Genomic DNA, 144,179 nt, shown 5'->3' with positions numbered 1-144,179 from the left:
TAGTAATCAAGTTAAAAGGAGGTCATTAGGATGGGCCCTAATCCAATGACTGGTGTCCTCATAAAAAGGGAATTTGGGACACTGACATGTACACAGGGAGAACAGCATGTGAACATGAAGGCAGAAATCAGAGTGATGCTCCTACCAGCCAAGGTACAGTAAAGATTGTCAGCGCACCACTGCAGGCTAGGGGAGAGACATGGAACCAATTCTTCCTCACAGCCGTCAGAAGGAACCAAGCCTGCCCAAACCTTGATCTTGGACTTTTAGCCTCCAGAACTGACAATAAATTTCTATTGTTTAAGCCACCCAGTTTGTGAATCTGTTACTGCAGCTGTAGGAAACTAATGCATCCAGTTAAGCCCTCAGAGCACCAGGTACTGGAACATTAATATCAAGGAATGAAAGGGACAGCAGTTCTCACTATCATGATGAGGTTATGCCCCATAAATTGTGTTCTCGGTCCAGGCCGTGTTTTGGTGAATGACTAGAATGTCTTCTCCCCTGAAGTATAAGTGTAAATCCTGTAAAATACTAATATACACAAATATTCATTCAATGAACACTTACAGGCACTATTATATGCTCAGCAACCATTATCAGTTTAAAAACATGACTAATAAAATTGGGTCAAACACTCAGTTGTCTCCTTTTTAAAATATTCTGATGAATGGATCCACTGAAGCCTGTCTCCAGCATTGCTGCTCTGGCCAGGCCTCCAGAGGTCAGATAGGGATGGAGAGGGGCACTGACTCAGCACATCTGGATGAACAGCAAGGTTTCACTTATTTCAACAACACTTTATGGTTCCTGTATGGAATACTTAACTGAGAGCACTGAGTGCTACAGGATTTCCCTTTCTAGAGTGGAAATCCTGTATAGAACAATAATCAACATAATCAAGGCCTTTTTTCTTGGCTTTTCCTTAGAGGTGAGATTGGTCCATTTCATGTAATTTTGTTGGATTCCACTAGAGCCTTTGAAATTCTTGTTTCTGAAGAACATTTTCTTTGGTATGTGGTTTAGAAATACAAAGGGGGATGGTGGTTGGACATAAGCCCTAAACAAATCTTTTTATTGTGGATAACTTCAAACATACACTAAAGGAGACAGACTAGAAGGATGATCCTGAGTATACCAATTATGTTGCTACAACAATTACAAACTCGTGCCTACTCTTGTTTCAGTGATGCCGTCCACTTCTCCTTCCCCACGCTGTTTTATACTGAAGTAGATGCCAGCTATGATATGATTCCATCCCCAAATATTTCTCTAAAAGAGAAAGACCTTCCAAAAATTACAATGACCCCATTACCACACCTAAAATAGTAAGTCTAAGTGGCATCTATTGCCCAGTCAGTGTTAAGTTTCCCTGACGGTCTCATCATTTTTTTTTTAAGTGTTTTTGTTTTTATTTAATTAATTAATTAATTAATTTTGGCTGCGTTGGGTCTTCGTTGCTGCACGTGGGCTTTCTCTAGTTGTGGTGAGCGGGGGCTGCTCTTTGTTGCGGTGCGCAGGCTTCTCATTGCGGTGGCTTCTCTTGTTGTGGAGCACGGCCTCTAGGCACGCGGGCTTCAGTAGTTGTGGTGCGCGGGCTTCAGTAGTTGTGGTGCTCGGGCTCAGTAGTTGTGGCACAGGGGCTTAGTTGCTCTGAGGCATGTAGGATCTTCCCGGACCTGGGATCAAACCTGCGTCCCCTGCATTGGCAGGCGGATTCTTAATCACTGTGCCACCAGGGAAGTCCCTCTCATCACTTTTTGAAAAGTTGATTTGTTTGAATGAGAATCCAAAAAATGTCCACTTGTTGCATTTAGTTTATGTGCCTTGAGTTTCTATTAAGCTGTAGGTTCTCCTCTCCCTTCTTTTTCTTCGAAATATATTTGTTTAAGAAAACAGGTTATCTCTGTCGAGCCTCCCACAGTCTGGTTTTGCTGACTGCATTCCTGTGGTGTTAATATGTTTCACAGGCCTCTGTATTTCCTGAAACCTTGTTATGAGATTTAGATCCTTGATCTGATTCAGATTCGATATTTCGTCAAAGCTGGTGTTGGATCTCCTACCAGGAGGCACATCATGTTCAGTTCTCTCTCTTCTTGTGATGTTAGTGCTATTGATAGTCAGAGCCTAGATCTTATTTCATTTGAGGTTTGCCAGATGATGATACTTTAAGTCTACTATTCCTTGAGTGTAAGGATACAGCTCATACAGGAAAGGCAGGTTCAAGCTTTATTCTTTTCCAAATATTTAGTTGGTTCACTAACATTCTCCAAAGGTGACCAATGAGATTATTTTTAAAATGTCATTATGACTTTTATAATAAATTTATTTAATGTTTGCCTTAATGCTCAAATTGTTCCATCTTTGGCCAGTTGGTGCTGTTTCAAGCTGGTGTTTGAGTCTTGCACATAAGATTTTTAACTACTTTTGGGAAAAGGGCATAGACACTCTTTCCAGACCTTTCACTCATAGAGCAGTGGTGTCCAAACTTTTTTATTGTTAACTCCCATTATAAAATATTTTCAAGTGTGAATCACCACTGTATGTTTATTTATAAATTATACACATGTACTATTATTTTATATATTATGTGCATAATAACACCCCAAAAAGAAAATGTAAAGGATGAGATAAAGCTGAAATAAATAATGTTTTAAAAATGATGGCCACCTACGAGATCACTGGATATGGCTCTCTCAGCCAGTATCTTGGCAATGGCAGAGCGCTCCACCTTTGTCTGGTGAAAGCCAGCCATCATAAGAGACCAGGCTGCTGGCCTCCAATACTGGGGCCTGGAAAGCTCAGCCCAGTTTCCTGCCAAGAGTCTGGCCTTGAGCACAGCTGAGATTCCTAAAGTGTCCTGGCACCCCACCAGGCTCTTTCAATGTCCAACAATCTGGTGAGCAGGCCTGAGTTGGGTAAATGTTCAGAAGAGGAGACACACAGGCTGCCTTCACAGATATGGAAACAGAATCATATTCAACTCTCCGAGAAGGAAAAATTTTAAGTTAGAAAGTATGACTTCCTTTGAGAAAAGGAATCAGCTGATTAAAAAGAATTGATAAAGCAAATTACTGAAAAGTACTTTTTCACTGCCTTCCTATGCTGATAAACAAAGCCAAAGGATAAACAAATATTTATGACTCAGGCTGCTCAACAGAGGACTTTTTTAAGTAATCTGGTTGAGACAAACTCTCAAAGACTCAAAGATTTTGCTCCATCACGAGTAACAGATTTCCTCAGTTGTGCTTTTATGATATTCAGTTTATGAGGACTCTCTTACTGCCAAATTGTTTTGATATTCCACTACATTGCAAACCTTCATGCTTGTCAATAACTCTGAAACATGTTTAGAAATTGTTAAACATTAATAAGTAAGGCTGGTGTTGGAAGTAATGGTGGTTTATGCAAGGAGCCTATTGTTATCTCTTCAAGGTGTCTGAATATAAAATCAACTCTGATATTTACAAAAACAATCTTTTGTTCTCCAAAACAATTAAAAAAAGTCAGAACAGCATCTGGCTTTTGAAATGGTACCCACATTCCCTGCCTCTCTTTTGTAAAAGTTTAAAAGCAAACTTGGATAAAAGAAAAATTTCTCCTTTGACAGTTTCTAAATTTGAACATGGAATTTTACTCATAATTTGCAATTGTGGCAAAGAAAGTTAAGAGCTGAAAGGACCTGAGAGAGTAAGATCATCTTTAAGAAGAAGCAGAAACTTCCAAATGGTTCATCACCTGAATTTTACTCTAAGTTATTCATTTCTATGAGTTAAGGGTTGCTAACCCTAGAAGAATGCAAATATGTCTAGGAAGCAGAATATAGTACTGCTAACATTTTGGGTGAATCAGTCAGTTTTCCTACTGATTGAAGGGACCAGGCAGAGAGAGGTTGCAAATTTTTTGTGACAATCTCTTCAAGAGATGGGAAATTTTTTCACCTACTGACTTTTTTCTGTACAAACACTTAAGCCCTGTTTTTGTAATGCCAACCACTCTTACTGAAAAATAAAATTTGACCAATTTTAGCATCTATACTAGAGAGCTATCCCAAAAGTTCAGTTCTCAAAGTTGGAAACAAAAGGCCTGAGCTTTTTATTTCATCACAATCACCTTCACCTTCAGGAGGGCTGGCTAGCTCTTCAAGTATGTGATGATAACCCACCACCCTTACTGCCTCGTTTATAAAATACCTCTAAAAATGCTCACCATCACTAATTTATCCAAAAAGGAGACAAGTAAACTACATCATCATGGAAAAATCTGTTCTGTGTGATTTCCCAGCTGGATTAAGTACTTAGAGGCCCTGGGCGGGCAGACAGACGTTGAAAAGACAACTGTGCTCTATTATGTAAACAAGTAAAAACAATTTCAAACTATAAAATACTTGTACGGAATCCAGCAAAGCATTTGTATTTCCCATGATGACCACTTCAATTTATTTTTCAAATATAAAATATCAAATTTTTTTTAAAAAAAGGTTTTTTGTTGCTTCTCTTTTTGCTGATCAGCATGTGCCTCTTCTTCTTCCCCTCAGCTGACCCAGTCCCATGTGTTTTCGTCACAGAAGACAACTTGCTATAAAGCTGGATTCGTGTCAGGATTTCAGTTTCTTGGGAATGGGTTTACCAGTTAATAAACAAGTTTGTATTAAGCATTTGCTAATGCCCAGTACTGTGCTGAGTACTGCAGGGAACTCCAAGACTTGTAAGTATGAAGGTGGTATTTCATTCAAAGTGTTTATAACCTGGGAAAGAAAGGTGAGTACGTGAAAATGTCAGTTGTTACACAACATGGATCTGGAATTGAGTACCTGGGAGACACTCTGGAAAAAAGCTGGACTTGTGGGGTTTTTTTTTAATTACTTAAATTTTATTTTCTGTTTTGAGTAAAAATATTCAAAATTCCAAATTCAAAGTTTCAAAGATCTTCCTCTCTCCCCTATCGTTCAACTCCAAGTTTCCTCCTCAAAGGCAATTGACATTACTGCCTTTTTGTATATTTTTTCAGCGATATCTCATGCATATATAAATAAATGTGAGTAGATACTTTCTCTCCCTTTGGAGTTACAAATTGTAGCTAGTCTGTGCCTTGAAACACAGAGGTAGTACGGTGTAGCAAGCTATCAAAAGCTGAGGCTCTGGGTAGGGGGCTGAGAGCAATAGATGAGGGAGATTAAGAGGTACAAACTTCCAGTTACAAAATAAATGTCATGGGGATGAAATGCACAGCCTGGGGAATAGAGTCAATAATCATGTAATATCTTTGCACGGTGACAGATGGTGACTAGATTTATTGTGGTGATCATTTTATAATGTACAGGAATACTGAATCACTATGTTGTGCACCAGGAACTAACATAGTGTTGTAGGTCAATTATTCTTCAAGAAACAAACAACCTCACTCACAGAAAAAGAGATTATATTTGCGGTTACCAGAGGTGGGAGATGGGGGGAGGAGGAATTGGAGGAAGGTTGTCAAAAGGTACAAACTTCCAAGTATAAGATAAATAAGTCCTAGGGATGTAATGTACAACATGATTAACATAATTGACACCACTGCATGTTATATATGAAAGTTGTTCAGAGAGTATATCCTAAGAGTTCTCATCAAAAGGGAAAAACATTTCTTTTTCTTTTCTTTTGTATCCTTATGAGATGATGGATGTTCACTGAATATACTGTGGTGATCATTTCACGATGGACCTAAGTCAAACGATCATGCTGTACGCCTGAAACTTATACAGTGCTGCATGCCAACTGTATCTTAATAAACTGGAAGAAAAAAAAAAGCTGAGATTGTGTAGCCTGTGTTCCAGTCTTGGCTCTGTCGTTTTTTACCAGTGTGACCTTGGGCAAAAGTCACTGAGACAGTTCACTGATCTCTAAAATGGAGGAAAGTATGAGTATCTGCCTCTTAAGGTTGTTAAGGATTAAGTGAGCTAAGGTATATTAAATGCTGAGAACACTGCCTAGCATGTAGAAAGCACTGTAACATGTTAGACGTTACTATTTTCACAAAATATGTCTTGGAGTTTGTTCCTTATCAGCATAAACAGAGGACTCTTATTTACGATTGCTTAATGTTTCATTGAAGGACACACTATATTGTGCTTGGCCTCGAATGATGAATAATATTTAGAAAATTAGGAAAATAGTGGTGTTACAGGGCATAAGGAGATAGAGAAAAAGTAACAGGTTATCACTATGCACCTTCAATTGGCTAAATTTTATTTATTTATTTGCCGCGCCTTGCAGCTTGCGGGATCTTAGTTCCTGGACCAGGGGTCAAACCCGGGCCCCCTGCAGTGGAAGCTCGGAATCCTAACCACTAGACTGCCAGGGAATTCCCTAAAATTTAAAAGACTGACCATACAGTGTTGGCAAGGATGCAGGAACAAGCGGAACTCTCTCACACACTGCTGGTCAGTAGGTAACATGGTGTGATCATTTTGGAAAACAGTATGGCAGTCTGGCAATTTCTTATGAAGTTAAACACACATCTGTCACATGAGTCAACCATTGCACTGCCAAGTATTCACTTGAGAGAAATAAAAATATATATATGTTACTGGCAAAGCCCAGTGGGTCCCTGGAGAAAAATAAGATGGTATCTACGGGATAAGGTCTAACCTCTTCTTTTGTGCTTAGTCTAGTTTCACTTGCTTTTGGGGGCCGTGTGTAGTGGCCTTGCGCCTCACACATCGGATAAGGGTTCCCAGCACAGAACTGCTGCTCCTGACACCCCAACTTGGCAAGCTGTGTACAGAAGTGCTGCACACAGCACCTCAATCCAAGACAGTGACTGTGGACCGTGCGCAGACATGCTGCCCCTGCACTTCAGTGTGAGGTGCCGTGAGCCACAGAACCTCGCCCGACCTGCAAGCACTCCAGCCCTCCCTCTGCTCATGAGAACCCCAGAAAGCAACCCAACCAAAGGCCTTTCAGAGAGAACATGGACTTTAGAGCTTGAGCTCACACCTCTCCATTCTTTGAGCAAAGAATAAAGCCTTCCTTTGCTTCTGAACCAAGCTCAGTCTCATTCTACTGGCATGAAGTACACCAGGCACGAGGATCCTTTTGGAGACCTAACTGAAAAGGGTCGGAAACAATTTCTGGCGATCACGAAGGATGGACTGTGGCCTTTTCAGCCACACCTATCCACCAGGCTCCAGGCTCACCCCGGCTCCAGAGGGAGGATGGCAGAGGTTTTGGGAGGTTTGCATAAGGATGACTGACTCTGATCTTTGAGTTCACCCTGATGGGGTAGAATGGCGGCAGCCTTTGGCCAAATTCAGAGCAACTCTGTCCAGCAACCCAATACCCAGGTGTGGTTAAGCACACAGCGTGGCCCCCAGAGTCATCTGGACTGCACCTCCTTGAGGGGATCATACTGTGGCAGTGTTGGGGATTGGAGACTGAAACTCACACGTGTCTGCCCACTGCCTCTGGCTGGCTTCCCATGTTACCAGACAAGACGAAGCCAGGCAGTCTTGCTCACTGTCTCGCCAGTAGTGCCGGCCTCCTGATCCCTGTACAAGGCAGTAGCAGCTGCAACAGGGCTTCTTGCCCTCCTTGCCAACCTCCAGGGGTCAACAATGCATTCTCCATCATCACAGTTTGGTAAAGGAAAGTGGCCTGCCGCGTGAGTCAAGAGGCTAGATGGGGAAAACGCCCAGGTAATAAAGACTGCCTGACAAAACATAATGAGGGCACAGCATCTGAGTTCAAGAAGAGGCACCAGGGACGCCTGATTATGAAAGGGCCCTGGGTACAAGACCGGTGACTTGACCGTTTCTGGTTAGTGACAGTCTCCCTGAAGTGGGCTGGGAAGCCCCATGAGCTGCTCGCGAGACCAGGAGCCCCATTATCAGGAAGCCCTGTGAGCTGCTGGCAAGAACAGGAAACACCCACCGTCTGACCTCTCTCTGATCTCTTTTCCTTCTAATCTTCCAGACTCCTTCCCCCTACTGCTTGTGAGGCAAGCCTTGGATGAGTCTTTAACAACTGAGGCTCCACGGACACTCCTCCTGGTATCAACCCTCGTGATCTGGTGAGTACCCTGATTGGGGGGGAATCCCTCATGCGTTTACCTCTCACTTGGCAGGAAGTCTAAAACGCCTTTCCAGCTGAAAGAAGGAAAGACACCCGCCTCAGCTAAGCTGCTCTGGCCTGGAGGCAGTCCCGTCTTCAAGCACCGACTGAAAGTCAAGGGGAACCCCCACATAAGAGCTCACTCCTATTTGGGTCTCTTGAGGAATCCATTAACAGTTTGCTGCTGGTTCCAAATTTCCCAAACTGGAAATCTTATTTGGGTCAAATCTTGTGGCATTTGCGTGCCAATCACTCCAAGAGCCCCGATGGTAGTTGGAAAAAAGTCATAGTAAGGGGTTGAGGGAAGATCCAGAGGGGTTCCTGAATTTGATTAGTGGAATCTTTTAGACCCATGACCCACATGGGCTGACATTTAGAGCCTCCTCAATGTACTCCTAATGGGGAAAGAAAAGGCCATGGTCTTTTAAAAAGCCTGAGAGGAAGCAGACAAAGAATAGAAACAATGTAGGTCATGTTATTTTCAGACCAGGAAGTCAAGGGGTCCCAGATAACAAACACAACTGGGACCACTGAGACAATGGATAAGGGGGTAGAAGGCAAAGGCTAACCAATTATAAAAATATGATCCTAAAGGGAATCCAAGCAGCAGGAAAGACACCTGTTAATTAGAATAAGATAAAGGAAATCAATCAAGAGCCATCGGAAAACCCTTTGACATTCCTAGACTGCCTCAGGGAATGCCTTTGAACATATACTACAACTGACCCTGGGTCATTGGAAGGGAATGCAGACCTGAGGTTGTGTTTCATTTCCCAAAATGCCCCGACATTAGGTGCAAACCTCAGAAACTGGAAATAGAACCAGATACCTCTACCCCTTGCCTGGTTGAGGTTGACTACCAGGTGTTTAATAACTGAGATATAGAGGAAGAAAAGTCAGAAGATAAAAAGGTGTGGAGGCAAGCCCATGTCCTGGCTGTTGCCCTTCAATGTCAACTGGTCACACGGGAATCTGGACTAACTGCCCAGACTCCACTGAGTGACCCCAAGTCCCCACCGAGGGATAACAGGCCAAGGAGACTAGGACCTAATCAGTGCCCGTGTGCCACGTGTAAACAAGAGGGACGCTGGAAGAATGCCCTTGCCACTCCCAAAGGGAGACAGAAATGGCACATCCTGGCCACTACCCTTGAAGACAGATGGTCCAAACAAACGAAGAATGATGGGGCCATGGGGCTCCTAAGCTGGTGCTCCAGCTGGCCCCTGAGGAGCCCTGGCTAACACTGGACATAAGGGGAAAGCCTGACAAATTCTTAGTCGACACCAGTGTCACTTACTTGGTTCTGAAGACCAGATCAGGCAAACTTGATTACAAGAATTGTAAATTTCTAAGTGAAATAAGTCAAACAGAGATAGACAAATATCATATGATATCACTTATATATGGAATCTTAAAAAATGATACAAATGAACTTATTTACAAAACAGAAATAGACTCACTGACAAAGCAGACTCACTGACAGAAAACAAACTCACTGACTCACTACCAAAGGGGAAGGGGGAAGTAGGGCTTTGGGATTAATATATACACACTACTATATGTAAAACAGACAAACAACAAGGACCTACTATATGGCCTTGTATATACTATATATACTTGAATATATACTATATTCAATATCTTGTAATAACCTATAATGGAAAAGAATCTGAACGAGAATACATATACATATGCATAACTGAATAACTTTTCCGTACACATGAAACATTGTAAATCAACTATACTTTTTAAAAAATTGCTGGGCTTCCCTGGTGGCGTAGTGGTTGAGAGTCCGCCTGCCGGTGCACGGGACACGGGTTCGTGCCTGGTCCGGGAAGATCCCACATGCCGCGGAGCGGCTGGGCTCGTGAGCCATGGCGGCTGAGCCTGCGCGTCCGGAGCCTGTGCTCCGCAACGGGAGAGGCCACAACAGTGAGAGGCCCGCGTACCGCAAAAAAAAAAAAAAAAAAAAAAAATTGTTCACCTGGATGTAGAACTCTAGGCCAACAGTTATTTTCCCTCAAAATTAATAAAATATAATAAAATTAGTTTTAAAAAGAGTTGTAAAATTATGGGGGTAACAGGGAAGGCCCAAGAACAGGCATTCATAGAGCCATTAGACAACCCAGTGGTTACTATAAAAACCTGCCACACACTAAATCCTGCCACTTTACTACCTACAGAAACAGTCCTTGGAACGTGATTGTGTAGAAACAATAGATACAGTCTATGCCAGTTCCCCCAACCTACGAAGCGAGCCTCCCCAAACCCTAAAGAGGAATGGTTCATGGACAGGAGTAGTTTTATGAGGGAGGGAAAAAGGCTGGCAGGATATGCTGTAACCTCCCAGACTCCAGTAATAAAAAGGGTTACAGAAGATAGACAAGCGTCCCTCAAAAATGAGGGGCAGGACAAAAGACACAGGAGGGCTTCGTCATTGCCAAAGCCCCTTAGCAATTCCCAGAAAATAAAAACAGAAGCTGGGTAATAAAAAAAAGTCTCACCTTTTTTTTTTCCTTTGTGTTTAGTCTAGTTCCACTTGTTCATAGGGAGCCGCGAGCAGAGACCTCACACCCAGCACTTCAGCAGAGTTCCCACTGCAAAACGGCAGCACCCGACACCTCAGCTCCAGCCGTGTGCAGAGACGCTGCGCACGACACCTTAATCCAAGATGGCGGTGGTGGGCTGGGTGCAGAGGAGCTGCACCTGGCACTGATACGAATGAATGCCACGAGCAGCACATCTGCGCCTGCCCAGTGAGGACTCCCCATCCCACCCCGCCCACCCCGCCCACCCCGCCCACCCCGCCCACCCCGCCCACCCCGCCCACCCCGCCCCCTCCACTAGATCCCGATAAAGCAGCCACGCCCAGGGCCTGTCCGCCTGTTGGGGAGAGTGAGTGCTGCGGGCCGAGCTCTCATCTCCGCATTCTCTAATCAAAGAAAAAAGCTTCCGTTTGCTTCTAAACCGAGCTCAGTCGCCTTCTACTGGCACTGGCGACACTGGGCAGGAGGACCCTTGTTGGGGCTTGACTGGGGAGGGTTGGTAACACAAGGACTTGTACGCAAGTGGACATAGCAGCTTTGTTTTCAATTGCCAAAACCTGGAAACAACCCAGTGTCCATCAATGCCTGAGTAGAATAAACAGGTTTTGGTGAATCTATACAGTAGAATACTACTCAGCAATAAAAATGGACAAACTAATGATAAATACAACGTGATTAAGTCTCAAAACAATATTGCAAAAGAGTATATACTGCAGTGAGTTCATTTATATAAAATGCTAGAAAATGCCAACTAATCTGTACTAAACAGAAAACAGATTAGTGTTTGATGAGTGGAGGAGTGGGGGTGAATTATAAAAGGAGACTGGAGGGGATGATGAATATGTTTATTAACTTGTGATGACAGTTTCACAGGTATGTATGTGGGTCAAAACCCATTAAATTATGTACTCTAAATATGTGCAGTTTATTGTGATAAAATGTACCTCAATAAAATTGGGGAAGGAAAAAGAAAATAAAATTGTATGTATTCAAAACAAAAGGGTTAGAGCACCCATAACAAGCTAATAGAAAAACTAAAATTTTTTGAATATCCAAATACAGTTCGTTTGAGTATGCATACAAAAATAGCATAATACCAAATAACCTCCAAATCACTTGCATTTAGTTCTATTTCACACTTTCCCTTCCTTGCTCCCATACCCAAACTGAGTATGTTTGTAGGAGAGGAAAAATCTTTCCTTCTACCCTTCTATGGTCTCAGCTGGATCTCTACAAAGACAGATTAATAGCAGAAAAACAAACAAGTTTGTTAACATCTCACATATGCATGGGAAAAACTTGGGGAAAGAGAAGAGTAACTAGAAGAGGTGGCTTAGAACTCCTGCTTTTATAGCATTTTCAACAAAAAGCAATAAATTTGTAGAGAAATGACAAGACAAAGGAAAGCAGTTTTAGGTTTCCAAGGGTGGCAAACTGTGGGAAGGTAAACATATAGGAGGAAAATAATGGAGTAAGGTTTGTTTGCAGATTCCTTGGGTTGTCTCTGGGCTCATAATTATGAGTCCAGAATCATCTCTAGTAAAGGAGAATTTATATCCTGCCTTTAGGCAGAAAAGGTGGACAGTACAGACAGGTTTTCCTCTGTTTGCTTCTTCTTAATTGCCTTCAGCTCAAAATAAATTTATGCCAAAGAGGGGTATTTAGGGGTGACATATTCTGTTTTCCTCTACCTTCATTACTCAGTTGGGGAATTTTTTTCTTTTAATTGCTTTGTTGAGTCACTTAATATTTACTTATTGAATTAAACTGTTTTTTTTTTTTCCTTCAGTAGGCGATGGGAAAGAGCTTGATTGGGGTGTGTGTGTGTGTGTGTGTGTGTGTGTGTGTGTGTGTGTGTGTGTGTGTGTGTGTGTGTGCGCGTGCTCTTCGAGGTGGGATGTGTGGAGAGGTGGCTAGTAAGTGGCAGGGATATCTCTATTCAAAGCTTACACCAGTGATTCTCAAAGTTTTTTGGCCTCAGGATCAATTTTGCTCTTAAAATGTATTGGGTGCCTTAAAAAACTTTCGTTCAGGGCTTCCCTGGTGGCGCAGTGGTTGAGAGTCCGCCTGCCGATGCAGGGGACACGGATTCGTGCCCCGGTCCGGGAAGATCCCACATGCCGCAGAGCGGCTGGCCCATGAGCCATGGCCGCTGAGCCTGCGCGTCCGGAGCCTGTGCTCCGCAACGGGAGAGGCCACAACAGTGAGAGGCCCGCGTACCGCAAAAAAAAAAAACAAAAAAAAAACACTTTTGTTCAAATGGAATGTATGTCAATATTTACTGTGTTAGAAATTAAAGCAGAATTTCAAAAGCATTTATCAATTCATTTAAAAATAACAATGAACCCATTGCATGTTAATATAAATAAAATATTTTTATAAAAAATATATTTTCAAAAAAAGTTAGTGAGAAGAATGGCACTGTTTTGCATTTTTGCCAATCTCTGTAATGTCTGGCTTAGAAAAAGACAGGTGGATTCTCTTCCTTCTTCATTCAATCTATTGTGACATCACATATCATGTAGCCTCTGGAAAACTCCACATGTCATGTACAGTCATGAGAGCATAGGAGTGAACAAGGCAAATAACATCTTAGCATTGTTAAAGTGAGAATTGTTTTCACTCTAAGGACCTCAGTGAGAGGGTTCGTTTTTTGTTTTTTATTTTAATTTATTTTATTTATTTACTTTTGGCTGTGCTGGGTCTTCGTTGCTGCGTGCTGTCTTTCTATAGTTGCGGTGAGTGGGCTTCTTATTGCGGTGGCTTCTCTTGTTGCAGAGCATGTGCTGTAGGCGCGTGGGCTCAGTAGTTGTGGCTTGCGGGCTCTAGAGTGCAGGCTCAGTAGTTGTGGCACACAGGCTTAGTTGCTCCACTGCATGTGGGATCTTCCTGGACCAGGGCTCAAACCCATGTCCCCTGCACTGACAGGCGGATTCTTAACCACTGTGCTACCAGGGAAGCTCAGTGAGAGGGTTTTTACCAGCCCCAAAGCTCTTCTCTGGGAGAGACCTTGAGCCCATGTCACTAGGACCACCCTTGTCACAGCATCCAGCTGACACTCTATCCTGTTTTACAAGAGTTACCATTGAAAGAGGGTCAACAATGTTCCCAGTTTTACAAAATATTTACCAGATAAAACAGCTGGAGCCTCAGTAATGTAGGGGAAAGTGGCCAAAAATTACAAGGAATGCTTATGTATCTGATTAATGCTTGTCCTCAGAGCCTTAAAGATGCATCTAAAACTGGATTTTAAAAAATCTTTATTATGGCCAAATTCCTCTGAAAACTGGCCCACTAAATGAAACGCCTGGAGTTGCATAAGCCATCAAGGGAAGAGTCCCCTGACCGTATTTTTCTTGAATGGCACAGAATTTCACTGTTTTCGTAGACAACAATAGTTAGTCATTCAGGGCTCTTTTAGGGCAGAACATGGTCTTCCAGTCAGTCGTGCCTGAACCAGTGGGTTAATTTAATGTGATGTGCAGAAACCCGGTATTGTGTGTTAATGATACTGTTCCTCACCACAGGATTTGAGAACTAGTGGTAATTGCGCCTCCAGGAAAGGTCTAACTTCATTTAATGTATAAATTACATAAAGCCTGTTTAAGGAACAAAAAAGTCAGTAGGTTTTTGTTGTGCAGTGGTTCTTGAGGTTAATTGCTTACTTTCTCAGCAAGAAAAAAAAATTAAAAACCATAGTAAAATTCCAATGGCAAAATCCCTCCTTTCCTACACTCAGATTGCTTCTTTTTGCATTCGATCATGTTTACTTTCATCTTTTCAGCGTAGTGCAGAAGATACGTGATAAATAGGTATAGAACGCTATTCTTGAGGGCTTTACTGGAACTCGTGGTACAGTACTTTGTAACTAAAGAATGAGGACAGGAGGGTAAAGGAGCTTGTTTTTAAAATTTAGAACAAATAAATATATGCAAAAGAACTTGCAAAAATATAAATTGTTTTATTGTCAACAAATGTTTATTGAACCCCACTACATGCTCTGTCATCAGTATCATCAAAGGGTGCTGTGCTGGGCAATGTGCAGTGTATGCACAGGTATGAGGTGTCCTCCTACTCTGGCGTAGAGATAACACTTTGGTTGTAGAGATAAGCACTCAAGGTAATATTAGATCAGAACAGAGATGCAACATTGTATTATTATTATTATATTGCATTATTATTATCATATTAGATCAGAGCAGAGGTGTGGCAAAACAGTCAAAAGGCTGAGAGATCCCTTCTGCTATAGATTGCATGTTTGTGTCCTCCCAGAATTCATGTGTTGAACCTAATCTCCAATGTCATGGTGTTTGGAGGTAGGAACTGTGGGAGGTCATTAGGTCGTGAGGGTGGAACTCTCATGAATAAGATTCGTGTCCTATGAGAGACCCCAGAGAGCTCCCTAGCCCCTTTCGCCGTGTACCAACACAGATCAAGATGGCTGTCTATGAACCAGGAAGCAGGTCCTCAACAGGCACTGAATCTGCTGGTACCTTGATCTTGGACTTCCCAGCCTCTAGAACTGTGAGAAATAAATTTGTGTTTATAAGCCCCACAGTCTGTTAAAGCAGCCCAAAGGGACTAAGAAAACTCCTGTCTGGGAGAAGGCTTTGTGGATCTGGTGTGATCTGAGCACTCAAGTTCTAGAAGAATAGAGTCATGTGGTATCACTAACACCAGCAATATTCTTCATGATTTCCTGGCCTGAAACTAAGTTTGCAGTATGTTGAATGTTTGAAATACCTGCTAGTATAAACTTCTTTGTTTCCTACAACCCCACTCCCCAAGATCTAAAGAAGGAGAGAACCAAAGAATTTCCATTGTGAAATTTTTTAATGAGTTAAGTGTAAATGATTCAGAAACATAAGGATTTTATTTCCCTTAAAATAAACAGAGATCCCAGCCCAAGGGGAAACTATGTGGCCAGTGCAGCCTGCTGTTTGCCATGTTCGGGCAGGGTGTGAGGTTGGGAGGACCATTTGACCAGGGCTTCTTTGCGACATGTTGAGCTGACTGCTGTCAAGGACACTTTTTGCTATTGAGCAAACTGATGGTCATTCCCATTTTGCTTGATTAAATAACTATCTTGGGGAAAAAAATTAGACATTGTTAATTAGATATTTCCCTAGAAAAATCTAATGGAGTCAATTCTGTTTTGGTGTTGTGTACTATAGAGTCTATCTTTTACTGCAAAAAGAGGTCTGGCCTTTGTCCTCAGCTGCTGCTTTTTTAAAAAAATTTTTTATTTTATATTGGAGTATAGTTGATTAACAATGTTGTATTAGTTTCAGGTGTACAGCCAAGTGATTCACTTATACATATATATGTAACTATTCTTTTTGAAATTCTTTTCTCATTTAGGTTGTTACATAATATTGAGCAGAGTTCCCTGTGCTATACAGTAGGTCCTTGTTGGTTATCCATTTTAAATATAGCAGTGTATACCTGTCAATCCCAAACTCCCTGACTATCCCCCCCGTCCCCCCGGTAATCGTAAGTTCATTCTCAAAGTCTCTGTGGCTGTTTCTGTTTTGTAAATAAGTTCGTTTGTATCATTTTTTTTTTAGATTCCGCATATAAGCGTGATCATACGATATTTCTCTGTCTGACTTACTTCACTCAGTATGACAATCTCTAGGTCCATCCATGTTGCTGCAAATGGCATTATTTTATTCTTTTGAATGGCTGAGTAATATTCCATTGTGTGTGTGTGTGTGTGTGTGTGTACACACACACACACACACACACACACACACACACACCCCACATCTTCTGTATCCATTCCTCTGTCAATGGAAATTTAGGTTGCTTCCATTTCTTGGCTATAGTAAACAGTGCTCCAATGAACACTGGGGTGCATGTATCCTTTTAGACCACGTTTTTCTCCAGATACTTGCCCAGGAGTGGGATTGATTGTAGGATCATATGGTAGCTCTATTTTGAGCTTCTTAAGGAAACTCCATACTGTTTTCCATAGTGGTTGCACTAATTTACATTCCCACCAACACTGTAGGAGGGTTCGAAAGAAGGCATACAGATGGCCAACAGGCACGTGAAAAGATGTTCAACATCGCTATTAGAGAAATGCAAATCGAAACTATAATGAGATATCACCTCGCACCAGTCAGAATGGCTGTCACAAAAAAATCCACAAACAATAAATGCTGGAGAGGGTGTGGAGAGAAGGGAACCCACCTACGCTGTCCTCAGCTTCTTGACAGGAGAGTCTTTGATAGCCTGGGGGCCAGGCAATTAGTCACAAAGTGAGATAGGATGGGTGTTTTGAGGTGGTATCAGTGGACCTCTTGAGGGGCTGGAACTTGAGGTTACCCACTGGATAAAGACTGGACACCGAGGCTGGGGTAAACTTTCTTGCTTGATGATATTCAATGCGTATTGTCACACATCAATGTCAAGAAAGTGACGGTGTCATGACTCCATGGGAAGAGGAAACAGAAACAGCATTTCGTACTCTCTTAGACTCTGTCCTGTGTACGTCTTCCCTTGCCTGAGTCTAATCTGTAGTGTTTAGCTGTATTAAAGGATAACCATAACAGCTTTCAGTGAGTTCTGTGAATTCTTCCAGCAAATTATCAAACCTAAGAGTGGTCTTGGGAACCCCTGAACTTGCAACTTGTGTTAGTAGTGAGATTGGTCTCTCCTGTGGACTGTTTTCTTCTCACTTCTCAGTTGGCTAAACTCTCACAAGTTTAAAGGCACATCTGTATGGCCTGCAAAAATCCCTACCAGCTCGGCTGTGCTGCCTGAAACCCATCAATCCTGACCTATCCTAATAGAGCGCAGGCCAGGATATTTCTCCCAGTATTTTGGTCGGGAGAAATGATATTAAAACAAAGATAAAGGGCAGTTTGGGAAAAGAGGACATATACACAGATAAAGCTGTCCATCAAAGTATTTATCAGAAGAGTGAATAGAGAACTGGTTATATAAATTATGATATTCCATAGAGTGAATATTATTTTTAAAATCAGATAGATACTTTTGTCCTAACATGAAAAGATCTCCCAAACAGTTTATTAAAGTATAAGAGCAAGATGCAAAGAATTAGCCTTTTTTAATTTTAATTTTTTAATTAATAACTCTGAAGCAAAGGGGTAAATGCTTTACTGAAGAAGTAAAGTTTAAACAGTTTTCTTTGGGGGGGGGTGTCCTAACTTGGGCATAGGATTTGCTCATTGGGGGACATGGAATTGTGAAACAGAAGGAAGAAAAGTCAGTACAGTGTGTGTTAAACAGGAGGTTACTCTTCACGGTTTACTCCCCTCTGGGGAACTCCTGAGAAAATGTGTAAAACGCCTTCACAGTTGTCAGCTCAGGGGACAGAAGAGGGGAGCATGTAACTGCTGCACGGCCCCCAAGTTCCCCTTGGCCAAGGTTTGTCCAAGGGGGGTGTGAACTTCCTGGCACTTCCCAGGCTTGCACCTGCAGTAGAACTCTGGGCAGCTCCCTTCAGCCTCCCTCACGGTGGCGGCAGAGAAGCTCCAGGGCCAAGGAGCAGAGTTCCTGGGTTCGCCAAGGCAGCGCTGTCCCGTGAGGCCTGCACACACTCGGCTGTCCCAGCAACGCCTGCAGCAAGCTGTGGGCTCGGAGGATGTCAGTCGGGACACAAAGATCTCTGATGTGGAGTAGCATTCTCAGATTAATCCAAATGCTGGACTCCCAGAAGATGTAGAATTTCTGGAATCCCAGGTGCAGTCATGACCTGGGAAGACTCAAAGTCAGAACCGAGACAACTGGGCCAAGGGGAGGCCTTCGGGATTTCTCCCCACCACTTCAGCAACATGCCCCCCACACCCGTTGACGGCGGGGGCTCTCTCCTCTACAACTGTAGCTGATCGTCTTCCTCCCTTTCCCCCCTCTTTCTCCTGCCTCTGAAATTCTTTCATTGCCCGACAACCCATTCTGTATTTAAACATACACGGCCATGAATTTAGGTAGTAGTGGGGGGATTTACATCTCGTTTCCTCAAGGGTTAGCTCCTTGAGGACAAGAGTCATGAACTGTGTTTCTCTGCACCTATCAACACCTGGTAAAGGAACTATGGGTAACAGATGATCAATCCATACGCGGTTGATTGTGGATGCTGGCCCCATGCTGCCAAGCTCCCAGAGCAGCTAATTTCAAGGCAAATGAATGAGAACAGCAGCACAGCCAGGGGTCATGTGTAACAAAGGGACTAAATGTGCTTGTCCTCATTGAGGCAATGAATAGATGATGAGCCAGCTTGGGTAAGCACATTCTGCTATTGGCCTAAAGTTCATTTTCACAGGGACATTTCTGGTAAAGCCCTGAGCTTAGGACTGCCTAGATAAGAATGCACATTAGCCAGTAGAGAACATGACAATAAAAGTGAAATGGGGAAAATATGCCTCAGAACAAAGAATATGATGTGCTTGCTTTAGGAAGTAAGACTCAAGTCACGAGTTATAGAATAATCAATACTTTCCCCCTTCTAACCTTAATGTTTAGGTCAGCTTCTAGGGTAGGGGGCTGCAGCAGACCAGTATTCATAGCTCTCCTTCCCTTCCTGGATTGCCCTTTTGAAGCTAGGTGGCCTTGTGACTTGCTTTGGCCAACGAAGTATTCATGGAGGTGATGCATGTCATTCGCAGAAGCATTTAGGAACCGGTGGCCAAGTCTCCAATCTATCTTCGTTTGCTGCAACAGTCATGGGAGTAGGTTTTCAGATAGAGTTGCAACAAAACCGGAGCAGGAAGATGGAGTGCGTACACGTAACCTATACTTACTGAGCCCCAGCTGTGTGCAAATCACTTTTAGATACTGAGGATATGACAGCCTCTACTCTCATGGACTTTCCTGTCTGCAGGGCAGACATCTATTAATATTTTTGACTTATATAAATCAGCATTTAACTCTGGCTGGGACTCATGAAGGGAGGTAGAACGTGTCAAGAGAGCACATCACATGGACATCCTGAGGTCTAATGAGAGAGTTCATTTAACAACAAGTAAGAGTTACCAGTTAAAGAGTATCCGCAGCTGGGGTTCTGAGGCAGAGAAGGGAGTAGTGAATCTGAAGAAGAAAAGGCCAGCATGGCTGGACAAGAGAAAGTGAGGGCACAGTCCACCAGGTTCATGAAACACGTAGAAATCACATTGTATGGCCTGGTGGGCTTTGTTAAAGATTTCAATCTCTTTTTCTAAAACTTATTTGGGTATTCCTGAAACAATTAATGGTCATGTATCACCCTCCTATCATACTTTTCTCCACCCTGGAAGCCCTTGTGGAATGGCATGGAGTTCCTTCTTGCTGAGAGAGATTTAAGCAACTTGAGAGATTGAGCACGTACTCCTGTCCTATGAGGTTCCTGACTGGTGTCTCCCACTCCTCTGTAGCTCCCACCATCCCATCCACCCAGTATCGGGCAGCATTCTTCAGAAGAGACCAGGATCTGCTCTGATTAGATTGGCAAAGAGGGATTTGTTACAGGTACTATATCAGTTATGGAATCATGGGGAAATGGATTCTGAGTTGTGTTTCCAGGAAGACCCTAAAGCCACCCCATATTACTGGGCCACCAAGAAAACTGCTGCCCTGTCACAATGAGGCCACTGCCTGTTGAAACTGGAAGCAGCTGCTACGGCTGCAGACCCAAAACCACACACATCAGGAAATTGGACGTCACGTAACCCGCCCCTCTCCCCATGTACCTCAGCTGCAAATTCAAGGCTTGCACAAATGCAGCGGATCAGCAGAACTAATCACATCCAGAGCCTAGCTCTGGGGGAGGCTGGGAAAAGGCATTTTAAGTTTGTAGTCTCTGCAGTAGGGAAAACCTGCTGGACGGGGTTGAAAGAGATTTTGAGCATGTAATTCATGGTGTTCATCACACCACATATCGAAAGAATCGAAGTGAGATCCCCCTTTTGAAAATCTTCCAATTCTCACATTAGCTCTTTAAAATCCTATACTTATCTAGTGCCACTCTCCTCGTCTTTCTATTATCTTTTCCCCTATCAAGAATAAAGCCACTGTAAAAGTGTTATTACTCCACTTCTTTTGTATTTGGCTAAAGCATGTGCCTTTCTCTCCATCTGTTCCTTGCTTTAGGAACATTAGAAGCTGTAAGAGGGCAGGTTCCTTATCACAGATGAGCTTTGTCAGAACCCAGCACTGCATAAGGTACACATACATGCTTATTATACAAATGTTATTTGTCTCATTAAGTTCCTCTGTAAGGAAGCCGCTCCTGTTTTGAGAACATTTAAAAGGGAGCATAAGTAATGCAGTTGGGATGAGCTGCATTGAGCCTCCAGCTTAAGGACCAGAGGAAGGTAGATCCTTCAGACCTCTCCAGGCCTATATTATTTTCTGTGACTAATTGGACAGTGCTTTTACAACTCTCTAATTTTCTTTGCATTTCCTTTATCTTGGGCTGCTTTCATGATCAGGATATGTCTAGGTAGAACTTTGATTCTCAGAATTCTGTGAGTCTTGATGATCTCCTGGTGCTGGGCACAGGGAAGGTGATATCTAGGTAAGGAGAATGTTGGGAGCATCTAAACCCATCTGGTGACTTTTTGAGCTCAAATGGATACATTCCTTATGCTACAACAGCAGTCCCCAACCTTTTTGGCACCAGGGACTGGTTTCCTGGAAGACAATTTTTCCACAGACGTTGGCAGGGGATGGGGGAGGAGATAGTTGAGGCAGTGATGCGAGGGCTGGGGAGCGGCAGATGAAGCTTCACTCACTGGCACGCCGCTCACCTCCTGCTGTGCGGCCCGGTTCCTAACAGGCCGTGGACCGGTACCGGGGGTACCAGGGACTGGGGGTTGGGGGACCTCTGTGTCACAATTTGCCAATAAGGAGACGGGTTCACTGCAGGAAACAACTAATGACCAACATCCCTAAAACAGGAGAGAAGATCCCATGGGCAGGCTTGTCACTACATCCTTCGTGATAACTCACTGCATAATAAGGGATGCGTGGGTGGATGATGATATAAGGGACTAAGTATTAGGGGCTGTGGAGAGGCCCGGAAGGTATTGGCTGCACCTAAGATCCTACACTCAAGACTGGTCTCTGTCCTCTGTTATCCTGGGACCCCAGAGGGGCCTTGGGTACAAGTGGAGGGCCTCACAGCAAAGACAAACCATCATTCCTACTTCCTGGTGGTTATTTCTAGATCTTCCCATGAGCATCCGATTAGCCCTAATGGTTGGAATAAATGCCAGCTACCTCATAGTCCTGGTGGTGGTAATGATTATGATCATGATGACATCAGAATCTATTTATTGAGTTCTTGCGATGTCACAGGCACTACAATAAGCATCTGACATGGATCATCTCATCTAATCATCACAAAATACTCTATTATATGTTACTATGATTTCTATTTTACAGAAGACAGCATTGAGTCTTAGAGGGTACAGATGTCCAGGATCACACAAAAAAAGAAGTAGTTGAGAAAAACTAAATGTAATAAGAGTTTATTCAGGCAATATATTCCAACTCTTTTATTCTTTTGTCTACTATTTACATCTGTATTTCTAAATAATACACTTACACTGTCATTTCAACTTTGGTACTATCTATTGTCTTCCTGGTAGGGCAGATGAGAATTTATTTCTGTAAACTTCTACAAATTTCCCCTTTCCACAGTCCTTCAATATGGTTATTCCAGTTTTGTAATATAACATTTACTGTTATATTATTACAGCTATGTAAAAACTGTTCACATCTTAACCATAAAGTATGTCAGAAATGTATATACATTTTTTCCTGTAGTTAATAATAGCTTCATTTTTTAGTAGCAGCTTTATCGAAATAAAATTCACAAAATATAATTCACTCATTTAATGTGTACAATTTACTGGTTTTTAGTAGATCCACAGAGTTGTACAACCTTCACTACAAACAATTTTAGGACATTTTAATCTCATCGAAAAGAAACCACTTACCCTTTAACTATCACCTTCCCCTACCCCACTTTCCCTTACCCCTCTCAGCTTTAAGCAATCATTAGTCTACTTTCTGTCTCTATATATTTGCTTATTCTGGATATTTAATATAAATGGAATCTTATATGTGGTCTTTTGTGTCTGACTTCTTTTACCTAACATAATGTTTTCAAGGTTCATCAATGTTCTAGCATATATCAGTACTTCGTTACTTTTTTTAGGACCAAATAATATTCCATTGCATGAAATCACATTTTATTTATCCATTCATCAGTTGATGGACACTTGGATTGCGTTTACTTTTTGGCAGTCTGGCAGTTCCTCAAAACTGTTGACAAACAAATGTTGGTTTGTCTTTGCCTATCTTCTATTCACAGCTCTCGCTTTCTCTCTGGTCCTTTTGTATCTCAGAGCAGTTTTTAAATGCCTATCATTCTTTGATACTCCTTCCTTCAAAGAGTGGATCTCTTTCTTCACCTTGAGTATGGGCTGGACTTAGGGACTCACTTCTAACGAATGGAATACGGTGCGAGGGATGGTGTCATCATCACAGGCATCACAGCTTCCTCCTTGCTTTTACCCACGAATCATGTGCTCTGGCATGTCAGCTGCCAGCTTGTGAGAATATATCAGGCAGCCCTATGAAGAGGCCCACATGGTGTACCTTAGGAGAGGAGGGTACACCGGAACTGCTTTCCTAGCTCGATGGCTTTGCTGTTCTTATGCTAAAGAGTCAAACAATATTGCCTTATGCTTTTTTTTTTTAAAGGAATTTTGCCTTTTTTATTTTAAAATTTTATTTATTTATTTATTTATGGCCGTGTTGGTTCTTCGTTTCTGTGCGAGGGCTTTCTCTAGTTGCGGCAAGCGGGGGCCACTCTTCATCGCGGTGCGCCGACCTCTTACTATCGCGGCCTCTCTTGTTGCGGAGCACAGGCTCCAGACGCGCAGGCTCAGTAATTGTGGCTCACGGGGCTAGTTGCTCGGCGGCATGTGGGATCCTCCCAGACCAGGGCTCGAACCTGTGTCCCCTGCATTGGCAGGCAGATTCTCAACCACTGCGCCACCACGGAAGCCCGCCTTATGCTTTTTTGAAATTACCTTTTCTTCCCCTTCTCCCACTTCATCTGGATCTTCTCTTGCCTTTGCTCATAGTATCTCTGTGCTGCTCAATTTAGATTCTACTGCCAGCAGATCCTTCTCCATGAGGGACTTTGTCCTGGAAAGGAGAGTCAATTGGTTAGTTCTGAGATTTAATAGGGCCCAGACTGTCACGCACCATCTAATCTTTCCTTTGCCTTCACCCTTAGAACCTAGCTCTGGCACTGTTCCCCAAAAACCCAATTAGCTTTCTATGCTGAGTGGGCACATTTAGATTTTAGGGTAAGTACCTTTGGCAGTTTGATTACAAGTCTGATGCCGTTCAGTGCCACCAGAAGACCCTTTGCCTGCTTTCGACGTCCTCCTGCCCACTTGCTGATACCCTGTGGGTCTTTCTGCTGTCAGTTAATCCGCCCTTCCCTTGTATTCGAAGTTCACAGGATACCTTACTATTTTTATAGTAGATAATTGTTGTGCGTTTGTTGTGGTGGTGGTTACTGTTAGAGGAATAGGTAGATTCAAAACTACACGATTGCCACTTTAATCTTGCACAGAAATGATCACATTTTTAATCTCTAGAAGTTCCTTTATTCCCTAGATTTCCCCCTTTTTACATCTTCTGATTCTTGGTTTATGGGCCCAAGAACTAAGTATAATAGTGATTTAAAAACTTTTTTTTCTTCTCCTTACTTTGTCCTTATTTTCTCTAAGTTCCCTCTTTCTTACGGTTTCTACATCTCATTTTCATATCAGAGTCTTTCCTCAACCATCTTGAGGTCTTTGGTCCTCCAAGCACTTGTAGAATGAGGGGCTCTGTGTATATAGGTAGGACTTGTCAATCAGTGGGCTTCTCTGTAATTGCTTGGGCAGCAACAGATTCATTTAGTTGAGGGACTCTACACAGTCAATAGCTGCAGGTTTTTTCTCTTGGGCTGGTCAGTTTCCCAGGTAGGTGTCCCCGCACCTGCCTCTATTGGGCGGGGGAAGAGGGTGATTAAGCTTGCCTGCCAGTGTGTTCCTAGAGGAACTAAAGGGGGCTTAGGGAGAGATCTCATGCTTCCGTGCACAGACTTTACTTCACCCCCTATCCAATACGGTACTTGAACCATGACCAGTGTCTCTGAATCCAGAACCTCTGTGTTTCAACAGTTTCTGAAAATAAACTTTCTATCTTTTCCAGGGTGGGGACGAGGACGGTCTCCTGTCTGCCCCGGAGTGACAAATGGAATTTAATAGTTTAACTTCTTATACTTTTATACTAATCATCCTGTTTTCAGCCCTGCCCATTCCTACCTCTTCCTTCAGAGTTACCTGGTATAATTACTGGTTCACTTACTGAACCTCTGGGGATTCTGAAATTTGAAAAATCTGTTACCCCAAACTTTGCAGGTAATTAACTGTAAAGTCAGGTAAACATACCCTCCTCATGCTCTCTAGATTCCAAAATTTTGTTGGAATCTGTCCAGTTCTCTTTATCCTTACAGATTCATGAAGTGATTGTGTTTTTTTAATTCCTTAATTGTTTAAATGGGGTTCAAAAGGAGCGGAGGTAAACACATGTTTACCTTTGTCATCTTTTTAATAGAAGTTTTGTCATCCTTTTAATACATCCCTTTTCTGCTTAAATTAATTGAGAATAGTAATACTAACTAACGCTAGAAAGATATCTACAATAATATGTTTTCAAGGCAAGAGGTCTGAATAGGGCTGAAGTAAGCCCATCAGACATGTAACTCAAGACACTGCATGCCGCCAGAATGCTTTAGAGCTGAGTGACTGAAGTAAGTTTTTAAAAATTACCTAGGATTTTTACTTTATACTTATTAAAACATTTAGACATTCAGGTATGGATTTTTAAAAATCATGTCGTACTTGTACATACATAAGAAGAAAAATAAAAGCAGAAATTGATTAAGGTACTCTTAAAACTTCTTTACATTTAGAGTCCTAGCCACCTGAATCATGTTTTTTAAATATATTTTTAAAAAATAATTGTAGCAAAAAAGCCCCACATAATATAAAAGTTACCATCTTAACCATTTTTAAGTGTGCAGTTCAGTGGTGTTAAATATATTCATATCGCTGTGCAACAGATCACCAGAACTTTTTCATCTTACAAAAGTGAAACTCTGTACAGATTAGACAACTCCCCATTTCCTCCTCCCCCAAGCCCCTGGCAACCACCGTTCTACTATCTGTTTCTATGAATTTGACTGCTTTATATGCCTCATGTAAGAGGAATCATACAGTATTTGCCTCTTTTATGACTGGCTTTCTTCTCTTATGTCCTCAAGTGTCATTCATGTTGTAGCATGTGTTATGCTTTTTAATAAAGTAAGTTTTGTGGAGAAAGAAAATGCATTTCCCCTTAAGAAGCAACACTGAAAATATGATTCACTCTGAAAACACTGGATCAAAAATTTTAAGGCCTTTGAAAGCATTCCTCAAAAATGCTTTCAAATATACATTAAGCCTGAAGTGAGAGAGTGGCATGGACATATATACACTACCAAACGTAAAATAGCTAGCTAGTGGGAAGCAGCCGCATAGCACAGGGAGATCAGCTCGGTGCTTTGTGACCACCTACAGGGGTGGGATAGGGAGGGTGGGAAGGAGGGAGACGCAAGAGGGAAGAGATATGGGGACATATGTATATATGTATATATGTATAGCTGATTCACTTTGTTATAAAGCAGAAACTAACACACCATTGTAAAGCAATTATACTCCAATAAAGATGTTAAAAAAATTAAAATAAAATAAAATATACGTTAAGCCTAAACCTAAGGATGGAAAAGAAAAAAACGTATACCTCACTTTTACAAAAACAAAAATCGCTTCAGTGCAAGAGAAATTACATGCCAAATATGTATTATCCTTGGGGTTTCATGGCAAGTAACCTTACCTACTGATAATACAGTAAATATGATACGGTAACTACTCTGTTAAATGCCAGCCATTAGTTTTCCCAGAGGGCTCTTAAGTGAATGCCTCTGATCCTGGGAGGAGAGGCAAAACCCTTGTTTTTAGCTGCTGTAGTCTGGTTATGTTGTGATCTGAAAATTTCCCCAAATTCGGTTTCCAGGATTTACCTTCACAGAGTAAAACCCAGTGCAGAGACGAGGGGGAAGCCATTCTTAAAGCTCGAGTTGGTGTGGGAAGCCTGAGGACTTGCACAAGTTTGTATATAAAGAGAAATACATTTTGAAAAAAATTCTTTTCTAAGCACGCGCATGGTAACCTACTGCTTAACCCACTGTATATTAAGAAACATGCAGGTGCTCTCCCCCTTGTTCTCACAAATCTGCCTTTCTCGCACTTGTTCCTTTTCTGGTTCCCTGTTAGCTCTCAGTTGCTTCCTTCTCTTGCCTTCCTCTCCTTTCTGCCTTCCTTGTTCCCTGTGGTATTTTGTTTCCTCTCCCGATCACTCAAGTCCTGTGTACTTTCTGACCTTCCCTGGCTCCCTGGTCTTTCCCATCCTGCTCTGTGGTGTACTCATCTGCACATAGAACCCAGCGGGGCCTCACCAGCCGGGTGGAGTTTCACTTGGGGAAATTACCACATCCTGGAGCGCCATCCAGCAGTGTTTTCTTAAGACGTGGGAGATGGAGTCACAGCAACTGGGGGGGGGGGGGGGGGGGGGGAGTAAAAGCATTTACTGTGATGGCTCTCCAAAGAATAGCAGTGTATAAACCTCCCAAAGGTGAAAATGAGTGAAACTGACCATAGAGGTAAGTCTTGGGTGGGAGCCAGGGGACCAGTGAAAGGAAAAGCGCCCCCCGGCGTGACGGTGGGATCAGGATGGGGCAGTCAGGGCAGCAGGTTGTGGCTGGATTCACAAGCTGAAGGTCTCTCTTTCCCACCCACCCTACTGAGGCTCCGTCAGCTACGGGGCTGTGGCTGGGACACCTGTCTGGTTCCATTGCTGTCTGTTCCTGCGTGAACCTGGTGGGCCGGATCCTGCTTCTAGGTTGGAGAAAAAAAAAAAAGGATGCCCAGTTGTGACTTCTAAAATAGTACTCCGGGTATATGGAACATTCCATCCCCCAAGCAGGGAGGTGGGCTCTGCAAAGTCATTTTGAGGATCCCCTTGTGCAAAATGTTTCTTGAACCATTCTGGAACATTGTAAGACCTATTTTATAGGGAGGAAGCCATGAACATTGTAACTTTAAGAATACCTATTAGGCCCTAGCCTAAGGACAGAATCTAAATTTTATTAACAGAATCTAAAATTCCATTTATAGTTTCATCCCTTTAAGTCTTGAACCCTCCCTTAAAATGTAAGCAAATCCCCGGAGGGATTCGTAGATTGACCCTTCTGAATCTTGAGCCTCAAATCATCCCAGAACTACCCCTAACCTCCATCCTCCATTCTTGCTCCAGGCAAACCAGAATTCACTCCTAGAGGCAACCCCAGGCTCCTTTAGATCTTCATACCTGGAAGTTTCTGAGCCTGATTTTTCTTCCTGGGACACTTCCCTCTCTCTCCTCTTTTTAGCTACCTCAGTTCTTCAAAACCCAGGCGATGCCACTCATTGTTCAAAGGCTGTGCTCCAAGACAGGCTTGGTCCAACTGTGGGTTCCCTGACTACGTGGGTCTCTCCTCCCTGACAGCCCTTGCTCCAGTGTAACCATCTTTCCACCAGGTTAAGACTTCAGTGACATGAGCTGTGTCTTGTTTATCATTGAATCTCTTAGCATCGAGAACAGTGAGTTCTGTTTATGGAGTGAATTAATTCTTTACTGCCAATGAGTTTTTATGGGGTGTGGGTGAAGGGCTGCAGCAGAGAAGGTGAGAATGCCACGAGAAAAAGAAACGGTAAGCCAAGAGATGCGACTGGGGTCCCTGGAAGCAGACTCCTCTGGCCCTTTGCAAAACTGTCGCCCAGACAACTCAGAGGCATGCCAAGTGCTCTGACACTCTCTCTCCCGGAAGGTAACTTTAACTGACTGTTGAAATTTTAAAAGTATTGACACATTTAATGCACTTGCCAAAGTGGTGTTTAATGAATTGTATCTCACAATAAAATAGGGCAAAGTTTAAAACTCAAATTTGCTTTGGATTTCTATCTGCTATCATCTGTTAGTTCCAGGATCCTGGGTTGCAGCATTCTTATTTTTATGTTAAACACTACCAGCAAGAAAAACAGAAAGTAAGGGGGAAATAAAGACAGGTGTAGGGAAGTTAGGATTTCACACAGGCTTGACAGACTCTTGTTTTCTTCTGAAATCCTAGAAAACAGAAAACCACAGGAAGATGGCTTATTGAGAAAGACCCCCTTCAACTTGTCCATGAGTCAAACGGGGAACAAGAGTTCCTCAGATGGAGAAACTAAACCCCAGACTTTATTTGTCAACAAATGCATCAGGCGGTCAAAATTCAGGTCCCCCAAAGCTGAAAACAGAAAAGAGAGCAATGACCTTAAAACAACTGCTTTTCGACCCAGCGACGAGACACCGAAACCTAATATGATGAGTCTGTTCTAAACATTTATTTTGTCAAATGCTTTAAATAATTTGCTCATTTTACTTTTTTGTTTTGGCCATGCCATACGGCTTGCGGGACCCCAACCAGGGATTGAACCCGGGCTCCCAGCAGCGGAAGCGTGGAGTCCTAGCCACTGGACCGCCAGGGAATTCCCCTCACTTTCCTTTTAAATTAACAGAAGTAATATGTTGCAGAAAGGTTTAGAGAAAAATACCCTATTTCCTTTCATTCTAACACAAATGGTCATTTCTTCAAGATCCTTTTCAGCCTTTTATTCATATACATGCATTTATGGTCAACCAACAAGTCAAACACTGAGCATCTGTGCCAATCACTTTTATTAGAAGGACAGCCATGAAAAAGAGAACATTTGCGTAAAGAACCAAAAGCAGATATAATTTCAGTGTGATAAGTCATATGAAGACAAAATAGGCTGAGGAGACAGAGAATGATGGGCTGGGGGTGCTATTTTAGATGTGGTTGGAAGGAAGGAGTCTCTGATTCGGTGGCATTTGAGCTGAGATCTGAAAGTCAGCCACGTAGAATGAATGAAGCCAGCTACACAGGTATTTGTGGGAGTAGTTTTCCAGGCAAAGGGATGTGTAAATGCAAAGGCCCAAGATGGGAGTGAGCCTGGAGTGCTTGAGAGCAAGCCAGGAGGCTAGGCATGCTGAAGCAGGATGAGAGATGGAGAGAGGATGAGTAGTAGACCAGTCAGAGAGGTAGCTGGGGCCAAACGGACGTACTTTGTACGGTTATAAGAGCTTATAAAGCCCGCTTGATCTGACACGGAGCTGTGATCCTACTGAGACATATTATTATACTGCTCAGTTCTCGTATTGTTACGTGATGTTCATATGCTAATTTTGACAGTGGCATAATATTCCATTACATGCCTATGCCAGAATTACTTAAGTTCTTTTTCTGCCCTTTAGTGAATATCTTTGGCTTCCCCTCTCCCCTATTTTCTGCTTCAGTCTGTTTCAGCTAATTAGCACAAATTCCCAGAACAGAGGTTACAAATACAAGGGTTATGAAAATATTGCTAAATCTCTCTCTAAAGTTATGTCACATACAATGCCGTCACTATATTATTAGATTAAATGTATTTTTAAAACACTTTAAACTTTTTATGCAAACATATACAAAAGAAGAGAGAACAGTATGAGTCCCCAAGACCACCTCCCTCTAACAATTACCAATCCATGGCCAATCTTGTTTCATTTAAACTTACCCTCATGTCCGTCAGATTATTTGCACCAAATACCAAAAATATCATTTTACCTGTAAGCAGATTGAATGCATTTTTGGAAGTAGAAAATTAAGAAGTCTACCTTTAAAAGAGGGCAGTCAGAAAGTTGTTGATATTTGTTCTAAAGTATGATTTGGAGCTTCAGGAACATGGTTCATGGATACCCACAACCATGATTAAATTAACCGCGCAAGACCAGTCAGCTGGTTACCCCAGCTGGGCAACACCATGCATGGCTTCTCCATTTCCATTTCTCCCCAAGTCCAGTGGCCCCTGGAGTCATGTGAATTCTGTCCTCCGAACAGCTCTGGGACCTCGTTCCTTCTCTCCGCTGCTGTCCTTGCTTTCATCCTCTCTTGCCTGGACCACTGCCACAGCTTTCTCCCTGGTTTCTTTGCTCCTGGTCTTGCTCTGTGGCCAGCCTGTCCTCCACACTGCTACCGGGTGCTCTTTCTAAACCACAGATACTGTGGTGTCTCTCACCGGTTTAAAATCCTTCACTGAGTCTTTCCTGCCTTGAAGAGAAAGTCTATACTCGCAAGCATGGTCTTCAAGGTGTTTGTGATCAGTTGAATATCTCTTCACAACCTCTGCCTTCCCCCCAATCTTATGTTCATCCTCTACTCCTGACGTTTTGACTGACTCTCTCCTGAACTGGCCACATTCCCCTGAAATGGGTACCTGTGCCTAGAAAGACCTTCCCTTGTGGCATCCTCCCTCTGCACCCCTCCCCCATTTATCCCTCTCTCATATCCACCCACCTGGCTGACTTTCACTCACCCTTTAAGGTGCAGTTTATCTACCACGTTCACCTGGAAGCTTCCCAAGACGCACCCACTGGACTTTGGACCCTCTGTGGCTTTCTTGTCTGCTCCATCAGACAGGTAGCTCCTTGGCAACAGGAACTTGTTACCTTGGTTCCCTGTACAGCATCACCCATGTTACAAACATGTAAAAATGTTTTATGAAAGCATCGGGATTCTTGGTCGTAAACAACGGAAACAAGCCCCTACAGGTTTAGCTTGGAAAGGAACCTAATGAGAAGATACTGCTTGGCTCACAGAATCACCTGGAGAAGCAAGAGCTCGGTTCAGCAGTAAAGCCGCCAGAAAAGGCCCCAAGTCACTCCATGGAGCTGCTTACGTGTGGTCACTTTGCACCCTCCATGGAGTGCCAGCCCTCCCTCCTCAGCCAACCTGTAGCAGCTCTGACTCGTCTGTTTTATATAATGAGGTATGACATAAGATATTTTTTGAAGGAAGGGGTTTATAGATTAAAAAAAAGAAATATATGGCCTGTAAGGAGATGTCCAGGGGCCTCACAAACTGGTACTCATATTTATACTTAGGTGGTTTGATAAAGATTTGTCATCTTGATTTATTTTGGTTATTGAGGAACTGCAAAACTAATATTCAGTTATTTGCTCATTCAACAAATGTTTACAAAGTGCCTCTGATGTAAAAGGCATTGCAGAGTCCCATCTTCCTGGGAGGCCTCAGGAACTTTAAGTCACTATGCTCCTGAGAAATGAACCGGGCAGGAATTATAATTTCTATTTTATAGATGAGTAAACCAAGGCTCAGAGAAGTTAAGTGACTTGCTTACCTGATGGACCCAAGAGTTGAACCAAGTTTTCCAGTTGTGCTGCCTTGGACTTGCCAATCATATAAATATTACAGAGCGCCCAAGTAGGCTGTGGTCTGAGAAGCGATTTCTGAATCTGTCAACTGGTTGGTTGGTGGACCGCACCCCACCAGCCTGCAACTCTTGTAGCTGCTCAGCCTTGAGACCAAAGAAAAAGCCTGGAGAAAACAACAGAGACATCAAAGCTCATTGGTTAAGGGGCATCTTACACAAAGGTCCTGGAGCAGCGCTCCTTCCATGGATGGCCGGCAGCAGACAGGACATGGCAACAATCTCCACTACTTGGTGGAGAAGGAGGCTACCATTTATAGGGGGACTGATGTCAGGTGGGCTCATCAGTTACCACGGAAACCAGCAGCAGGGGCAGGGGGCAAGCACGACAGGCAGTTACTGATTAAGCCCTATAATTAAGAGGATTGGAGAGTCATGTGAGTGAAGCAGGGCCTGGTGGAACAGGGGATGGACGGAGAGCAAGAGAACAGCCATCTTGAATGGCCTGACCATACGTAGGTCATTGGTGGTGACCCCTGAGAAACAATTTATTTGGCTAGGCCAGTGTGGCAACCAGAATGTAGAGGGTTAATTGGTAACTGTGGTGAAGAAGTGGGGTCAGCAAATACAAACCATTCTTTCCAAACATTTGACAGTAAAGGAAATGATTGACAGAACAGTGGTTTGAGGAGAAAACAAAGAAAAAGAAGGTTTGCTGAGGCTGGAACTTGAGCATGATTGTGGGTTGAGCCTATGGAGACAAAAAGCTGAAAAACAAAAGAGAGAGCAATAAGATACAATGCAGAGAAAATTTTTTTAAGAACAAAAGTTTTAAAAAGCACCTGCACATAATGGGCTTTGGAGTCGATTGCTCTGGGTTCAAATTCTGCCTCTGCTGCTTACTACTTAACAGTCTCTCTGAGTCTCAGTTTCCAAATCTATGAAATAGTGTAATTGTGACTCTTTGCATTAAGTTTACACAAAATGCCCTGTACTCACATCCTCCATCCACAGCTCTCCTCACCCAAAATTAGGGTTGCCAGAAAAAATACACACAATATTTGGGACATACTTTTACTAAACAATGATTCCTTGTTTACCTGAAGTTTAAGTTTAATCGGACGTGCTATTTTTATTTTTCCTAAATCTGGCAACCCTACCCAAAACAAAATACCTTGTATCCAATGTACCATAATAAAAATTGAAGGTCGAAATGAAGAGGTAAATGGTAGGTGGATGATGCTGCCTCCTACTGGTAGAATGTGACAACACCAACTATCCCCACAAAGATGTACAGCCTGTAGGTGGTTTTCTTAAAAATAGCAAGCCACCAAGAAAACAAAACAAAACAAAGCAACAAAACAAAACAAAACAAAAATAGCAAGCCACCAGACACACTGTGGAGGAGAGGGGGAATTTTTATTATCCTGCTAATATTTTAGTCTAAATTTACTACTACTGTCATGTCATCATCTTTTCATTTCCACTGGTACTAATATATTTCTTTTTTGCTATGTGGTTGTATACGTTTTGTCAGGGGTAGTAGAGTATTACTGCACATTCAGAATTTATGCTTTCCTATTGGATTCCAGTATACTCTTTGCATGTGTTTTTAACTGTGCATTTTCACTTGCAAAACCTCTTTAAAGTCACTGTCAATACATGCCTATTCATTTTTCCTTACAAAAGTATGATGTGTTTCACGTGTGTCTTAAATGTTGACACATTCAGTAGGTAAAGCCCTGGTACATAGTAGGCACTCTATAAAATCATAGCTTTTTATTTTTATTTATTTAACTTTTAAAAATTGTAGTGATGGGCTTCCCTGGTGGCGCAGTGGTTGAGAATCTGCCTGCTAATGCGGGGGACACGGGTTCGAGCCCTGGTCTGGGAAGATCCCACATGCCGTGGAGCAACTAGGCCCGTGAGCCACAACTACTGAGCCTGCGCGTCTGGAGCCTGTGCTCCGCAACAAGAGAGGCCGCGATAGTGAGAGGTGCGTGCACCGCGATGAAGAGTGGCCCCCGCTTGCCACAACTAGAGAAAGCCCTCGCACAGAAATGAAGACCCAACACAGCCCAAAATTAATTAATTAATTAATTAATTATTAAAAAAAAAAGTAAATCCTATTTAAAAAAAAAGTTGTAGTTATATCATGTAGTGTGGTATTACAGTGGAACTTGGTAAGGGTGCCACTTAAAAAGTCCCTAATAACGAGGACACATGAGGCTTTCTGAGTGTATTCTCTGGCAGGAGTTGAGAAAATACAAAAGCTCTCCCAGGGACTACTCTCTCCGGATGCGTCAATTGAGGGGTCTAGGAAATGAGCAGCGAGGGTTTCACTCGCTCTCTTTAGCCATCTGAGGCTCATCAGTGGTGACTGCAGTGCTTCCCCTTCCTCACCTGTCTGGTTAGGAGGCCAGTGCCTGGGCATACCCCCAGCGTTACATTTACCAAAGATGTTTGTGCATCCTTCCAGCAGCGCTGTCTTAAACGCTGTAATAACAAGTTTACCTCTTTTTTTTTTTTTGCGGTACGCGGGCCTCTCCCTGCTACGGCCTCTCCCGTTGCGGAGCACAGGCTCCGGACGCGCAGGCTCAGCGGCCATGGCTTGTGGGCCCAGCCGCTCCGCGGCATGTGGGATCTTCCCAGACCGGGGCAAGAACCTGTGTCCCCTGCATCGGCAGGCGGACTCTCAACCACTGCGCCACCAGGGAAGCCCAAGTTTACCTCTTTGTCCAGGAGCAAAGCTCCATCTACATGCAAGAAACCCAGGTCAAGCCAGGAAAGAAAAGCCACTGAGTTCCTCAGGCTCCTTTGTAGGAAACGGGTCACTGGAGCGGCCAGTGTTGAGCACCGACCGCAGGAACAGAGGTCAGGTTTTGTCCCCTTCTGAGGTGAGGTTTCACAAGGGACCAGTTCAGGGTTGTTGTCCGTCTTCTCACTTGTCTTATGGTGATCATTATGCATCTTTAATACACTCTGTCATTCACAGCAAATTTTTCTTTATTTTTATAATACAGCTAAGACTATCACTTCAGAAATGGAATTAAGACCCAGGATGGAGAAAAAAACTGTTCCCGCCGAAGTTGGGCAAAAACCCTGTCGACAAGTGTCTAGATTTGAACAACTGTAGACTAACAACAGCGGATGTGAGGGAGCCAGGTCTGTATGGAATTGACCTTGCGCAGAGGCACAGAGGGCCTCCGGGCTGGGATGAGCAGGGAAAGTGCTCCGTCCTCACTTGGTAGTGCTAGGTCTGCAGGGTGGCCCAGACAACTCAGGAAGCGCAGATGCAACGCTATTTTTTTTTTAAACAAGTTAATTGATTCTTCCTCAAGCTTCAAAGATTTGAGCCGAGTTTAAGAGGGAGGTTTGTTTGTTTTTCCTGAGCAATTTTACTTCTCTACTGATTACCTCTAGCTCCCTGAAACACACCTGTTCCTGCATAGGATGTATACTCATCCATGAAACTGAGCCCTGCTCGGAATTTAAAGGGGCATCTCGTTGTTATCTGTGGAATGAAAACTATCACTACCAGCAATTATTGCTCACACCGTTTTACACAAAAGTGCAACTACTGTTTGTGACACTGTAGCAGGAGTTTGGTTGTGAAGAACCATCTTCCCAACACCACTGTCACCACCTTTTTTAAAAACTCTCTTTTTTCAGATACCTTAAATCAAATCTTGAATCAAATTAGGTGTGTCTACCAACAGAGGTATCAAAAGAACTGCGTTTTGAGTGAGGGGTCCTTGAGTATTTTAATTAAAATCCATGCCATTATATTTGAGACAGATCTCTTACGAGGGAGCTCTAACCATGTCTGTGATTCTCAAATGCCTATGTACATGTCAGAATCTCTTGCAGAACTTGTGGAAATGCAGGCACTTGAGTCCAACCCAAACCCACCGAATTGAAATCTTTGAGGGTGGGCCCCGGGAATCCTGTTTTTTTCCTTCTTCATGTGTTCAATAGTCTTTCATACTTTATCAAGTTAGGATCGTGGTGAACAAGATGAAGTTGTTAAAGTGCTTTGAATGCTAGTAGAAAGAAAACATATTTTTTTGCCCCCTAAGCATGTTTTTAGAATTTCTTTGGAATGGTGGAAGGTCAGGAATTGCTATGTCTGTAACTCTAGAAGCTCACCATGCAGCATCTGACTGCTGACACTATTTTAACATTCAAGACAGATGTTTAAAAGCAAGCAAGCAAAGACACTTTCACCCCCTGACTTTGGCATTTCCACTCTTAAGTCTTGTTGCTGCAGGAGATAAAGATGACCTTTGAGAATCTTGTTCACAGAGAGTAGCTTCAGTTTTCGTGAGCAATGGAGGAGACTCAGAGAAGATTCTGGTCAGGGTTTGTGTGTCTAAACCTGCACATGTTGGCCCATGTAGGTATAACAGGAACTTTATAAAGTGGTGACACCCAGGTGATCAAGATAAGAAAGAAAAGGTAACGGGCACCCTCAGTCTCAGCGGTCCTGCCAACGGAGTATTCCCCAGACCTTCAGCCTGAGGGTCCAATAGGACAACAGGGTGACAGGCGTCAGGGGGGTTTGCGAAATAAAAGGACCCGTATACACATTACAGTGACGGTGGTAGTAACAGTCCTAGCAGTAGAATTACAATTTCCACTACAATAAAGGAGTTCTTATGAAATCTTATGGAAACACCACCGCATTTTCAGAATGCAGTTATTTGGCAGAAATAGAAAACGTCCCAAGAAATAGGTAAAGTAAATGTCACAATGTCTCCAGTTGTGCGGCTGAGAGATCCCTGCTTTGTGGAAAGTCAGCAAGTCCACCCTCCTTCTATCCGCTTACCAGAGCAACAGGCAGTGGATCCTATTGACTACAAATCACAAATTACACATGCAAATCTGTTTTTTCTTGTGTTCCCTTCTACTTGCTTTGCTGCCTTCTCTTCCAGACTTGGAAGAACTGGATATTTCCTGGAATGATTTCATAGGCAGAACCCTTCACTTACTCATGCAGCAAATGCATCTTGTCAGCAAGTTAAAAATCCTGAGGCTGGGTAGATGCAGACTTACTGCTGATGATGTTCAAGCACAGGGTATGATGAATGCTTCCCTTAAGAGATGGCTCCCCTGGAAGGATCTTTGCAACCCAAACCCTCAGGGGCGAATTATCTGGGTCACCACCCCCTCAAGTGCCCATGGACGAGGATGAGAGTGCTGCCTGTACATGATGTGATGCTGTGTTGAGCTCTTGTATACCTTCTAAGGAGCTGTGTAACCTGCACCTAGCATTGTGCTAAGCCCTGGGACAGAGAAGGGAACAGGCTGACCAAGCCTCTGTTCTCATGGAGTTTAAGTGGAGATAGTAACTGTAGAATTTGCTCACTTTGGGTCTGTTACCTCATCTGTAAATTAGAGGAGCTGGGATAGATAATAATTAAGTTCTTTTCCAATTCCAAAATAGTATTTCTCTCTTCTATTTTCCCATTCCTATTTTTTAAAAAATGATCAAAACAAGATCTTCCAATTAAAAGCAATGATTTAAATAGGACTAGAACCTCAATTAAGTTAGTTTATAGTATATCAAACATTGGATAACATAGAACATAAGATAAAATTTGTCATGCTATTAACCCAGCTGCTTTACTGGGTTATGAATGCTGGGTTATCTAGAATGCTTGCTGGTTTTAGATGCAATTAATACTTTTTCTGTCTTCTTTTTGTCTGAAGTTTCTTATTTCGATCATGTATTTTGATCATTTAAATCTCTGCAAAGATTTCTGTAAAAGCAACAAAATTTATGCCAATGTCTTCTCTCTAATCCTTCCCTAGAAAATAGGGGCCAGCTGATGTTTCCTGGTTCACCCTTCCTATAGCTAAGGAAAAACGTTATACATCTCAGAGCTGGCCAGACCCTTTGAAATCCTAGTCCCACTTCTAATTCTCTTTGTGACCATGGACAAAATACTTAACTTTCTGAGCCTCAGTTTTATTATCTCTGAAAAGGGGTGATATCCACCTCAAAAAAAATTATGGTGAGCATTAAATCATTTCTGTAAAGTACCTACTATGTGCTTGACACATTAGTAGGCGCTCAATAATTCTTTCTTTCCCTATTCCCTCATCCAAAATTACCTTTCTGTGGTTTTTCATGATCCATTTAGTCCCACTGGTTAGCAGCTGGTTATTGTGTACCAGGGTCTCAAATTTAACATACTGTTACTCAGTCATGAAGAGAAGTATAGATTATTTTCTATGACTAATCTAATCTTTTTTCATGATCCACCATCCTTAAGAAACCAGGAAGTGGAATTTCTGCCCTGGGACCCACTCTAAACTCATCTGGTCCAGGAGAGAGTCTGCACCCTTGTCACTAACGTTTTGTGTCCTTTCCCCTCTCCCTGAGATTTTATCCTCTCTGGAAGGACTTCTGCATCCTCTCCACCAGGAGGGGCTATCTTATCATCCATACTCTGCTTAGCCTTAATGGCAGATGGAGTATAAGGAGAATGAATGGTTTACTGATAAGAAAACGTAAATCAGAGTCATTTCAACATTATTGCACCTGTTACAGTTGCTTAGTGCAAGATTGCAAATGCCTAGGCCCTCCAGTACCATATGCGCTGCAGACAATCATGTACTCTTTCTCCCTGATCCTGGGGGATGCCTCAGGGCAATACATATCCACGCCCCTTTGACTGGCCACGGCATACAAAATGACACCTTTTTATCCCTGGCTTATAATATTATAACTCCTGGAGAATTTGCATTTTAACCTGAGGCTCCTGGACTCCAAAAACCTGAAACCATGGAATAAATAACCAGTGGCAGAAGTTCCAGACCAGTAGTGGACAGTGGAAGAGAGGCTTCTGGACACAGTGGACCTTCCAACACTCTTAACTGGTGCTAAAATTGACTCCAGACATTGAGAAAGCACATTTGTCATGTGTGTGGCTCACCATTCTGTTCTGCCCCCAAAGCAGTGGAAATTATTCCTAAGGGCTGATCTCCCCACACTTGCCCTGTTCTCTCCCAGCTTCCACTCTGTAGCCCTCAGATGTTTCCTGTGTGAAATGGTATCAGAAATGTCAAGTTTCACCCCCCTCACTGTATCCTCCTCCACCCCAAGGTTGCATCACTGTTATGAGCTGCTAGTGCCTGATGCTCTTTTATTGGTTCCTCCCTGCAGTGGTTGGATCAGTTGTATGTGATATTCTTGATGTCAAAGTGAGCTTTTCCTCTGTGGTGGCCAGTGCCCTGCTTTGCTTCTACCAATCTTCCTCTGGCCAAAATGTAAACAGTGGTTATGCTGAGAGATAGTATTATGGGTGATTTAAATCTTCTTCATGTTTTATTTTCTAAGTCTTTCACACTTCTACCTCTGGCCGAGCTTCTCAGCAATGCTGATCCCCGGAGAAGGTGGATGAGAGAAAGTAGATGGATTGGTAGAAATATTTACTACCATGAAAACAATTCGGTAAAACCACCCCTACTAACAGGTGGATTTTTTTTTTTTTTTTTTTACACAACGTTTGCTTACGAGCATGGCTTCAGAACTCTGGAGGGACTAGACTTGCTGTGCCTGTACCTGTATGTAGAAGCTCACCGTGCTGGGAGTGGGCAAGAACTGGGTCCTTTTCTCCTCCCTGTTCCCTGGCATCTAACCAGTAGCTGGCCCGGCTTCAATACTCCGTAAACAATGGCTGTATTGATTTTGAAACGAAGTCCCTGCTTTGCGGATTAGCGATCAACCTGATCTTTGGGCCATTTTGTAACAGGAGAAGCACTTAAAGCGCTGCCTGAACTTGAGTTGAATTTGTCCTGGAACAGTAAAGTGGGAGGAAACTTGCCTCTGATCCTCCGGACATTCCGAGAAGGGAGCAAGATAGAAATGCCTGAGCTTGTGGACTACGCCCTCACGTCAGAAGATGGGGCGTTTGTGGGTAAGTGGAATTTGGAAGAGTCCTTCCCAGGAAAACATGTGAAGGCACCCATGATTGGATAGCTTGGAAATCAACGTTGGCTGTGTTTTCTCTCACCCTGAATTGAAGGAGTGGTTCACTATATCCCAGGTCACATGAAGACGTACCTCCCTCCTGCCTGCCCCAACTTTCACACCCTGCATCTTTACTGAGTTGTCTTTTGGATTTCCTTCCTTCCAGGTCAGTTGCTACTTAGGCTGCAAAACCTTGAAGTACTTGATCTTTCTATTAACAGAAACATCGGTGGCAGTCTCAACAGTATTGCTCAGGGATTAAAAAGTACCTTAACTCTGAAAGTCTTGAAGTTACATTCATGTGGGTTATCACAAAAGAGTGTCAAACTACTGGGTGAGTTAGGAATGGCTAAAGTTTGTATATAACTTTATATTATACGGAATTTTTAAGCTGTTAGGAAATACAACAAAACATAAACAGTGGTTATGTTGGGGAATAAGATTATGGGTGATTTAAATCTTCTTCATGTTTTATTGATTTTCTAAGTCTTTTACAGTGAGCATGTACGTTCATGATTACAAAAATAATCTTTTAAAACAGCTGACTCTGAAAAGGCCAGGATATTTTAGGTCTGAGAGAGACACTGTGCAAAATAAGTGTGCTACTAAAGCTGTCCATTTTTCTCTTACTTTTTTGTTTATTTATTTTTTTTTTTTTTGCGGTACGCGGGCCTCTCACTGCTGTGGCCTCTCCCGTTGCGGAGCACAGGCCCCGGACGCGCAGGCTCAGCGGCCATGGCTCCGCGGCATGTGGGATCTTCCCGGACCGGGGCACGAACCCGTGTTCCCTGCATCAGCAGGCGGACTCTCAACCACTGTGCCACCAGGGAAGCCCCATTTTTCTCTTACTTTTGAAAATGGCAGCATTATTTTATGCTTAGTAGTAGGAAGGAATTGGTATTGATAAAAAGAACAGCTTCAGTGACATCTGTAGTTAAAATTGACTCTGCTATAGAGTATCCACATTAAAGAATAGGAAATGAAATGTGTATCTATCCCTTCAACTTCTAGAGCCTGTAAAATCCTTCTCCCTGGCAGTTTGAATAAGTCTAGAATGCTATGACAGCACCAATGCTCAAGGATAGCAGGGGAAGATTCATTAGTTGAAAGATTTTGATCAAAACCATTGATGATCAATGCAGATCCCAGGGAGTGTGTATTTGAAGCCATTGTCAGGTCCGAAGGGGTAGATGGTACAAAGTGGACAGTTATCCCACTGTCTGGGCTTTTGTCAACATAGTGTACATATTGTCTCAGTCACCCTTCTCCACACCTGCCCCCTCTCCTGCCGACCGCCTTGTAATATGTCAGAATGGGGTTCTGACCTTCTTTGTAGATGCTGCTTTTAGATACTTGTGTGAGCTGAGGACGCTAGACCTTTCCTGCAACAAGGAGATGAGTGGAGGGTTTGAAGACTCCCCGGGGCTGGCCGTGCTCGAGCATCTGGAGGGGCTGGATCTTCACCAGTGCTCGCTGATGGCCGACGACACGATGTGGCTGAGTAGGTACTGCAGAGCCGAGGGAGGACGCTTGGAGCCTTGCCATGTGTTTGCAAACCTGGCAAATTTGAGATGTGCTGTTTATGAAGTTACCAGAAGGACCACATCATAAAACTTTTGTGAAGGCCCCAATATAGTATTAAGTGCCCAGTAATTGTTGGTGAATCTAAACTCCTCCTAGACACATCTGTAAAGGATGGATGTGGCACTTGAGGGAGAAAATTTTTGAATGTATGTGGCTGTTTAGAAACGGATCTGTTACTGTTACAAAGTGGATTACACATAGGGATGTAGAAGGAAAGCCAAAACGGAGGGTGTTGAGTCTTTCTCGCTAATCAAGTGAAGCCGAGGCACTTAGAAACAAAGGAAGTTACAGAAAGTCGGCGGGACAGTGCATGACGGGTGTACGTTACAACTTCAGGTCACTACGCTTGCTTTCCTACCACAGACATAGTCCTGTGACCTGTCATGTATAAGTGCAGTTTCCCCTAACAAACAGCAAGCGTACGCTTGCGATTATGGATTTTATTCCACCTACAGCCAAAATAAACCTTCAGAATGCATCAAGACTCTGACCATGGCTTACCATCTAGACCTCTGCTACCCTGGTCCAGCCCGCTGTCACCTCATGCCTAGATTATTACAAGAGTCCAGATGGTTTTCCTGCTCCTCTGTCACTCTGACTGCATTCTCTCTTCCTTCCCCGCATTGGCTACTCCAGCTACAGCATGTGTGCTGACGCTCGTGCACACCAGCCGTGCTCTGCTCTCCCTCCGTACTACGGGCTCCTCCTGCGTAGGGATTTTTTTTTTTTTTTTCAGTATCTCTCTGTTGCTCATGCACAGGGTCTGGCACATAGTTGGCAGCCAGTAAATGCTTGTTGAGAATGTGATTGATTGAATGAATCAATCAATAAAGGACGAGAAAAAGAATTTTTTGTTGTTTTTAGTACAACTGGGGGAGAAAAACAGTAAAATAGGTCTTTAGGTCTCATATTGATTTTTAGCCCTGCTAAGTTATTTCTTAGACTCTTATCCCTCAATTGGGGAAAATGAGAAGAGTTCAAGGCTTTCATGAAGATTTTAAAGTAGTAAACCATCCCTTTTTGGGCTCCAGGTGGAGACTGTGAAGTGTCACCATCCTCTTATGAATGTCCTACCCGTGGAGACACTCCTGAATTACCAATCCACCAGATTCCAAATAATGAATTTCCCATGCTACAACTGAATAACACGAACGTCCTGTCTCATCTTATTGCTCAGAGGAGGATTAAAGTGCTAGAGGATCTGAATTGTTAACGCTAGTACAACGGAGGGATTAGCCTCTCTTATCTAGATCTGCCACCAACACGGGTAAATGGCCCCAGAAAAGTAATGGTTATTTAATAACTGTAGTGAATTGCATTGTTCTCCTGCTTAAGTTTGAAAAGATGGAATTGAAAATACATCCTGTTTATACCTCATGATGTTAAAGAATTGAACATTCTTTTATCTGATCATTCTCGATAGCTCCAAAGGCATGGAATTACAGGTCATTTAGCCAACAACGTTTGATTGATCATCTAATTGTTCGAGGCACTGTTCTGTGGGCTGAGGGAAATTCACAGGCAGAAGCTTCAATCTGGTGGGGGCAGCAATAAACCAAATACGTGGTGAAGTACAAGGTGCTGGGGGCGTTAGAAGAGGGAGTCACCGCAGCAAGTACCTGCCCTTTTTTCCTTCCCTTCCCCTTCCTTTCTCCTGTCCTTTCGTCTTTCCACTAACATTTGTGCCTCTGGTTTCCAGGCTCTGAGGCACACTCCGGGCACGAAGCAGCCCCTACACACAGAGCTCACCTTTGGGGAGGGAGGGCAGAAGACAAACACATACACAAACAAATCACGTAACGGGGGTGCTGGGAGGAAAAGAAAATAGGGAGATGTAGTAGTGACCAAAGGGTTACTGTGGGTTTGGTGGCCCTGGAAGATTCTGAGGAGGTGAGCCAGCCCCACAGAGATCCCAGGATACTGCATTTCCCACATTCGAAAGAACTATGGCAAAGGTCTAGAAGCAGGAAAAGCAGCAGGAAGATAGCGAAGCAGGGGTAACACCTGGCACAGCAAGGGCCTTCAGGGCCCCACTCCAGTGCTGCTAGCCACAGATATCTGTTCTGATTTCTTGATTTCATTGCCTTTCTAGTACTTCTGACTTATATTCTGAGAAAAGAATGATCGTATCAAACATTAATTGAGCAATTAGTGTGTGCCAGGCACTGTACCAGGCACTTTACATATACCAAGTCGTTTTATCTTCCCATTGCCTCTGTGAAGTAGTAGTGTTATTCTTATTGAGAAAACTGAGGTTCAGGGAAGTTAAGCAACTTGTCTGAAACCACACAGTTCTTTAGTAGCAAGTCCAGGATTAGAATCACCAGTTCTGTCTCCAAAGTCTTTGCTCTTAACTTCTAGCCTTGAGAGAGGCTTGGAGAAGAGCCCAAGCTGCATACTGGGAAGAATGGCTGGTGTGTATGTGGTGTGTAATTGTGCGTAAGGCAGGGCAGGGGTCAGAGAGGGAAGAGCTGTGCTTGCTGATCAAGAAGACTGTGGGGGCTTCCCTGGTGGCACAGTGGTTGAGAGTCCACCTGCCGATGCAGGGGACACAGGTTCGTGCCCCGGTCCGGGAAGATCCCACATGCCGCGGAGCAGCTGAGCCCGTGAGCCATGGCCGCTGAGCCTGCACGTCCGGAGCCTGTGCTCTGCAACGGGAGAGGCCACGACAATGAGAGGCCCGCATACAGCAAAAAAAAAAAAAAAAAAAGACTGTGGGACCCAAACACCCAGAAGACCCTTTGTGAGATGCTGCCTAAAACATGTCACTGTTGATGTTTTAGTAGCCCAGGTATCCCTTTTCTCTCGAGTTTTCAAGAATTGGACTTATCTGCCAACAGAAAGACGGGCAGCTCTTCTGAAAAACTACTCAGCAGGCTCTGATTTTTACCAGCACTGAAGCCATTGTTAATCAACAACTGTGCTTTGGAAAGTGAGACTTTTACTGCCCTGGGTCAGCGCATTCCCCAAATACCTGCAGGCACTGGTACCATAACATCTGAGAGGGGAGGCCTCTCTTTGCCTACAAATGAATGCTCAGCTGTAGGCAACGTAAAGTATTAATTTGTCTTTCTTTCAGGAAATATGCTCTCTTGAAACTGACTTTCAAAGCCACATGAATGATTTCTAGCATTGTAAATTTAAAATTTAAAGTGTACACAGTTGGCCCTTTGTAACCATGGGTTCCAAATCCGTGGATTCAACTGACAGCAAATCAAAAATATTTGGAAAAAAATTTCCGGAAAGTTCCAAAAAGCAAAACTTGAATTTGTCTCATTCAGGCAACAATTTACACAGATAGCATTTACATTGTAATAGGTATTATAAGTAATCTAGAGTTGATTTAAAGTATATGGGAGGATGTGCATAGGCTATACACAAATACTGTGCCATTTTATATAAGGGACCTGAGCTTCCATGGATTTTGGTGTCTGCAGGGTGTCCTGGAAACAATGCCCCTGTGGATACGGAGGGACGGCTGTATAACCAACTCTGAAGGCTCACATTCCTGGTAACTTGTACAGTATAATTTGGAATTGCTGGAAAGGGAGGCGTTTACTAGTGTGTGAGCCTAGCTGGCTGCCTAGCACCTAGTCCCAACAGGGTTTGTTGTCCTCTGTCAGGAATCTTGGCGTGCCTGAAGACCATGGATACAGCCTGGCCTACATCAGGGATTTACTAAATCTGACATTTCTGCCTATGCTGGGGCAAGGGCACTGTCAGCGAGTAGAGGGAGACATTTTGAGGCAAAGGGACTTTGCCCAATTTTCCCAAATATACCACCCAGGCATCCAACACTTTAAGCACATGGTGCCAGGGGTCCTCAACCACATCCAGCTTCAGTGACTCACTGGAGGGACTCACAGATCTCACCGCTGAGATTTATGACAACAAAGGGATACAAAGCAAAATCAGCAAAGGGAAACATGCATGGGGCAGAGTCCAGAGGGAACCAGGCCCAAGCTTGCAAGATTCCTTTCCCAGCAGAGTAACAAGGATGCGCTCCGTTCCTGCAGCACGTTGTGACGTCATGGTCTGAAATGTTTCCTGGGAAGACTCGCCTGAACCTTCAAGTCCAGGGTTTTTAGTGGGGCTTGGTCATGCAGGCACCCTCTACGAAGCACATGCCAACATTCCAGACTCACAGAAGGAAAGCTAGTGTTCAGCATAAATCATCTTATTTGTACACAAACACTGTAGGCACGACAAACCACCCTGATAAGTTAGGGAATGGTGACGACACTTCCAAGTTCCCAGATGTCAGCCAAGGGCCAACCTTGCCAGCAGGACTTTGTACGGATAGTGGTCTCAGGCCCACTAGGTTGACTCTGTTTTGTACACATGTGCAAGACTAGTGTGGTTGGATTCTGGTGCTTCCTGGGTAACAGTGAAAACAGAGCCCTTCTCTCTGGCCTTCCCTCAAGGGTTATGTTTGTTGACACTCCCTTAAAAATGAATTGTCCTATGGACCCAAGAGGGCTATTATTAATGAAAAAGAGGCATTCTATTAATAAAAAATAACAAGTAGTTATTTATTAATATCTGTTAATAAAAATAAGTACATATAATTTATCCCAAATTCTAAGAACTCTCTATTTAAGGTATTCTTGCTCTCCTTTTCATCCCAAGTACTCTGTTCGACCCACAGGGTCTTGGTCCTTGCCATGTACTGCTCCCAGCCCTCCCCCAGCACTGCTCATCTCATTGGCCACGTGTCTGGATGGGGAAAAGTAGCAGGATATGTACGTCTCTTAATCTGAGGTCCACGGCTCCTCCTTTAAGAGAGTCAGTCTATAGTTATGCCTGGGCAGGGGGCTGTGAACTCCCTAAAACTGATTCCAATTCTTTTTTTTTTTTTTGATTCCAATTCTTTTGTCGGTGGGGAATGTATGGTACATTTTTCTGGCTCCAAAGCACCTGGGATCAGACATCTGAAAGCAAATCCTGGCTCTAGCTCTCATGACCTGAGGTACTTAACAACTCTGTGCTTCAGTTTCCTTGTCTGTAAATGGAATAATAGGATCATATCTCATAGGGTTATAAGAATTAAACAGGTTATTACATATGAAATTCTTGGAAATGTGCCTGACGCATAGTAAATGCTCAATATATGCCAGTTGTGAATATTATTATGGGGAGAGAGTCTATAAATTTTACTTAAAAAGTAAATTTGGGGACTTCCCTGGCGGTCCAGTGGTTAAGACTCCACACTTCCACTGCAGGGGTGCAGGTTCCATCCCTGGTCAGGGAACTGAGATCCCACATACCACACGGTGTGGAAAAAAAAAAAAAAAGTAAATTTTATTGTAAAAGCCAGCGGTTGCCTGGAGAACCTCTGGTAAAATCCAGATTCCTTCATGTGATCTAACAGGCCCCCTGGCGGCTCTCCCCCTTGCTCCCTGAACCCAGCCTCAGTTGGCTTCTTTCTGTTCCTTCATATCACCGAGCTCTCTCCTGCATTTGACCTTCCTGTCCTCTAGAATTCCCTACCCCCCAGTCTTTCCTGGGGAGCTCTGATTGCAGGTCTCAGTGTAAATGTCCCCTTTTAAGACAGCCTCTCTCTGAATTAGAAGTCCCTGTATCTTCCTTATAGCCTTTATCAGTATTTATAATTATGTATTTACTTGTGTGGTTTTTTAATGTTGATACTTCTCCCAGACTGTTACCCTCTTGAGGGCAGGGATTGTGTTTATTCTTCACTGCATCCTTCAAAGCACGTTTTTGGTATTAGTTAAGTAAGTCAGTAAGTAGATAGGCAGGTTAGTAGATAGATAGACAGACAGACAGACAGACAAATTTCTCAAAGGGGGCTATAATCCACAAAATGGCTAGGTAAACACACACACACACACACACACACACACACACACACACACCCCACATTCCACTGCTCAGACTAATGTTGTTAGGAAAATTCCACAAAAAATAAATTTGGGGACAACATGAGATTTCATAAATATACTTCCTAGATGGAAAATGTTGAATATTTTTAAATAAAATTTTGTTTTTAACTTTGTGTCTTCTGCCATCAGAAGGCACAACTCTTTTCAATTATAGCTACACAATCAATGGATCATAATCAAGTAGATATTACACAAAGTTACATCATCTGACATAAATCTTTAGACAGTCCCTGACTTACAGTGGTTTGACTTCACACTTTTCGACTTTAAGGTGGTGTAAAAGCAATACACCAGTAGAAACCATACTTAGAATTTTGAATTTTGATCTTCTCCCAGCCTAGTAATATATACGTGGTGCAATACTCGTGCCATCACGAGGGTAAACTTAACAATCGCTCTGTACCCAGACAACCACTCTGTTTCTCACTTTCAGTATGGTATTCAATAAATTACATGACATATTCAACATTTTAGTATAAAATAGGCTTTGTGTTAGATGACTTTGCCCAACCATGGGCTAATATAAATGTTCTGAGCATGTTTAAGTAGGCTAGGCAAAGTTATGATGATCGGAAGGTTAGGTGTATTAAATTCATTTTTTACTTAAGATATTTTCAACTTATTAGGACGTAACCCCACTATAAGTCGCGGGAGACCTGTTTAATCCGATTTGAATTAAGAAGTAAATCAACAATAAAAAAAAGAAGTAAATCAAGTAAATACATATTTCTCTGCATCACTTTGAGAAAATCAAGTTCAATTTCTTATTGATACGTCTCTGTACCATAGGAGTGGGAGGGTGCTCTTGTTAGATATTATAAAAAGAATATATATCTACCCTTCAAACAGATATTAGTTTTTAGAAAGAAGGAAGAATAGTTTAAAATGTAATTAGTGGCTATACCTCGTGGATAAGTTGCTCTGGTTAATTTTTTTTTTTTTTTTTGTGGTACACGGGCCTCTCACTGTTGTGGCCTCTCCCATTGCAGAGCACAGGCTACGGACGCGCAGGCTCAACGGCCACAGCTCACGGGCCCAGCTGCTCCACGGCACGCGGGATCTTCCCGGACCAGGGCACGAACCCGTGTCCCCTGCATCGGCAGGCGGACTCTCAACCACTGCGCCACCAGGGAAGCCCTCTGGTTAATTTTAATGTTAGGGGAAACCAAGAACTAAGCAGAAAATCTTTGAATTTCCTTTAAAAATCTTTCCAATATACACTATTTCTCTTCTTTGTCTCTGTTAACTGCAGTTAAGTAAACACAAATACATTTTGGTGTTTCAGAGTTCTAGGGAGGTTTGGCCTTGTCTCTGAATTTCAGCAGCAACCAGGACATGTAAAACCAGGACACACTCTGGAAATCGTGACTAACTGTGAAAACTGTTCGTCTCTTTCTCCCTCTTAAATGTGAAGTGAAGGAAAGAAATCCCAGTCAATAGTGAATTCCATTTAATCAAGTTTTTTAAATTTTTATTTATTTATTGGCTGCGTTGGGTCTTCATTGCTGCATGTGGGCTTTCTCTAGTTGCAGTAAGCTGGGGCTACTCTTAGTTGCAGTACGTGGGCTTCTCATTGCGGTGGTTTCTCTTGTTGCGGAGCATGGGCTCTAGTCGCACAGGCTTCAGTAGTTGTGGCTCGTGGGCTCTGGAGCACAGGCTCAGTAGTTGTGGCGCACGGGCTTAGTTGCTCTGCGGCATGTGGGATCTTCCTTGACCAGGGCTTGAACCCATGTCCCCTGCATTGGCAGACAGATTCTTAACCACTGCGCCACCAGGGAAGTCCCCATTTAATCAAGTTTTACTTTTCTAAAGTTTCCAACATTTCTCCCCAATAAAAGTAGACAACATAAATTGAGGCCATGAATTTCAGGCAGGAGAAACGGTTTCTACAACTGTCTTAACCTCACTGATAGAAACATGTTGCCCTAGCCTAGGTTCCTCAAATTCAAGGCTTATGGCCTCTAAGGAAACCTAAATTATTGCTATTCTTATCACTGTCAATTTCAGCTGAAGCTTGCGTTCACCTCCCTGCTCTGGAAATAGTCAACCTTTCTTGGAATAAGTGTGTTGGCAGCAACCTAAAGCTGCTCCTGGAAACGCTAAAGCTTTCAACGTCCCTTCAGGTGCTGAGGCTGAGCAGCTGTTCCCTGGTGACAGAGGACGTGGCTCTTCTGGGTTTTACCTACTGGTTCCATCCAAAGCAGTCCTGGCACTCAGAGCCCAGCGCGCCTGCTCTGGCAGTCCAGGACAAGGGAGGTGGAGAAGGCAGCGAGGCCTGGAGCTAAGCCCTCTGCGCATCTTCCCTGCTCCCTGACATCTGCTTAGGAGAGAGCTTGTTAAAACAGACAAGGGCAATCCTGAAACCAAAAAGACAGTGGAGCGTGTTTCATAAAAGGAGATGGAGGAATTTCCCTGGCGGTTCAGTGGTTAGGACTCCACGCTTTCACTCCCGGGGGCGAGGGTTCGACCCCTGGTTGGGGAACTAAAATCCCACAAGCCATAAGGTGCGACCAAACATTAAAAAAAGAAGAAGAAGAAAAAAAAAAGAAGATAGACATAGATATGGTGGTGGAAGAAGGAGGATTACCTGATGTAGAATAGAAGGTTGGAACACTGGATGTGGATGGGTGGGGCTCCTTGTCCCTGAGAGGTGTGTGCATGTGTGGATTTTGTTTACGCCTGTACCCACCTTGGCTCAGCTGGGTGCAGTTTTCTGTGTTCACCTACTGTTTCCTGTGGATAAATTATGCATAAGCAAACAAGAAATTTGTGTTATGTTCACACTGTTCTCTGATATTTCAATCTAGTTGGAACAAATATGTGTTTTCAAAGCAAGTGTTATGGCCAAACACTGTAATTAGAAGATGTGGACAAATCATTGTGATTTTATTTTGCATTTCCCTAATGACGGTGAGCATGTTTTTATGTGTTTGTGTTTATCTGTGTTTATCTGTAAACTGCATATATGCCTTGGTGAAGTGTCTGTTCTAATCTTTTGCCTAATTTAAAACACTGGATAGTTTGTTTTCTTCTTAATCAGAGTTCTTTAGCTTTTCTGGATACAAGTCTTTTATCAGATCTATAGCTTGCAAATATTTTCTCTCAGTCTGTAACTTGTCTTCTCAACCCCTTAACAGTATCTTTTGCACAGCACGACTTTCAGTGTTGTTGTTGTTTTTTTAATATTTATTTATTTGGCTGTGCCGGGTTTTAGTTGCAGCATGCGGGACCTTTGTTGCAGCGTGAGGGAGCTTTTAGTGTGGCATGCGGGATCTAGTTCCCTGACCAGGGATCAAACCTGGCCCGCTGCATTGGGAGTGCGGAGTCTTAACCACTGGACCACCAGGGAAGTCCCAAGACTTTCAGTTTTGATAAAGATCTATTTCTCTATTTGCTAATTTGATGGATAGAGCTTTCTGTGTTGCATCTTAGAACTTTTTGCAAAACCCAAGTTCTCAGGGATTTTTCCTAGATCTTCTTCTAAAAGGTTTACATTTATATTTTACATTTTGACATACTATCCATTTTGAGTATTCTTGTACAAGGCATGAGATATGGGCTGAAAATATTTTTGCATATGACAGCTCAATTATTCAAGCACCATTAATTGAAAAGACTCATTGAATTGCCTTTGCGTTTTTGTCAGAAATCAATTGGCCAGTTTGTGAGGGTCTATTTTTGGTCTGTTCTGTTCCATTGGTCTATGCATCTATTCTTTTACTGATACCATACTGTCTTGATTACTAAAGCTTTATAGTAAGCCTTGAAATCAGGTAGCATGGGCATTCTGACTTTGTTCTTCTTTTTCAAAATCATTTTGATTATTCTAGTTTCTTGACATTACTATATAAATTTTAGCATCAGCTAGTCAATATCTACAAAAAATCCCTCTGGAATTTTGATTGGGATTGCATTGAATCTATAGGTAAATTCAGGGAGAAATGACATTTAACTATATTGAGCACTCCTATCCATGAACACAGTATATCTCTCTTTTTATTTAGGTCCTCTTTGATTTATTGCATTGGTGTTTTGTAGTTTCTACCATGCAGATCCTGCCTACACTTTGTTAAATTTATATCTAAGTATTTAATTTTTTGGTGCTATTATAAATGGTACTGGTTTCTAAATTTTGATTCCCAATTGGTCATTGCTAGTATGTAGAAATACAATTGATTTTCATATATTGACATTTTATACTGAGACCTTGTTAAACTCATCTATTAGTTCTATGAGATTTTTGGTAGATGCTGTAGGATTTTCTACGTAGGCAATCATGTCATCTCTAATTAGAGTCAGCTTTATTTCATCCTGTCCAGTCTCTATACCTTTTATTTCTTTTTCTTGGTTATTTAACTGGTTAGGATTTCCAGTACGTGTTGAATGAGGTGAGAGCAGACATCCCTGCCTTATTCTTGATATTGGGGGGAAAGCACTCAGTCTTTCCCATTAAGTATAATGTTAGCTATAGGTTTTTGTTTGTGTTTTGTAGATGTGCCCTTTATCAGGTAAAGGAATCCTAACCTGGCTAGATTTCTTATAATGAATTGAAGATGTTTTGTTGAGGATGTTTGTGGCTATGTTCACGAGAGGTAATTGCCTACTAGTTTTTTGTAATATCTTTGTCTGGCTTTGGTATCAGGGTAATAATGACCTCAGAAAATGAGTTGGCAAGTGTTCCTGCCTCTTCTAGTTCCTGGAAAGATTTTGTAGACTTGGTATTATTTTTTCATTAACTTGAAACTTTATAGAATTGACGACTGAACCTGTCTAAACTTGGAGTTTTCTTTGTGAGGAGTTTTAAATTACAAATTCAGTTTAAAAAATAGATATAGCACCATTCAGGTTATCTTTTTCTTCTTGAGTTTTGGTACTTTGTGTCTTCCAAGGAATTGGCCCATTTTACTTAGGTTGAATTTATGGAAATAAAGTTGTTTTCTTATAATCCTGTTAATGTCTCCTAATCATTTTGACTACTTCTTCTGTGACCTCCTTCCTCTTCAACCACCTGCTGGAGAAAATTCTCTGCTTTTAAAGGGCTCCTGTGAGTAGGTTAACCTCGTTTGGGTCTGCGTTTCCTAAATTCAGGTGTGCCATGTAATATAACCCAATCATGGGAACCCATCATATACACAGTCCTAGGAATTAGGGTGGAAATCTTGGGGTCACCTTAGAATTCTGATTACCACAAGAGGTTTATCAATATTACCAATCTTCTCAAAGAATAAGCCTTTGGTTTGTTTTGTTTTCCTGACCTGGACACCATTAAACATATTTAAATTATTTCATTTAAAGTTATTAAAATTTGCTTCTTCAATTTTTTATTTTTTTGGTCTGCATCATATTTTATTAATCATAGCTCCAGCCATTATATATTGTTTCTTAATTTTTACTACCAGGTTTTCTTCCTCAGGTCAAATTTATACTTTTACATTTTGTCAAGGGTATTTTTTGTTCTTTCAATTTTTAGTCAATGATAGGTATTGCTGTGTGTGGCTTTAAGCATTGTCACTTAACTGTTTTGATTATTTCTAATAGAAACTTTAAGAATTTGTTAATCCCTAGTAGTTTGTGTTTTATTCTTTTGTAAATAACAGCATTGGTTTTTTTTCATATAGTAAGCTACAAAAATAGTATTTTCATGACCTATGATACTATTACCCAGATTTTAAAAAATATAACGCATATAAAATACTAAAATATAATAAATAGAGTACTCACATCATTGGAAAATTCAGATAGTATAGGAAAGGTAAAACAATGTCTGAGATTTGCTTTAAAATACTAAAAAACAAACAAACAAAAATTAGGGGAAGGGGACTGGATGAGCCAAGATCAGTGTAATGAAAATAGCATTGAAGCTGATTGATGGGAACATGGGAGTTCTCACTCCTATTCCATCTACTTTTTATATGTTTGAAAATGTCTGTAATAGAAAATTTTCTAAAGGGAAAAAGCATGCACATTATCTTTAACACTTAGCTAGGTCTTGAGAACATGGTGAGTAATGTTCTGAGACAGAAAGATAGGAAGGGACACGATCAACATGAACACCTAGGGACCAAATGCAGCTGTTGAGTGTCCTGACTGGGATGATGAAAATGATGGGGATGGAGCATCCCACTTGGTGTGGAAGCCATGATGTGTGAGGAATGATTGAAGGACCAGGGCGTGTTTAAGCCTATAAGGGGGACATTTGAGGGGACCTGACTGTTGTCCAACACTGCATGGTTGGCACAAGGAAGGAGCTGAGGTTCCCAGCAGGCTGAGGTGGGCAGTGGGGAAAGTCAGATAGGGCCTAGAGACATGGCTTCCTCCTGCTGAGAGTTGCTTCCCTCTGTTGGGGCAACCTGAAGAGGGACTTCAGGCCCTCTGTTGGGTTGGGCTGGTCCCCAGTGGAGAAGCTGTGAGAGGGATTTCTCTCTGATCATTGATCAGGTTGAATGAGGAGCCCTCCAAGGTCCCTTCCAACTCTGAGATTCTACACATCTCACCTCTGTAATCCATTCCTGTTTTTGGCTGAAAAGGGAAGCATGTCCTGTCTGCTTTGGCTGTCTCTCCTAGCTCCTTTTCTTAGCTTCATCATTAACTGTTATTTATTGAGAGCCATTATGGGTAGTACTGTGATATGTGCTATTCAAAGGAAAACTTGATCCATGTATTAAAGTCTCTAATTGACCCATGAATTAGAAACTATCCAAGCATATTTTGCCCATGGAAAGTGCTCAATTAAATAACTGTTGAATGAAGAATGAATAAGCAATGAATAGTTAAACAGCATTAAACAGCATGAAAACTATTCAGAAATGGTCCTGAGTTAAAGCCAGTGAGCCATCACTCTTCCCCTTTAATTAGAGAAAGTCTGCAGTAAGAGTTGGGACTCCAGTGGAGCAGAGAGCAGGAACTCGACAAAAAAGACACTCTTTGGAATGGGATTTGGAAAGAGAAAGAAAAATCCATTTTCAAGCTGTACATGAAATGCAGAGAGGAAATTTGTTAGAGTAATTTCAGATGCCCTGAATAAAACTGCTAGCTAATAACATTTCATTACTAAGTATCAGTCTTGTCATTACGAATCCTGGAGCTACTGTGTTGTGTTTTTGGAAGTGGGAAATGGTCACACTAGAAAGTATCCTTGGCTTTTAGCATTTAGAGTGATTTTGTTTTTCAGCATCGGTAATCCAGACAAGTCGCCTGGCCAGGCTGCGGAAGCTGGACCTGAGCTATAATGACAGCATCTGTGATGCAGAATGGACCATCTTCTGCCAAAACCTGTGGCTCCTCAAAGAGTTAACCGAGCTGGATATTAGCCTTCAGCCATCAGCTTTTCAGGAGCATGGACAATGGTTTTAGACACTTGTTATGTGCCGTGACCAAACTTCCTGAGATCACCGAGATAGGAATGAAGAGGTGGATCCTCCCAGCCTCACAAGAGGAAGAACTAGAAGGCTTTGACCAAGATCACAAAAGCAGCATTCACTTTGACCATGGTGGGTTTCAGGAAGCTGACTTCTCAAGGCTCAACTAAGCTACACACCATCCTAAGGGAGAGGAAAAGAACAAGAGTGAATCCCGGTGAAATCAAGGAATACCAGCTTCTGGGCTGTTTGGTGGGATTTACAGTACACGAGCTTTGTAAATATATATTGTCTATAATAATCTAATGTGAGCATGTCTTTATTCTCTATTTTATAAAACAAGAATGATACTTTTCAATGGATTTTCATTTGTTTTGATATATAGTTAGTTCACTTGCTGTTTAGAAGCCCTGACAAAAATGCTTAGATTCTGGTACTGCATCTCCCTTTGTCTTGCCCTGGAATTTTCTGCCTCTCTTTTCCTAAATATTTTAAATATAAGGGTGTGTGTTTATGTGTATGTGCGTGTGTGTGTGAAATTCTAATGTGAAAGGCACAAACTGTGGAACATTTTCATATTCTTTACCATTATACGTATCTTAATGTGGTCCACTCACATTTTTATCAGAAAGTATTCCTTTCAGTGGTATATTATTTTTTGTTCTCTTGGCTTTTATCTCAGATATAAACCATGAACACTAATAATGGCCACTGACATGCAAATCTTCATTAAAAGTGGTCGAAAATTCAAAACCCAGTATCAAAAAATACCTTGTGAAAATAAAGTAAAATATTTTATTGCTAAAATAAGCAAATTAACATATTACCTCTGAGCATTTCTTTGGCATGGAATTTGCCACATAAAACCTACTTAACTCATTAAAGTTTCTGTGCTGCTCTAAGTGATTTTTGGAATTTTTTATTTTTCTCTTACTAGAGCATGAAATTCATTGCATGGCAGAGGGGTCTGTTCACACATTTCTATTCTGATATGCTCCAGTCAAGTTATGTTTTGCTTTCTTCTTGCTACACTAATAATTCATACTGCAATCATTGCTTGAAAGACATGTAGAATTTGAAATCAATACCACTCTAAAAGAAAAAGTCATCATGGGAATTCCCTGGCAGTCCAGTGGTTAGGACTCGCTGCTTTCACTGCTGTTGGCCTGGGTCCAATCCCTGGTCAGGAAACTAAGATCCCACAAGCCATACAGTGTGGCCAAAAAAAAAAAGGGGGTGAGGAGGTCTTGAGTGGTATAAATGGGGATGTTTTAGGTAATGATTCTTCACTTCTTTCAGCATTCGCATGAATTCCATGAACACCTGTGCTCATGCAAAACTCTATGAACAAATGTTCATAGCAGCTTTATTCATACTAGCCAAAAACTGGAAACAGAGCAACACCCTTCAAAGGGTGAATGGTGAAACAAACTATGCAATACTACTCAGCAACCAGAAAGGAATGAACTATTGACACTTGCACTACTTGGATGGACTGGAAGTGAATTATACAGTATAAAAAGGCCAGTCCCCAAATGTTACATACTATGTAATTCCATTTACATGATCTTCTTGAAATAACAAAATTACAGGTTAGGGATTGGAAGAGGGGTAGGTGGTAGGTGTGACTAAAAGCAATAGCACAAGGGAGATTGGTGGTGATTGATAGAACAATTCTGTATCTTGACTGTGGTGGTGGCTTCACAAAAGCTACATGTAAGAAAATTGCATTGGACTACACACACTCACACACACAGACACACACATGCACACACACAAAAGTGCATGTATAAGTGATGGAATCTGAATAAGCTCTGTGGCTGGTAGTGAGGTCCATTTTCTGGTTTTGTTACTATACTATAGTTATGTAGGATGTCAACACTGAGGGAGGGTGAAGGATGCATGGACCTCCCTGTACATTTCTTTGGAACCTCCTGTGAATTATTTCATAATTAAAAGTTTTAAAAGTAGACATGATAGTACAGTGAACCTCCATGTACCTATCACATGCTTCTTTTTGGCCAATCTTGTTTCAGTTGGATTCTTCACATTTACCTCTCCCTGATATTATTCTGAAGCAATTCCCAGTCATCATAGCATTTTTATCCATCAACATTTCAGTAAAAGAACCTTTATTTTTATATATAACCATAACTCTGTGAATAATTTTTGTGTGGTAGGCATCTAATTCCTAGAGATTCTTAATCCATCAGGGTTCATTACCTCAATTCATACATTTATAGAATTATTTCTTATTTTTCTTGACAGATTTTCCTTTTACATCCTGCTTTCCTTTCTTATCTTTTGGAGAATTCCTCCCCTTCTTTTGCAATTTTAGCAGGTCTTCAAATTTCCCAAATCCTTTGCGTACCATTATTCCACGCCACCATGCCTGAATCTGAAAACAAGAACAGCATCAGCTCGTACCACAGTGGACTGGGGATGGTTACAGCTCTTTGTTCTGGTATGTAGTTTTCAAGATGTGGAGAATGAATGTCACTAGAACTCTGAACTTTATTTTCTCTCTTTCTCACTTGGCCAGTCATCCAGGCAAAGCATTTTTCAAGTATTTGGTGCTTTATGTGCCAAGCACTGTTCTAGACATTTGGGAAACAGCAGCTAAATACCAATGTCACTGACTCTGTGGAACTCACACACCAGTGAGGGGAATAGACGATAAACAATAAACACATGACTGTATAATTTGCCAGATGGCGGAGGTGACAGTCTACAGCAAGGGGAATGGGTATGCCTGTACCCTGCCTTCCTCTTGTTCCTGGACTACCTGCGCTCCTACCTACAGGCGGCCCTTACCTGTTCTTGAGATCCTATTCCTTCGCACCTGCTCAGGAAATCTCTTCTCTAGTAGACTCTTCGAACCTGCCAGTGGCTCCCTGTTTCTCTCAGAATAAAAACTCAAGTCCTGGCCTCTCACCTTCTGAGATGGCCCACACTCTGTCTGTGGAGTGTGTTTCTACCAAGGTCATTTTCACCTTTTGAGATGGATGGCATTCTGTCTATGGAATGTGTATCTCTCTAAATAAATCCACGTCTTAAACAAAAACAAACAAACAAACAACCACCACCCCCCAAAACTCAGGGCCTTGCAATGGCTTACAAAGCCCTATCCAATCTGCCCCTCCCTCCTGATCTCTTAACTGTCTCCCCCTTGCTCACTTGCTCCAGCAATGCAGACACACGCAGGCACTGCTCCAGCTCAGGGCCTTTGCCTTTACTGCTTCCTCTGCCTGGAACACTCTTCCTAATATTCAGATGGTTCACCCCTCCACTTCTTCAACAATTTGCTCAATTGTCATTGCTATAGACTGAATTGTGTCCCCTGCTCCCGCAATTCGTATGTTGAAAAGCCTTAATGCTCAATGTGGTGGTATTTGGAGATTGGGCCTTAGAAGGTAATGAGGTTAGATAAGGTCATGAGGGTGAGGCTCTCATGATGGAATCAGTGCTCTTATAAGAAGAGACATCAGAAAGCTTGCTCTTTCTCTGTCATGTGAGGACACGGTGAGAAGGCAGCTGTCTGCAAGGCAGGAAGGGAGCTCTCACCAGAAACTGACCATGCTGGCACCATGGACCATCCCGGACTTCTAGCCTCCAGAACTGTGAGAAAATAAGTTTCTGTTGTTCAAGCCACCCAAGCTATGATACATTGTAATGGCTGCCTGAGCTAAGACAGTCATTTTCCCAATGAGGCCTACCCTGACCATCTCATTAAATTGAAACCCTTATAAATCTAAAAAAAAAAAAAAAAAAGATGCAAATGAACTTATTTACAAAACAGAAAGAGACTCACAGACTTAGAAAACAAATTTATGGGGCTTTCCTGGTGGCGCAGTGGTTGAGAATCTGCCTGCCAGTGCAGGGGACACGCGTTCGAGCCCTGGTCTGGGAGGATCCCACATGCCGCAGAGCAACTGGGCTCGTGAGCCACAACTACTGAACCTGTGCTCTAAGCCCGCGAGCCACAACAGCTGAGCCCATGTGCTGCAACTACTGAAGCCTGTGCACCTAGAGCCTGTGCTCCTCAACAAGAGAAGTCACCGCAATGAGAAGCCCACCTACCATGATGAAGAGTAGCCCCTGCTCGCTGCAACTAGAGAAAAGCCTGCACGTAACAACGAAGACCCAATGCAGCCAAAAATAAATAAATGTATTAAAATAATAATAATATTGATGTTGGCTCTAAAGACTGGGTAACCAATCCTTTTATAAGTCAGGTGGTTTCCGGCTCTTTGCCTTCAAGAAAAGTGAAGTTAATTTGTCAGCTTAGAGCCTGCTATCTATTTTGGGGGATATATCTGGAAGAAGTTCAGAGATATGTGAGGCCCTGTCACTTAAAACAAAACAATATAGGCAAAAAAAACACCTTTTTCCATTCTTGTCAACTTAAGAATTTAAACGAGGTTTCTCATCTGTAAAATAAAAAATAGGAATGGAACTGATGCCAAACTTTATCTCATTCTAGCAATAATTAATAGTTATGCAAGAATGTATAAACTATGTGAAAAAGTCTTTCCAAAACTCCTGTAAGTCAAATAATTAAATATCAAAATTTATAATAGATTTTATATTGTTTTGGTCAATTTTATACTACTACTAATTTCACTAAGACTCAATCCAGAACATTACAACACTGTGGTCATAGAAGAAAATTTTAATTTAAAATTTTAATTTATATAAATATTTTTGTAGCCTAGAAGTATGAGGTGATCCGTAAATGACATACACACACACACACACACACACACACTAAGGTTAATTCTGAGGGGAAAGTGGAATGGAAATACACGTTCAAGAAGAAAAAGAAATGACATAAAATTTTTGCATGTAAGATAAGAACTTGTCTACTGACATACCAAATCATAATGGTACTTAGATTCCATTGGATACATTTAAAATACTGATATAACAACTCTATTTTAAGATGTCAGTATGTAAAATTCACTGGAAAGTAAATCCTTTGCAATGATTTAAACTTAGTGACAAAAAAGGTTAAATATCAATTTTAAAATGTGCAAGAGGGTGCATGGCTTTTCAAAATGCTTTTAAGAAGTATCCCCCAAATATTATTTTCATTCCTGAGTATATACATATTAAAATTAATATTTTAACATAAACTTTTTTCCTTTATGTTGCAGCTCGGGCATTATTTTGATTTATTAAAATTATGTTTGTGGTAGCTTATATTATCTATGAGTTTAATTTCAGAAGCGTAAAGGAGGTATCACACAATATTTACCAGGAAAGGGAGGATGTTAGGTCTGATATGATTGAGGGCCATTGATAAAGGGTCTTACAGACCAAAGACTAACTCTTATTTCAGGTAACATGGAGAGTTGTCCACTTCAGCAGAGGCATGGCAAGATCTGACCTAGGTTTTAACAGCGTAGGTCTGACTGCTGAGTGGAAGATGTATCACAGGGGAAGCAGGTGAGGAAGTAGGGACACTAGTTGGAGGGCTAATGCAGTCATCTGGGTTTGAGATGATGGGGGTTTGGACCAGTTGAATGAAGAATACTGAATACTGACTGAAGTGGACACGTTCCTGGGCTGTCTGGGATATCCTTATGTTTCCATGGGCTTGGTGGGCAAGGAGGAGAGTGACAAGGCTCTTAGCCCTTTGATGCTAAGTTAGGAGCAGAGCAGAACTCTGGTCTCTAGACCTCTGATCCATAAATGCTTTCATTTCTAATTTTTCAGTCTCATCTTACTGACTTTGTTAACATCAGCTTTTCACTCCAGTGAATAGTCCAACAGTTTTAGATAGTTTGGGAATTTGAAGTTTTGGTTTCTTTTGCCTATTTGTCGGCTTCTCATCTGACACAGAGAAAAGGAACAGAAAAGACAAAAAATGCTAGGATGATGTTAAAAACTCTCTCGCTTAGCCCTGGGGATATAAAAGTAAATAAGAATCTCTATTCTCAAGGTATAGATGTGTAAAGAGCAGCCTCATATATCTATAGTTTAACACTAATCCCACTCCAAGCAACTGTGAATACGTTATACAAAATTTTTGCTGATTTTACCTTTGTCGCCATTGTCTTCATATTTCTTCTTTCTTTAAGGTACGCCCGTACAGCCTCAGCGCCTTCGGCACACACTGTCATTGGGGGTTCTTCCATGGGATTGCCCATCAGTGTCAGAACTTTTAGATTCACTAGACTATCCAGATTCTCTGGAAGATGGGTGATCAAGTTGTCCTCGAGCCGTAATTCTTTCAAAGCTGAAATGATTTTTTTTAAATAATGAATTTGTCTTAAAAACAAGCAAAATTAAAGCATGCATTCTTTAGTCCAATCACTTTGAAATGTTTCCTCCTATGCCATGTAACAAAAGACGGCACATTTAATGAGGCAAACCAAGTTCTCTTTTTCATAACAACTCAAAGTTGTTGGAGCCAGTGTAAATCAGCGTTAGAGACAGGAAAATAGTAAATACTAAAAAATGTTGAGAACGTTCCATTGCTCCAGGGATCAAAGAGAGGATAAAAATGCATGGTCTGGAGCATGACTAAGGAGTACCTCATACCCACCCCTGCCGCTAATCTTTGAATTATGTCCTATGGGTATGGGTAGGCAACAGCTTCCACTCATATTCCTTCAACCTCCTTTCATTAAAGAATAAGTCATAGCTTGAAAACACATCTATAAACCTGAAGATTCAGCACATTATGGCAAAGAAAAAGTTTTTATTTGGTTCCTGTAGGATCTCAGCAAAAGCCTGTTCAGTGAATGGATGGATTTACAAATAGTGGTTTAGCCTAGTGGAAAATGTTTGCATGTTCAAATATGAATCATGTATGATTTTTCATGTCAATCATGTAGCTCCAAAAGTCCCCCCTTGCTAATTTCATTACTCTGGGTCAATCCTTTTCCTTTTATTCAAGTGACTTATTGACCTAAAGCAAATTTAATACAGGACCCCCAACTCCAAATTCTAGCAGATACTAGGTATTCAGTAAATTCTTGTTCATGGCATAATGACTATACGGATGAGTGCTAACTTTCTTAGCAGTTGCTATTTTCTTTTCAATTCTTAATAAACAATCTAATTGCCTTTGTGAGGCTCTTAGCTGTGCTAACCTGGCACCTGGCCTTCCCCGCACTACTAGGAAGCTCTGCAAGGAGGTGATGGGGTAGGTCTAAGCTCTCGTCACTGAGATTGATCTTTAGTAGGGCAAGGAAGCCTTCAACGCTGGTCTCAAACTCCACTGGGCTGTGGATCTACAAAGATTCCTCACCTTGTGCTTGGCAAATGGCATCTGGAAGTTGCTTAATCAGATTGCAGCGGCAGTCAAGAATTTCCAGGTTGGGCATTGATCCCAAGGATACAGGCAGGTACTCAAGATGATTGTTCTCTACATACAGCTCTTTAAGACTCTGAAATAACATGAGAGTATACCATAATGACCCTTACATTGATAAAAGAATTATGGTAACCAGAATCACCTGTGAGTTCCCATGTTCTTTCTTTTTTTTCTTTTAATATTTATTTACTTAGCCTGTTCTGGGTCTTAGTTGCTGCATGTGGACTCCTAGTTTCAGCATGCATGCAGGATCTAGTTCCCCGACCAGGGATCAAACCTGGGCTCCCTGCATTGGGAGTGCAGAGTCTTACCCACTGGACCACCAGGGAATTCCCTCCATGTTCTTTCAATGGGGATATTATGCATTGGGGTAAAGGGAAAAACACACATTTAAAGAATCATCATCAAAAACTACAATTATTTTTGAGTTAAGCCATCAGTTGCGGTTCTCACGTATGCAGGGAAAAGAGAACATGGGAATCTAGTGTTTATTTGGTTCACGAGAACTTTATGGAAAAACAGTTTGGATCATTTAACTACAAATATCATTTGCTTCCTTTCAACAGCTAATTCTCTGTGGCAGTTGCTACAGAATTGCAATTGCCACAGACATCAATCCAACATTGCCCAAGTGGATGTAACCAAAATGTACAGAGAATAGGTTAACTATTTTCAGATTCACTGGGCAAGATTTTAATGTTTGCATTTCACCCTAAGATTTTGGAGAGTGTGGCGTGACATGTACAAGGAGCAAGTTGATGAAAGCAGTTCTGTGAACACAGGGCAAAGGAATAGAGAATTAGGAATAGGTGAGACGTACCTGTTCTGTACATGCCATTGCTCAGTTCCAGGACTGGGAGTTATGTAGTTACACCTACTTTATCATTATTAAAGTTACACCTAGTTTATCATTATTAAAGTGTAGCACCAGGAACATGAAAAAAAAATATTTAAAGTACACATACATAAAGACACACTGGTATGGCTACTTTGAATGATGTCATCTTGTTGCTTTGCTAGGATTTAGCATAGCGCTGTGGACCCATCTTCAGCTTGAACCTGGTGCAATAGTTAAGTACACCATGATACGCCTTCCACCATGCAGGGAGGGAAATCAGACTGTCCCATCCAAAATGCAGACTCCCAGCCATGTCATCTGTATGATACCTTAACTTCAAAATAGTATCATTTTCAGGGAATAGTTTTTAAAAGTGGAAATTAATTGCAAAGTGGTATGGCTCAGTTTCTGCAAATAAAACATGCCAAAGCACACAGTAGAAACAAGTATGGCTTGACATATCCAAGAGCAACTACAATAAAATGTTCTTGGAGGATGGATCCCGGGGCTGTTTAGAAAGACAGTGGGAGCCTCAAAGTGCAACAGTGACTGCTTGCTGGGAGCTAGGAATCTTGTATGGATGATTCCACATGCAACCTGTGAGAACAACACCATGTCTTCTCAGTATCAGCCAATTTAAGGAATCAGGGCGTATAATTTTTTGCCTGCTCGTTTGGGGAGGCTTACCTGGAGTTTCCTAATGCATTCTGGCATATGGGTAAGCTTGGCTCCCTGATCTTGGCCAATGTATAATTTCTCTAAAGACTCTAAAGAAAGGATTTCTTCTGGAAAGGAAGGAAACTGGTTTCCGGTTAGTCCAAGAATCTTCAGTTTTGAAAGTAAACCAAAGTTTGACGGTAACTGGAAGTATTCCAAAAAGATAAGTTTCAGGTCAAGATTATTTTTAACAGTAAGAAAATAAATTGGGCTTTTAGTTTTGAGGCAGAATGTTTAAAAAATAAGTAGAGCAATTTAGCATCTCCTACTGATGAAAAGTTAGCCCATATGTTTGCATATATAGTATTTATACTCATAGATATATAAAGTCTGGAGTTCTACCTTTCCCCCAGCCTCTCTGCTCTTTACTTTTACGCACTGGATAAAATTAGAGCAATTTTTAACCTACTTTATTGCAAATTTTTAAGCTGTAGTGTATCAAATGCTTGACACTACTGAAAGAAAAAGTACTACGCTTATTAGTGTAATATTGCAACTATAATATTCATAATTAATTCTGTTATTGGAACTGATCCATTTAGTGACATGAGCTCTCACCCTTAAAGGCTTTAGCTCAGCAATTCTGAAACTTTAGTTAAAATCTCAGTTGGAAGGAAACAATGAATTACTGTTATATCTTCTGCCCTCCAGTGAATCCCAAGGTTATCTGTCCTGGTATTAGGCAGGCATTTCACAGACTCCCACTCCCAGACTTTCAGAGTTGGAAGGCCTTAAAAAGGTCTATTCTAACCCTCTAATATGGTGGTGGAACATGTTCCATGCTAGCCATCCAGCCCATATTTAAACACCACCTCCTGGGATGAAAAGCTCATTGGCTGAAGACCACTACTTACCAAATTTCCTTCTCCTGTCAAGCCAAAAATCTGTGTCACTAATACATCCACCTATTGGCCTCTTTCTGGCCCTCTGGAACCACATGGAAAAATCTCACTCTTAAAATATGTGACACAATCACCCTATTGATTATGTTACAGAAATACCTATTTTCTTGTAGGAAAAAAGGCCCAACTCTGTGTCTTAATAGCTCCTTAACTCATTTTGAAATATAGTTCCCTGGCAAATCCTTCCTCACGGGTCCCTGCTTCAGCCTTTGGGCTTTCCTCCCACCCATTCCCTAATCTGTCACTCTACTTTTCATGACAATGGTTAATAGGGTTTGGCTCAACCCAATCTCTCTCTAGATGGGTGGAATAGGTAAATAATTAGTGAATAGATTATCTCTATAGTGGGCTTTCTTTTGACCTACAGGCGAAAGTCTCATATACTTGGAATCTGCCATAAGCCATTTTTCTCTTTATTGTGTAGTGTGAGGGTTCATTTTCTTAAAAAGTTATAAACTGCTTACAGTTTTACTTATTTATTAACATTAAAAAAAAAAAACTCAGAACAAGTCAACCTCCAGGGAAACTGATGTTTAAGCTTTCCTTCTTGGCTATTTCAAAATTCTTCATCAGGCCCTTAGATCCCTTCAATGGGAAGCATCTGCATTCAATGCAGTCCAAAATAATGGGGAAAGAGTTTTCAATCTAACCACTTCATTATAACCTAGTCATTTCACTCTTATTACTGTTTACTTCGTTCATAGGTTTAGCTTTTCTTTTTCAAAAGCCCACTGAATTTTAAAGATTTTTTTCCCCAGGATACTTAAGATCTAATAATTAATCCCATCATAGTCATATCAAAGTATAGTGTAGGTAAACTTGGATGTACAGAAAACCTGCCAAGCGTCAAATGAGAACAATTATTGCTGACACTATAATTGAGCTGTAGCCATTCTGAGGTTGAATTTTCCCCCTTAATAGTGTGAATGAAAAATCTTACCAGCCAAATCAGTAAAACAAAAGATGTTGCAGCCACCTGACAGTGAGCCCTGAGGGAACTCAGGATGGAGACAAATGGGCTGCCCACTCCCAAGCCCTCAGCCACTGCAGTCATCCTCCACGGTGCACCCTGAGGAGACTCAGAATGGCCCTAGATAGCTGAGGTGCATATCAAAGGAATGATTTCAGTGAGCCCAGACTCTTGCATCTTCCCATACACAGAAATGCGCTAAATTCCTTAACTTGAGAATTTGGTTTTCTTTAATTAACAGTAATCTTTTGAAGTTCCGACTACCTGGTCTTTGTTGCAAAAAGTCCTATATATCCCGGCTCCTCCCTTCCCTCTGTGGAGCAGACCCTCTGAGCTATCTGAGAGGCTGCATCCCCCGCTTAAGTCCTCAGTTTTGTCCACCAAATAAAACATAATTCTCAACTTTTAGGTTGTCTGTCTTTTTTCAGTCAACAATAGAAATGTACCATACAAATAAAATCCATCTAGATACACACTGAAAGTTAGCTATTTTTGCCTCCATCTAGGAAAGAAAAAGCAACTGGCCAGGCTTCTAGCGCCAGAAGCCCATGAGGCAAATTTTGGGGTGTGAAAAGGCGTTGGCTTAAAGGCAACGTGTCATTATGGAGAGAAATGCATTGGGAGGTTGCTGGAGGCATAATAGGAAATTGAAAAAGGAAGACAAAAGCCGCAGAAATACCATCATAAGAACTGAAGAATAATAAGCACTGGTACATGGAGATTTTCATGTTCAACATAATAACATTGAACGTGTTCACATTTAGGTGCAGTTTGACTTGCAGTAAAACTTGGTGTTGGGTGAGGCTAATCTTTGTTAAGGAGCCATCTGTGTCTGATTCCCTCCTCCACCCTGATTTCTTAAAATGTCTCACAGGGAAGGGTTAGGTATCACTCGTGACTCAATAGGATTTAAGTGAACTTCCCAAGGGTGCTTTATATTTTGAGCCTTTCACTCCCAACTGTGGAATGACAGACTTTGTTCACTATAAAAGGAATTTCTTACATGAGCTGCAGAAGAATTGGGAGCCGGGCAGAGGGCTTCTCATAGAACCTCTAAAATCCTCCAAGGTGGGCTGCTACTTAAGTAGAGATTGAGTCCTAGATTCTCTTCCTAAATCTTAAAGTCATCATCAAAATATTTACTTCCTGAAAGGCAGTTTTGAAACTCTCTAGCAATGAGGAAAACAAAAAAAACAACAAAAAACCCAAAGTCCTAGAAATTGAAAGTCAAGTAAAAGATTAAAAAAGAACAAAAAACAACTTTAAGGCTAGGTCTTTTATAATGTATGAAGTACATGAGAGTGCTGTTCACGGCTAGGAAAAACAGACCTAATATTTGGTTACTGTTGTTGATTTCCAAACCTCCCTTTCTCTCTCTCTACAGTTGTCTTTTGCTTTTAACAGAACTGTTCTTTTAAATTTTCAAATATGAAAAAAAAAGATATATTCAATATCCGTAATAACCTATAATGGAAAAGAATCTGAAAAAGAAACATATATATACACAACTGAATCACTTTGCTGTACACCTGAAACTAACACAACATTGTAAATCAACTATATTTCAATAAAAACATAAAATAAAAAAAAAAAGCATCTGTACCCGCCATCCAAACCTTTCGTTAATGAACAAAATGAATTACTGCAATTAAAATTGAGTTCTTGGGGCTTCCCTGGTGGCGCAGTGGTTGAGAGTCCGCCTGCCGATGCAGGGGACACAGGTTCATGCCCCGGTCCGGGAAGATCCCACATGCCGTGGAGCGGCTGGGCCCGTGAGCCATGGCTGCTGAGCCTGCGCATCCGGAGCCTGTGCTCCGCAACGGGAGAGGCCACAACAGTGAGAGGCCCGCGTACCGCAAAAACAAACAAACAAACAAATTGAGTTATGATCCCATCCTCATTTCCTTGACTTCCTCCCTCTTCCAAGAGGCAGCCATTATTAGGAATTTTGTGAGGTTTTTTTCCAGTACATATTTTTATACTTTTATTACATATAAAAATATCCATAAAATGTGTTGTGTGTTGTGTGTATGTAGTTTTGTGTGATTAAAGATTTATATGTGATATAATATTCTGCCATTAGGTGTTTTACTTTTTAATAAACATCACACTTTTGAGATCTACCCACATTGGCACGTATAACTCCAGTTCACTTAAGTTATTGTGTAGTATTCCATTTTACAAACATACCGCAATTTACTTGCGAATTCCTCTACCAACTGACATTTAGATTATCTCCCGTACGTCATGATTATCAACAATGTTACCATGAACGTTTTTGAACACACCACCCTGCACACATGTGGGAGAGTTTCTCTAGGGACAAACTGATTTTGCAGTTTCCCGTGAATGGAACATTAAAGCCTAAGGCTGTATGTGTCAGAGAACTCTGCTGTTTCAGGAAACCCCGGTAGGAGGTAGTCTTGTTAAGAACATGAACCCTGCAACCCAGTGCTGTGGGTTGGCATCCTGACTCTCTCATGTACAGGTGTGTGGCCTTGACAAGTTAGTTAAGCTCCCCATGCCTCATGTTCCTCATAGATCATTGAGGATAATATCACCCACGTCGAAAAGTTATTGTGAGGATTAAATGGGATAATATCAATACATGTAAAACATTTAGCCCAGTGACCGGCACGTACATATTGTAAGTAAACATCAGCTACCATTTATGATCACTATTGCTATTCACAGCAGGAAAAGTAACATAAATGGTGACCCTGTTGGATATATCTGTTAACCCCGGATTTTCACTCGTAAACTCAGTTCGAATTTCCTGATGTTTAGACACAGAACTACACCAGCTTAGGGCCGGAAGGGCCCTTGGTGGGAGCATAGCGACAGCCAGGAAGGGGATCGGTACCTTGCATATTTTATTATCATCCAGCGCCAGGATTTCCAGGTTCTGCAGCTCACAGATCTGCAATGGACAGCGTTCCAGATAGTTCTGGCTGAGATCGAGGAAGCGCAGGTTAACCAGGCGTCGGAAGGGGCGGCGCAGCACCCGCAGGCCGGTGTTGTGCAGGTAGAGCAGGTGCAGCGAGGTCCACCTGCAAAGGACGTGCGGCACCTTCTCTAGGTGGTTCCCGCTCAGCCCAATCTCCGTCACCTGCGAGAGCTCGGCCAGGGTGTGCGGGACGGAGTGGAGGCGATTGTGGGATAAATCCAGCACCGACAGCTTGGAGCACTGGCACAGCGACTCCGGGAGAGCAGGCAGGCTGTTGTAGGCCACGTAGAGCTTCTTCAGCTTCGTCAGGTTCCCAATCTCTTCTGGGATGGCACTTAGCTTGTTCTCATCCAGGTCGATGATCTCCAGGTTGAAGAGACCACACAGCTCCAGAGGGAAAACTTCAAATTGGTTTTGCTTCAGGTGGATCTCCCTCAGTTTGGTCTGGTTCACTATTTCCTTGGGCAGAGATTTCAGGTGGTTTCCCGCCAGTCCGAGCAGCTCGAGGTGGTGAAGGCGTTTACAGACGAGGGTGGGGATCTCCGCCAGGTCCGTGCGGTAGAGGCGGAGCTCACGCAACTTGTGGATGCCGCCGAGGACCCGAAGGGACGAGGCCAGGAGCGGGTTGTCGCTCAGGTCCAGGCCCTCCAGGTTGCTCAGCTTCCCCAGCTCGGGGCACAGATTCTTCAGCTTGTTCTTGTTCAGGTAGAGGATCCTGACATCCCTTAAATGCTGAATATCCTTGGGGATTTCTGCAATCTGGTTGTTTTCCAGATGCACTTCCTCTAATTCTCGTAAGCCTAAAATCTCCGCTGGAATGGTAAGCAAGCTCTGATTAGAAGCGTCAATGAAAAATGTTCTATCAGAGACCTGTTGTGGATCATTTTTCTGATGAATTCTAGATGAATGTTCTGATTTTGTGCTGTCATTTGACATTATTCTGATGGAAAGTTCAAATATTCAAAATCTGAAATATTGTGAAAAGAAACAAAAAAAATATCAGTTTACTTGCCACCAGATTTGGTATCCTTAAGAGAAATAAAGTTTAGTTGATTAAATTGAGTGCTCACTACGACACAACATAAAATGTAGGCTTTTGTGTTTCATGTTGGGAGAATACCCCTCTTTCTCCTAACAGGTTGACTTATATTTTAAAAGAAGGATTGTCTAATTTCAATTTTTAGAAATGCCTCTTTTGATTCTATTTTCAGGTTGGATGTGGAAGGTTGCAAAAGATCATTGATCTTACCATAAACACCGAGAAAACATTAGGAAAAAAATAGTACTTTAAAATACTGCATTTTGGGGAGTTCCCTGGTGGCTTAGTGGTTAGTATTCTGGGCTTTTACTGCCATGACCTGGGTTCAGTCCCTGGTCAGGGAACTGAGATCCCGCAAGCTGCGTGGCCAAAAAACGAAACAAAAATTGCATTTTTCCTTAAATCCCCCAGAGAGTTGTGGATGTAAAGAAGGCCAGTAGAGGGCTTCCCTGGTGGCGCAGTGGTTGACAGTCCACCTGCCGATGCAGGGAACACGGGTTCGTGCCCCGGTCCAGGAAGATCCCACATGCCGCGGAGCAGCTGGGTCCGTGAGCCATGGCCGCTGAGCCTGCGCGTCCGGAGCCTGTGCTCCGCAACGGGAGAGGCCACGACAGTGAGAGGCCCGCGTACCACCCCCCCCAAAAAAATCCAGAAAGTTTCACAAAGCAAAACTTGAATTTTCCGTGCCCTGGCAACTATTTCATAGCTTTTACATGGTATTTACAGCTGTTTATATAGCATTTACATTGTATTAGGTATTATACGTGGTCTAGGGGTGATTTAAAGGATGCAAGGAGGACGTGCATTGGTTATATGCAAATACTATGTTGTTTTATATAAGGGCCTTGAGCATCCACGGATATTGGGATCCGAGTGGGTCCTGGAACTAATCCCTTAGGACACCGAGGGACGACAAGGAACAATGACATCCTCACATATTTTCTTTGGTTCTGACTTCTAGAAATCTCAGATTCGAGTTAGACCTCTACTCCGAGTTCTTGACACATAAGCACCCAGTGAATCCACTCAGCATCCCTCTCCCCTGCTCCCCTACCCTCCAATCAGGGAGGGGTTTTTTTTTTCCCAAACTACATCCCTCCTCCATACCTGGAAATCACTGGGGGTGATGAGAAAGGTACTAATGGAAATGAGCTATACATGTGGTGTCTTTTTGACCATCCTATTTGATGTGCATTTTGACATTGCAGGCTGTCGTTCTGTGTAAATACTGTTTTGTTTTGCTAAGGCAGATGGGGAGAACAGTGCTGTAGGTGCTGTTTGCCTGGTTAAAGCAGCTCTTTCCTGTTTATTCTGTTCTGACCCTGTTTGTTAGTCACTCTCTAGAACAAAAGTCTAATTCTGCCCTTCTTGCTCCTTTGGAAGAGTATGCTTCCCTTCCCCTGGAGCAGCAATTAATTAATCCTCAACCTCTCTTTCCCCTATTTTCTTAACTCAAAATACTTTAAGGGAGGAATAGGGAAGGGCGGGTGCTGAATTGCACCTACACTCACACTTGAGTATTTCAGGCTACCTCTCAACTTTGTTGGTAGCACGTGGGATAAATGAAAATATAATTGTCTTTTCTATCATCATCATGTGTAATCTGAAGAAATACAAGTGATGCTTAAAATCTGTGGGTGATGCTTAAAAATCTCTTGAGGCACAGGGTTTCAAGAGACCTCTGCCTTGCCTGGCACAATTTCTTGGCAGTCGAGCGGTGGTCTGGAATTGGCTGGTGGGGTAGTGGGAAGGAGAGAGGACTCAGACATTTTGTTTTTCACCTTTGAACTGTCTTCCTAACTGGCCTGTTTTTACCTTGAGGATCTTCCTTACACCTTTGCTCAGGCCAAGGAGTCTCTGACTGGCTCCAGAGTCCTCTACAGCAGGGGTCCCCAACCCCCGGGGCCATGGACCGGTACCGGTCCGCAGCCTGTTAGGAACCGGGCCGCACAGCAGGAGATGAGTGGCGGTGAGTGAGCGAAGCTTCATCTGCCCTCCCCATCGCTCACGTTACCGCCTGAACCATCCCCCGCCCCTTTCACCCCCCATACCTCCCCCCCAACCACCGTCTGTGGAAAAATTGTCTTCCACGAAACCGGTCCCTGGTGCCAAAAAGGTTGGGGATCGCTGCTCTACAGGGGCCTTCCACTTCTCTTCGATCTATGGTAACCCCAAATAGAGGGCCTTCCTTCCCTCCTTCCTTTTTTTCTCTCCCCCAGGCCCAAGTACCAAATCCTGAACATGTTACCGTGTAACTATCGCTGGGTTCTGTCTCCTTCTCATTCCCCAAAGTCCAGTCTTAGCTGATGCTTTATGATCTCTCCTGAGCTGCTTCATACTGCATCTCCCCTAGGTCGTGTCAAATCCATCCTCCATCAGCTGTTCCCCATTTGAGAGCTCCCAGCGCCCTGCCCCATAACAGCTCTGCTTCTCAGAGGATGCACAGGACTCCACGTGGATCTGGCCTCGCTTGCCACACAGCTCCCCCTTCGCCCCCAATACACAGTCTGGGCTCATCTGGGCAGCCCCAAGAACCTGCACATCTCCAGAAACGCACAAAGCAGTTTTGCCCTCTGGCAGGTTCACCCCGGCCAGTCAGAATGATACCTCTTCCAAGAAGCCCTCCCTGATGCCCCCACCCCTCCACAAGACTGATCGACAAGCCTCTTTATGCTCCCTTACCTTCGCGCCCTATCTGTGCTAGTGCCACTCTGTGCTTTTGCGCCTGGCCTCCGCAGGTATGTGCACACTTTGGGGAAAGGACTGTGTCATAATCGTCTTTGTATCCCCGGGCCCTAGCCCATCAGCTGGGCCCCCTAAACCTCGAGAACTTCTCCCTGCAAAGGAGCCAGGGTGCCCTCCCTCAGTGTGTCTTTAACCCAGGGCAGGTGACCTGGACCCAGACGGGGTGACCTAGGAGCCTCCATAGCATCGGCAGTCACTGCCCGCCCAATCAGGCCTCAGGGACCAAGGGAGTAATGGCGAAGGTCGCCACAGCCGGCTGGTTCCGGCGCTCAGGGTCGCGCGGTGGATCCGCTCCCGGCGCAGATCGTTGGCTGCCTGGGGCGGCTGGCGCACGCGCGCGGTCGTCATGACAACGCCGCTGCTGCGGCCCGCGGGATGCAGAGAGCATGCAGCGTAGCCCGCAGGAGGCCAGGCCTGAGTCCCGGACCCCACCTTCCGCGCCATCTACGACCCCTACTCCGGCGTGGGCGGCGGCCGACGGTAGCGGTAAGAAATAGAGGGTCCTTTGGCGCCGGCCTGGCCCGGACAAAACGCGCGAGGGCCGTCGGGGCCAGGCCCATTCCTTCGAGCAGACTTCGGGCCAGAGGTGGTCCGGCGGGAGGGTGCCCCTGGGAACCCCAGCTGTGGCCAGAACTTCGGGGCGCCCCCAAACGCAGGCGGGAGCGGAGCCCCAAGTTCCCGCAGCGGGTACGCTGTTCGCGCGGTGGGTTGTCCTGAAGTACTAAAGTGTGTGTGTCGCTTTGCTCTTACGGTCTTTGAGAAGGTTGTCTGGATATACTTCTTGGGCCCCTTTTTGTGCAGTCTCCAGAGAGCAGGGCCCACGTGGGCGAGAGGGTCTGGAAACCGCTCTTTGCACCTCGACGCCAGCTCGGTTTTAAGTATTTCTGCACCCATGAATTATCCGGTAGCAAGTTAGGTATAGTGTGAACGCCCTCTCCCTCCACCATTTCCATTTTGGACACTTGTTGTAGATATGGAATTGTGCCAGAAGCCTTCGTATTCCTCAAAGCACCATGAGATGAGCATTGATATACTCTGCTTTTAGCATAAGAGGAAATTTAAGATCGAAGAATTTAAGTAACTTGTTCAGCGTCACACAGACGTTCTGGATAGGCACCCAAGTATGACACCCTCAACCCTTCGATTTCCCAGTACTTGGCTGTTCCAGTATAGGAGGGCATTGGGAACCACCTCCAAAATGAGCCCTTAACTAGAATTTTTTAAACAGGCTGTTAAGTAAAAATTATTTGGAATTCAAGACTCCGGTGTGGATTAAAAATGAAATCTAGGTTAGAGTCTTGACATTTTCTTGTGTAATTGGTTATTCCTAGGTTTTGCTTTACACTTTGCAGACTGGTTTATTATTTTCTCCTAATATGAATACACTATAGGAAATAAATTATTGGTGTCGTAGAATCCTGACATACAATACTTAGGTGAATTTTAAATAAAAGAGAGAGTAGCAGAAAGATATAGCTGAAGCTTTAAAATAATCGACATCCATGGCCAGGTAATTAAATACAAATATTCTTGTAAATTTCTTTAGCTATATTTAGCTTGTAATCTAAGATTCCTTCATGTCTTCACAAAAACATGACCTGTAAGTCTGTCTGTCTGCATGTCCTGGATACGGTCGTGCCAGCTGAGGGCAGGCAGAATGAACGTCAGAGAAATTCTCAGGGCAATCCTCTCTTCTTTGATGACATACTTAAGATCGTTTAGAAATCAAAATGGAGTAACTGTGGTACAGGCATGCAACATGGAGCCAAGTGGCCACTGTGGATATGATTTCAGATGCATTCCTTCATCACTGAGAACTTGAATTTTCTCTAAACTGTATCAGACTCAAGGACACTACCAGCTGTTTTCAAAACAGAATCTGCTAGCAGCTGCTAGTTGCAACCTTGTAGTTTCAAATTACCCCCACCTTTGCAATTTTGTAATTGTTTCAGACTCCTAACCAGTCCTTGCTTACCAAGCACCCTTACTTCTTGCCAGCTCCAATCCTAATTCTTGACAAACAATTTATGTAACCTCGTGGGTTTTTTGCATTTATAAGCCCCCACCATTTTGTAGTCTGGTGGAACACAGTTCAAGTGCTTCTTGGATCTGTGTCTCCTGGGTTGCAGTCCTAACAAACCCCAAATAAACACGTCTTTATTTCAATCAGGTCTCTATTTCTGAAATTTTGTTTAACATTTTTAATACCGAGGAAAGTAGTAGCCAGAAGAGAGGAAAGAAACCCAGTGGGAGCCCAGCTGCAGGAAGTAAATCCGTTTGAGATCTACTTGCTTTGTTTTCTGTTGAGGACACTAAACTAGCATTTTTTGGATTGCATTCCATGTTAACCATGGTCACGAAAGTCCTAAGTCTGGGAGCACTTTTAACCTCCCTCCCCGCCAGGCTCAACAATCTGAGGAATCTTTGAGCACCTGAGAGTTTTAAATGTCCTGAGAAGTGTTGTAGATAGGAATCTGTTTAGCATTGTTCAATTCATCATTTCCCAAACTTATTTGACAGTAAAACCTATTCCATTTGGAGCATCTTGTAGATTAGTATTCCACAAAACACAATTTGGGAAATATTGTGCTAAAGTATTATTTAAATACATGAAAATTTCCTAAAGTAAGTGAAAGATTTCTTTAAAAAAATTTTTTTAAATTGTAGGTGATTTACAATGTTGTGTTAGTTTCAGGTGTATAGCACAGTGATTCAGTTATACATATGTATATATAAGTATATTCTTCTTCACATTCTTCTCCATTATAGGCTATTACAAGATACTGAATATAGTTCCCTGTGCTATATAGTAGGTCCTTGTTGTTTATCTATTTTATATCTGGTAAGTGAAAGATTTCTTATGTACATCTATCCACAAGACAGAAATTATGCTGATATTAAAAATTTTCAGAGAATATCTAATGATATGGGAAAGCTGCTCACAATGTTAACTTAAGAAAAAAAGGATATAGAAAAAGAAAAATTATAGGGAAGAAATAGCCCCAGACCTCAGTTGTGGTGGTTCTTTGGTAGTGGGATTGCTGATGAATGTTTCTTTTCTTTTCTTTTTTCTTTTTGATATTGAAATTTCCAAGTTATCTGAAATAGTGTGGGTTAAATTTATTTATTTATTTATTTGGGCTGCATTGCAGTGCAGTGAAAGCACAGAGTCCTAACTACTGGACCACCAGGGAAGTCCCCTAAATTTATTTTTTTTAAGTTTATTTTAAAAAACTATAAGAAAAGTTTATTTGCTTGCACTTGTAATATGATGTTCCTCATCTTAAATCTTGTTTTGCATATTTGTTTAGCAAACTCTTTAGTTCATATAGTGCAGAAATCCACTCAGCAAATAAGATCTTTGAGATGTAGAGACTTAGAGAAGCTGGATCATAAAGACCTCAGGCTGATTGAGTAGTGATATCTGAGCATGGACTCTTAAAGAGACATACCCAAAAGGTAGGACAGAAAATACAGACAGTAGTGTGTGCTTCTAAGAAAAGTGTCAGCATACCTTCTACCCAAGAAGGCCTGGGCCTCAAAAAGGATGCTTTTAAAGTAATAGCAAAGGGGAGGGGGGAGGGATAAATTGGAAGACTGGGATTGATATATACACATTACTGTATATAAAATGGATAACTAATAAGGAGCTACTGTACAGCACAGGGAACTCTACTCAATACTCTGTAATGACCTATATGGGAAAAGAATCTTAAAAAGAGTGGATATATGTATATGTATAACTGATTCACTATGCTGTACACCTGAAACCAACACAACATTGTAAATCAACTATACTCCAATAAAAATTTTTTAAAAAGTAATATCGAAAATAATAAGACCATTAAGGAAAAGTGCAGGTATAACAGAGGAACAAGTTCTTAACTCCTGTTTTGTTTCTGTCTTCCTTACTAAGGACTGGACAGGGAAAATCACCTTTAGAAAGAGGAAATGGAAGGCCTGGGTAGGTGAAGTGCTTCTGTGAGCTAGGCCTCAACTTGGTGTTGGGAAGCACAGACAGAGCTGTATTCAAATGCCATCAACGTGCATTGTATAGAGGGTCTCCAAGAAGCCTGTTGGACTTGGTGATTTTTCAGATCCCTTTTGAGTTTAGACTCTGTGATAAAATTGTCTTTGTTTGAAGCCATGATAAGCAACCTTGAGTCACCCTAACCCATTATAGCAGAGTAGGAAGAGACTTTGGAGTCAGTATGATTCTGTACTCTGCCCTTATTTATCTGTATGATTTTAGGCAAAATACGTAATTTCTCTGGACATCATTTTCCTCAGCTGCCAGGCCTGTTACATAACAGAGGTTAGTTCTCCCTTTGTGTCACTTCGAAGTTAGTGTCTGCCCACCCTCAGTGGGTACTTCTATGGCCCTAGTTCTCCAAACAGCATTTTTCTTCTCTCCCATTCCTTCTTATTTTTCTTCCCTTTCTGTATTCTTAACGTCATCTCCTATTCTTCACCCTGCCCTCAACTCTATACGCACACATTTGTATCTTTGAAAGAAGTTTGATTTTCTTTTGGCGGGGGGGAAGCTCCTGGGATAATGTATATGTGATGAAGGGTAACGCATTTATTTTTCAGAAGCTGCAGAACCTATTGGCGGTCTACAGGAATATTATTATGAGCTATGTGTGGAAAAGTCCCAGGAAATTAAACCTTTTATATTGCATATACTCCAAAAAGTGGATGAAGAAATTGAAAAGGGGTAAGGAAGACAAATACTTGATCACATCAGTAACATTCACTGATATTCGTCTGTGTGAAAATACTGGAACACTGAGTGATTTGAAAGCCATTTGCAAATACTTGATAAAGTGGACATACTTTTTGATTCAGCACAGATGATTGACATAGTTAGGTCTTGGAGGTAGTGGAGATTACTGAGTTCCAGATTTGTCCTTAACTCCTGTGAGCTGGGTTTACTTATGCAAATCATTGAAGTCTTCAATGTCATTATCTGTCAAGTGGGAATACTTTGGTTTTCTTGTGGTTGAGAAATTAAACTATGCATATATATATATATATATATATATATATATATATATATATATATATGCAGGCTCAGCGGCCATGGCTTACGGGCCCAGCCGCTCCACGGCATGTGGGATCTTCCCAGACCGGGGCACGAACCCGCGTCCCCTCCATCGGCAGGCAGACCCCTCCATCGGCAGGCAGACGGTCAACCACCGTGCCACCTGGGAAGCCCTAAACTATGCATATATTAAGGTGCTTTGCAAAAGCTGTAGCATATTCAGTAGTTTTAAGTTACTTGATATAAACCTGTACTGTGGTACATACTTGGTTCCAGTAAATTCTATCCATGATGTTACTAAACATGAAGGAAAAATACTTTTATTTCTTTACTGGATTTCTTTTTTATATTTTAACAGATTGGTAGGAATCACATTAAATGTTGCTGGTAACTGTCGCTTAATGCCAGTAGAAAGAGTAACAGGTGAAGATTTTTGGATTCTTTGCAGAATTTTAAAGAATAATCCATATATTAATGGTATGTCTCCTTAAGAATCATTCCTTCCAGCTTTCATTTTCCTGATTTTAAGTGTTCACTAGAAGGAATATCAGCTTCTATTCATCTGTGTTCTTCAGGTTTGGATGTTAGATATAACCTCATAAGTGATGTTGGTGCATCCTATGCTGCAGAACTGCTTCAGGTATTATTTTACTACAAAATGTTCTTGGTTAATTTTTTTTTTCTCCCAGGACCCAGTTAAGAACCAGCCCTTTCTTTGGAACGTGCAGGGTTTCAGCACCCCTAGCCTGCTAAGCTAACCCTTTATTGCAGACTTCACTTTGGAGATACCCAAGCTGAAATGCTGTTTTATGGTTGCATTTTATTTGCGAAAGACAGTGTGGCCCACCAATCAGAATAGGTGTCGTTAAAGAAAAGGCTTTGTTTCAACCTCAGAAGATTGGCACATACGTATGTATGTCTGTATTTTCAGTTAAAATAAAATGTTTAAAGCAGCATATATCATTTTTTATCCTTCCCTTAAATTGGCTTTTTAATTTCCTATTTGTTCCATTCTCATATGCTACAAGTGCTTCTAATGAGCTTAAAATGAACTTAAAATTCTCATGTCCATGAAATGGCACACAATGTAAGGACAGAGTGAGGATTAAAAAAAAAAAAAAGTGAAGTAACCAAGTTATTTTCATCAACCACAAATAAAAATGCTGCAAAAGCATCGTCATCAAAATATTCTTAGTTCTGTTTACAGTGAAATCACCTAGTCTAATGACACACACACAAAACACTAGTTTTGCAAAATGTCAAGTGTCCTGACTCTGTGCCATATTTATAACACTTGAAATATACTAAAAACCCATTTGTGTATTTGGTCTCAGTAGAGCTGGTACCTAGAGCCTCCTGAGTCATCTTTTGCAAACTCATACACTATGGTTAAGTACATAAAGCACATCGATACTTTGAATCATTGATCAAAAATGAATATAGTTCTTTTCTTTATATTGCCATTATATTTGTTTAAATGATCATGTTGATTTTTTCCCTTAATGGTCCTTTCTTTTGCTGGACCTTGAAATTTCCTGGTTATAAAGATTTTTTTTGGAGGTAAACACTTTTACTTAAAAAGCAGCTCTTACATATTATTGATTTCTAATAATATATATGTAATAGCTTCTTTTCTCTCCTTATTTTAGAAACAACATAATCTCATTTACTTAAACCTTATGTTTAATGACATCCGGCCTGAAGGTGGAGAACTGATTGCTAAAGCACTACATGTAAGCATTCGTATACCTCAAACTAACATTTTATTTGGGAATTTTAACTTCTTTAGTTTTAGCTTGGAACCAACAGAAACAAATGTTAATGTCAACTTATTTTAATATTGTGCGAATGTATATTTTTTATTTCACTTCAGTTTATTAAAATCTGGACATTACATGAGCACTTTTGAACTCATTTTTAAAAATAAACAGCTTTATGGATAAACCATAATGGAAAATATAAAAAAAGAATGTATATATGTGTATAACGGAGTCACTTTGCTGTACAGCAGAAATTAGCACAACATTGTAAATCAACTATACTTCAGTTAAAAAAATAGAGAATAAAAACATAAAGAGCTTTATTAAGATATAATTCACATATACAAAATTTACCCTTTGTAAGTGTTCAATTCGGTGTTTTTTTAGTATATTGAATACAGTGGACCCTTGAACAGCACAGATTTGAACTGTATGGGTCCACTCATATGTAGATTTCTTTCACTAAATACATGCTGCAGTACCACACAATCTACTGTCAGTTGAATCTGAGGATTCAGGACCTCGGATACAGAGGGCCAAATGTAAAGTTAAACTCATTTTCAACTGCACAGAGGGTCGTCGCCCCTAACCCCTGTGTTGTTCAACAGTCAGTTATATTCACAGTTATGTGACCATCAGCACCATCACTGTTTTTAGAGCATTTTCCCCCAAAAAAGAAGCCCTGTACCTGTTAGTAATCCCTCTCTGTGCTTCTCTCTCTCACTCTCCAGCACCTGGCAGTCACATCTACTTTCTACCTGTAGATTGCCGATTCTGGCCACTTATAAATGGAATCGTACAGTTTGTGGCCTTTAGTGACTGGCCAGATTTTATCCATGTTGTAACATGCTTCATTTCTTTTAATTGCCAAATAATATTCCATTGTTTGGAAATATCACATTTGTTCATCCATTAGTTAATGGACATTTGGGTTTCCACTTTTGCACACATTTTTCTGTGCATGTATGTTTTCAGTTTTCTAGGGTACATACCTAGGAGTGAAATGGTTCATTTGGAAACTCTGTTTAACATTTTGAGTGACTGCCAAACTGTTTTCCAAAGTGGCTGTCCCTTTTTACAATTCCACCAACAATGTATGGGTGTTCTGATTTCTCCATATCCTCACCAGTACTTGTTATTGTCTTTTTTTTTTTTGCGGTACACGGGCCTCTCACTGTTGTGGCCTCTCCCGTTGCGGAGCACAGGCTCCGGACGTGCAGGCTCAGCGGCCAAGGCTCACGGGCCCAGCGGGTCTGCGGCGTGTGGGATCCTCTCGGACCGGGGCACGAACCTGTGTCCCCTGAATCAGCAGGCGGACTCCCAACCACTGCGCCACCAGGGAAGCCGTATTGTCTCTTTGATTTGAGCTATCCTAGTGGGTATGAAGAGGTTTTGTGGTTTTGATTTGCATTTCCCTAATGAATAAAGATGTTGAGTATCTTTTTGTATGCTAATTAGTCATTTGTATATCTTCTTTGGAGAACTATCTGTTCAAATCTTTTGCCCTTTCTGGAGCCCCTTATTAGATACGTGATTTGCAAATATTTTCACACATTCTGTAGGTTGCCTTTAACTTCCTTAGTGGTGTCTTTTGAAGCACAAAATTTTTTAATTTTGACAAAATTCATTTGATCTATTTTTTCTTTTGTTGTTTGGGCTTTTGGTGATGTACCTAAGAAGGCTACAACTTCATGACTTTGCCTAATCCAAAGTCATGAAGATTTACACTTACGTTTTCTTTTAACAGCTTTTTGATTTGGCTCTTTTAGTTCTCTGATACATTTTGAGTTAATTTTTATATATGATGTGAAGTAGGAGTCTAATTTCATTCTTTTTCATGTGGATATCCATTTGACCCAACACCTTTTGTTAAGACTGTTCTTTCCCCATTAATTTTGACATCCTTGTTGAAAGTCAGTTGATTATAAATGTGAGGGTTTATTTCTGTACTCTCCATTCTATTCTTTTAATCTATATGTCTATCCTTAGGCCAGTCTCACAATATCTCGACTACTGTAGTTTTGTAGTAAGTTTTAAAGTCAAGAAGTGAGTCCTCTTTGTTTTATTCAAGATTGTGTTGGTTCTTCTGGGTCCCTTGCATTTCCACATGAATTTTAAGATCAGTTTATCAATTTCTGCAAAAAATGCAACTGGGATTTTGAGAGGCATTGCTTTAAATATTTAGATCAATTTGGGGAATATTGCCATCTTAATATTAAGTCTTCCAATCCAGGAACATGGGATGTGTTTCCATTTACTTAGGTTGTTTTTATTTTAGTTTTTTACTTTTTTAATATTTATTTATTTTTGGCCACATTGCACTACATGTGGGATCTTAGTTCCCCGACCAGGGATTGAACCCATGTATCTTGCAGTGGAAGTTCGGAGTCTTAACCACTGGACTGCCAGGGAAGTCCCTGTTTAGGTTGTTTTTAATTTCTTTCAACCATGCTTTGATGCTTTGTAGTTTTCAATGTGCAAGTCTTGCCCTTTTGTTAAATTTATTCCTAATGTTTTATTCTTTTTGATGTTATTATAAATGGAATTTTCTTAATTTCATTTTTGAATTGTTCATTGCTAGTGTATGGAAATACAGTTATTTCTGTATATTGATCTTGTGTCCTGCAGTCTTGCTGAACTCATTTATTAGTTCTTCTTTTTTTTTTTTTTTTTGGCCAGCTTGCGGGATTTTAGTTCCCTGACCAGGGATTGAACCTGGGCCCTCAGCAGTGAGAACACAGAGCCCTAACCACTGGACTGCCAAGGAATTCCCCATTTATTAGTTCTAACAGCTTTTGTTTTGGTTTGGTTTGGTTTTTTTTGGTGGATTCCTTAGAATTTTCCACATATAAGATCATGTCATATGCAAACAAGAGTTTTACTTCTTTTCCAACCTGGATGCCTTTTTTGTTTCTTTTTCTTGCCTAATTGTCCTATCTAGACCCTCCAGTACAATGTCAAATAGAAGTGGTGAGAGTGGACATCCTTGCCTTCTTCCCACTCTTAAAGGGGTTTGACTTAATTTTAAAGTTAATTATTTACACTTGTATGTCCAGATACTTATTCACTAGGACAATGAAATGTGTGTAATTTTGTGAAGGATTTATCAAAGGAAATGAAATAAGAGAAGGAATTAAACTTTGCAAATGTCTGAGAAATTGTATCACTTTCAAAACGATACGGGGGAATGTGAAGTGATTGCTTAATGGGTACAGGGTCTCCTTTAGGGGTGATAAAAATGTTTTGGAATTAGCTAGAGGTGATGGCTACACAGCACTGCGAATGTAGTAAAATCCAGTGAATTGTACATTTTCTTGCTTATTTTTTTTTTCTGCACCGTGCTGCTTGCGGGATCTTAGCTCCCCAACCAGGGATTGATCCCAGGCCCTCAGCAGCGAGAGCATGGAGTCCTAACCACTGGACCGCCAGGGAAGTCCCAAATTGTACATTTCAAAATGGTTAATTTTGTGTTATGTGAATTTCATCTCAATTTTAAAAGGTGGTATAATTTTCTTAGAAGATAAATTTATAGATTTTCTAATGAAGGGAAAGTTATTAAAATCTGCTTCATTCACTGGTCATTATTTTTGGTATCTATTTCCTGGGCATTCTTTCTACTAAACTATTAAACTAGATTTTTATCTGTTATGGGAAATTGAATGTTACCTTTAAGGAATATATCCTGTTCTATCTCCATGAAAAACTGATGAGTCTGCAAATAGTAATATAGTCTCCTAACTCATGTAATCTAAAGAGAATTCGATGGGTTAAAATTTTAACCAAGTTTTGCCTCTTTTCCTTTTCAGAAGAATACAACTCTGAAACACCTAAGAATGACTGGAAACAAGATTGAAAATAAGGGTGGAATGTTTTTTGCTGCAATGCTACAAATTAATTCATCCTTAGAGAAATTAGATCTGGGTGACTGTGATCTGGTGAGTAAAATTGGGTATGAGATAGTCACTCAGATATTGGATCATTCTCCCTGGAAACTAGCATAGAGAAGTGTCAGAGACCAGCTAAATGACAGTCTTATGAATGATTAAGCTTGTCTCTAAGGTCTAATATCAGAGAAAATATTTTTTTAAATAAGAATCAGATTATAATAATATTATGGAAGAATATCCAGTGTAATAAAAATCTTCCTAAACTTCCATCTGTTACCCTTCTTAACTTGTATGGGATTTTCTAAAGAAGATGATTATGTTCCTTTTAATTAAACAAATACTACTTCATTTGTATAATATAAATTTTTTACTTATGGAAACATTTTGCAGTGAGTAGTTATGTTATAGCATAAAACCTAAGATGATGCTAAGAGCTGCTCTGAGCCTTCATCTGGACTGATAATGAGAAGTTTGTCTGTTTTGCACGTCTTCAAATTCTAGGCTTCATTTTCTCAAACATGCCTTCAAACCTTCAGGCCTACTGTTAGGAACCTATTTTTAATAGGTTAATGCAAAATTACTGGGACAGGAAAACAGTAAGATGGGCCAAGGAGGCTCTTTGGGGTAATAGGCTCTAAAGCTTAAGAAGCGGGTAGATGCAGCCAGTATGGTCTTGGGAAAGCATTAATCCAATACACAGTTGACTCTTGATAACACGGGTTGAACTGCTGGGGTCCAGTTATATGCAGATTTTTTTCAATAGTAAATACTACAGTTGCTACAGGATTCAAGGTTGTTTGAATCCATGGCTACCACGGTACACAGTTGATCCTTGACCCTTTAAGGGTCAACTGTGTATTGTCTACACATACCAGTCACAATTCTAGATTCTAAGGATACAGGAGTGCATCAGATATGAACTCTGCCCTTATAAAGGTTATATTTTAGTTAGGAAAACATCAGTAAATTAGAGAAAAGTGCTACAAAGTTGGCGAAGTACTCTGTTAATGGGCAGAAGGTAATATGCATGATAGGATGGTTCCCTGAAGACCTGAGGAGGTCATACTTAGGAGTCGTGAAGGATGAGAAAGAGCTCCCTTGAAGAGGGTCCATGGCAGAACATTCCAGGCAGGGGGTCCAGAACCCACAGACTCTAGGTTAGTGCTTCCCCAAGTGTGGTATGGGTAGCATACTGACTGACATAATTTGAGGTAATTTTAATACATATTTATTTTTACAAATGCTTTCTATTTATTTCAAGGGATTGTGGCTTTCCATTTATGGTAGTGAAACAGTTTTAAAATAAATATAAGTGAAAAGTGAGTTGATTTAAAGGAAAAGTATTAGGTAAAGAGTAAAACTGATACTCAGATATGGCAAAAATCATGAGGGGAGTACATGAATGATGCAATACTGAGTCTGAGAACTAAAAAGCCAGAGTAGCTACACAAAGGGAGTTAAATGCAAATTATGGAAAGGCTTTAAGTTGAAGGGTGACATGATATGATTGGTGCTTGTAAAAGATCACTCTTGTCTCTCTGTGGGGAATTAGAGGGTGGTGAGAGGAAGCCCAGTGACCACTTAGGCAGTTTCTGCAGTAATTCAGGTGGGTGATGAGGACTGGCGTTGGGGTGGTAGCTACAGAGATGGACTAATTTGAAACATCTTTTGGAGGCAGAATCTGTAAGACTTGCTGATCAACTGATAGGAGAGTAAGAGGACTGACTGGTGAAGTGGAAGAAAGCCCAGGTTTTCTGGCATAACAACTAGATGTGTGTGCATCACAGAGATGGCGGAGGACTAGGCCCTTCCAATAAGGTAGAGCGAGGCCTGTGGCAGCAGTGAAAAATGTGATTAGTAACCCTTTCCTGCCACAAACACACACCTAAAGTACTAGTATGAATGTAAAAGAAAGCTTGCATTAAGGATAGTATAGAGCCCTAGCTGGGATCCACTTGTATGTCTGTATTTCTGTGCATCATATAGAACCTTGAGGGGTTAGGAGCAAACCTAGAGGTAAACACCGGAGGAAATGGATACTGAAACCTTAAGAAACTCCCCATGTATGTTACAGATTTCAGGGCAGAGAGAAAATAACACAGTAACAATTCATTTCTGAATTTGATCAACCAACAATTGAAGGATCAGGAAATTACTTAAACTTTTTAAAAACACGATTTTGATTTGTCAGAATCCAGATTAGTGATCTTGAAATATTAGGGGTTAATTTATATACTTTGTCAGTTTCCTTAATGAATTTACCTGTTTTTAGGGAATGCAGAGTGTGATAGCATTCGCTACAGTCCTAACTCAAAACCAAACAATTAAGGGATTAAACCTAAACCGACCTGTACTTTATGGTGAACAGGTATGTATTCAAAGTGAGCAGTTAATAAGGCTACATGTGAATAAAATGAAGGTACTACTTACTGAAGGTTATGTCAAGATTCATGAATGCATTGTATTTTTAGAACCGTAAAGTACTGTTTACAAAGAAAAACTTGAAAATTTTAAAATCTTGGTAAAAGTTTTATAAATATGGTTTTAGATGTTGCTTATTTAAACAGAAAACATGTCTATTTTTCTTATAAACTCATTCTCAGTGAGTAAACCTGTGAGGGGCAGAGGGCTTAAAATGAAAGCATAAATGATGAAAGTTTTAAAGGCTGGAGGATTATAAGAGCCCAGTGTGAACTGTTTTGTGATTTGTTTGTTCTTGTTACACTGATGTGATGAACCATTACATTTGAAATCCTGAGCTATAATGGCAAATTGCATATGAATAGCAGTCTGGGAGGTCTGGACTTGGTGCTTCAGGTGAGCTGCAGGCTAGAGACAGAAAGACGGTAAAAACATGGTTCCAACTCTCAAGGCTTCTCCTTGCCCCTTAACACTCTTAGGTGGCTCTCCTCTCTTATCAGCAAAATGCTAGGGAATAAGAACTCGTTTTACTATTGGTCTAAACAAAAACAGAATATCTACTAAAAGAAAAAGTTCAAGGACTTTGGTCTTTAAATCAGCTACTTCACTGTTCCCCATTAGTATGAGTAACTGAGAATTAACCATATTTTTAAAATATTTTTCATATTTGTAAGTATATTTTGCATTAGTTGTCTACATAGATCTCTCCCTTTGAATTATCTCTGTACTTTCCTGTACAAAAAATTTTGGAATTTTACATCATGTTAATTGCTTCATGTTTACAAATTTAATCTCAAAAAGACAACCAGAATCCTCAAATAGAAAAACCTACTTTAAAGACCAGCAAAATACCTGGCTCAAAGTAAGCATTCAGTAAATTGCTTCATTTCTCATTCTTCACTCAGTAAATATTTGAATGCAACCCTAAACAAGAAACAATGCTGGTGCCAGGGATAATCTCAAAGCACATAGCCCTCATTTTCAAAGAGCTTTTTTTCAGTCCACATGGAGGGAGATCCACAAGTCTGGAGAGTGATATGCTCAGGGTGCCTTGGGAGCAGGAGAAAAGACATAGAAATCAATGCAGGGGGATGAGAGGTGGCAGGGAAGCTTCTCAGATTGAGGACATGTTAAGAGATATGAAGGCTGAGTCAAACTTTCCCGGATTAAAGCCCTGAGGAAGTATGTTAAACTATATGAAATTATATTAGAAGCACAATCCCTCTTTTAAATGTTGAGCAGTGTCATTACTCCTAAATCCATCTGAGAATAGTTATTGAAAGCCCAGGGCCCACCCCCCCACCCCCCCACTAGAGAAAGCCCGTGCGCAGCAACAAAGACCCAACACAGCCCGAAATAAATTATTAAATAAAAATTTAAAAAGCCCAGGGCTCTTTCTCAGGCCCCAGACCTTGCTCTTAGCCTGGTGCTTCTGGGCAGTCAGATAAACTAGCCTGCTTTCTATTCCTCTCCAAGGCAACCACCATCTTCTATCCCTGACAGTACTATTCTCTTAAATGGTTGTGGAGTAGAATCCTCTTGTGCTTCCTCATACCTGCTGTTCCCAAATACAAGCCAGCAAACCTATTTCATTTAAGGGTTTTACTGTTCATTATCCGGGGAGCTTAGAAAAACGCTGATGCTAGGTGCCACCCTAGGCCAAACTAAGCCACAAACTGAGTGGAGCTAAAAAAAAACACCAAAAAACAAAAACCCTTTACTATTTGTGATACTAGTTCCCTTTCTTAATAAGGATGATCCCTCTTTCAAATTTCTTGACCTAAAAATGCAGTCGAGACATACATCATATCTGTATTGAGTATATCCTCTGCTCCAGCACTATGCAGAGCAATACTGGACCTCGTAAGTGGTCAGTTTTCATTTAAGATTTCAGACTACAGCTTCCCTCTGCATATGTATTTTCAGTGTCAAAGCAATAACTTAAATCAGATACCGTATTATAGAATATTGAACAATAATAAATGCTTTGTGGTTTTCTATAGAACACCAATTTTGTGCCAGGTACTTCTGTTAATTTATTTACTTCTGTGAGGGAAGTAAAATTTTACCTATTTTATATAGAAAAGGGAACTGGGACTCAGCTAGATGAAATAATTAGCCCAAAGTGATAAAGTTAGTACAAGGTAAAGCTAGCATTTGGACAGTTTTATTTTAAAGCTCATATACAATCTGCTATTGCTATATGATTTTATTTAACTTTTATTTTTTCTCAAAGTACTTTTAGATAATTCGAGCATATATGGCTATCCATGATCAGCATTTCCAGTGACTATAAAACTTATAAAAACAGCAATAATGCATCAGGACTTCTTATCATAAAATACTTTGGCCCATTCATTTTAAGACATGCTCTGATTCTGTTAAAAATTTAAAGTGCTTGGTGTTCAGATTCTCACTGAGGTTATATACCTTTTGCCTGGAAGCAGCAGAGGAAGGGAAGAAGGAAGGAAGGGAGGAAGGGAGGGAGGGAGGGAGGGAGTCTAAAAACTACAAAGAGTGGAGATCAAGAGCAAAGTTTAGAAACATCTGTAAGGGGCAAGAACACCTTGTCTTGAGTGGACAGCAGTAAAGGAGCTTTCATGCTCATTTTTTTTTTTTTTTTTTGGCCACACCATGCAGCTTGTGGGATCTCAGTTCCCTGACCAGGGATTGAACCTGAGTTCCAGCAGTGAAAGCTCCAAGTCCTAACCACTGGACCACCAGGGAATTCCCTCATGCTCAATCATGGGACCAATTATTTTGATTTATTTTTCCTGCTGAGATGATTGTTGCTTTTTTAGTAATGATTTTTTTTAACCAGCATCTCTTAAATCACTTAGTCACTGCACTTTACTAGTGCCTGCTGCCTGTTTCTAAGACAGTAAAGATATTTGTGGCAAAATGATTTTTTTAAAAAGCCATGCCAAACAAATTGCAAATCGTAGACTAATAATAGTCTTAACTGATAAAATCTTTTTAAAAAGCTAATTTAAATAACTTTGCATGTTTGGAATAAACATGTACTGCTTCAAAATTATATTCTAGAAAAAAGACTATCTATTTTTAGGAAGAGTCCACAGTTCATCTAGGCCACATGTTGAAAGAAAATCAGTGCCTTGTTGAACTACACCTGTGTAAGCATGACATAAAAAACTGTGGTATGAAACAGTTATGTGATGCACTGTATCTGAACAGAAGCCTGCGCTACCTTGATGTAAGCTGGTAAGTGATAACTTATATATTAATTCAGGAGTTAAATCATGGGAATAATCTCTGTAAATATTCACTGTAGATAAGATTCTTTGTTAGACATTAATTCCAGAAATTAGAAAATGCAGCCATTGTTGTCAACTTTTTATCTTGAGCCTTAGTATTTATTCGGCTTATACCGATATAATAACTTGAGAGCAATTTAAATATGTAAACCAGAATAGAAGCAACATTTTATGGCAACTTTTTATTAACTTTTTGGAAATTGAGTGATTAAAATAAATCTTAACTAAAATAGAAAGTACTTATTACTATATAAGTTTTCAAGCATGCTATCTCTATGAATAAAAGAATACTTCATATTTCCAAATATAACTACATATTTTTCCTTTCCCAGCAACAAAATAACTCAGGATGGAATGGTGTGTTTGGCCGATGTACTGAAAAAGAATACTACCCTGGAAGTAATAGATCTTTCTTTTAACAGAATAGAAAATGCAGGAGCAAACTATCTCAGTGACACTCTTGCTTCACACAACAGGACTCTTAAAGCGTTAGTATGGTTTTATACTTAACCAAAATAACAAAGAAAACCTTAAATTTTTTAGAATATTAACCTTAAACCTCTTACCTCTTAAGATTCATGGTGAAATATGAAAACTCAGTTTCTAAACTGACATATTAAGTTACAGGAAACATTTCAATTTCTTCTATTTTTCAAAAGTAATCTTAAAAATTAGATTGATTCTAGTTATGACTGCTTAAAATTAATGAGAAAACTCTTATTTTATCCTGAATTCTAACAGAAAAATTATAATCATTCAATATGATCAAGACTCTAAAATAAGAATGAATCAAAGAAAATACTACTTGGATGACTTTACCTTGAAAAATATATCTGTAATCCACCCCAAACCTTTACTGAATAATAAATAGAAAACAATAGGCTGTTTATTTCCAAAATGTAGGTAGCTCTACTTAGGTACATGAAGTATCCAATTAGAAAACTAAGTTTCTTGGATTTTAGGAATTATTAGGTCAATATTTTGATTATACATTAAATGTATTTAATGCTAAGACTTAACACAAAAAAATGTGTGTAATAAATGCTGTTGCTAGCTTACGCATTCTCTTTGTGGAACTGTTGGTTTCCAGGGTTATTACTTTTTGGTTTTCCAAAGGTTGTCAGTGGTAAGCAACAACATAAAGGGAGAAGGACTTGTTGCACTTTCACAATCAATGAAAACAAATCCCACACTCTCTAATATCTACCTGTGGGGAAACAAATTTGATGAAGCTACATGTGTGGTAAGTTTTTTTCTTCACTGAGGCTTTTTCTGGGGTTTTCCCTATAACGTCAGATGTTATATACAGATGCCTTAGACGTGATTACAAAGTATAATGAGACACTGCAGTTTTGATAAATTTTAATGTTAAGTCCTAAAAATTAGCTATTGGAAAGTTTTGTGGTTGAAATAGGAAAAGATATCAAATACTACATATTAGTATAAAGGTCACTGAATTACACAGTCCCAATTTCTCCAAAGTTTTTTTAAATCACAATTGTTGATTTATTTTAAATTTGCTGTGGCACAATCTCCAATCTGCTACCCAATAATTAAACCAAGACACAGAATTTAGAGAGATATAGTAAAAGCTGTCAAAATATTTGGTGTGTTGCTTATGTAAATACAGAGAACCCTTGATACTGCTTTCAACACACACAAAAAGCATAGTAACAAATAGTTTTCATTTGGAAAGAAGAGAAAGAAAAACAAGATGTTAGGGGACTTCCCTGGTGGCACAGTGGTTAAGGGTCCACCTGCCACTGCAGAGGACATGGGTTCAAGCCCTGGTCTGGGAAGATCCCACATGTCGCGGAGTAGCTAAGCCCGTGTGCCACAGATACTGAGCCCGTGCGCTCTAGAGCCGGTGAGCCACAACTACTGAGCCCACGCGCAGCAACAAAGACCCAAGACAGCCAAAAAAATATATATATATATGTTCGAATTCTCAAAAATTGCCAAAAGACTAACCAGAATTCTATCACTAAAAAGGCTACTAAAATGTACACTATTAAAAAAAAAAATCCTTGGGCTTCCCTGGTGGCACAGTGGTTGAGAGTCCACCTGCCAATGCAGGGGACACGGGTTCGTGCCCCGGTCCGGGAAGACCCCACAGGCCGCGGAGCAGCTGGGCCCGCGAGCCATGGCCACTGAGCCTGTGCATCCAGAGCCTGTGCTCCGCAACGGGAGAGGCCACAACAGTGAGAGGCCTGTGTACTGCAAAAAAAAAGAAAAAAAGAAAAAAAAAACCCTTGATTTCAGAAAAACATCATATCCACATTCTATACACTAGAGGCTGAGCTGAGTTGGAACTACTAATGACAAGCTACAGCAGAAAGCAACTAGACTTTTGAATCTTTTACTGTCTAATTTCTGCCTTTCTCCATAATCGCAACCTTACTGACAAACTAGTTTAACATGTTTGTACGACACTTTGATGTAGATATCAATGATCCATAAGAGATATACAAAGAAAATTCTACAATGAAGAAATAATTAGTGGCCAGCCAGGCCAGCATCTCATACTATGGTTATGGTCTCTAGTCTAAGCCTAAATCTATAGATTATCTTCAGAGGGTCCATGAACTCCATACAGTTGTATGCCAAAATCTGTGATTGTTTATTTTGCTGAAAAATGGATCCCTGGCTGTCATCGGATCTTCAAGGGCATATACAACAGCCCTCCATCCTTATTTATGAGTCAGTCACCTTAGGACTTGAAAATTTTGACCATGAGACCTCTGGTCCACAAAATTGGTAATACGTAGAATTGTTATCTCGGGGAGTCATGAAACAACAAAACATGCCTAATAACGTTAAAATGTAGAAATAAGTTTTGCAAGATTGTAATTACATTGTGTGGAATTAATAAAAACTACAATGCCTGGAAAATAAAATTCAGCAGTGTTATACAGAATATTTTAAACTATAAATTATCACATTTAATTTGAATGTTGATATTTGTTTAAGCACTGTAAAATGAATAAACTGTTTTCTTAATGATACAGTTTTTCTTAAAAATCCTAGGCATATTCAGATTTAATTCACATGGGCCGTCTAAAATCAGACAATACAGATGTGGAGCCATATGTGGTGGATGGACACGTGTACCTTGCAGAAGTCTCCAATGGCCTTAAAAGGCATTATTACTGGACACCAGGTTATGGAGAAGCTTGCAGCCTATCATCTAATGCAGGTCTTACTCTTGTACCAGTAGGTCAATATCTATGAAAAACAAGCTTTAATTTTCATATATTTGTCTTATTACTCTTCACGGAGATGACATTTTATTGTCTATTAAATTTTCTTTCATAAATTAGAACAATGAAAAGAGATACTAAACTGTGAGTAACTGTCCATTGTGAAAAACTGAGTAGTGTAATTTTTTCAAAGAAATTTAGCAAAAGAGGACTAAAATTTGAACACCTGGAGAAGGAAATCAAGGAACTAATTTCTTTTTATAAAGAAAATATACCCAAAGAGTAAAGTAGCATACAAGGAAAGGTCATTATAGGTATCCTAACTGAAAGTTGTCATGAAGTGGTAAAAAGGTTTCAGGTGGCAGATTCCAGGGACTGTCAAGGGGTTTAGAGGTTGAAAAAGTATTTTAGGTATTTTACAAATGGGTATTGATACAATTTCACAAATACAGGCAAATATATATATACATATACAAATACATATAAATGTATACTTTCCAAACAAGTCAGTGCTGCCAGTGAACTTTTAAAAAAGATAATTCTCTCTTTTGGAGGATGCCAATAACATTTTCATGATTTGATGGCAAACAATTACTGTTGTCTATGGTCAATCCTGTTTTCAAATTAAAATTTCTATGAAGAGGCAACAGACACCACGATCCTTTGATTACACACCCATGTTCACAAATTAATTCATACATACCACTTAACTGTTTAATCTGAATGATTTATTACTGCTAAAGCTGGCAAAGTGTGAGAAAAAAAATTTTATGTGAACAATTTAAAGAGGTTACTTGAAGTTCTGCAGTCTAAATGGAAAAACCATCTGTCTCTAAATGTTGAGAGGAATAAAGGTGATAGCTTTACAGTTGTCAAAGTATTGGCCTTCACTTAAAGTACTGGGAATTCCTCAAATCACAGCTGTATTTATTCAAAAAATTTAACATTACAGAAAACCCCCACATCTGTCATTGTCCATTCCTTTAATAGATTAAAGAATTAAATATGCCCTACTCACTACTTAATGATTCTTAAAGTTTAACAGGTTTTTCCTTATATTCAGCACCTCATACCACACTTCCATACTCCCTGGGGAAACTGGGGTGGTGGTGATGAAGGGGTGGCACAGATGGTGGTGGTGGTTATGAAATGGGAAGAACATCTGAATAAATTATATGAGCCATGATTTACATTTAATGTTCTAGAGCTACTGAGCCAGAAAAGACCTAAATGCCTTACCAAATCCATTCTCATGCTTTCAGAGAGATGAATCTTATTTTACTTAGTTATTAGCTTTTATCAAACTTTAGTTTCCAGTGTTCTCTACATGTTTCAGATCTTACTTTCTTTCCACTTTAAGATCTCTCCTCTGCAGATATAGAGACTAGCTGTTTTTTACCAAGTTCTTTTACATTATTACATGCTGAATATAGCTAGAAATAATTAACTGTATCTAAAAAAAAGTTGTGTGTCCGAGGAAAGTCATGTCTATAGTGTTAAAAATGCAATAGGAAATTTAAAAAAATTTTGTCTTTTGATCAAATTTGAAAAACTGCAGAATTCAATGAGTGCAAGAAAACCATGGTGTAGGAAAAAATACAAACATTTCTAACAACTGTCATTACATTTGGAAAACATTAAGCTGGTGAGGAAATGCTACTCCTAGCAATTAGATAGCCAATAAACTCAGACTTGAGAAACACTATGACAGACTTCTGTCACAGACACTTGAACACCTGTCCAAAGAGTAAAGACAGTTCAAACTGAAGATACTAAATCAGCATTTTTTAAAGTATGGAGCATCAGAATCACCTGGGGCAAATGTTAAAAATACAGATTCTTAGAGTGAGAGCTACTGAATCAGAATTTCTGAGGACAGTCTGGGGAATCCGCAGTTTTTCAATCCAGGTCATCTTTAATCTCACTGAAGTTTGAAAACCAATGCTCTGGTTTTCTTTCTTCAAATTAGTTTCTTTAATATATACTTCTTTTAAATGGAAGTATCTAAGTGAATAGCGAGATGAATTATCACAAAGCTAACCCATCTGTGTTAACCAGGACCCAGATAAAGATAGTAAATGCCATAAGCTTCCCCAGAACCACCTCCAACCATCTTCCAATAGACAACCACTATCATGATGTCTAACATCACAGAGTAGTTCTGCATGTTTTGGAATTTTATATAAATGGAATCATACAGTATATATACGCTTTGTGTCAGACTTTTTTGTACATTATATTAGTACAAGTCGTTCATGTTGTTTAATGTAGCAGTGTCTATTCAGCTTTCATTGTTTTGAAGTATTCCATAATATGCTGGGTAGTAGAGGAGTCCACAGGATTCTGGAAGAGATACTCCCAGGCTAGGACACAGCCATATCAAAGTAAACCTTCCTAATGCAGTTTGCTTTCCCAAGCTACTCTCTGTTCCTCTGTACTACAGAGGGGACCCACAAGTTCCTCTATTCTCCCAAGGGGAGACTGACAAGGTAGCTGAGTGGGAAGCAAATAGGTAAATGGGAAGTAGGCTTATCTGGAGCCTGCAGTGGAGTGGCATGTGCTAAACCTGCAACCTGACTTACACGGGACTGCTTGAGACATCTTTGCAGAAGTCTCAGAGCTCTCTTCTCCACATCCAAGAGAACTAAGGTGAAGCCAGGTCAGCCAAGAATTACTGGGCTCTGACCAGGCTAAGGAAAACCTGATGACATATTTTACAAGCTGTTGCCTATTGCATGAGAGGCCAGCAGGATGCTCAGAGAGTAGAGTGAAGACAGTGTCTTCCCTGATGCCATTTTGTCATGCAAGCCTCCTCTCCTCCCCATATATGTGGACAGCATTTTAGAAGACAAAGGGTAGAAATAAGACAGCAATTTTCAAAATGTTTAAGCACTACCTTAAGATATTATAAATTCTAGCTGCTTTGTATCAGATTAGGTTTTAAAGTGCCTAGGACTAAAAGTTAATTTTTTTCTAGACTTCCCACTGGGTGCAAGAGTTCTGTAGGAAAATTCCCCTTCTTCTGCACATCTGAATTGTAACGAGCAAATCTGCAATCATATACATGTTATACATTTCCTTCCATTTTCCTCTTAGCAATCATCCTTTAAGATCCAGCTCAAATTACAGTGTTACAGACTCTATTATGCTCATCATTTAACAAAGTTTCAAGTTTGAAGCAAAAAAGCAAGAAATAAAGTGGTTTGTACCTTTTAGATATTTGATAAAATGATCTTGTTTGCTGTACGCACTCTGCTTTTCAAACTAAATGGTAGTATTCATTATGTCTTATCTGCTACTCAAACCGTATCAACCTGGGTTCTACTCCCACTATTATTACTGCAGCTGCCTTTCTCAGGGAATCATCATGCTCCAATTACCCAACCCAATTACTCAACCCAAATGTTGTCTTTGATTTGCATCCTATCTAATTTCTCTGTACCACGTGATCAGTACAAAGCCACTTTTGTCTTCGTGAAACTTGCATCACCCTGGTTTTCTTCCTATTATCACTTTCCATCGCCTTTTCTGTCTTTTGCTCATTCTTACAATGCATTTCCCCCAAGATTTTGTCCTCATCTTTTGTTCTTCTTTACCATCTCCCAGGGTTGCCTAAATCATTTCTATCACAATAATTATTAGCCTTATGCTGCAAGATCTGTTTCTCTAGCTTTAAACTCTGCTGGGTTTCAGTCCCCATTTCCAACTACTGCTAGACATTTTCACATAGGTATCTCACCACTGATCAAATTCAGCACATACAAAATAAAGTCTTCTCTTCCATAAACCTCCCCCTTATCTTGCCTAGCAGTTAATGGCACCTCCATATACTCAATCGCTGAGGATCAGAACTTAGGATTCTAAATTGAAACTGCCTAACTACATGCAACAGAAACTGACTCAAGCCTGCTTAAGAAAAGGTGGATTTAGGGAATTTGCGGGTTCAGTCCCTGGCTGGGGAAGTAAGATGCTGCAGGCCGCGCGGCACGGCAAAAAAAAAAAAAAAAAAAGAGAAGAAAAAGGAAAGGGGGCTTTACTGTAAGAATTTAATAGGCAAAAATCACTGGCATGCAGAACAAGGAAATGAAGCATAGCTGTGTGACCTCAAGAAAGGTCTGCAAAGCCAGAAACCAAGCCACTTCTCTCACAGGGCCTCAGTCGCTTGGTTCTGCAAACCTACTTCATCCCCTTGCTTCGCTCTACAGGTCAGCTTTCTCTGCTTCTTCACTATTTCTTTTAGACTTTGGCTTGCTTCAGTGACTCTGGACCAGATCTAAATGATCTTTTCCATGTACACCAATACCTAGGAAGTCTCTGAATTTCATAGCTCAAATTCTTAAGAAAGTCGCTCCGTTTGGCTAAGACTTGTTTCTCCCTGGTAAGCTGTTCGTCAGCTGTGGTCACAAGTATAGAATCATATGTTACAAGTGTGGCTGTCTAATCCCTGCCCTTCAGCAGTCAACTGTAGTTGAGTGTGTGAGATCCTGGATTATAAACATGGCTATCTAATCCCACTCTTTCAGCACAGGCTAAAGGTAGAGGAGTATTTCAAGGTGGTATAGATAGTGCTAGATGTGTCTTTGATTCCTATCTCTGCCACCACCTTTCAGACTTTCTCTCCATTCTCCCTACCTCAGTCAGCTGTGTACAAATTCCTCCCATTAGCAATCTCCTCTTGTTTGCCTATCCAGGGGAGTAACAGCCCTTTCTCTGTCCACTCAACTTCCATTGACTGCTCAGCATTTCCTTTCTTTCCTTCCTCCACTATAACACTTGGCATTCAGGCTTGTCTTTCCCACTTGACTGTAAACTTAAAAGAGGAGATCATTTTATTCATCTTTACAGCTGTATGTATTCTGATTTCAATAATTTTCCAGCATTTGAAATAATGGCCAGATATTTTAATCCAAATATCTGATTCACATCCATGGTGTTTATTTCAGTATATTCTTGAAATTAAATACCCTATTTCTGAATGATTACTGTGTTTACATGATAATTATCTAAATTCCTTAAGCAAATACACCAAATCTCTGTTCAGTGAAGGGGGGGCAGGGGTTGTAGAGGACAGGCGAGTAGACCATATCACTGTCTCAAGAAATGCTCCAATAACTAAATATCGGTATTGTTCATACATAATGAGTAAAAATGTAGAATTTACAGAAATTGCATTAAAGTACAATTTCTTTTTATTTGGTGGTATTTCTAGCCAAGTTCTAAAGACTCAAAATCTCTGAGTAAAAAGTGAAAAGTTATATCAAGAGCTTCATTTATCAAGAGCCCACAGAGAGACTTCCCTGGCAGTGCAGTGGTTAGGACTCTGCACTTTCACTGCCGAGGGCCCGGGTTCAATCCCTGGTCGGGGAACTAAGATCCCTGCAAGCCGCGTGGCGCGGCCAAAAGAAAAAAAAAATAGAGCCTACATATCACATATCAAGAGCCCAAAGGAAGAACACCAAGAAATGTTTAGGATAATAGTTCTCAGTGTTTGGTATGCATTAAGATTACCTATGGAGCTTTTCAGCATGTTCTGGAGATCGTCTGATTCAGAGAGCCTAAGGTGGGGTGGGGCTTGGACACCACTATTTTTAAGCTATGTTTCTCATATGCATCAAATGTCAGTTACTGTTCTAGGATATTTAAAAAAATGAGTACATGTAGATTGTCTTTATATAAGCACATTTCAACTACTCTCATTTGTACAATTGCTGTAGAAATGAAACATACAGAAAAGTGACACACTATTGTTGCAAGAGAAATGACAGAACCTTTTCTTTTGAAAAAAATAAAACAATTTTCTAAAATCTGTCTATCAAAATCATTCTATGAAATTAAACATAAAACAAATACCAGCAAAAAATCATTTATATATAATCTATGGTTTTTTAAAAAGCCTAAAACCTAACGATACAGAAAGAATAATCTAATACAAATACAAAACAAAATTAACTTAGAAAATAATTTCTCAATAAGATGTTCAGCATCCTAAAAAGACTTTCAAAAAACTCAGTAATACTTACATAATTAAGAATAGAACTTTCCCAAAACACTGCATTGTAGCAAATATATTTAAAGATGAACTTAACTGATAATTGTGAGTGTTACAATGATAGCAGATACAACTAAAATACATGCATATTATGATAAAGAATAATACAGCATTATGAGAAGAATGACAAGACAAAGATACTCAGTCTTCAAGCTTTCTTTACATGTCATTCTGGAAGAGCGTCAAGCCATGTCAATTTAAAATAAAATTATTTTAGCTAAGAAGCAGATAATGTGATGAAGAGAATAGATCAACTTAAGTCACTCCAATAATCCTAAATATAATAAATTTAAAGACTAATTTATGTAAAGGCAAATGCTAATTATCATCATGTTAGAGGAAATTTGGTAACTACTACCCTTACAGAATTATGACATCACTACAGCAGCTTTTAAAAAGAAATTTTGTTCATTAGATGCTTGGATTAATGAAGATGTGAATTAAATATAGCCTCTCCATTTCAGCAGACTTCTTAAAAAGGCTGAGTCTTAATTTTCTTTAATTTCTTCACATTCCAATAAATTCCTATTGAATTTAAGCCAGAATAGATTAGTTGAACATTTTTATAACTTTATAAATTGTATTTAAACCCAGTATATTAAATTAATACATATGCATAATTAGATTTCTTAGATAAATTAAATACTAAGTTTGATGTATGTTATACAAAGGCAGTATTTCAAACTCTATTTAATTAAGTCAATCCCACTGGTGGCAATTTATTGTAAAAATGCTGCATGTGCTGTAAAATGGTGATGATCTCTACAGTTTAGAAGAATTTAGTTTTACTAAGTCTTCTACTTGGTTCCTATGACTAGGAACCCCAGAGAAAATACAACTAAAGAAATCAATACCAATAGAAAATACATTAATTTTGTTACAGGTATAGTTTAAAAGCAGAAAACAAATGATGCACGGCAGAAATAAGAAATAATGTCACCATGGTGTCTGATCAGCAGTATAGGAACTGACTTTGAGGAACTGATAATTTACTGTCCAAAGATTAGGCAGTGAAATAAATCAATATGTGGGAAAAATGGGAGGGGGAAGAGTGGTAGTAAATATCAGAATAAATCTGAATTTTCTAAGTTCATTAGGAAGGAAAAGGACTACTGTGAAACTACGACCACCATGAACTGTTGTGGTTTAATCTATAAAAATGTAAAACTCGAAACTTACAGAAAACTCAAGTATAAAATGTTTAATAAACTGGCTTTCTGATAACTCAAATGTTCACTTATAACTGAAGTTAATTTCTTAACTATTTATGAATATAATTACAAATTCAGAAGACAAGTGTTTTATACTATGCATTAAGTTTCTATTTAGAAAATTCTTCTTAGGATTTTATATTTTAAAAAGTGCATAAGAATATGAGAGGCTTATCAAAAATTATCAAAACTCAGTATATTTTCCTCATCTCCAGTAATCTAGAAACCTATTAAAACAATCTGCATCAAATCTGAAACTGTCTTTAATAAGATAAAAACACCAAATATCTATTTAAAATTCACTTTGAAAATGTAGTCTCAGATAATTCAAATCAAAAGTACTGACCATTGGTTTTATCCAGAATACTGAGTTCTAAATGAACAAAATTTATAAATAGTTTTCTAGTTTTTAAGAGAAGCACTTTTGTTTCATTAGAAAAGTTACCTCCAATGGACTATATTAATAGAGAAATAGCACAATTCTTACTCAGTACCTAAATTGTCTTAGGCAGAGATACGAATTTTTTTTCCCCATAGTTTATGTACTGGTCTGTGGCGCTTAGTAACAGCACCACTCTTGGGCTGATACTATTATGGATTTTGTTTAAATTTTGAGGGGAAGAAAATAAACACATCCCACAGGTCATAAGTGAATCATAAACTGATAGATTCCACTTGAGTAAATGAAAGGCAATTCTAAAATGAAAATAAATATGGAATTAAGGCAGCTCTAAAAGATAGTAAAACTTATCCACCCCAAATAGTGCTACTGTAGTATAATTCATTCCTTTAAAAGCTGTGTGTATAATGTAGACATAAAAGCCAAATATCAAAATAAGCATTGCACAGTTATGATGCAGCATCAGGTGCTTTTACTTCAGTGAATGAAAAATAATGGCCACAACTCAAATGAAGAGTTAATTTAATATGAATATATGCACCTTACCAGAGATGTTTATGTTTACTACCAGAGACGATTTAGCAATTCCATATTCCTCACAAAGTCAGTATAATTGTTGTAAAAAAATCAATTGTGGTTCTGAATACCCGTTCACAGTTGACCTCAACAATGTATCTGATGTAGGAGACTGATTATCTGTAACAGGCAGAAGCATGTGGTGGTCCTCAGTCCCAAGTGGAAGAGTTAGTGGTAAAGTCATATCAGAAGGCTTCACATCCAAAGTTTCTGATAAAGGACTTTTTTGTATGGAATCTTGTTCACTCAAGGGATGATCCTCTATACTGGAATCTAGAATTTTATCTGTACCTGAAATGGAAGATAAAAAAATTCACCATCTTTAAAAACAAAACAAAAACCATGAGGAAGACTCAATCTATTTACCACCCCCAGAACTTGCATTTCAGCCCCACAGCTTTAGTCACACAGTTTCCTTTTTGCTGATTTGCCCTTAGCATTATCTATACAAATCCATTACGGGGCCTCAAGATTAGGTTTAAGCACCATTATAAAAATGGACTTAACTGTGCTAGACCAGGGTAAGCTGTTTCCTATCTACTTTATCACTCATTTGTCAGTTTTTCATATACCACCTTGTGACATCTGCCTATCTTACTGGTATGTAACATTCTACTTAGGTGTGCCTTGAATGCTCAACAGACTATAAATTCCTTCAAAGTAAATGTCTAATTATACTTCTCTGATTCCTTCAAAGTACCTTATAGTGCTACACACATAGTAAGTACCCAGTTTATTCAGTGAATGTATTAATGAATAGTTCATATTATTCTGTGAGTTCAAGTTCAGAGGTATGGCACTTTCATTTATTTTCAGAAGAAATTCTGTGTTACTCAAGGGAGTAATTACCCCACTGACTAAAGATACATTTTTCCCTTCAAATTTTCCACTAGCTTTACCACGCACGCTCTTCTCACTTCCAAGTACTGACGTGATTTCAATCTCACTAACCTTGTTAGACAAAACTGCATATTTGCTTTTTTAAAGTTATGATTCTGTTTTTGCCAGACTATTCTTCAGTTCAGCCAGCCAAGAATACAACCTGCGCTCTCTTGTTGCGATGACTCTCTTCACAATATTCTCTCTGCCTGGGATGAACATTCCCTTTCCCATCTCCACCCTTTGAACTCTTCTCCACCTTTCAGTTTCCCTAGAATTAAGCCTTTCCAATACTCACCTCAGAAGGACTTAATCTCTTCTTCAGTATTCTTGCATCTCTATTATATCCTGTATTTTGTGTTGTAATCAGTTATTTATGTAGATTTCTGGTCTCCCACACCAGATGGTAAGCTCTCTGAGGACTAGGACTATGCCTTGCTCAACTTCATGTACCCTGCATAGTTATGTGTACTTTAGAGGTATTTAATAAATGCCTGTTGAATTAATGACTCACTGAAGTTTTCAGACATCACTACCTCAATCCTTACGATGTTTATATCTACTATCAAAGACTATCATCTCTACACAGTGAAGAAGACTAGTGTTTTGTTTCTAATCATGACAGAATGGTAAGCACAGTGAAACTTTCTCAAGGATTCATTTTAAATAACAGACTAAAAATTGTGTAGTCTGGCTTTCCATTTCATGCATCATAACAATTTGGGGATACCTGTTTCCCTATTTCCTCTTATACATTTTTGGACTAGCGTTCATGATGCTCCTTTCTTCGCATAACTACAGTAAACCCCAGTTAACCTAGATTCTAGTATGGGAAAGAGTGATATATAGTTGTTTATGTATTCTCTCATTCTTGCAATCGTTCATATATCAGGTTATTTATTTATTAACATCTTTATTGGAGTTTAATTGCTTTATATATACATATATATATATCAGGTTTTTAAAGGAGGAAGTATTTCAAGCAATGTTTATTACAAGGTCAATATGGAAAGAAATTCAGAGTGAACTCATCTGCACATTATAAAGCTACCTTCCTCATACGTGTGCACCTAGTTTTTAAAAATATATATCTAATATAAACTGTTACAATGTGTATCTCAACATTTTAAGGAATAGTACAAATATGAGAGCACCAAATTTTTAAAAAACAGAAGCATTTACCAGAATGGACTTTTGTTTTGTGCTTCTTTAAATTTTTAATATCTGTGTAAGAATTTCCACATAATTCACAGATAAATGGTCTTTCTCCTGAAAAACAAGTTAAAAAATTAAAATCTCAGTATTTCAGAAGCTACTAAGGCAAAAATATCAATGTTCACGAACACAATGCAAACATTATATTGTTTAAATTTAGTTTCAAGTTACCATTTTAATCTCTTGGTTCTAATATAGTGAAATGAAAACTTCTATACGCATAGGCACTCCATTCCTTTATAATACAAAGTGTACCTATTTCAAGGAAAAATCGAGCATTTTCACTAACAGAACCTTCAAACTAAAAAAAACTTACTTTTTTATTTCTATCAGACATTTAGTGAGTGCCAATTATATGCCAGACTCTGGCTAAGAGATGTAGCTGGAGGAAAAATGCGTAATTATGGTTTCTGCTCTCAGGTAGCGTATAAATTAGAAAATCCTTTAAAAATACTCACAGAATAAAAATACTACAAAATTATAATTCTTTTGAAATGAGAACTGTTCATTGCTTTATAATGCAAAAGTAAGGAACTGAGGATATAGAAGTTGCCAGTAAACTTATTAACTGTTTACTACTAGGTGCTCACACAATACTAGATAGGGATTACAAGAAATAACTTTTAGAAAGAAAAAGTACAGTACATTTTCAAAGTGGTGTTCTCCTTTGTTTTAAAAATTTTTGTGTGTATTTCATATTTTCTTCATACTACTTATATACTACCTTTTACAATAACCATGTCAATATTAAAATATATTCCTAAAACGTGCATACTGAACATTGTTTAATAAGAAAATCTGATATTATCTTGGTATTATCTATTCCTTTTCATTTTTTGGTATTATCTGTGTAATTTTATCCAAATCATTTAAAAACCATTGATTATCTGGCACAGTTCTTAGAAAATCTACACAATTCTTGACCAAATTTAATCCATAATCCAAACAACTAAAAAAACAAAAATAAACAAATAAAAAGTTGATATTCATACATTAAAATATAGCTACAGTTAGAGTATGATTAGATACCATCTAGTCCATAATGGTTTAAAGTCAAGGTTTACATAAAAAGAAATTAGAGAGAACAAAAAATAATACGTTCTCCCTAAACACAGACCTGTATGGGATCGAAAGTGTTTGTTGAGCTCTCCTGAGGAAATAAAACTTTTCCCACAAATACCACATATGTATGGTTTTTCACCTAGATGGAAAATAAAAGATAGCGAAGTGGTGTACTATACCAATATAATATTTATCAATTACAATAATCTAAAGTAAGCTGTTCTAAAATATTATTTAAATTAAAACCTCTTTGTATTGTATTTCAGAGGTATTTTCAATGTGATCCAACTTAAATGAACATTAGTAATTACTTTACACTGTGCATGTAACCTGATGCTTTTCATATAATAAAACTTTCTCCAAATATCCTTCTAGTAGACTAGAGGTGGGCAAAAAGTCTGATTTTTATATAATTAAAAACATGAAAATTCATCAATCCATATTTCAATTTTTGCTATCTGTAAGATTATTAAAGGGGAATAAAATCATTTAGGAAAGATCTATTAAAAAATTACCCTACAAAAAAATGAAAATTTTTGAACAACAGGTTTTGCTTCAAAATTGATACTTTGGGTTTGAAGTATCTATTTAATTTGCAAATCTTACAATGTCTGTAGAAAAAGTCCTAAGAAGTTATTAAATCAACGTTCTACCCAAATTCACCCCAACCCCTTAACTTTACAGTTTTATCCAAGGGAAATGAAGCTTCAAGACCCTAAGGAGTTCTTCTAAGGTCATAAAAAATGTCTTATTAACTCAAGTTTATATATTGTCAAAATTATCTGATTTTAATGTATATAAGTTACATGATAAAAAATTTCACCCACTGTGTATTATTCTAGAAAATAAGTCTGCTTTTATATTTAATATTTATGTGAAAATCAGAAACACAAAAAGCTTCAAGAAGCACAGACACAACAGATATAACTACAAAGCCTATAACCTACTTTTTGTAAAGGCTCAATTTCCCTTTTTCTTTTATTTACAACTTTCCTTGTTTTAAGCCACCTCTGTGTCAAATCCTTACCGGTATGTTTTCGAGAATGAGTAATAAGAGAACTAGAGACAGCAAATGCCTTCCCACAGGTGTCACACACATAAGGCTTTTCTCCCGTATGCCTTCGAACATGATAGGTCAATGTGCTGGCTTGGGCAAATCGCTGTCCGCACCTATCACATACATATGGCTTCTCTCCACTATGCTTCCTGTTAGTAAATAAATATAAAGATACATGCTGGCAAGTAAAACAATCTAAGGATCATGCCACACAGCAAACATTTTTCATACAAATTCTTCATGCAGTATCTTATTTCATTTCATCTTAACAGATCAACAATATGTATTTAAAATCAACAGTTTTCAATGTATACTGTCAAGAATAAATGTTTTGGTTTTCAAAACATTAGTTCTGAGACTAGTTCAAAGTTTTGCCATCAGCCTTATGTGGTAGTCAAGTGTGCCCATAATACTGCAGGCAATTATTTTTGTCTGTCCATTCACGCAATCTTCAAAACTCTTTCCTCAAACCTTCAGCACCTCCTCACCCATCCTCACTCTCAGCTGATGTCCTTGCTTCCTGTTTCACTGAGAAAAATTTAAGGAATCAGAAGTAAATTTCTACCACACAAATCTCCACCTATAGGCATCTGTATCTATAGGGTTTGCTTTTCTTAACTCTAATATGAGAATGACAGTTCTTCTGAATCCAAGTACTCCAGTTTATATACTTAAGATACTATCCTCCTTGCCTACTCAGTGATCACTCTTGCAATTTCCTCCATCCTATATCATCTAGTTTCACCTCCCCTTTGGATCGTAGCATACAAATATACTGAAATATCTCCCATCTTAAAAAAAAAAAAAGACCCCTGACCTTACCTGCTCCTCTATTTTCTGTTCCCCTTTAGTAAAATCTTGAGTCTCCAATGGTTCTACTTTCATTTCTTCTCTACTAGCCTCTGCTAACACTGCTTTTGTCAAAACCACTGCTAACCTCTCACTTTGCCAAATCCAATAGTCAATTCTCACTCTTAATGTCCCTATCAGAATTTGACACAATGATTACTCCCTCTGAAATCATTTCCTCCACCTGGATTCCAAGACAGCCCAATCTTCTGGTTTGCCCCTATATTGGTTGGTCCTTCCTAGTCACTTATAGTGACTTGCCCATCTCCCAGAACTCTTAGTTAGTGTGCCTTATGACTCCATCCTTTGATCTCTTTTTTATCCATCTTCATTCTCTTGGTGACCTCATCTAATGTTATGACTTTAAATACTATCTACTCAAACCAGTCCTGACTTCCAGACTTAGATAACCAACTATCTAATGCACGTTTCCATTCAGATGTCTAATAGTCATCTCAAATTTAACATGATCAGAACTCTACTCAACTCCTGTACTCCTACTTCAACTGCTTTGTCCACAAATCTCCACTTCAGTTAATGGTAATTCTATCTTTTCAGATGCTCAGGCTCAAAACCTGAGAATCATTTTTAATTCTACTCTTCTTTTTTTCTTTCATACCCCACATCCAATGTGCAGCAAATTCTGTTTGTTGTACCTTTAAAATACATCCAGAATCTGACTACCACTTATCTCTTCCACTGCTATCTCTCGGACCTGAACGACTGTCACTCTCACTTGGGTTTTATCTATAGCTTCCTAACTGGTAACTTTGCTTTCACTCTTGCAATCCTACAATCTTTTGCTTAACATAGCATCCACAGTGATCCTCTTACAATGCAAGCAAGATTACATCACTTACTTCTCATTCTCAAGAGTAAAAGCTTTATAATGACCTACAAAACCTTCACCATCTGGACACCCTAACACCATTCTGATCTTATTTCCCTCCCTCACTATTCCCCTCCAGGCACCATGGCTCCCTTGCGGTTCCTTCACTGTACTAAGAATACTGTGTAAAAAAAAAAAAAAAAAAAAAAAAGAATACTGTGTGGTGGTACCACAATTAGAACTCTACTGTCCTGAATTCTCATACAATAGTCTATTTAAGGCTATAGTGAATGACAGACTCAAAGATCAAACATCTGTTTTTTTGTTTTTATTTTTACCTTGCATGAATCTTGAGATTGCTAGAAGTTGCAAATTGTAAATTGCATACATCACATTTATAGGGTTTTTCCTCACCATGATGCATGCGACTATGGAAGACTAGCTGGCATTTCTGAGCAAATCCTTTATCACACAATTCACATTTGTATGGCTTCTCACCTAAAAGAAAAGTAAATAAAATTTATATTTAGAAGGAAATATTGTTTTAGTTGCTTAAGCCATACAAGCTTTCAAAAGAGTTCATCAACCAGTACTAGTTTCAGTATTCAGAAAATATTAACTCTAGAAGTAAAAAAGCAAATAGGATATTTTTCCAGATTGATTACTGAAACCACCAGTAGAGTTAAAAGAAATTAGTGTTTCTTAGTCCATAATAGTGAAAAGTTATCAATCAGAGAAATACATAATGCATCTTAAAAAGCACAAATCTAAGTGTACCAATAAAGGTAAATATAGAGGCTGAGGAAGGAATGTATATATAATTTATGTTCAGAAGTTCGACAAAGAACAGGTGGTGAGATGTGTTGGTAAAATCTGAGAATCAGCCTGAGTTGTAATTACTTTTTATCAGTTTTAATATATTGTCTGTTAAATATTTAGCAAGGTAGAACTAAATTTATGCTTATTTTAATTGTGAGGGAAAATGGTTTAAAGAGTTCACACACTGGGACTTCAGAGTATCAGTTACAACAAAACAAATAGCCATTAAATACTTGGTCACAATTACAAAGACATTTTCAAGTCTAACATGCTCAATACTTTTATGAATACAAGTATATACCAAATTTTGATCACAGTCAACACTGTATGTTAATATGTTTATAAAAATATTATTCCGGTCACAATATAAAAACAATTATACTTTCCACAAACCAGTCTTACCTGTATGAGTTCTTACATGCGTTTTCAGCTGGTTACATTGGGTAAATGCCTTTCCACACAAGTGGCAGACATAAGGTTTGACTCCTTTATGTATTCTCATGTGCCTTCGCAAGCTGCTGGCTTCTGAAAACACTTTCCCACACGTGTTACACATTGGTTTGGCCTTGGAATACCTCTGATCCAGCTCTTCCCCGGAGCTCTCCAGCTCGTAAGAGTTCTTGACACTGGCTATATTAGACATAGAGTGTTCTTTCAGAGCACAGTTTGGCTGTGATTTTCCACGTTTCCGTTTCACTGTGACAGTTTGCACAATATCTTGTGCTGGAAAAGTATTTTCCACAACTGATGTCAACTCAAGTTCTGAATTATTTCTTTGTGCAACTTGTTCTATTACAGGTGTGGACAATTTATTTGCATCTAGATATACTTCAACTGATGCATTCTCTAAAATGTCACTGGGATATTGCACTGTTTTATTCTGCCCTGTTTTCTGGGAGTTGAAGGCCTTCTTCTTCTTTTTACTTTGAGATGACTTCTTTGCTAAAGCCCCTTGTTTAGGATTTGCCTGAACTAAATCTGTAGACCCTTCTGATTTCTCCCGACTGTTATAATCTCGTAGAGTAAGGAGACAAGTCTGTTGATTCAATTCAATGTTTCCGGTAATACTAGATATCTCTGTAGAAGAGGGATTAGCAATAAAAGCAAAATCTTCCATCTTTATTTTACATTTAGTGACCACCTCTTCCACTTTGAGATAGTCAGCAGCCTGATGGATTTCTTTAACATTCCAACTGTAAGGAAACAAGGCTAAATGACAATGTTCTGATCAAAGAAAAAACGTTTTTGAAACAGAGCTACACAAATATTTCTGTCTTTTAAAGACCTAATGAAGTAGAATGATACAAAAGGCCTAAGAGAACAAATTTATAAAAAATTTATTCACTCAGAATGTTTAGGCAAAAATCTCCAGTTTTACAGAACTTGAAAAGATGAAAAGTAATGGATTATTCATATGTACAACCATGGAAAAACAAAATGTTAAAATTTCTACTTGTTAAGAAAACAGCTGGAACACGAAAGTGGCTGTTAGCAATTTACTGCCTCCTCCCATTTCTCCTGAGGCCTCTTCAGATACCAACCAACTTTTCTGGACTGGCAACAAGAAGAGTCTAAAGAAATTATTATCTTCCTCTGCTCCCCTGTGAAGAACTTCAACTGCACTTCTCAAACTTTCCTGTGCATGTGAGTCACCCAGGGATTTGTTAAATGTAGATTCTGATTCAGCAGGTCTGCTTTGGGCCTGAGCATCTGCATTTCTAACATACGCCCTGGTGATGCCAATGCTGCTGGTCCATGGATCACGTTTGGAAGAACAAGGTTTTAGAATGCATTAAGCTCTCTCTAGCAACCTTCTCAGCTTTTTTTGTGTATGATCCCCAATCCAAATTAGCTAGAGAGTTTGTCATATTAGAGTTATATAGAAAAAATTAATGTTCAACATTCGAATCAATATTTACTGAGCATTTCACTTTATAAAATGCTTAATCTGCCAACTCAGGAGCCTGCAGTGCGGGGTGGGGTAGGGTGGGCAGCTGCCCATTAGACCAGCAGAGCAGGACTGCAGGGGTGCGGCCCTCCCTCCCCTGCCCTTCTGTTCAGATACCCAAGGGGCCCATGTGCACCCCTGGGATCACATGGCTGAACACAGGACCCCAGAAGTTTCCAGAGTCTTTGCCTACCAGAGGGGCTGTGGCGGCCCTGCTGGCCCATCTCTGAGGAGAGCATCCCTGGATGGGGCAGAGCTACATGTGGCTGGGCTAGACAGGGAGGGGTGGGGCAGTGGGCTGTGGAAGGGGCTGATGGTAGCAGATAGGGTGTTGCCGCCTGCCTGCAGGTGGGGAGCACCCTGACTGAGTGGGTGGCAAAGCGTTGGTCACCAGGCCCAGACACCCAGCTCCTTTGGCTATAGGCTGACATCAGAGTAGTGGCTCATGGGAAGTGGTTAGCTGGAAGGTCTGAGGCCTGGCTCACACAGTCAGGGAGGAGCTGGGAGAAGGGGACAGTACTGTGAAGGCAGATAAGGGGCAGCAGCCTCAGGTTTATGCCCCCCACTCCCCTGGTATTTTCCAAGCCAAAGCCAAAGCCTGCAGCTTACTTTTTAAAAAAATTTTTTAAAAAGAAAAGCAATTTATAAAAGCAAAAAATTAAAAATCTCCTTACTGTTAAATCTTTTAATATGTATTGTTATATGTATTGAATAAAATATGAAAAAAAAAGAAAAGAAAAAGAAAAAAAAAATTACTGAGCATTTACCATGTGTGGTACTGAGAGCGATATTAAGAAATATCAAATAGTCTCTGCCCTCCAGAAGTTTACAATGTAGTGAAAGGCTGGCTGTTCAGTTACACTAGCAATGGCTCTGGATCACTAGCTGAATTAATTAGAATAAATCAGCATCTTTGGGTGCTTCAATTTTCTTAGCTGTAAAGTCAGAGAGCTGAGTTGGTATTAACACTAAAAATATGCCCTTTTAATTATCTGACAATGGATACATACATAAACATACACATATATACACACACACACACCCTCAAGTAACCTTCCTACTTGTCATTTTCCCCAGATATTATTTAATTCTTCAGAAAAATTAAGTAGATTTATAGGCTAGTTTGGAAACCTAATCACCACTTTTAGTGAACATTTTATTCTCTGGGAAAATCCATCCCAAGTTCCTAAACATACTACAAATAAACTTTTGGAAAACAATCTGTTTGTAAACTGACTCCCTTAGCTAAGAAAACATTACTTACAATAGTCTTTTCTTATGGCCTTTGGCTATAATTCTGGAGCAAATAACGAATGATCTTTGTAATCAAGTTAACTCCCTGTTTGCAAAGATATAGCATGAATGCCCCAAACATAAATACAATCTTATTCATCTTCCATACACAATGTTTTTTGCATGTATATAGCACTGTCACTCTCTAAAAACATTACGTTTCTTAAGCATTTTTATTGATTCTGTTACACAGTCTATTATTAAGTTACAATAAATGAGAGAAACTATTAGAATGAAAACCAAATTTACTCCATCACTTATTATACTTAGGTCTCAAATTATAATTGTGCTTAGTGCTTCATAAAATGAATCACCAACAAGGTGAGATAGCCTTTAAGACCAATACAAACTAGTATTGAGTCACACACTAACTGTTCAGTACTGAAACAGTAATTCATACAAATTATTTATCTATTTCACAGATAGCCTATAATCTCAGTTACAGTTAAGAGAATCAGCATTTGTTTATGTCAATAACTGATCTGCTTTTGTTTATAAGCATGAAGTTAAAGTGCCTGCAAACTTGCTTTCACTTTTTGAATAGTCACTGAAAGTCATTTAATTACATATTGCCAGGTATATGGCTAACTGCTTTATATGAGCAATTATAATCCCCATTTTACATACAAATGAAGGATCAGAGGTCCAAAGAAGTTAAGTAACTTGTCCAAGATCACAGAGTGTTAGAACTAAGATTTGACCAAGGTAATCTAGCTCCTGAGTCCACTTAATTCTTTATTACTGTTTTCTTAATCACTAAATTGTACAGACTTTCTATTTTTGGTATATGTCTTCTCTTGCATTTGTGTCTGAGCTCAAACAATTAGCTCCCCAGCTCCCCAGGAAAGACATGTATCAAAAAAGACTGAGCCAGGGACTTCCCTGGCAGTCCAGTGGTTAAGACTTCACCTTCTCATGCAGGGTGTGCGGGTTTATTTCCTGGTCAGGGAGCTAAGATCCCACATGCCTTGGGGCCAAAAAAACAAAACATAAAAAGAAGCAATGTTGTAACAAATTCAATAAAGACATTAAAAATGGTCCACATCAAAAAAAAGAAGATTGAGCCAAACATCTGGCTCTTCTTCACATTGGTTTTTTGCATGAAGGGTCAAAGTAAGGCGCTCTTCATTGTGTTCCAATTAGTTCAAGATTTTTGGGGCTTCCCTGATGGCGCAGTGGTTGAGAGTCCGCCTGCCGATGCAGGGGACACGGGTTCGTGCCCCGGTCTGGGAAGATCCCACATCCCACATGCCGCAGAGCGGCTGGGCCCGTGAGCCATGGCCGCTGAGCCTGTGCGTCCGGAGCCTTGTGCTCCGCAACGGGAGAGACCACAGCAGTGAGAGGCCCAGGTACCGCAAAAAAAAAAAAAAAAAAGATTTTTGGTAAAGTTATTTGAAAAAGGGAAACCACTAAATTGAAGATCAACCAAAATTCACTGGTTTTGTGATTATTTTATATTATGTATTCTAAATTTTTAGATCAGAGGCACTTGTATAGCCAAATATTCAGTAAATTTAAATAACATCATATGACATTTATCTATGACACTGCTTTATTCCTTTAATCAACTTACACGGAACTGACTCAAAAATTTCATTACATCAAAATTTAAAAGCAATTCCAAACAGCATGAATGGTTCCTTTTCAATAGGATTAAGGAACATCCTAATTCCAGCTTTTCAATAAGTATATTTCCACGATCAGCTGCAGTGTAAAGAGAGGGAAGAACTTTGCTTAATGTGTACATGCATGTATCTATAGAGATCATCTGGAAAACAAGGAAAGAATATTTACCGAAGTGTTAAGAGTGGTTATCAGTGGGTGGCAGAATTTCAGGTGTTTCCTTTTTTGTTTTTTCCCTAATTTTTCTCCAATAAATGCAGAATTAATGGGCTTGTAGAGTAGGATAGAGAAGAGGAAATAAAGGAAGGAAAGTAATGTTCATTGGGAGGTAGTAAATCCTAAATCTTCACAGTAACAACCAATGTAGTTATCATCTCATTTTTACAAATGGAGAAACTGAGGCCCAGAGAGGCTATAGCTTGCTCAGAGACATGGTGACTTGACAGGCAAGATTTAATTCTAAAGCCCATAATCTTTCTATGTCAGATGATGATCTATTCATGTTTACACTTTCATAAAAGATGGAGAAAAGAAGACAGGAGTAAGTTGATTGGTTTCTCTTTCCTTTTATCCCCACCACCTTTCCCTCAACAACGAGTAAACATATTAGTATTAATCTAATTATACAGTTCATCACGTATGAAAGACACAAAATGCCTGCATTATCAGATTCCTCAGAACCTACTTCTTGTCAGTGCAGTGACAGCATTAAGCATCTCAGAGAAGCATCCTAGCATCTTAGACCAGACTTAAGCATTAGCACTGATAGCTCTACCAGGCAACAGGAGTCATGGCCATTAACACGCCAATGAAGTTATTTTCCTAAATCAAGATCAGGAAGAGGTCCTGCAGGTTGCTATTTACAGCTGGAAATGGGAGCACTATTAAATGAACAGAGATTCTTCCTTCTTTCTCCACCTATACCTCCCCACCCCTAACACCTTAAGAGGTAGGGGATAGAGAGTGAGAGAGAAGACCAGAGGAACATAAAGACCAAAAAGCAAGGGGAAATTGGAATTCAATTAAAATTCATCATATTTTGATCTTTAACTTTACATAACTGAAATCACAAGCTTTGTTTCAGTAGATAAATCAAATGTATCAAAAACCATACTTTAATCGTATTAACATCTATACTTTTTGTGCTTATGAAATGTGGTCTGTTTATCTCAAATCAGAGACACTGACTTCTTTATTAAAAACAATACTGTGCACATCAATGTTTGAAGACTCAGAGTTCAGGGACTAAATGGAAAAAAACTAATCTGCTTTAGCTCTAAAGACTATTGACCAGCTTTTATAAGTGGAAATAAAATGTGTACCTTACCTGTCAAGATTTAAAGTTCCTGTGTATATAAATTCCAACAGTTTCTGAAATCCATCAGCCTTCACCTGACTCTGATCAAGAAAGACATTGTTCTCTGAAGTGCTTCTGTAGATCGCACCAAAATACTCACTAAACGAGGCAAGCACATTCCTATGAGCTTTAAACTGGAATTCCCCAATTACTATGGTGCAGTCACAAAGAAAACCTGCTTCCCGTTGTTTGTTCAGTCTCTCTAAAAGGTGCTCACAGTGGTGCGAATACTGCATTTTGATATCAGAATCGAATTTTACCCTTGCTCTAAAAAACAAAAAGAAATAGTAAATCAGTAACCCTAAGTTTTCATCAAACTTTTCACCCAAGCAATTGGTGAGTGAAGAGACACAGAACATGAACTAGAATAAAGTCTGTTCTCATTTTATATCCCCAGAAAATTCTTATCAAACAGATATGGATAAAACTGCCGAAGGGATAAATGTCTTTCTAGCTTTTATTTTAGCTTGGTAAACTAACACAATCCTTTGGACACGTCAATAAATGGCGATGTGCGAAAACATTTTCCACAAAGTGGAAAAACAAAAAGCACCGCAAAATTTCACGCTTTTGCATCAGTTGAACCTTCAGACTTTCAAGCTCAGCAGGCACACGTATATTACGAAAAAAATTAATAAACCACTAAGAAATGATTTCTTGGGACAAAGGGGTAAAGGACACGGTATGAGTTCTTTAAAATTGCTCTCAATCGCTTCTCGGCCTTTTGGCTAAGATCAAATGTAAAACTCTCAAATCACTGAAACCTGTTAGCTTCCTCGGAGCATAGTGGCTTCAAACGCAAGGTGGGCGCCCAGGGGGCGGAGAACCAGCAGGGCCAAGAGTTGTCAAAGGTTAGGTCACTCGCCCCAGGAGGCCACACCCCTCCCTACCCCGCCTCCACTCGAGGTGGCATCGGAGAGTGACTGCGAAAGCCGGTCTCTCCTGGCTTCCGCCTCCCTGCCCTTCGCCGAGCTCCCACTCCCGCGAATTCCCACAGCAGAGGTTGTGGCCAAGGCCAACACGGGGGCTGCCTCGCCCAAGCTTTCCACACTAACACCTTCACTCCGACCTGAGCGCGAACTCCAAGGAGCCTGCCCTCCAGTGCCCCTGGGTCTGGAGAGAGCGGGGACAGCAGGCTGAGGGCGAAGACAGAACTCACCTATAGTAACCCAAAGGGGAACACAGTTTCTTCACTCTCTCTCCGCCATGTTGGAAGGACGTCACCGCGCCACGCTCCACCTCTCCCTTCTTCCTCCACGGCGACGTCACATCCGGCTCCGGGCGTTCCGTGGCAACACCGTACGCACCATCGGAGGGCCGATGCCGGCCTGTGGGGAATAGTCTGGCGTACAGAGACACCGCTACCTAGCATGCCAGGAGCTAGGGAGAAACAGGGAGAGTCTTGGATACGAGATCTAAGGGCTCGCTCACAGCGCCACACCTGTCTTCCTCATTCTGAGCATTCTGGTTGGAGGACAGTCGGCATCTTGGGCTCCGCCCGCGTTCTGGGCCGAGGCTGAACCGCGCTGCACCGCGGGCCTCTTTCCAGGAGCCAAATAGCGCATTGCATGCTGGGGCTTGTAGTTAGTTGCTCGTCTTCTCCCATCATCCTCCCCTTCCTTGTGGCCCCACGAGTAGGAGCAGCTGCTGCGTGTACTCGGGCTCTGGGCCATGGGAATTTTTGAGCTGAAACTGATCACCCCTTTTTAGTTTACGTACCCGAAAGCTCTTGGGAACCCACGAGTCTTGTTTGCATCAGCCAACTGGAGCCCAGTTTCCAGGATACCCTTACGTGGTGATTGCAGTCTGAGCTGCATGAAAGCGGAGCAAAGCAGCAGGGTACACTGGGCATGCGCATGGGGAAAGGTGGGCTTTGTACCGGAAAGGGTTCTTTTGCGTCTGGACTAGAAAATTTTTAATACAATTATTTACAGATTTTGTACAGTGAGGGAAAGGGGTGCCAGTTATCTGCGTAATATAAAAAGACGCAGAAACGGTAAGATAAGTCGTGCTGATATGTTAGGGTGAATTCTTTCGTACTACCGGCGGACAACATAATCTAAGAAAACCAAAACGTCAACATTTTTTCTTGTTAAAAGTTGTAGCACAAAATAGATAGCTGGTGGGAGGCAGCTGCATGGCACAGGGACATCAGCTCGGTGCTTTGTGACCGCCTGGGAGGGTGGGATAGGGAGGGTGGGAGGGAGGGAGACGCAAGAGGAAGGAGATGTGGGAACGTGTGTATGTGTATAGCTGATTCACTTCGTTATGGAGCGGAAACTAACACACCATTGTAAAGCAATTATACTCCAATAAAGATGTAAAAAAAAAAAGTTGTAGCACTGGGAGCTCAGCTTGGTGCTCTGTGATGACCTAGATGGGTGGGATTGCGGGGTGGGGTGGGAGGTCGGTCCAAGGGAGGGGGGAATATATGTATATATCCTGATTCATGTAGCTGATTCACTTCGCTGTACTGCAGAAACTAACAAAGCATTGTAAAGCAACTATACTCCAACTAAAAAAAAAAGTTGTGTCAGGACCACAGGAAATTTACTCGTGATTTTATATTAAAGGACAGTCTCAACTTGAATTTATTCTTTTCTTCTCTCTTGAGATTTTTTACAACTAGATTCTGTTTGCTCTCTTTGTAAATTCTTTCTTCCCGGTAAGAATCATGTTTGTGAAAAAACCCACAACCGTTAGGTTTATAAGAAAAAAAAAATGAGGCTGGTTCGTTCTTGATTTCATTTTTATGAATATAATTTTTTTCTGATTCCACTTTATTTTTGTCAGAATCCTTTTCAGTAATTTATTAATTCAGAAATATTTGTCTCTACTAGGTGTCAGATACTAAGAATATGGAAAAAGCATAAAACATGGTCTCTGGCGTTTAGAGAAATCAGCAATCTCAGGGGGAAAACTAATGGAAAACCAAATGACTTGTAATACAAAGAGTGCTGGGGGCAACAGAGCTTATTTTTTACGCGGTGTTTGATTACTCTTATTAGGATGTACATTATATTATTTTTTCAGTATCAGGTTGTGAGTTTTAAAAACTTTTTTAAAGTCTGAAACACTTCTTCCATGTGCAAGCCGTTAATAAAAAAACATTTGGTGAACAAGCAAAATAACATCCAAGTTGAAAGTTCAAATTCCCAAGGTAGTGCAAATTACTATCAGGATTATGTTTTTTAAAAAGCCAACATAACCCAATCCAAAAATGGGCAGAAGACCTAAACAGACATTTCTCCAAAGATATACAGATTGCCAACAAACACATGAAAGGATGCTCATCAACATCACTAATCATTAGAGAAATGCAAATCAAAACTACAATTAGGTATCACCTCACACAGGTGAGAATGGCCATCATCAAAAAATCTACAAATGCTGTAGAGGGTATGGACAAAAGGGAACCCTCTTTCACTGTTGGTGGGAATGTAAATTGATACAGCCACTATAGAGAACAATATGGAGGTTCCTTAAAAAACTAAAAATAGAACTACCATATGACCGAGCAATCCCACTACTGGGCATATACCCTGAGAAAACCGTAATTCAAAAAGAGTCATGTACCACAATGTTCATTGCAGCACTACTTACAATAGCCAGGACATGGAAGCAACCTAGGTGTTCATTGACAGATGAATGGATAAAGAAGATGTGGCACATATATACAATGGAATATTATTCGGCCATAAAAAGAAACAAAATTGAGTTGTTTGCAGTGAGGTGGATGGACCTAGAGTCTGTCATACAGAGTGAAGTAAGTCAGAAAGAAAAACAAATACCGTATGCTAACACATATGGAATCTAAAAAAAAAAAAAAGGTCTGATGAACCTAGGGGCAGCACAGAAATAAACACGCAGACATAGAGAATGGACTTGAGGACACGGGATGGGGGAAGGGTAAGCTGGGACGAATTGAGAGACATATACATATGACATATACACACTCCCAAAAGTAAAGTAGATAGCAAGTGGGAAGCAGCTGCATAGCACAGGGAGATCAGCTCAGTGCTTTGTGACCACCTAGAGGGGTGGGATAGGGAGGGTGGGAGGGAGACGCAAGAGGGAGGGGATGTGGGGATGTACGTATGCATATAGTTGATTCACTTTATTATACAGCAGAAGCTAACACAACATTGTAAAGCACTTATAGTCCAATAAAGATGTTAAAAAAAATAAAAAGCAAACATAAGGAATATCACAAGACCCTGTTTAAGTGGACGTAAACAGGGGGAAAAGGAGTAAAGAAAAATAAAATAAAAAGCAAACGTAAGGATCATCACAAGACCCTGTTAAGTAAGTGGGCAAACATAAGGAGCATCATAAGACTCTGTTAAGTAAGTGGACGTAAACAGGAGAAAAATAAGAACACTGTTTCCGCCCGGTTTCGAACCGGGGACCTTTCGCGTGTTAGGCGAACGTGATAACCACTACACTACGGAAACCCGCTTGTCAGCACTGGCTGAGAAACTCCTTGATATCGCTGTTGTAACGTGCAATTCACGAGCGCTTAAAGGTAGGGTTAGCGTAACTTTTAATAGAAAGAACAATGAAACCAAAAAAAAAGGAAAAATAACCGTATGTCCAGTTGAACAGTATTACCATTTCAAAAGTTGGAATTTGCATACACTTTTTGCAAAGCCCCTAGTTAGAAATCGGGCACCCGTTGGTTGCACTTTTTTGCGGTTTACTTTCTTCTACGGAAAAGAAGTGTTATATTTTGCGTTACTCTGTTGAGAGTACCGGATGAGTTTCAGGGCTTTGGCGGGCTAAGAAGGGCTGGCCGCACGCGAATCCCGGAGTCCCGGCTCCCGCAGCGGGGCGCAGCTCCGCGCAGCACCAAACTCCCTAGCTGTTACTTAGCTAGCGAGAAAGCGATCCTTTCAGCCTCTGGTGGAGGGACTTTTGAATTTCCTCTGCTCTGTACTTGTTTTAGACGGCACTTGTTTTAAAATCTTCTACAGGGTGTGCAAAATTGAAGAGGTTAAAAAAGAAAATCAGACATCGAGATGCACCTTTTTGGCACGCAACATGAATAAATTTTTCTAAGCCTGAGCTTCATATGACCTAAGGAATATCGTTTTTCCTGCAAAGAGACAGACACATCCTTATGCCTAAAAATCAAGAATTTTTAGGGAATGAGAATGAGCTTCCATATTACACCGGGGGCGGGGGCGTGGGGTGGGTAACCTGATGGGATTTCTTAAAAAATTTAAAAGTGAGATTATACTTTTTTGGTTTTGAGTACATTTTGCTTAGAAAACACGGGGAAAGAAACACAACAAAGTACTGCCCAGAATATATAGAAATAATAATAAAAGTATTTAAAACCCACTTTAAGTCCTAGCACTTTTTCCCTTTCTCTTTTTACAAGTTGACGAAATTCTCTTTTTAGAAGTTCAGAAGCATGAACCGTACCTCCCCCGCTACGACACTTTACCCTGTCAAATCTCTCCACCTTTTTCCAGTTTCGAGGGCGCATTTCAGAGCTTCCCGCAGGCCCTTGGACAGACATCTACTAACCAGAATGTAATGACGTTGAGAAATAAAACTGTTTTTATGGCTCATCGAGGTATTAGAGAAAGCCTCTTGTGAAGGGTTAGATTTGTATCTAGCTTTCTGGGAAGAAAGTCAGGTTTTCCTGATATTGGTATTCCCGGATTCCAAGGGGGTGAGGAGTGGCCCAACCCGGGTGAGACGCAATCGTGGGTGGCACTTTAGAGTGCACCTTGCATCCATCGAGTCCCCGGCCTGGGACTCCCCCCCGCCTCCCCGCCAGCCCCCGGCTCCCTCCAGCCCGGCTCAGGCCCCGCGGGGCCGTGCCGGGGTCTCTATGACGCGGCGTTCCAGGTCGTCTGACCGGCACATCACTTTCCGCGCTCCCCGCCTAGCCCGCAGCCAGGGCAGCCCGAGCGGCCGGGCGACAGGAGGCGGCGGCGTCATGAGCTACTACCAGCTACCGGTGGTGATCGACAACGGCTCAGGAGTGATCAAGGCGGGCCTGGCTGGGTCCCGGGAGCCCCAGTTTGTCTACCCGAACTTTATAGGCCGCGCCAAAGGCCAGACATGGGGGGCAGAGGGCGCGCAGGAAGTGTGCGTGGGAGACCAAGCTCAGCAGCGGAGAAGTGCAGTTTCCATCAGGTACCGCCTTCTCCCGGCGGGCAGGACCCGCGTGGAGGCAAAGTAGGGGGATCCCAGAGGAGAGGCCCAACACTGAGAGAAAGGATAAGAAGTGAGGAACAGGAAAGTCTCTGCCAGCTATCATTATTGCAAACGCTCGAGCCGCAAATCTCTGAGGGTACCACATACCTAAAGAGTGAACATTGCTTGCTCGCTGTATCTATTCAAATGTATTCAAACGTACAAACACAGTTATCGTTCATAAAATACAAGTTCATTTAGGAATGTTAATTCAAGGTACCTTTGTCTTCCGGGCTATTTGTTTTCAACTAACTGATATTAAAACTGTGAAGATTTCCCTATATATATATTTAAAGTCAAAAGGGGTATTCCAAAGAGGCAGGGAAGATGGAAAGCAACAAAAATTGCAGAGGAAGGTAGCTGGGCTATCTTTTGCTGGCAGTTACCATCTCTGAGAGGCTCTGGCGGGCACTGCCCATAAAGTGCTACTGGTAATAAATACGGGGATTAACCCATGTTTGAAGAGAGTAGACACTGGAAAAATTTAAAGCTGCCATTTATCTTATTGCTTTTCCTACAGCTACCCAGTGGAGCGTGGTCTCATTACTTGCTGGGGGGACATGGAGATCATGTGGAAGCATATCTACGACGATAACCTGAAGCTAAAGCCCTGTGATGGCCCAGTCTTGATTACAGAGTCAGCACTGAACTCACTGGCCAACCGGCAACGGGTCACTGAAGTGTTTTTTGAGCATCTGGAGGTTCCTGCCTTCTATATGTCCATCCAGGGGGTGCTAGCTCTCTTTGCTACTGGCCTCACAACTGGCTTTGTGCTGAATTCAGGTGCTGGGGTTACCCAGTGTGTACCCATCTTTGAGGGTTATTGTCTGCCTCATAGTGTCCAGCAGCTAGATCTGGCAGGTCTTGACCTTACCAACTACCTCATGATGCTGTTGAAGGAGCACGGCATCATGCTGCTTAGTGCTTCAGACAGAAAGATTGTCACAGACATTAAGGAAACCTATTGTTATGTGGCAATGAACTTTGAAGAGGAAAAGGCCAAGAAAGCTGATTGTATAGAGAAGGTTTACCAACTACCTGATGGGAAGACAATCAAACTCCATGACCAGCTCTTTCATTGTCCAGAGGCCCTCTTCTCTCCAAGTCTCCTGCATCTTGAGACCCCTGGCATTGATAAGATGTGCTTCAGCAGCATAATGAAATGTGATACAGATCTGAGGAATTCCTTTTTCTCCAATATTATCCTTGCTGGGGGATCAACCTCTTTCCCTGGTTTAGATAAGCGGCTAGTTAAAGATATAGCAAAGGTGGTGCCTGCCAACACCCCTGTGCAGGTTATTGCTCCCCCAGAAAGGAAAATATCAGTGTGGGTGGGAGGCTCTATTCTTGCATCCCTCTCTGCCTTCCAGCACATGTGGATCACCGCTGCAGAATTTAAAGAAGTCGGACCCAACATAGTACACCAAAGATGCTTCTGAATACAGATAAAATGGTTAGAAGAAAATGTTTTGAGTACATGTGACAGAAAACTTTGGATATTATATGTTTCTGGGAGAACAAAATATTTCAGTTATTGGAAGGTCCATGTCTCTGTTGCATTTCTATAATGGGGGAAAATAATGATGAAGCAGTCAAATAACATATTTATTGAGTAGAACCAAATTAAATGCTAGAGGAGACATTACTCTTTTAATTTTATTTCTTTGGCTGTGCCGGGTCTTAGTTGTAGCAGGTGGGCTCCTTAGTTGCAGCATGCATCTGGGATCTAGCTCCCTGACCAGGGATGGAAGCTGGGCCACCTAACATGGGAGCATGGAGTCTTAACAACTGCACCACCAGAGAAGTCCTGAGAAGATGTTATTCTTTACCTTGGAGATCTTACACTTCCTTTGGAGGGAGAGAGCAATTTGTGGTACAACATGATATGTGCCAAATGAGTGATACAGATTGAAGGTTGTTGAAGTTTATGGAAGGAAGTTTGCTATAAGGGAAGATTTCATAGCAGAGGTATGCCATCATGAATAGGGTGGTATTAGGATGGGTGTGGGAGCATAATAAAAGAGGGCAGATATTCAGAAGAGCATAGTGGAAATGAGCAAGAAGCTAGATAGGATGAACAAAGCATACTCAAGGCATGTTTAATACACTGGTTTTGTTAAAAATGAAGAGCTCATATCGAGCAGACTAAGAGCAATGACTAGGAAGGTAAATTAAGGCCAGAGACTGGAAGGCTTTGTTTTAAATGTCCTATAGGCAAAAAGGAGCCTTTAAAGATTTGAAAAGAGGAGACATAAGGAAATTAAGATGAATGTGGTAGTAGTTTGGAGGCTAAATTGGACTGCGAAAGGCCCTGGAGATTCAGTGATCAATTAGAAAGTTGTTAGTGTAGATATAAAGTAGTCAAGTCTTATACTCAAGATTATAAGCAATAGGAATTAAAAAGAAGAAATTATGAAAAACTGACAAGTCTTGGTGCCTAATTAGTTATGAAGGGGAAAGAAGGGTCTGAAATGACGAAGGTAGCTGAGAGAATGATGGCAATGTTGACATAACTCAAAGTATGTAGTATCTGCTCTATGGAAAGCACTGTGCTAAGTGCAGTAAGTGCTAAATCAGGAGTCAGATTGTGTCCTTAAGAAGACAGCAGTCCAGTGTGAGAGGTGAAATTCATACTTTAATTGCAATAATATAAGGTGGAAAGTGATTTAGTGTTCTAAGAGAATTATAAAATGGGACTTACAGGACTTCCCTGGTGGCGCAGTGGTTGAGAGTCCGCCTGCCGATGCAGGGGACACGGGTTCGTGACCCGGTCCAGGAGGATCCCACATGCCGCGGAGCGGCTGGGCCTGTGAGCCATGGCCGCGGAGCCCGTGCTCCGCAATGGGAGAGACCACAACAGTGAGTAAGCCCGTGCAAAAAAAAAAAAAAAAAAAAAGGGGACTTACAGGAGGGAAAACAACTTGAAGGCTTTTGGGGACTGGGCTTGAAGCTGAAATTTAAACCTAATAGAGTGCCCGTCCTTCTGAATTTAGGGGCAGTATATGTGGGTTCAGGTCCAGGTCCTGCCACCTACCCGCTGCATGATTTAAACAAATTGTTTAAATATTTTGAAGATCAATTTCCTCATTGATAAGTGGGGTTGCTAATCCTAATCCCTATCTGTCTCACAGGGTCCTTATGAAATACAAATGAGATAATGTCTCTATGGGAACTTTCACAATGTTATTTTTTGCTTATAGAATTAGACTATTTATAGGTCCAGCTCATGCTACTTCCTCCATAGTCAAAATCGATTATTTGTATCCTTCAGCACATTATATTACTTGTACTTTTATTGACCATTTAATTTATGCAGCCTTATCTTTTGGTTTGCTTGTCTTTCTCCCTTACTAGATATGTTCTTAGAGGACAGGGATTGTGGGCTTTCTCTTTTCATCTCTGTCCCCTTCCCTGATGACTTCTGTGGTGCACTCCCAGTAGATATGCAGTTATATAGAATTGACCAGAAGCACACTGATGGCAGAGGGAACATGAGGGCAAAGCCTCCAAGGTGTAAAAATCATGGGCATGTACAAGCAGCAGGAAGTAATTCAGTTTGGCCTGAAGCATTTGTGAAGAGGTGCATTTCATTTTTTGACATGTGTTTATCATTTTAGTGATTGTAAGCAAAACTACTAGATTGGATAAGGTGTAGAAAATGATTATCTGAGAGCAGTTTGAATAGTCGATGCCGTACTCACTAGAGTCACAAGCACTGTAGAGAGAATTGTTGCAGGAAGGGGGACCCCTTCTTCCAGGGCCCGAGAGTGGGCTCTTGTCTAACACTCGGAAATGAATAGTCCGAGGAGACACACATGCTGACAAAGCAAGAGGCTTTATTGGGAAGGGGCGGCGGGGCAGAGAGCAGCAGGGTAAGGGAACACAGGAGAACTGCGCTGCCACGTGGCTCGCAGTCTCGGGTTTTATGGTAATTGGGTTGATTTCTGTGTTGTCTCTGGCCACTCACTCTGACTCAGGATCCTTCCTGGTGGCACACGCATCACTCAGCCAAGATGGATTCTAGCGAGAAGGATTCTGGGAAGTTGGTACAACACATGGACTGGAGTCTCCTCTCTCCTTTTTTTGGGGGGGCGGGTGGTTTGCGGGCCTCTCACTGTTGTGGCCTCTCCCGTTGCGGAGCACAGGCTCCGGACGCGCAGGCTCAGCGGCCATAGCTCACGGGCCCAGTCGCTCCGCGGCATGTTGGATCTTCGCGGACCGGGACACGAACCCGCGTCCCCTGCATCGGCAGGCGGACTCTCAGCCACTGCGCCACCAAGGAAGCCCTCCTCTCTCCTTTTGATCTTCCCCAAATTCTTCCGGTTGGTGGTAGCTTATTAGTTCCGCATTCCTTACCAGGACCTCCTGCTTAAGATAGCTCTTGCAAGTGGTTACTATGGTACCTGGCCAGGGCAGGCGGTTTCAGTCAGTGGTTCCCCTAACAGAATGATCCCAACCCCCTCACTTTAGAATTCTTAAAGTGCTTTTTTCCTAAAAGAAGTTTCGGCTAACCTGTTTAGATACATTTATCTAATTTAAACTTCAACATCCCAGAGAGATGGGCAAAACAAATAGTATTTCCATTTACAAATTAAGAAGTTGAGATGTAAAGAGGTTAAGAGATGTAAATTTAAAGTGTTCTCCAAAGTAGCTTGCTAGATTAGGCAGGGGCATGGTCCTTAACTGTGGTTTCTTAGGCAGTTAACCCAACAACTAGCCTGGAATATTCTGTACAGACTCTAGCCTCTTCATTGGGGTCATGGATGATCCTTTTCAGGTAATCTAGGGAAAGGAAATAAAATGTGAAATTTGCGTTTAGTTATATTTTCCCCTATCTTAAACCATATCGAACCAATCCCCTTAACATTTTACTTTTCTTTCAGATCGCGGTGCCGCTAGCGACAACTCCATGAAGTTCACCCAATTGAAGAGTTCAACTTTTAAGATTAGCCAGTTATATGAAAAACAGCATGTACCGGCCAATATAAAAACCTGCTACAATTTATGGTGCATTGTTCTTTTTTAACACTATCACGACACAACATTAAAGCAAAGTCAATGACTGAAAAGCCTTTATTTCCTAATAAAAGGGAGATTCAGTCCTCAATGTTGAGATCGAGAAGAGAGTAGTTATACGTAATAAAACAACCTCTGCTCAGGAAGGGAACAGGTCAGGATCGCGGAGGCAGCCCAATGAGCCAAGCCAAGATTCTGTTCGGGAATCTATTTTGGTAAAGTTCTCTAACGAACGTGATGATCCGAACTGAGAATTTGGCCCTACAATTTTTGTATGAACTCCATTTCTTTAAGATAGTAACGTGCACCTCGCCTGGTCTGTAAGAGATGGAAAACAGCGCTAAAAAGCATTCAAGTTAGTTTTCAAATTACAAGTTAATACGTCTGAAGAAAAGATCCAATCTTCCCGTAAGGAACATGTGGGTGGGGCGGCGATTGTCCTCATGGCGGGAAACAGAACTTTTGAAAAAAAAAAAATTTTGCGAGACCGGTTCTCGCGAGAGCCGCGGCGGGCTGGCCCCAGCCAATCCGCGCAGGCGGCGGTCACTCCCTTTATAAGGAGACGCTGGAGGAGGCGCTGTGGGTTGCGGAGGGTGGGCCCGGGAGTGGTGGCTGCCATTTCGTGTCTAACCCTAACTGAGACTGGCGTAGGCGCTGCGCTTTTGCTCCCCGCGCGCTGTTTTTCTCGCTGACTTTCAGCGGGCGGAAAAGCCTCGGCCTACCGCTATCCACAATCCAGACCGAAGCAAACAAAAAATGTCAGCCGCTGGCTCGCTCACCTCTCCCGGGAACCTGCGTGGCTCGCCCGCCCAGGCCCCGCGCCCCGCCTGAGGCCGCGGTCGGCCGGGGCTTCTCCGGAGGCGCCCACTGCCGCCGCGAAGAGTTGGGCTCTGTCAGCCGCGGGTCGCTTGGGGGGCCGAGGCGAGGCTCTTACCGCAGGGAAAGGAACGGAGCCGGTCCCCGCGCGCGGTGCGCTTCCCTGAGCTGTGGGACGTGCACCCGGGACTCGGCTCAGACACTTGCAGCCGGAGGAGCTGCGGGGGTGGGGCGCGGGCAGTCTGTTTTCTCCCTGGGAGGGACTCCGTTGGTGCGCGTCCGTCTTCCCTCGCCGTCAGTGGTGGGCCTGTGGGCCTCCAAACTTGCAGATTGGACCACAGTGCGTGCAAATCAACTGTCAGAAGGACACGTGGAGGCACCTCCAAAATTGGTCCCAGTGAATGGGCAGTGAGACGAATAGCCAGCTGGCCGTTCCTGTGTAGGGCTTTTTTGTCCTCCCTCTCCTCTGGTTTTGTTGCCCTTTATCATAGTATCACAACGCAGTTCCTGCTCTGCGGATTTTGTCGAGGTTTTTGCCTCTTCCAAAGTATATCCCGATCAGTCCCGACAATCGGGTATGGAAGAGAAGTGTTTTTTTGTGAGATTATTAAACACTTAATATTTGTTAACTGGAAGATCTAGTCTGTTCTTAAAACAGTGGAAATTCTGTTCCTTAATGGTCGTTGCTTTTCATCTTTGTCTCCGTCTTTGGGTGCAAAGTATTAAGTGGTGACGGAAAAGTGTACGAAGAAATATATATCCCACCCCCACCCCCCCCAAGAATTGGGTGAGGTTTCTTTGCCAAGGGGGGGGGGGGGAGAAAAAGGCCCATTAGGAAACAATCAACAGGTCATTCTGCCCATTCGTCTCCGAAATCTAACTTCCAGGTTTATGTGGGAATTGAAGTCAGTGCCTTCACTTCCTTGAGACAGCTCTTCTGGCGGCAATTGCTGGGACAGAGAGTACCCTGCAGCCTGAATTGTAAAGGCAAATTATCAGTGTGATATCCAGCCTGGAGCTGGACCCGACAATGGAAAAGAAAAATCAGGACCATGTCAGTATCTACATGAACATGTCTAGCATTTCATCCTGTTGCCTGAAGTAGGTCCCTCAGTGTCGTCTAATACAATTCTTAGCTTTCAGTTAAGAAATGTGAAAAACCTGGACTGCACTGTTTCTGGTAATGTTCTCTAAGAAGGAAAAAGTTTTCCCATCAGCATGGTTTTGTGGAAAGAACATGGGGTAAGTTAGTGAATGACGTTCTCGTTCTGATTTTGCCAAAGATTTTTCTTGGTTTTTCAGGTAACTCAGCTAGCTTCACTAAGCTTCCATTTACTCAGAAAGTGACCTTTTAAGATCGCTTTTGAAGACTGCCAGGGTTCCTTGAACTAGAAATAAATAGATGTCTTTTGTTCCTGCTCCATCTAGTGGTACTTTTGCTTCTCCACATGTACAAAATTTGTGATGGAGTCTGCCCTGAGGCAAGGATGGCCACCTACTGGGGACAAAGCTCTTTTTTTTTTTTTCTTTTTTTCTTTCGGCCTCCTGAGGCCTGCAGGGTTTCCCAAACACATGCCCCCTGCAGTGGAAGCCCAGAGTCTTAACCACTGGACTGCCGGGGAAGTCCCTCTCTCTCTCATTTTTAAAAAAGAAAGTAGTGATTTAATAAATACAATTTAAAAGACCACAGCCGTTTTCTAGTTCTTATACTTGAAATCCTCTCCTTGACAAATGTCTTATAAACATTCCAAAGGAAAATTCTCAGTATTATGAACATCTGATATATTTTTTTCTGTTTTGGCAGAATGATTCTCTTCCTTAAATTATATAATTTTGGAGCAAGAAGGGGCCATAGAGTTCAACCAATGAGATAATTTACATGATAACATTTTGGAGATAATAATTATGGCAAATGTGACTTCTTATTGCTACAAGATTTGAGTCCCTCTACCAGATGAAGAAACTCCCTTGGCTAAGTTAATTTTTTGCGGAGTTGGAACCAGCAATTAGCCCCCTGAACTTTAAAGTCCAGTGTTCTATTTACTATGTGGCACCTTAATGCTGCATTGGCTTGTCTGGGAAAGATGATTAGTGTTAGCTCCACCACCATTTTCTGGTTTAAAATAAAATAACATCTTTAAAGGTTACTTGCCTGTGAGCTTAGTTTTCATCCCCTGCTCTCTTCCCTCCACAACCTTCTTTGATAGGATTTTGTGCTGGAAAGTCCATTGTGTGTTTCACTAGTTTACAAGTACAGTTTATTCTTGTTATTTGTGGTAGTTCGTTCTATAAAGTCACCGTAACACTGAATTAGTGAATACGAAACCATTTCTCCTAGGGGAAATACAAGATTAGGTTCCTGAGAGCCTCTAGTCACATCATTTTCATCAACTGATCAATGAATAATCTTGTTTTATGTGTGTTTCTATTTAAAGACACCTTATTTAATATATACTATTGATTCATTATCATTGAACTCATATTCAACGACTCTATATATAGCTCTTGCCTGTATATGAGCTTATCTACACATATATTTTCTGTAGGCATATCACAGCCTTCTTTCACTTAGGAACACCAGACAGCACTTCAGCACTATACCTGGGGTCATTTTAAACAGCAAAATCATCAATAAGCACAAAAATGAAAAAAAAAAAAGTTCCACTAAATAGATCATAAAAAGGGCACTTGTTTACAGTGTTCTTTTTGGAATAAGTAGGCAGCGTGTCACCTTGTTGGACCTCAGTAGGGAAACTTTGTGTCAAGTGACTCAAATTTTTCACTGCTCAGCATGTGTCCATGAATGACTGTAAAAACGCTTTAGCTATTGATTTTGGGGTTACAAATAAATTTTAGTAGGTGGATTTACAAATATGGAATCTGCAAATATTGAGGATTGCCTATACTTCAAGGTCTGTGCAACCCCTGTACCTGAGAGAGACTGCATGTATCCACATGGCCCCTGAAGTACTTGGGGCTTATTTCATGCCTTTAAGATTATTTAAACAGTGATTTGCAAAGGGTTTTAATGGGGGAAGGGGTAAATGAAATTTGAAAATAACTATTTGTCTCATTTATTTATTTTTAGTTACTTATGATGAATTTCAAATAATAAAGGAGAATGTGAGAATTTAATGCTTGTGAAGGAAATTACAGCTTTAAAAATATTGAGAAACATGGGTTTTGTTTTTGTCTTTAGAAAGAGAGGCTTATTTTCCAAGGTCCTGGGTTGGCTGTAGTTTTTGATTCTGAGGATGATGTGAGTTTTAATTTAGTTTGTCCTGGTTCTGCGGTCAAAAATTCCATGTTGGCCTGGCTCAAGACATAAGAGACAAATAGAAGACACCTGCACCCTCACTCACACAAAGTGTAGAGGAAAAGTAGTTTTAAATTAAACTAAGGTGAGAATGAAATGACAAAAGGTAATTGTCATTCCTTCCCCATTTATTCTTTTAAGGTAATAATGTGTGATGGAAGTAAAAACAGCAAAAACACCCAAGGCTTAGGCCAAGGTTTGCAAATTTAAATGTCTGCAGTGCACCAGAAGGAAACAAAAGGAGTGAATCACACCAAGAATAAGACTGTGGAGATGGTGGGGAAATATCCTTTTTAAAGGGGAAGCAGCCTTGTGGGAACGGAGGCCTAAAATTGGAAATATTTCAGGGGGAGACAAAAAGTTTAGTTTACGTGAAGACTGATTTTAAAATGTTGATAGTAAATTTAAAATAAAATTACATATTGTGTGTGTGTATAATAAAGAACTTGGATGGCTTTTATTCCTGAGTCCTGAGAAGTAGCTTCCATATCCTTGGAATTTCCTGATTGGTAGGAGTGCCTTTCTTATTCCTGGTGGGCCCCTCAGACAACACCTAATAGCTTATGGGATGACCTAGATGGGACTGGTCACATCAACAAGACCAAACATGTCCTTATCAGCCAGACCTCCTAGGAGAGGAGTGGGGCTAGAGACTGCCTAATGACTCAACAAATCATGCTGATGTAATGAAGTCCCAGTCAAAACTCTGGACACTTTGAAGCTTGGGTGAGAAAGCTTCACATTGGGGGCCCTCCCAGACCTCACCCTATACATCTCTCTCTTTGGCTGGTTTGGATTTGAATCCTTTTTCTATAATAAAACTGTAATCGTAAGTATAGCACTTTTCTGAGTTCTGCAAGTCATTCCAGTGAATTATCTAACCTGAGGGTTAGCCAGCTGAATTGTAGCCAGCTGGTCAGAAGTGGGGATGGATTGGGGAACCCCAGACTTTAAGCTGGTGTCTGAAGTAAGGGCAGTCTTGTGGAGAACTGTGCCCTTAACCTGTGAAGTTTGGCCTAACTTGGGTGTTGGTGTCAGAAGTCATTGCAATGGGCCACTCAAAAAACCTTTTGAGGAAAAGTCTGGCCCATCATAGCTACTAATCTGTGACCTTTGGCCTACGCAAATTCAATGATACTAGAAGTCAGGAATGATTTTCCCAGAAGTATGGGAGTTTGGGCCATCCCACCAGTTAAAGGCCTATGCAAGGTAATTGTATGTGAAAGGAGGCTGTGCTCTTAGCATCTTTTATAGGCCCCTGGGAATATCACTAAAGACAGAAATTTCAAAATAAAACTTTAATAATATTCTGAAAATAGAACTGGAACTCCTCCCCCACATTTAGGACACCTACGATATTTGCTCTATGAATCAGCCTGAGGCATAGGCCTGTCCCTCAGTGTCTATTCTGTCAGATCCTGGTGGGGCTGTGAGTGTAACATGGGAGAGCGAAATCTGACTACAAGCTGGATCTGTTTCTTTTACTTTAACCTTTGCTTCCCGTTGCTTTTGTTCTCTAAAAGGATACTGTCTATACACAATGGCCTGCCTCAGGGAACACTGCCCCTCTGCCTGAATGTTTAACAAAAGTGCCTTTGTTCAGGGAAACATCCTGACCCTGTCCACCTGTAGATAGCTGAAGAAAGAAGAAATTAACATATCCCCTCCTCGAGACTGGCCATTCCAGGGGACATATGTGAATCTTATGGCCTTCTTACTTTACTTCCTCCCCTTCTCTGTTCTACAAAAGAAACTGGCATCCAAACCCCAGTAAGATGGTTTTTCAGAGACACTAGTCTGCCATCTTCTTGGTCTGCCAACTTTCCAAATAAAGTTGTATTCCTTATCTCAACACCTCATCTCCCGACTCATTGGCCTGTCATGCAGCAAGCAGAGCGAGCTTGGACTTGGTAACATGAGGAGGCTTGTACCATCACCTGGTGGAATTGAGGACATTTCTCCCATACCCTTCCTCCACCTTGGTTTAGATCTCCCTTCTTAGAAAGTCGTCACACTGTGCAGTATTGAAACCAAGCAGGACCCTGTGGGGCTCCTGGGTACAAATCCTTTCTGTGTCGCCCATTTCTATTAGGTTGGCCATAACATTTTTTTTTTTTTGTCTGCATTGCGTCTTCGTTGATGAGCATGGGCTTTCTCTAGTTGTGGCGAGTAGGGGCTACTCTTCGTTGCGGGCTTCTCATTGCAGTGGGTTCTACTGTTGTGGAACACAGGCTCTAGGCACACAGGCTTCAGTAGCTGCAGCATGTGGGCTCAGTAGTTGTGGCTTGTGGGCTCTAGAGCGCAGGCTCATTAGTTGCACAGGCTTAGTTGCTCCGCGGCATGCGAGATCTTCCCGGACCAGGGATCGAACCCATGTCCCCTGCATTGGCAGGCAGATTCTTAACCACTGTGCCTTCCATAACATCTTATGGAAAAACCCCAACACATTTTTTAGCCAACCCAATAGTTTGTAGGAAATAGGCTTCACTTAGCCTCCATGAACTTCCCTGAGCTTCAAAGGGCAGGTTCAAACAGTTGCTAATCAGGGAGGAGAGAGAATGCAGAAAGAAGGGAGGAGCAGTCAAGAAGCAATAGTGTAGCCTTGGGGCAGGGTCCCAGTCCCTCCTCAAGGAATATTTATAACAATATCTTTGAGTTCTTCGGCAGAACTAAGGTCCCCACCCAGATAGAGGATGGCAAGTTCAGGCTGAGCACAAGATTCCTGGAGCACCACCCTGGGTTACCTCACCACCAGCCAATCAGAAGAAAGTCATACACCCTGCAGCCCTCGCCCCAAATTTTGCCTATAAAAACTCTTCCCCAAAAACCAATGGGGAGTTCAGGTTTTCTGAGCACAAGCCACCAGTTCTCTTTGCTTGGCCCTGCAATAAACCTTCCTCTGCTCCAAACTCTGACGTTTTGGTTTATTTGTCCTCACTCTGCATCATGCACACAAACTTTGTTTGATAACAGTATCTTCAAATTCTCATTTCTTCCTTGAGAGAAAAAGGAAACAGGAAGAAATGGTCAAACGATTTTAACCTGGGTTCTGACCTGGCCAAAAGAATCTAGTATAAGTCTCCCAACTTCAGATTCCACATTTATTAAATGGATATACTAAGACTTACCTTTAATGGTTTTTTTTACATCTTTATTGGAGTATAATTGCTTTACAATGGTACGTTAGTTTCTGCTTTATAACAAAGTGAATCAGTTATACATATACATATGTTCCCATATCTCTTCCCTCTTGCGTCTCCCTCCCTCCCACCCTCCCTATCCCACCCCTCCAGGCGGTCACAAAACACCAAGCTGATCTCCCTGTGCTATGCGGCTGCTTCCCACCAGCTATCTACCTTATGTTTGGTAGTGTATATATGTCCATGCCTCTCTCTCGCTTTGTCACAGCTTACCCTACCCTTATTTTTTTATTTCCTCTTTGATTTCTTCAGTGATCACTTCATTATTAAGTTGTGTATTGTTTAGCCTCCATGTGTTTGTATTTTTTACAGATCTTTTCCTGTAATTGATATCTAGTCTCATAGCGTTGTGGTCGGAAAAGATACTTGATACAATTTCAATTTTCTTAAATTTACCAAGGCTTGACTTGTGACCCAAGATATGATCTATCCTGGAGAATGTTCCATGAGCACTTGAGAAAAATGTGTATTCTGTTGTTTTTGGATGGAATGTCCTATAAATATCAATTAAGTCCATCTTGTTTAATGTATCATTTAAAGCTTGTGTTTCCTTATTTATTTTCATTTTGCATGATCAGTCCATTGGTGAAAGTGGGGTGTTAAAGTCCCCTACTATGAATGTGTTACTGTCGATTTCCCCTTTTACGGCTGTTAGTATTTGCCTTATGTATTGAGGTGCTCTTATGTTGGGTGCATAAATATATACAATTGTTATATCTTCTTCTTGGATCGATCCCTTGATCATTATGTAGTGTCCTTCTTTGTCTCTTCTAACAGTCTTTATTTTAAAGTCTATTTTGTCTGATACGAGAATTGCTACTCCAGCTTTCTTTTGGTTTCCATTTGCATGAAATATCTTTTTCCATCCCCTTACTTTCAGTCTGTATGTGTCTCTAGGTCGGAAGTGGGTCTCTTGTAGACAGCATATATATGGGTCTTGTTTTTGCATCCATTCAGCCAATCTGTGTCTTTTGGTGGGAGCATTTAGTCCATTTACATTTAAGGTAATTATCGATGTGTATGTTCCTATTCTCATTTTCTTAATTGTTTTGGGTTCGTTGTTATAGGTCTTTTCCTTCTCTTGTGTTTCTTGCCTAGAGAAGTTTCTTTAGCAGCTGTTGTAAAGCTGGTTTGGTGGTGCTGAACTCTCTCAGCTTTTGCTTGTCTGTAAAGGTTTTAATTTCTCCATCAAATCTGAATGAGATCCTTGCTGGGTAGAGTAATCTTGGTTGCAGGTTTTTCTCCTTCAACACTTTCAATATGTCCTGCCACTCCCTTCTGGCTTGCAGAGTTTCTGCTGAAAGATCAGCTGTTAACCTTATGGGGATTCCCTTGTGTGTTATTTGTTGTTTTTCCCTTGCTGCTTTTAATATGTTTTCCTTGTATTTAATTTTTGACAGTTTGATTAATATGTGTCTTGCCATATTTCTCCTTGGATTTATCCTGTATGGGACTCTCTGTGCTTCCTGGACTTGGTTAACTATTTCCTTTCCCATATTAGGGAAGTTTTCAACTATAATCTCTTCAAATATTTTCTCAGTCCCTTTCTTTTTCTCTTCTTCTTCTGGAACCCCTATAATTCGAATGTTGATGCGTTTAATGTTGTCCCAGAGGTCTCTGAGACTGTCTTCAGTTCTTCTCATTCTTTTTTCTTTATTCTGCTCTGCAGTAGTTATTTCCACTATTTTATCTTCCAGGTCACTTATCCGTTCTTCTGCCTCAGTTATTCTGCTATTGATCCCATCTAGAGTATTTTTCATTTCATTTATTGTGTTGTTCATCTTTGTTTGCTTCATCTTTAGTTCTTCTAGGTCCTTGTTAAATGTTTCTTGCATTTTCTCTATTCTATTTCCAAGATTTTGGATCATCTTTACTATCATTATTCTGAATTCTTTTTCAGGTAGAGTGCCTATTTCCTCTTCATTTGTTAGGTCTGGTGGGGTTTTATCTTGCTCCTTCATCTGCTGTGTGTTTTCCTGTCTTCTCATTTTGCTTATCTTACTGTATTTGGGGTCTCCTTTTTGCAGGCTGCAGGTTCGTAGTTCCCGTTGATTTTGGTGTCTGTCCCCAGTGGCTAAGGTTGGTTCAGTGGGTTGTGTAGGCTTCCTGGTGGAGGGTACTAGTGCCTGTGTTCTGGTGGATGAGGCTGGATCTTGTCTTTCTGGTGGGCAGGTCCACGTCTGGTGGTGTGTTTTGGGGTGTCTGTGGACTTATTATGATTTTAGGCAGCCTCTCTGCTAATGTGTGGGGTTGTGTTCCTGTCTTGCTAGTTGTTTGGCATAGGATGTCCAGCACTGTAGCTTGCTGGTCGTTGAGTGAAGCTGGGTGCTGGTGTTGAGATGGAGATCTCTGGGAGATTTTCGCCGTTTGATATTATGTGGAGCTGGGACGTCTTTTGTGGACCAGTGTCCTGAAGTTGGCTCTCCCACCTCAGAGGCACAGCACTGACTCCTGACTGCAGCACCAAGAGCCTTTCATCCACATGGCTCAGAATAAAAGGCAGAAAAAGTAGAAAGAAAGAATTAGTAGAAGTAGAAGGAAAGAAGGAAAGCAAGAAAGAATGGAGGGAGGGAGGGAGGGAGGAAGGAAGGAAGGAAGGAGGGAAGAAAGGAAAAAAAGAAAGAAAGAAGATAAAGTAAAATAAAATAAAGTAAGATAAAATATAATAAAGTTATTAAAATAAAAAAATTATTAAGAAAAACAAAACAAAAAAACCCGGACGGATAGAACCCTAGGACAAATGGTGGAAGCAAAGCTATACAGACAAAATCTCACATAGAAGCATACACATACACACTCACAAAAAGAGGAAAAGCGGAAAAAATCATAAATCTTGCTCTCAAAGTCCACCTCCTCAATTCAGGATGATTCGCTGTCTATTCATGGATTCCACAGACGCAGGGTACATCAAGTTGATTGTGGAGCTTTAATCCGCTGCTTCTGAGGCTGCTGGGAGAGATTTCCCTTTCTCTTCTTTGTTCTCACAGCTCCCAGGGGCTCATCTTTGGATTTGGCCCCGCCTCTGCGTGTAGGCCGCCAGAGGGCGTCTGTTCTTCGCTCAGACAGGACGGGGTTAAAGGAGCCGCTGATGCGGGGGCTCTGGCTCACTCAGGCCGGGGGGGGGGGGGGGGGGGGGGGGAGGGAGGGGCACGGAGTGCGGGACGAGCCTGCGGCGGCAGAGGCTGGCGTGACGTTGCACCAGCCTAAGGCGCGCCGTGCGTTCTCCCGGGGGAGTTGTCCTTGGATCCCGGGACCCTGGCAGTGGCGGGCTGCACAGGCTCCCCGGAAGGGCGGTGTGGAGAGTGACCTGTGCTCGCACACAGGCTTCTTGGTGGCGGCAGCAACAGCCTTAGGGTCTTATGCCCGTCGCTGGGGTCCGTGCTTTTAGCCGTGGCTCGCGCCCGTCTCTGGAGCTCCTTTAAGCAGCGCTCTTAATCCCTTCTTCTCACGCACCAGGAAACAAAGAAGGAAGAAAAAAGTCTCTTGCCTCTTCGGCAGCTCCAGACTTTTCCCCGGACTCCCTCCCGGCTAGCCGTGGTGCACCAACCCCTGAAGGCTGTGTTCACGCCGCCAACCCCAGTCCTCTCCCGGCGCTCCGACAGACCGAAGCCCAAGCCTCAACTCCCTGCCCCGCCCGCCCCAGCGGGTGAGCAGACAAGCCTCTCGAGCTGGTGAGTGCCGGTCGGCCCTGATCCTCTGTGCGGGAATCTCCCCGCTTTGTCCACTGCACCCCTTTTGCTGTGCTCTCCTCCGCGGCTCCGAAGCTTTCCCCCTCCGCCACCCGCAGTCTCCGCCCGCGAAGGGGCTTCTACTGTGTGGGAACCTTTCCTCCTTCACAGCTCCTTCCCACTGGTGCAGGTCCCGTCCCTATCCTGTTGTCTCTGTTTATTCTTTTTTCTTTTGCCCTACCCAGGTACGTGGGGGGTTTCTTGCCTTTTGGGAGGTCTGAGGTCTTCTGACAGCGTTCAGTAGGTGTTCTGTAGGAGTTGTTCCACGTGTAGATGTATTTCTGGTGTATCTGTGGGGAGGAAGGTGATCTCCGCGTCTTACTCTTCTGCCATCTTCCCGGAAGCTCCTCTAATGGCTTTATTAAAGAGGAGAGGTAGGTCTTATTCTCATAGTTTGCAAGGAATGATTTTACAGCAATCTGATAAGAGCATTGTGGCTACTCCAACAGAAAGTGGTTTTGATTTGTGTTGGGTATACAGGTAAAGGATGTGTGGATAAGGGTGGAAGTGCTAATGTCAAGTTTTTTATATAACACTGATTATGAACTTGATGCGCATCTGCAATAAGACATGTTGTTCTAGGGACTTCCATGGTGATCCAGTGGTTAAAATTCCATGCTTCCACTTCAGGGGGCACGGGTTCAATCCCTGATTAAGGAACTGAGATCCAGCATGCTTCACGGCTGGCCAAAAAAAATAATAAAGTTGTTCTAGATGATGTTCACTATCCTATATTTTGTCTTGAGAGTTGTAGGTGTTTACTTTGGTGATATTTATGTGTGTACCATGGCTGTCTATGTTAGAAATGTTAAAATGAATAAATATAGATATTTAAAGCAATTCTAGGAAAACCCATCAGAAAAAAAATACAGCAATGAAGAAATAAAAATACTGAAGTTTTATGTCAATTTTTGAATGAGGATATTATAGCTAAAACAAAAAGCATTATTTATACATATCATTTGCAGAAAATAGTTGAATTCATCTCACCATTATTTAGAAAGTAAGTAGCTTACTAAAGTGAACCAAGTGACTTATTTTCAACCTTGGGAGAAAAACTCAATTAAAGCTGCAATTGAACTGTAATGGCACCAAGGAGTTCAAGTCGACCTCATACGCCAGATGATAATCATCTTTCAAGTGTACAAACAAGGAAGCACAGTTATCAAAGAATGAGAAATACATTTGTTCAAAGACCATTTACTGCTTTAACAAGAGGTGAAAGCTTGCCAGAAATGTATAAACACCTAACACGGTGCTATTCATAGGCTTAACATGTTCAAAGACTTGGGGGGCAATTTAAAAATATCTTTGAAGTTGTGGGTATTCATCATCATATCTAATAATGCTTACTTTCTAGAGCCCCTCTCTAAGGAGGGCAAAGCAATTTATCTGACTTATTTTCATGACATCCTTGTGAGATAAGGCAACTACCATTATCTCCATCTTGTAAATGGAGAAACTAAGACACTGGGAGGTAAAATCACTTGAAGAAGGTCAGTAGCGGGCCCAAGAATTTAAACATACACATTAAAGCTTTGAACTCCCATTTTAGTTTAACTGCAGAAAACTAAACAAAGCATTTAAAAAATAAGCATCTCATACTTTTTCTTTCTCCTTTTCAGTTAGAGAATAATTAATGGTCAATCATTTTGTCCTTGTTTGCCTTGGTAAGGAAAACTGTCTAAAATCAGGCTTTGCACAATAAGTAGACTCTTATTACACTGGAAGGAATGAAATATTTGCAAAGCTGTGACATTCATTTAACAAACACTTACTAAATGTCTAGTCTGTAACATGTTGCATTGTTGAGACTTCAAAGGTGAAAAACATATTCCCCATCCTTAAAGGTCTTCCTGGAGAGTAAGATTATATAAGCAGATTGTAAATTGCAGTTCAGGGTTCTTTAAATTTAAGTAAATTCTTCATTTTATTCCCCAAAGTCTTCCTCACTTTTCCCATCTCAGTAAGCACCGTTGCCATACACTCAATTGCTCAAACCAGTAATCTGGGCATCACCCTTGCCTCATTCTCCCCTCACCTCATCATATCCTCTGGTCTTTCTCTAATTCATTCCATTGCCACCACCTTACTCCAGTTCACTATCATGTCCTTCATAGACCTTCTGACTAGTTCTCTGCTTCTTGTCATGTCCTCTACTCACCACCAAGTCATTCTTCACAAAGTAGCCTGAGTGAGCTTATTAAAATACTAACTGAACCGACCCAGGCTTCCCTGGTGGCGCAGCGGTTGAGAGCCCGCCTGCCGATGCAGGGGACACGGGTTCGTGCCCCGGTCCGGGAAGATCCCACATGTCGCGGAGCCGCTGGGCCCGTGAGCCATGGCCGCTGAGCCTGCCCGTCCGGAGCCTGTGCTCCGCAACGGGAGAGGCCACAGCAGTGAGAGGCCCACGTACCGCAAAAAAAAAAAAAAAAACTAACTGAACCGTATTTTTTCTCTTCAGTAGTTTCACATTGCACTGGGAATAAAATCCAAAATTCTGATCAAGGTTTTGCATGATCTGGTCCCTCCTTACGTCTCCAACCTCATTTTAACTCCTCTTCTCCTCTCGCACTGTGCTCCAGCCACCCGGGGCCTCCTCCTTTCGGTTCCCAGGACTTGCTAAGATCTTTCTCACCTTAGCTCCCCTGCTTAAACTGCTCTGCCCTGGCACTTGCAGTTTTGGGCACCTTCTCATCGTCATCTCAATTTCGATACCATTTCCTTGGAAGCCTCTCTGGCCCCCTTTTAAAGCAGCTTCCCCTTCCTAGTATGACATTATGTTGGTTACCTTCATACCATGTTCTCCTGATTTGTAATAAATGATTTGCTTATTGTCTGTCTTCCTCACTGGGCTGTAAGGATAGAGGCAGGGACCAAGTCATTTACCTCAGTGAAATATCCCTGGTGCCTAGTACATAGTAGGTACTGAATAATGATTTGTCAAGTAAATGAATGAGTGCTATTGGGACAGAGGACAGACCACCTAATCGTAACTGCTATTTTAGCAGCACAGAGGCAAAGTGCTAAATAGATATCTGCCAAGTAATAATGCTTTCTAATTTTTTTTCAGTTATAAAATGAATGTAACAGTACCACAAAAAAGTTGAGAAGTAGAAAACAATCACATTTCAGTAAAACTCAAGTACCATTGGTATATTTCTATTTCCTTTTTGTATGTATATTTTATATAATTATAACTGATATGTACATTTAATGTAATTAATTTTCAAATTCTGCTTTTTACCCTTGGTAGTAAATCATAGGCATTACTTTTTGATATTACAGATCCTTCAGAACCATTATTTAATACTACTACTTAATGTTCCATTGAATGATTGTACAATAATCTAGATAACACTTTGCCTACTGATGGATATTTAAGTTAATTTCAATTATTTTCCTGCTACTGTGAATAAGTATTATGCACAACATTTGCCATATTTTAATTTATTTTTATTTTTGCCCACATTGAGCGGCCTGCGGGATCTCAGTTCCCCCACCAGGGATTGAACCCTGGCCACAGGAGTGAAAGCCCAGAATCCTAACCACTAGGCCACCAGGGAACTCCCTGCCATATTTTTAGATCATTCATTTATTTAATTACTAAGAGTGCATGACTAACACAAGGGATAGTATTGGTTTGAAGGAGGATTGTCCAGACTTGTATAGTACGTCTGGGTAATCTACCTATTTTGCTTTCTCTTCTAAAATTTCCCAAAATAAAATTTTTTTCTGGATTACCACATACATCTGCTAATCTAGAGCACTAGTTCTGGCCACAGCTTCAGACTTTGGGTAACTGTGTAGATTTAATCATTGATTTCTAGAGTCTAGAAGTTTTCTAGAGTCTAGAAGTTTTCTAGAGTCTAGAGTTTTCTAGAGTTCTTCTACTAAAATGAAGGACACATTATATATATAAGAACATATTATATCTTTCCTGTCTTATTCCTCATCCTCTTTCCTACCTTGCTTTCACAGCCAGTCAGTTTTAACAAAGCAGAAGGTAAAGATGACAGGGGGAATGAGAGAGAGAGAAAGAGAGAAGAAAAAGGGGAGAGAGAGAGAGAATGGCTAAAAACGGAGTGAGTCTATTTCTTGGGCAGCTTTGTGGTTCTGAGTTACAGGGACAAAGCATATCGGTGCAGAGGCTGAACATGGACATAATGGTGCCTCTCCTACATCACACCCTCCTCGTGCATTCAGTTGCAGCCAGGCATTGTAGGTGGGATGGATTGACCCTTACCTATTTCCGGAATGGTTCTAATCCCATCTCCCTTGCCATTGTGATTGTTTTGGGATGGTCCAGGTGAAACAAGTCCAGCACTTCAGTTTAATGGTTGAGTGAAGTAAGGGTCTCTCTCTTCAGATGGGAATGAAGAAACTAGAAACCAATGTTGCTGCTATTAGCAACTAGGAGGGCAACTATTCTGAGGACAGAGTCAACACATAAAGAAAGGCTGAATCCAGAGAAACACAGAGAGAGAGGTGGAATCCTTAATATACTGTACTGAAAATCTTGCTCTACTTCTGGACTTTTCAAATACATGAACTGATAGATCACCTTGATTACTTAATCCAGTTGGAGTCGAGGTTCTTGTTGCTTCTACTAAAATTACGTTAACGATGCAGAAGGACTGGCATGACTGCCAGTTTTACTGCTACCTTGCCAAGGAATGGTACAGTGGTCCTGTCCTAAAAGAGGGGTTAAGATGGCTTCTGTCCTAGAAGGAAATGTTCTCCGTAAGACAGGAAGCCTGCCTCAGAGACCTCTGGGATCTGCTCTTCTGCCACTTTAAACTCCCATACCCTGGACCCCCAATGATAAGTGGCTTTGCCTTTTTTTTTTTTTTTTTTTAACGGCACCAGGCGGCATGTGGGATCTTAGTTCCCAAGAACAAGGGATCGAACCCACACCCCCTGCATTGGAAGTACAGCGTCTTAACCACTGGGCCACCAGGGAAGTCCCAGCATTGCCCTTTCTAAAGACAGGACTTGCAACTTTCAGATACTATATTTGCAAGTAAATTTTATCCTATTAGAGATGCTTTGTAGCTATCAAATGCCATGGATGTGGCTTGTGATTATTTATAATATCAAACAGCAGAGGCACAGGGGCTGTAATGTTGAGGCAGAACCAATCTTGACAATAGACCTATGCTATTCAGGATATAGGCCCAAAGGCTAGGAAGTTGAAACCACAGAGTGTGCTTGGAATGCTTATCCTAAGAGAAGAAAGAATCTTTTCTTCTGTGTGTGTGTGGGGGGGGGGGGGGGGGGGGGGGGGGGGTATTGATGTGTAGCTTTTCAATAATGAGATATACAATAATGAAAACTTGAAGTTCTGCCCTTCTCCATCTCCCACTCCCATACTTTCCTTTCCCTAGAACAGGCCCTCACCTTATGTGGTTGGTTGTTTATTACAGGGAAATTCATATGAATAATGTTATAACTGAAGTGAGAATATCCATCTACTTTAATTTTTGTCTTAAAGTTAACATTTAAAAAGAGTTAATACATGTTATTGGATGACTGTCTAATGTGTTATTCCTGGTACAGAACAAATCTTCCTTTGGTATTCATTGCAACAAGCTGACTCTAGCAAAGAATAGCACTGCTGATGATAATGCTTCTGAAGGGTTGACTTCCATATCAACAGGTCTCCCCTTCTCTGTCTGACAGAATGCTGTTCCAGAAAGATTGTTCTTACATGTTCAATAATGTAATTTTCTCTGCTAGTGCAAGATATGGAATTAAAACAGTTACTGTATATAGAGGGCAAAGGAGAGGACTACAGAAAATTTTTTTTTAAACTTAAAAAACAAAAAATACATATGATCCTGCAATCCCACTCCCAGGCATATATCTGGAGAAAACACTAATTCGAAAAGTTACATGTACCCCAGTGTTCATTGCAGCACTATTTACAGTAGCCAAGACATGGAAGCAACCTAAGTGTCCACTGACAGATGAATGGATAAAGAAGATGTGGTATATATATGGTGGAATATTACTCAGCCATAAAAAAGAAGGAAAAATGCCATTTGCAGAAACATGGATGGACCTAGAGATTATCATATTAAGTAGAGGGAATGGTTTGAATTCACCAGTTCTTTCTACTTTTCTCCTCTCTTGTCTTCATTTTTGTCTTTCCCCACTTACTTGGTTGTTTGGTCTTTGTCTCAGAGATTCAGATGCTGATTTTTTAATAGGGCACAAGGACTCAGCTATATTATTCTCAATTTCACACTGTTTATGCTAGTATTTCTTGAGAGTGTTCCACAGCTATTTGCTTATATTTTTCCATCTTTTATTCAAGTATTCATTCACCCAATAAACATTTATTGAGTACCTGCTATGTGTCAGCATTATGCTAGGTGCTAGGAATGCCAGGCACTGGGTGACCAAGGCTCAGGGTCCTTGGCAGTAAACTAGAGAAGACAGACAGTGACAAATAAACTAATAAATATATAATTACAGAGTGTAAAGGAAATGAACAGGGTGTTGTGCTGGAATACAATGGATGGGAGAGGAGGACTTAGGTGGTAGATGGAGGAGGAGGGAGGTGTATATATTTGGATTATACTTTGTAGATAGATCTATGATAGAGATTTATGAAATGCATGTGAGAGAGGGGAAGGGGGAATCGATCATAATTCCTAGGTTTCTGGCTGGAGCAAATGGGATGGATACAGGGACTTAATAATATGAGGAAAAATAGATTTTGTAGGAACGTCAATGATTCAGCGTTTTTATGTTGAGTGAGATGTGAAACATCCAAATGGAAATATTATACAGTTGCCATTAGTTCTAGTTTGTGTGTAGGACAGTCCCTGTTTATGCCTATCATCCCAGTGTAGTGATTAAAAATGTCCCTTTCATTCTCAAAAATTTTGGTTTATACAGTGTGTTACACGGTCATCTTATGTATTGGTAATATTAGTTTTCGTGGATTAGGGAGGCGTGATATTATAAAAAGAAATGTCTGTTTAGTCTTCCTCCCCTTTTCTGGCACAGAACTCTTAAAACCCTTGGAATTACGGGCTTCCCTAGTGGCGCAGTGGTTGAGAGTCCGCATGCCGATGCAGGGGACACGGGTTCGTGCCCCGGTCCGGGAAGATCCCACATGCCGCGGAGCGGCTGGGCCCACGAGCCATGGCCGCTGAGCCTGCGCGTCCGGAGCCTGGGCTCCGCAACGGGAGAGGCCGCAACAGGGAGAGGCCCGCGTACCGCAAAATAAAATAAAATAAAATTTAAAAACCCTTGGAATTCCCTAAGTGTAAGAGTGAGAAAGATGTCTTGATATTCATAACAAACTCCTTTCAGCTACACCTGAGTTGATGTTAATAAGGTGACTTTTGGAAAGTACCTATGGTTGGGGGGCTGGTTGCTAGGGGAATCAACCAGGTGATTAGGGGTTGAAACTTTCAGTCCCACCCCTCCACATGAAGTTAGAGCCTAGGTCACCTGCAAGGATTCCTTCATTCTTCTAATACTCAAATAACCCTTCACTGAATACTTTAAAATACTTATTTTATTAGTACAAAACTGTATTGTAGCTACTATTGTTTGAATTTTCTTAATGATTTTTAAAAATTATTTTTATTTTTGTTGTTGGCTGCAGTGGGTCTTCGCTGCTGCGTGCGGGCTTTCTGTAGTTGCGGTGAGCCAGGGCTACTCTTTGTTGTGGCGCACGGGCTTGGTTGCTCCGCGGCATGTGGGGTCTTCCAGGACCAGGGATCGAACCTGTGTCCCCTGCATTGGCAGGTGGATTCTTAACCACTGTGCCACCAGGGAAGTCCCTAAAAAGGAACCATTGATACTTGCAACAACGTGGATACATCTCAGGAATAACACTGAGTGAGAGAAGTCAGTCACACAAGGTCGTATAAGTATGATTCCACTTACATGACATTCTAAAAATGAAAAAATTATAGAGAGGGAGATCGTGGTTGCCAGAAATAGGGATGATGGAGGGAAGTAGGTGAGGAAGTATCTGTAAGTGGGTAGCATGAGGAACATCTTCGTGAAATAGTTCAGAATTGTATTGGTGGCTACACAAATCATATTTGATAAAATGACAAAGAACTATACACATATATTGTACCAATGTCATTTTCCTGGTTTCGATATTGTGCTATAGCTGTGTAAGATGGTCTCATTAGGGGAAACTGGGTGAAGGGTGTATGGGACTTCTCCGTACTATGTTTGCAAATTCTTGTGCATCTATAATTATAATGAGAGTTCAAGGGATTACAGACACTCCGCCACTTCTCTGCTCATAAGCTTCTCCTATAACCGTTTTATCTTCCCTGCATATACGACACTAGGCATATATACCTGCGACTTCTTTGCATGACATTTCCTCCCTAGACTCACCTGCTGATACCTGCTGAGCATGTGGCATCCAGTAATGACCTGTGGTTCTCAAAAAGTGTCCTCTCTGCTGGTTCGTGTACTATACAGGTTTCTATCACCTGCACTCTCCCGATTCCTGCCGTACTCCCCAAGCAGAAACAGATCTGTTATTTTTCATTTTACCTGGTGCTCCTTCATTCCTCTGCCAGGGAACTTCTAACAGTGTTCTGTAAACCCAGTTGCGAGGTTGCTTCTTTCTCCCGTCCCTTAGACTTCGAGACTCTTTGAAGGATAGGCTGGTCTGTCTTCCAGCTTTGTATTTCTGACGCTTGTGAGAGCCATGCACATGGCTGGTGTTCAGTACACATTTGTTAAATGAGCAAATAAACTGACTTGAGTGAGGGCCCCTTGAAAA

General features: G+C 41.0%; 5 protein-coding genes and 1 non-coding gene across 11 annotated transcripts; 3 read left to right on the top strand and 3 right to left on the bottom strand.

The window, feature by feature from the left end:
* Window positions 1-28,978: 28,978 nt before the first annotated feature.
* LRRC31 (leucine rich repeat containing 31) lies at window positions 28,979-55,054 on the top strand. Its single transcript, XM_019946020.2, is given in 10 exon segments — window positions 28,979-29,162; window positions 35,122-35,226; window positions 39,822-39,986; window positions 40,206-40,373; window positions 41,376-41,540; window positions 42,153-42,158; window positions 44,415-44,576; window positions 49,534-49,701; window positions 54,698-54,873; window positions 54,875-55,054. Coding segments are annotated over 10 exon segments (1,479 nt in total).
* A 1,853-nt stretch (window positions 55,055-56,907) lies between these two features.
* Window positions 56,908-72,633, bottom strand: LRRIQ4 (leucine rich repeats and IQ motif containing 4). Its single transcript, XM_004323150.3, has 6 exons — window positions 72,304-72,633; window positions 68,499-69,549; window positions 63,734-63,907; window positions 62,143-62,281; window positions 60,929-61,125; window positions 56,908-57,282 (listed from the first exon to the last, which is right to left on the bottom strand). The coding sequence occupies exons 2-6, from the start codon at window positions 69,516-69,518 to the stop codon at window positions 57,130-57,132; spliced, it is 1,683 nt and encodes a 560-aa protein (XP_004323198.1). The 5' UTR covers window positions 69,519-69,549; window positions 72,304-72,633; the 3' UTR covers window positions 56,908-57,129.
* Window positions 72,634-72,752: 119 nt separating this feature from the next.
* LRRC34 (leucine rich repeat containing 34) lies at window positions 72,753-95,979 on the top strand. Its single transcript, XM_033855456.2, has 12 exons — window positions 72,753-72,852; window positions 76,619-76,681; window positions 76,960-77,083; window positions 77,769-77,887; window positions 77,986-78,050; window positions 79,060-79,143; window positions 82,977-83,105; window positions 85,330-85,425; window positions 88,546-88,700; window positions 89,086-89,241; window positions 89,870-89,996; window positions 91,781-95,979. Exons 1-12 carry the CDS (start codon window positions 72,753-72,755, stop codon window positions 91,982-91,984), a joined length of 1,422 nt encoding a protein of 473 aa, XP_033711347.2. The 3' UTR covers window positions 91,985-95,979.
* Window positions 95,980-95,985: 6 nt separating this feature from the next.
* On the bottom strand, window positions 95,986-115,089 carry MYNN (myoneurin). Of its 6 annotated transcripts, none has more exons than XR_002178612.3 (9): window positions 114,280-115,084; window positions 113,091-113,387; window positions 107,302-108,092; window positions 106,419-106,578; window positions 104,373-104,551; window positions 103,401-103,484; window positions 102,251-102,337; window positions 100,160-100,480; window positions 95,986-98,527 (listed from the first exon to the last, which is right to left on the bottom strand). XR_002178612.3 is itself a non-coding variant. In XM_004323146.4 (9 exons), the coding sequence occupies exons 3-9, from the start codon at window positions 113,354-113,356 to the stop codon at window positions 100,218-100,220; spliced, it is 1,830 nt and encodes a 609-aa protein (XP_004323194.1). In that variant the 5' UTR covers window positions 113,357-113,387; window positions 114,280-114,500; window positions 114,840-115,084; the 3' UTR covers window positions 100,119-100,217. The 6 variants fall into 6 exon arrangements, 5 of the variants coding, with proteins under 5 accessions (XP_004323194.1, XP_019801803.1, XP_019801801.1 ...); XM_004323146.4 differs by lacking the exon at window positions 95,986-98,527 and having other exon boundaries at window positions 100,119-100,480; window positions 114,280-114,500; window positions 114,840-115,084; XM_019946244.3 differs by lacking the exons at window positions 95,986-98,527; window positions 102,251-102,337 and having other exon boundaries at window positions 100,119-100,480; window positions 114,280-115,089.
* Window positions 115,090-117,501: 2,412 nt separating this feature from the next.
* Window positions 117,502-117,574, bottom strand: TRNAV-AAC (transfer RNA valine (anticodon AAC)). Its single transcript has one exon. It is a non-coding gene; the product is annotated as a tRNA-Val (tRNA).
* Window positions 117,575-119,031: 1,457 nt separating this feature from the next.
* Window positions 119,032-124,600, top strand: ACTRT3 (actin related protein T3). The gene is made up of 3 exons (XM_004323145.4): window positions 119,032-119,270; window positions 119,851-120,783; window positions 124,214-124,600. Exons 1-2 carry the CDS (start codon window positions 119,071-119,073, stop codon window positions 120,767-120,769), a joined length of 1,119 nt encoding a protein of 372 aa, XP_004323193.3. The 5' UTR covers window positions 119,032-119,070; the 3' UTR covers window positions 120,770-120,783; window positions 124,214-124,600.
* Window positions 124,601-144,179: the final 19,579 nt, after the last annotated feature.

This window comes from Tursiops truncatus, chromosome 4, assembly GCF_011762595.2.
Source record: "Tursiops truncatus isolate mTurTru1 chromosome 4, mTurTru1.mat.Y, whole genome shotgun sequence".
Lineage (NCBI taxonomy): Eukaryota > Metazoa > Chordata > Mammalia > Artiodactyla > Delphinidae > Tursiops > Tursiops truncatus.
This window is presented reverse-complemented; position numbering and strand designations above follow the sequence as displayed.

Excerpts from the sequence above, each read along its gene's own strand:
- LRRIQ4 (XM_004323150.3), bottom strand. The coding sequence starts at position 69,518 with ATGTCAAATGACAGCACAAAATCAGAACATTCATCTAGAATTCATCAG. Across the intron at positions 63,908-68,498 it reads ATGATAATAAAATATGCAAG|TTACCGTCAAACTTTGGTTT; the intron begins GTACCGATCCCC and ends GAATACTTCCAG. Across the intron at positions 61,126-62,142 it reads TGCCATTTGCCAAGCACAAG|CTTTGAAAGAATTACGGCTC; the intron begins GTGAGGAATCTT and ends AAATCATTTCAG.
- LRRC34 (XM_033855456.2), top strand. The coding sequence starts at position 72,753 with ATGCAGCGTAGCCCGCAGGAGGCCAGGCCTGAGTCCCGGACCCCACCT. Across the intron at positions 78,051-79,059 it reads ATGCTGCAGAACTGCTTCAG|AAACAACATAATCTCATTTA; the intron begins GTATTATTTTAC and ends TCCTTATTTTAG. Across the intron at positions 85,426-88,545 it reads CTGTACTTTATGGTGAACAG|GAAGAGTCCACAGTTCATCT; the intron begins GTATGTATTCAA and ends ATCTATTTTTAG.
- MYNN (XM_004323146.4), bottom strand. The coding sequence starts at position 113,356 with ATGCAGTATTCGCACCACTGTGAGCACCTTTTAGAGAGACTGAACAAA. Across the intron at positions 104,552-106,418 it reads AATCTCAAGATTCATGCAAG|GAAGCATAGTGGAGAGAAGC; the intron begins GTAAAAATAAAA and ends ATTTACTAACAG. Across the intron at positions 100,481-102,250 it reads CAAAACAAAAGTCCATTCTG|GTACAGATAAAATTCTAGAT; the intron begins GTAAATGCTTCT and ends CTTCCATTTCAG.
- ACTRT3 (XM_004323145.4), top strand. The coding sequence starts at position 119,071 with ATGAGCTACTACCAGCTACCGGTGGTGATCGACAACGGCTCAGGAGTG. Across the intron at positions 119,271-119,850 it reads AGAAGTGCAGTTTCCATCAG|CTACCCAGTGGAGCGTGGTC; the intron begins GTACCGCCTTCT and ends CTTTTCCTACAG.